Genomic DNA, 144,179 nt, shown 5'->3' on the forward strand with positions numbered 1-144,179 from the left:
ACGGGCACGCGGCAGAACACCCTCGTAGTACATCTCAGGGTGGCGGTGCTCCTTGCCCTCCAGCGGCCCCTCCTTGATCAGCTTCACGGCGTCTAGCTTGACCCACTGCAATTTCACACGGGCGAAAGCCCGGCGTGCACCTTCAATGCAGACATATCGCTTGACGACCTCCAGCCGCGGGCAGGCATCCACAAGCCGCCTCACCAGGCCGAAGAAGCTGTTCGAAAGGGCGTCGCCAGGCCACAGCCGGACTATAAAGCCCTTCATGGCCTGATCGGCCGCCTTATGTAGCTCGACCATCTACTTCAGCTGGTCGCTCATTGGCACCGGGTGTTCGGCCTCAGTATAGTGAGACCAGAACAGCTTCTCCATTGAGCTTCCATCCTCGGCCTGGTAAAATTGTGTGGCATCGGACACGCTGCGGGGCAAATCTGCGAATGCTCCTGGAGAGCTCCAGATTCGAGTAAGTAATCGGCAATTTACTTTTACATGCTTGCTTTGCATATAGAAAGCCTTACCCGCCACTATCTTCTTCATTGCGTCGATCTCCTGGAGGGCCTTTTGGGCTTCGCCCTTGGCACTTTTTGCGCTCTCGAGGGCCGCGGCAAGCTCAGACTCCCGCGTCTTTGAGTCAAGCTCCAACGCCTCATGCTTCGCCACGAGAGCCTGGAGCTCTTGCTGCACCTCGCCCACCCAAGCCTCGTGCTTCTCTCGCTCAGTGCGCTCCTTGGCCGCTTTATCTTCGGCCTCGGACATAGCTTGCTTTAGGTTTGCCACCTCGGTCGCGGCCCCTGGCAAATTCATGATAATCCTGTCATTTTGCAATCATATTATTTTTATACACATCCATAGATAGGGTATTAATTACCCTTGTTCTCCTCAAGCTGCCTCTTGGCAAGGCCGAGCTCTTTCTTGGACCCCTCGAGGTCCTGCTTTAGTATGGCGACCTCCACAGTCAGTGCGGCGGACGCCAGTAGCGAGGCCTGCATACGCATATTGACATACTTATATTAGACTCCTGCGATATTATTTGATCCTCTGTTCGGCTTTTCTTTGTGAACACCGAACAAAGCATCACGGGCTACTGTCTATGCGGTAATATTTTTCCTATATTTTAAAAACACTTACCTCAAAGCCTGTTAGAAGGCTAGCACAGGCTTCAGTCAATCCGCTCTTGGCGGACTGAACCTTCTGGACCACCGCACTCATAATAGTACGGTGCTCCTCGTCGATGGAAGCGCTGCAAAGCGCTTCCAGCAGATTGTCCGGCGCCTCTGGATGGACAGAGGTCACCGGCACAGGCGTCTTGCCCCTCTTGGAAGGAGGTCGCCTGCCTGAGCCCGGAACCACTGGAGGTTCCGGCGCGGTGTTCGGCTGAGGGCCGAACTCAGAGCTCTCAGGGGCTCCGTTCCCTCGGCTCCCGGAGTCCGGAAGGTCACCTTGAGGCGCCTCCGGGACTGTCTCCCCTCGACCCGGTGCCTCTTGAGACAGCACCTCGGCGTCATCAGCAGGATGAGGGGAGGTGACGGTCGGGACTAGATCTCTATCCATGTCTGACGAGCCCAGGGAGCCGTCCGATGATACATCGATACCGGCTCGTGGCGGCCTGCATAATTATGTTCGGCGTTAGGGAAAGCAGTGCGACAAAGGAATGTTATGAGTTACTCTATTATCCGAATACTTACGATCTCCCCAGGGGCTTGGCCCTGGGCAACCACTCGTCTTCGCCTTCATCGGCGGCGGTGGAACTGTCCAGAAGGAGAGTCCTTCCCTTCTTGGACCCTTCGGCCCCCCCAGTTGGGGCGGCCTTCCTTTTCTTATCTCCCCCAGCTGGAGGGGGAGCATCTTCTTCTTCTTCCTCGTCTTTGGGGGAGGAGTGCACCGCAGAGTCATCGGACGGAGAGTCCGACGACACCTGGCGTCGGGAACTCTTTCGGGTTCCCTTGGCCTTCTTGGTCTTCTCCGGCACCGTATAAGGAGCCGGAGTCAGCATCTTCGCCAGAAGAGCGTCCGCTAGGCCTTCGGGCAAAGGAGTCGGACAGTCGATCTGTCCGGCCGTCTCCTGCCAGTCCTGTCAAAAGTACGGGAGTTTAGATCCCGCATGGAGTCAATCTATAAAAGATAAGTATCCTGTGAAAGGTAAAGCAGCTTACCGCACTGGCTTGGCACTTCACGCTGAATCCGCGATCCTCAGTAATGGGAGGAGGGACCTCGGCGCTTTTGAACAGCACCCTCCAGGCATCTTCGTGAGTTGTGTCGAAGAGCCTGTTCAGAGTTCGGTGCTGTGCGGGGTCGAACTCCCACAAGTTGAAGTCCCGTTGTTGGCACGGGAGGGTCCGGCGGTGGAGCATGACCTGGACTATGTCGACAAGTTTGAGCTTCTTGTTCACCATGTTTTGAATACATGTTTGGAGTCCGGGCAGCTCTCCCGAACTACCCCAGGACAGGCCCTTCTCTTTCCAGGAGGTGAGCCACATGGGGATGCCAGATCGGAACTCGGGGGCCGCTGCCCATCCAGGTTCATGCGGCTTGGTGATGTAGAACCACCCCGATTGCCACCCCTTTATGGTTTCCACAAAGGAGCCCTCGAGCCATGTAACGTTGGGCATCTTGCCCACCATGGCGCCTCCGCACTCCGCCTGGCAACCGCCCACAACCTTCGGCTTGACATTGAAGGTCTTCAGCCATAAATCGAAGTGGGGCTTGATGCGGAGGAAGGCCTCGCACACAACGATAAATGCCAAGATGTTGAGGATGAAGTTCGGGGCCAGATCATGGAAATCCAGGCCGTAATAGAACATGAGCGCCCGGACGAATGGGTGGAGAGGGAATCCCAGTCCACGGAGGAAATGGGTGAGGAACACTACCCTCTCATGGGGCCTGGGGGTGGGGATGAGCTGCCCCTCATCTAGGAGCCGGTGCGCGATGTCCTCAGGCAGGTATCCGGCTCTCCTCAGCTTCTTGATGTCTCCATCCGTGATGGAGGAGACCATCCACCTGCCCTCCGCTCCGGACATGGTTGGAGAAGGTTGAGGTGGGAAGTGCGGACTTGGGCGCTAGAGCTCGAGTGTGCGAAAACAGATGAGCAAAGGAGGAAGAAGGAGTGGATGAAAAGGTGAATCCTTATCCCTTTATATGGGCGGATGAAACTAAGCGTCCCCACTAGCATGGTAAAACTCGCTCGTCCCCCAAGCGCCGTAATCGATGGCGCGGTTGGGTTACCCACACCCGTATTGATGAGAATCCCATGATAAGGGGACACGATCTCTATTTTGACAAGACGTGTCAAAAAACTGGCTCGCGTTATGTGCGGGGCCAGTTAAAGGAAACGGTTCGAATAATCACCGGGCCGTAACGTAATGTCCTATTGCCAAAACAGGTTAGCAAATTGGATTTGTGGAAATATTATTCTATCTACGGTGGTATGAGGAACTTATTTTGCAGAGCCAGACACTATCCTTGTGTTCAAAATCATCTATGAAGTATTTGGAGGAGGAACCCGCCTTGCAATGCCGAAGACAATCTGCGCGCCGGACTCGTCGTCATTGAAGCCTGGTTCAGGGGCTACTGAGGGAGTCCTGGATTAGGGGGTGTCCGGATAGCCGGACTATAACCTTTAGCCGGACTCTTGGACTATGAAGATACAAGATTGAAGACTTCGTCCCGTGTCCGGATGGGACTTTCCTTGGCGTGGAAGGCAAGCTTGGCAATACGGATATGTAGATCTCCTCCCATTGTAACCGACTCTGTGTAACCCTAGCCCTCTCCGGTGTCTATATAAACCGGAGGGTTTTAGTCCATAGGACGAAGATACAATCATACCATAGGCTAGCTTCTAGGGTTTAGCCTCTCCGATTTCGTGGTAGATCTACTCTTATACTACCCACATCATCAATATTAATCAAGCAGGACGTAGGGTTTTACCTCCATCAAGAGGGCCCGAACCTGGGTAAAACATTGTGTCCCCTACCTCCTATTACCATCCGTCCTAGACGCACAGTTTGGGACCCCCTACCTGAGATCCGCCGATTTTGACACCGACATAGACACACTCTCCCCATTGTTGCTATGTATCTCCACGGATAGATCATTGTGTGTGCGTAGAATTTGTTTTGTTTTCCATGCAACGATTCCCAACAGTGGTATCAGAGCCAGGTCTATGCTAAGATGATATGCACGAGTAGAACACAAAGAGTTGTGGGCGGTGATAGTCATACTGCTTACCACCAACGTCTTATTTTGATTCGGTGGTATTGTGGGATGAAGCGACCCGGACCAACCTTACATGTCCACGCACATGAGACCAGTTCCACTGACTGACATGCAACTAGTTTTGCATAAAGGTGGGTGGCGGGTGTATGTTTCTCCTACTTTAGTTGAATCGGATTTGACTACGACCAGTCCTTGAGGAAGGTTAAAACAGCAAACTTGATGAATCACTATTGTGGTTTTTGTCGTAGGTAAGCACGGTTCTTGCTAGAAACCCATAGCAGCCACGTAAAACTTGCAACAACAAAGTAGAGGATGTCTAACTTGTTTTTGTAGGGTATGTTGTGATGTGATATGGTCAAGACATGATGTGATATACGTTATTGTATGAGATGATCATGTTTTGTAAGATATCAGGCAACCAACATGAGCCTTATGGTTGTCTCTTTATTGTATGAAATGTAAACGCCATGTAATTGCTTTACTTTATCGCTATGAGTTAACAATAGTTTTAAAAGCAATAGTTGGCGAGACGACCACGACGCAACGATCGAGATCAAGGTGTCGATCCGGTGATGATGGAGATCATGACGATGCTTTGGAGATAGAGATCAAAAGCACAAGATGATGGCCATATCATGTCATATATTTTGATTGCATGTGATGTTTATCTTATATGCATCTTATCTTGCTGAGAATGACGGTAGCATTATAAGATGATCCCTTCACTAAATTTCAAGGTAAAAGTGTTCTCCCTGAGTATGCACTGTTGCTACAGTTCATCGTTTCGAGACACCACGTGATGATCGGGTGTGATAGACTCTATGTTCACATACAACGGGTGTAAGACAATTTTACACATGCAAAATACTTGGGTTAAACTCGACGAGCCTAGCATGTACAGACATGGCCTCAGAACAGTGGAGACCGAAAGGTCGAATGTGAGTCATATAGTAGATATGGTGAACATAGAGATGTTCACCATTGATGACTACCCCATCTCATGTGATGATCGAAGATGAGTTAGTTGATGGATCATGTATCACTTAGATAACTTGAGGGATGTCTATTTAAGTGGGAGTTCATTAGTAATTTGATTATTTGAACTTAATTTATCATGAACTTAGTCTTAATAGTTTTTTGCATATCTATGTTGTAGATCAATAGCTCGCGATTTAGCTCCCTTATTTTTTTTATATTTCTAGAGAAAACTAAGTTGACAGATGATAGTAGTAATGATGTGTATTGGGTCCGTGATCTGAGGATTATCCTCATTGCTGCAAAGAAGAATTATGTCCTTGATGCACCGCTAGATGACAAACCTATTGCAGGAGCTGATGCAGACATTATGAATGTTTGGCAAGCTCAATATGATGTCTAGTTAATAGTTTAGTGCGCCATGCTTTACGACTTAGAACCGGGACTTCAAAACGTTTTGAATGCCACAGAGCATATGGGATGTTCCAAGAGCTGAAATTGGTATTTTAGAGTCATACCCGTGTTGACAGGTATGAGACATCTGACAAGTACTTTACCTACAAGATAGAGGAGAATAGCTCAGCCAGCGAGCATGTGCTCAGAATGTCTAGGTACTACAATTGCTTGAATCAAGTTGGAGGTAATCTTCTAGATAATATAGTGATTCACAAAGTTCTCTTGTCACTATCACCAAGCTGGTAGAACTTCGTGATGAACTATAATATGCAAGGGATGACAAAAACAATTCCCAAGCTCTTCACGATGCTGAAATCGGCGAAGGTAGAAATCAAGAAAGAGCATCAAGTGTTGATGGTTAACAAGACCACTAGTTTCAAGAAAAAGGGTGAGAGAAAGAAAGGGAACTTCAAGAAGAATGGCAAGCAAGTTGCTACTCCCGGGAAGAAGCCCAAAGCTAGAGCCAAGCCGGAAACTGAGTGATTCTACTACAAAGGGAATGGTCACTGGAAGCAGAACTGCCCCAGATACTTGGCGGATAAGAAGGATGGCAAAGTGAACTGTTGGGGAACGTAGCATGCAATTTCAAAAAAATTCCTATGATCACGCAAGATCTACCTAGGAGATGCATAGAAACGAGAGGGGGAGGGTGTGTCCACGTACCCTCATAGACCGAAAGCGGAAGCGTTAGGTTAACACGGTAGATGTAGTCGAACGTCTTCACGATCCAACCGATCTTAGTACCGACCGTACGACACCTCCGAGTTCAGCACACGTTCAGCTTGATGACGTCCCTTGAACTCTTGATCCAGTAGAGGGTCAAGGGAGAGTTCCATCAGCATGACGGCGTGGTGACGGTGATGGTGATGTGATCCACACAGGGCTTCTCCTAAGCACTACGACGCTATGACCAGAGGAGTAAACAGTGGAGGGGGCACCGCACACGGCTAACAGAACAATTGATGTGCCTTTGAGGTGCCCCCGCGCCCATATATAAAGGAGGAGAGGGGAGGCCGGCTGGCCCTAGGGGCGCGCCAAGTTGAGGGAGTCCCACTAGGACTCCTAGTCCTAGTCGGCTCCCCCTTCCTTCCAACGGAGAGGGGGAAGGGGAAAGAGGGGGTGAGGGAGAAGGAAAGGGGGGCCGCGCCCCCCACCCCTTGTCCAATTTGGACTTCTATGGCGGGGGGGGGGGGGGGAGGGGGTCATGCCACCTCCTGTGGCCTGCCTCCTCCTCTCCACTATGGCCCATGAGGCCCATTAACTTTCCTGGGGGGGGGGGGGTTCCGATAACCTCCCGGTACTCCGAAAAATCCCCGAACCTCTTCGGAACCATTCCGGTGTCTGAACATAACCTTCCAATATATGGATCTTTACCTCTCGACCATTCCGAGACTCCTCATCATGTCCGTGAACTCATCCGAGACTCCGAAAAAACTTTGGTCAACAAAACACATAACTCATAATACAAATCGTCATCAAACGTCAAGCGTGCGGACCCTATGGGTTCAAGAACTATGTAGACATGACCGAGACACATCTCTGGTCAATAACCAATAGCGGAACCTGGATGCTCATATTGGTTCGTACATATTCCATGAAGATCTTTATCACTCAAACCACAATAACAACATACGATATTCCTTTTGTCATCGGTATGTTACTTGCCCGAGATCCGATCGTCGGTATCATCATACCTGGTTCAATCTCGTTACCGGTAAGTCTCTTTACTCGTTCCGTAATGCATCATTCCGCAACTAACTCATTAGTCACATTGCTGCAAGGCTTATAGTAGTGTGCATTACTGAGAGGGCCCAGAGATACCTCTCCGATACTCGGAGTGACAAATCCTAATCTTGATCTATGCCAACCCAACAAACACCTCCGGAGACACCTGTAGAGCATATTTATAATCACCCAGTTACGCTGTGACGTTTGATAGCACACAAGGTGTTCCTCCGGTATTCGGGAGTTGCATAATCTCATAGTAAGAGGAATATGTATAAGTCATGAAGAAATCAATAGCAATAAAACTTAACGATCATTATGCTAAGCTAACGGATGGGTCTTGTCCATCACATAATTCTCTAATGATGTGATCCCGTTCATCAAATGACAACACATGTCTATGGTCAGGAAACTTAACCATCTTTGATTAACGAGCTACTCAGGTAGAGGCATACTAGGGACACTCTGTTTTGTCTATGTATTCACACATGTACTAAGTTTCCGGTTAATACAATTCTAGCATGAATAATAAACATTTACACTACAAAAAAAGACACATCCGTGAAATTTTGGGCCGAACGAAAAAAGATTCTGTCATACTTATGACACTTCTATGACGATAATTGTGACAAAACCCGGTATCATCATTGATGTGGTGGGCTCCTACTTCTATGACAAAAAATCATGACAGAAAATGGGCTTTTCATCCTGGGCGGGCCGGAGACGCAGCTGCATGACATTCTTTGGGCTGTCCATGATGGAAAAAACCGTGGTAGAAGCGAGGGCGAGGAAAATTTCAGGGAGTTCCCGATTATGGTGGGTGGTCAGGGGCCGAGTGATGCGCGTTTCTCTCGTACACGTACGCGCGTGTGTGCGAGGCGTTGGGCTCTAACTAAACCCGAGCGAGGCGTTGGGCTCTAACTGAACCCGAGCGATTGCACTAGCTACGTTACTGAACCCGAGTGATTCCTTTGCTACTACTGCTAACTGAAGCCGACCGATGTTGCCTCTGGATGAACAGTGAGCATTGCTAGGGGGGTTTGGATGAATAGTTCCTGGTGGGGGTGGATGAACAGGACCCCGTGGTGTTGCCTCTGGATGAACAGGACCCCGATCGATCGAGCCAGTTGGGGCTGGATGAACAGGACCCCGATCGATCGAACCGGTTGGGGCTGGATGAACAGGACCCCGTGGAGGGCTGGATGAACAGTAGACAAAGGAGGGCTGGATGAACAGTAGCCCGTGGAGGGGTGGTTGAACAGGAGCCCGTGGAGAGGGCTGGTTGAACAGTAGCCGGTGGAGTAGCGCGCGGTGGAGGCTGGATGAACAGGAGCCCGTGGATGAACAGTCGCAGGTGGAGGCTGGAGGAGGTCGACGATGGATGAACAGTAGCTCGTGGAGGCTGGAGGGGGTCGACGGTGGAGATGAACAGTATCCCGTGGAGTCTCGTTTTGCGGTACGCCACACCCCTCCCGATGAACAGGACTCCCGTTTCGACCGTAGCGCTCCAACACAAGTCCGTTTTGTCCGTTTTGCGGTACGCCACACCCCTCCCGATCAATAGGACTCCGTTTCGACCGTAGGAGGTCGAACACAAGGCCGTTTCCTCCGTTCTGTGGTACGTCAGGCCTCGTTTCCATCGGCTGTTCCGTCCAAGCCGGTTGGCTCCCACGCGTTCTGTTGCCTCCTGATGAACACGAGACATTCCGTTGCCTCCCCATGAACACGACGACGACGCAATTTCTTTGTTTCGACCCAGCCATGTACACGAGCCCTGACTGTACGTATGCGCGAGTAGGCGTTCGAGACCCCGCCCGTATGTACGTACGTGGTCGTATTTTCTTTCTTGCACACTGGCCGCTGTACATACGTGTACATGCTACATGCGTGCCTCTACTACGACACGTGCACACTCTACATCGACCAGTATGTACGTACACGTTCGCGAACAGAATGATAACGCTACGTATGCTTTGACCAGGTGGGTCTCGATTGTCACACACTTCCTTGCGTGCGAAGATATAGCTGGTGGGTTCCAGCAGTCAGGGGGGCGAATCATTTTTTTTGCCCGGACGCACTTCCTTGCGTGCGAAGATGTAGCTGGTGGGTCCCAGCAGCCAGGGGTTAAACATTTTTTTCGCAAAATATGGTGAACCGTCTGGTGGGTCCCCGCTGTCAGGTGGAGGAATAATTATTTTGCACGTAATAAGGAGGCACTTCCTTGCGGCTGCCGTGGACCCAGCTATCAGCCTCTCCACGTACTGTACTCTTCCGATGGAAGTCGATCGTTGACCACATTGACCACACCGCGTCGAGAGCACCAAGGCGGTGGACGACGGCGAGGCCTAGGAAGGGGACGACGCGGCAGTGGATGCCCACGCGGAGAGGAGTACAAGGGTTCACTGGTTCGGCTGCAGTGTGAGGCTGCCGTCGCTGCAGAATAACAAGGGGTGTGGGTGACTAGAGGGATGGCCTGGCCAGCGGTGGGAGTAGTAGGGGGCTGTGAGGCCTCCGCGGCATCGTAGCCGACCACGGGAGGCAGGAGCACGAGGCACGACTGATGACCCACAAGTGTAGGGGATCTATCATAGCTTTTCGATAAGTAAGAGTGTCGAACCCAACGAGGAGCAGAAGGAAATGATAAGCAGTTTTCAGTAAGGTATTCTCTGTAAGCACTCAAATTATCGATAACAGATAGTTTTGTGATAAGGTAATTTGTAACGAGTAGCAAGTAATAAAAGTAAATAAGGTGCAGCAAGATGGCCCAATCCTTTTTGTAGCAAAGGAAAAGCCTGGACAAACTCTTATATGAAGTAAAGCACTCCTGAGGACACATGGGAATTATCGTCAAGCAAGTTTTCATCATGCTCATATGATTCGCGTTCGGTACTTTGATAATTTGATATGTGGGTGGACCGGTGCTTGGGTGCTGTCCTTACTTGGACAAGCATCCCACTTATGATTAACCCCCATTGCAAGCATCCGCAACTACAACAGAAGTATTAAGGTAAACCTAACCATAGATTGAAACATATGGATCCAAATCAGCCCCTTACGAAGCAACGCATAAACTAGGGTTTAAGCTTCTGTCACTCTAGCAACCCATCATCTACTTATTACTTACCAATGCCTCCCTCTAGGCCCAAACAATGGTGAAGTGTCATGTAGTCGACGTTCACATGACACCACTAGAGGAATGACAACATACATCTCATGAAAATATCGAACGAATACCAAATTCACATGACTACTAATAGCAAGACTTCTCCCATGTCCTCAGGAACAAACGTAACTACTCACAAAGCATATTCATGTTCATAATTAGAGGGGTATTAATATGAATAATGGATCTGAACATATGATCTTCCACCAAGTAAACCAACTAGCATCAACTACAAGGAGTAATCAACACTACTAGCAACCCACAGGTACCAATCTGAGGTTTGGATACAAAGATTGGATACAAGAGAAGAACTAGGGTTTGAGATGATATGGTGCTAGTGAAGATGTTGATGGAGATTACCCCCTCCCGATGAGAGGATCGTTGGTGATGACGCTGGTGATGATTTCCCCCTCCCGGAGGGAAGTTTCCCCGGCAGAACAGCTCTGCCGGAGCCCTAGATTGGTTCCTCCTCGTGACGGCGGAGTTTCATCCCGTAAGCTTGCTTATGATTTTTTCCTCAACGAAAGACCTCATATAGCAGAAGATGGGCATCGGAGGGCCACCAGGGGGCCCACGAGGCAGGGGGCGCGCCCAGGGGGTAGGGCGTGCCCCCACCCTCGTGGCCATGGTGTGGCCCCCCTCTGGAACTTTCCCCGCTCAGTATTTTTTGTTAATTCAAAAAAGGGCTTCCGTGAAGTTTCAAGACTTTTGGAGTTGCACAGAATAGGTCTCTAATATTTGCTCCTTTTCCAGCCCAGAATCCCAGCTGCCGGCATTCTCCCTCTTCATGTAAACCTTGTAAAATAAGAGAGAATAGGCATAAGTATTGTGACTTATGTGTAATAACAGCCCATAATACAATAAATATCGATATAAAAGCATGATGCAAAATGGACGTATCAAGCTTAGACCTCGCTTGTCCTCAAGCGAAAGCCGAAGTCGAAAAATATGTCCACATGTTTAGAGATAGAGGTGTCGATAAAAATAAAATACGGACATGAGGGCATCATGATTATTCTTAGAACAGCAACATATATATATATATTGTCATATGATCTCTTATTCCAAAGTAACAATTCGATCACAATTTCAAGTACGAATCATAAACTTTATTGAGAACCAACAAACTCTAATCTCAGTCATTGAGCCAATTGCAATTTATCATAACATAGGAAAGAGTCAATATAAGAGCTTTTCAGCAAGTCCACATACTTAATCATCTTTTAGTCTTTCACAATTGCTAACACTCACGCGATATTTATGGGTATGAAGTCTTAATCGGACACAGAGAAAGATAGGGGCTTATAGTTTTGCCTCCCAACGTTTTACCTCAAGGGTAATGTCAACAATAATAGTTCATGAAAACTCACATCCAATTAGCTATATATATATATATCTGGATCTTTCCAACACATTGTGCTTGCCAAAGGATAAAATGTAAAAAGGAAAGGTGAATGTCACCATGACTCGTTGCATGAAGTATAAGACAAGAATAAAAGATAGGCCCTTCGCAGAGGGAAGCAGAGGTTGTCATGCACTTTTATGGTTGGGTGCATGAAATCTTAATGCAAAAGAACGCCACTTTATATTGCCACTTGTGATATGGACCTTTATTATGCAGTCCGTCGCTTTTATTTCTTCCATATCACAAGATTGTATAAAGCTTATTTTCTCTGCACTAATAAGTCACACATATTTAGAGAGCAATTTTTATTGCTTGCACCGAGTGACAACTTACTTGAAGGATGTTACTCAATCCATAGGTAGATATGGTGGACTCTCATGACAAAACTGGGTTCAAGGATAGTTGGAAGCACAAGTAGTGTCTCTACTTTTTGCAAAAAATTGGATAGCATGAGAGGGAAAGGCTCAACATGTTGGATGATCCATGACAATATAATTTATCTCAGATGTAAGAAAACATAACCCATTACGTTGTCTTCCTTGTCCAATGTCAACTCTTTAGGATGTCATATTTTAATGAGTGCTCACAACCATAAAAGATGTCCAAGATAGTATATTTGTATGTGAACCTCTCTTTCTTTATTACTTCCTATTAATTGCAACGATGACCAAAACTATGTTTGTCAACTCTCAACAACTTTTATTCATCATACTCTTTATATGCGAGCTCATTACTCTCCATAAGATCCATATGATCTCTTTATTTGTTTTTATTCTTTCTCTTTTATTTTATTCCCTCAAGATCATAGCAAGATAATCAAGCCTTTGACTCAACACTAATCTTTATTATATATAGCTCACGGACTCGATTACATAGATGGATCATAAAGAAAAACTCACAACTAGATCATACTAAAAATTTATTCTACTAGATCAAGATATTATCAAAAGGATCAAACTAAGAAAAAAGGTAAAGATAAAAGTGATGGTGATACGATACCGGGGCACTCCCCCAAGCTTGGCAGTTGCCAAGGGGAGTGCCCATACCCATGCGTCCTTCCTCGGAGGTGGTGATGAAGGAGTTGTTGACGATGTAGGCTTGTCATCCATCTTCCAAGGCATAGGCTCACCATCATAGAAGGATGATCGAGTCTCCGGAATCCGCAAATCGGCAGCCAAACTCATCCTCTTGAATCCATATTCATACTCACAGTTTTGGTTTTGCAGGTCATAGATCTGGGCTTGGAGGCGCTCGATTTTCTCATGAAGCTTGAAGATGGCCTCCCCAATGTCCTTGGCGTCCAGCTTGTGGTTGTTGGTGAACTCCGTGATCATTATGTGATTGGAGTCAATTCCACGCTCCACCATCTCCTGACACTTCAAAACTTGTTGCTCCATCGCCTCGAGCCTTGTCTCCACGCTTCCGATCATCCTTGGTCCCTCCACATCGCGGATGTGCAACAACCCCTCACGCATCTCAATGGTTTGAGGGTGTTGCAGCACCTCCGTGAGGTAGGGGTTGATGACCTTCTCGAAGAACTTGTCCTTGGGGGCACTTGAAGACGCCATGGCGATCTAGATCTGTCAGAAAAACAGCTCGAAACAAAGACATGAGATATTTGCGTGATACGGTGGTCAAAACCTTCGGGAGATTATATAATGAATTTTTACCGACCAAAAGAAGTATCGTGCAAGAAAACAGAGTCTGGAGGGCACACAAGGTGCCCACGAGGCAGGGGGGCACGCCTAGGGGGGTAGGGCGCGCCTCCCACCCTCATGGAAGCCTCGTGTCCTTCCCGGACTGCTTCTTATTTTCCTGTTTTTCTAAATATTCTAAAACGGAGAAAATTGCCATTAGAACTGTTTTGGAGTCGGTTTACTTACCGTATCATGTACCTATTCCTTTTCCGAGTCTGAAACATTCTGGAAAGTGTCCCTTATGTATTCTTCCGGGGTTACGGTTTCAATAATATTAGTTTCAACATTTATAGGATTACCTGAGATACAATGTTTGATTCTTTGACCGTTCACCACCCTCGGATTTGTGCCTTCGAAGTTGTTGATTTTTATGGCATCGGAACGATATACCTCCTCAATGACGTAAGGGCCTTCCCATTTAGAGAGAAGTTTTCCTGCAAAAAATCTTAAACGAGAGTTGTATAGCAATACATAATCACCTACATTAAACTCACGCTTTTGTATCCTTTTGTCATGCCATCTTTTAACTTTTTCTTTAAACACCTTGGCATTCTCATAGGCTTGGGTTCTCCATTCATCAAGTGAGCTAATGTCAATTAACCTCTTCTCACAGGCAAGTTTGAAATTATAATTAAGCTCTTTAATGGCCCAATATGCCTTATGTTCTAGTTCGAGAGGTAAGTGACATGCTTTTCCATAAACCATTTTATACGGAGACATACCCATAGGGTTTTTATATGCAGTTCTATAGGCCCATAATGCATCATCAAGTTTCTTGGACCAATTCTTTCTAGATCTATTAACAGTCTTTCGCAAAATTAATTTGAGCTTTCTATTGCTAAGTTCTACTTGACCACTAGACTGTGGATGATATGGAGATGCAATTCTATGATTAACATCATACTTAGCTAGCATTTTACGAAAGGCACCATGAATAAAATGTGAACCACCATTAGTCATTGAATACCTAGGGACTCCAAACCTCGGAAAAATAACTTCTTTAAGCATCTTAATAGAGGTTCTTTGATCAGCACTACTGGTTGGAATAGCTTCTACCCACTTAGTAACGTAATCAATAGCAACTAAAATATGTGTATACCCATTAGAGGAAGGAAACGGTCCCATATAATCGAAGCCCCAAACATCAAATGGTTCAATAACAAGTGAATAATTCATAGGCATTTCTTGACGTCTACTAATATTACCAATTCTTTGACATTCATCACAAGATAAGACTAACTTACGGGCATCCTTGAAGAGAGTAGGCTAATAAAAACCAGATTGCAATACCTTGTGTGCAGTTCTATATCCAGCATGGTGTCTGAGGGAGTCCTGGACTAAGGAGTCCTTGGGCGTCCGGCCTATTATCCTTTGGGACGGACTGATGGGCTGTGAAGACATGAAGGCCGAAGACTGCATCATGTCCGGATTGGACTCTACTTAGCGTGGAAGGCAAGCTTAGCGATCGAAGATTCCTTCTTATGTAACTGACTCCATGTAAACCCTAGACCCCCCTCGGTGTCTATATAAACCGAAGGGGGTAGTCCGGAAAGGACATCACATATACTCATTACCATACCCACATAGGCTAGACTTCTAGGGTTTAGCCATTACGATCTCGTGGTAGATCCACTCTTGTAACGCTCATATTCATCAATATCAATCAAGCAGGACGTAGGGTTTTACCTCCATAGAGAGGGCCTGAACCTGGGTAAACATTGTGCCCCCGTCTCCTGTTACCATCGATCCAAGACGCACAGTTCGGGACCCCCTACCCGAGATCCGCCGATTTTCACACCGACATTGGTGCTTTCATTGAGAGTACCACTGTGCCGTCAGCAAAGGGCTCGATGGCCCCTTCGATCGTTAGTAATGGCATTGTCCAGGGAGAAACCGTCCTCCCCGGACAGATCTTCGTATTCAGCGCCTTCGTACTACGGGCCAACTCGCTTGGCCATCTGGAGCAGATCGACAGCTACACCCCTGGCCATCAGGCCAGATTCGGGAGCTTGAATTACGTTGCGGACATCCATGGAGACTTGATCTTTGACAGATTCGAGACCATGACAACCGCTCCCATCGCCCCGATGAACATGGCTTAAACCTGTCATCATGCCGCATCCAGGATATAGCTCATGTAGCAGCTCCGGCCTCAAATCCGGAGCAGTTCAAGTCGTCCGAAGATGGGAAGCTCAACCCCATCACGGGGAACACCGATTCCGCGGCGCTGGAGCCACATGCGGATTCCACTTCGTACGGTATCTGCATCAACGGAACCCCGGACTCGCCTCCGATGTCAAGCTCCGAACCCTGCGAGCCTGCGTACGCCGAACTCGATCGGTTATCAATCTTCAAGTTCAACACTGCAGATGTCTTCCAACACTCGCCCATGGGCGACATACTAAATTCGCTAAAAAACATATCCCTGGCAGGCGACCCATCTCCGAACTATGTTCGGTTCGAACTTGCGGCGGACAATGGAGAATTTTTCTTCCCACCCGCCACCCAATTCATAGCCACTGTTAAAGATGTAACCAACACACCCGATCCCCGCGCCGGAGACATCGACGGTATGGACGACGATGAGGGGAAAGGCTAGAACTTACTACCCGCTAGACACGGGGCAGGCACTTCCTGGTATGACGTGTGTATGATAGACACACCTTACAGCACTCTCGATGATGAGAAGGAGAATCCGGTCGAGGATAAACCTCCTGGTACACAGCCCGGACATCGGCGCCCTGGGCCTGATCACCCAAGAGAAGACACTGCCAGCACCAGAGAAGACGATACTTCGGACAACGAAGACCCTGTTGAAGTAGAATCCAAGCAGGAGGAACAGGAAGACGGGCAAGACAGCCTTGACGATCTGGCCACATATGGGGACTCGGAGGACAGCAACTATTTCCCCCTCTCTGAGGAGGAGGAGATCCTCGGCAACGAGGATTTTACCACGCGAAAGGAACCTCTCGAGCAGGAGCACTTCAAACGCCAGCTTATAGCCACAGTAAGGAGCTTAAGAAAGAAGCAGCTGCAGCTTCAAGCAAGCCAAGACTTGCTCAATGATAGATGGACCGAGGTCTTGGCCGCCGAAGAATACGGCCTTAGCAGCCCAAACAAAAGCCACCCCGAGAGTAGGTGTCTCCCTCAATACGATGGTAGGGCGATGGAGTGTTGGAAATATGCCCTAGAGGCAATAATAAATTGATTATTATTATATTTCCTTGTTCATGATAATCGTTTATTATCCATGCTAGAATTGTATTGATAGGAAACTCAGATACATGTGTGGATACATAGACAACACCATGTCCCTAGTAAGCCTCTGGTTGACTAGCTCGTTGATCAATAGATGGTTACGGTTTCCTGACCATGGACATTGGATGTCATTGATAACGGGATCACATCATTAGGAGAATGATGTGATGGACAAAGACCCAATCCTAAGCCTAGCACAAGATCATGTAGTTCGTATGCTAAAGCTTTTCTAATGTCAAGTATCATTTCCTTAGACCATGAGATTGTGCAACTCCCGGATACCGTAGGAGTGCTTTGGGTGTGCCAAACGTCACAACGTAACTGGGTGGCTATAAAGGTACACTACAGGTATCTCCGAAAGTGTCTGTTGGGTTGGCACGAATCGAGACTGGGATTTGTCACTCTGTGTAAACGGAGAGGTATCTCTGGGCCCACTCGGTAGGACATCATCATAATGTGCACAATGTGATCAAGGAGTTTATCACGGGATGATGTGTTACGGAACGAGTAAAGAGACTTGCCGGTAACGAGATTGAACAAGGTATTGGGATACCGACGATCGAATCTCGGGCAAGTGTTGTACCGATAGACAAAGGGAATTGTATACGGGATTGATTAAGTCCTTGACATCGTGGTTCATCCGATGAGATCATCGTGGAACATGTGGGAGCCAACATGGGTATCCAGATCCCGCTGTTGGTTATTGACCGGAGAGTCATCTCGGTCATGTCTGCATGTCTCCCGAACCCGTAGGGTCTACACACTTAAGGTTCGGTGACGCTAGGGTTATAGAGATATTAGTACGCGGTAACCCGAAAGTTGTTCGGAGTCCCGGACGAGATCCCGGACGTCACGAGGAGTTCCGGAGGTAAAGATTTATATATGGGAAGTCTTGTTTTGGTCGCCGGAAAGGTTTCGCGCATTATCGGTATTGTACCGGGAGTGCCGAAAGTGGTCCGGGGGTCCACAAAGGGGGTCCACCTGCCCCGAGGGGCCACATGGGCTGTAGGGGTGTGCGCCTTGGCCTATATGGGCCAAGGGCACCAGCCCCAAGAGGCCCATGCGCCAAGAGATAAGGGAAAGGAAGAGTCCTAAAAGGGGAAGGCACCTCCTAGGTGCCTTGGGGAGGAGGGACTCCTCCCTGGCCGCACCCTTCCTTGGAGGAAGGGCCAAGGCTGCCCCCCCTCTCCCTTGGCCCTATATATAGTGGGGGAAAGGGAGGGCAGCCGCACCTAAGCCCTGGCGCCTCCCTCTCCCTCCCATGACACATCTCCCTCCTCCCGCGGCGCTTGGCGAAGCCCTGTTGGAATCCCGCTACTTCCACCACCACGCCGTCGTGCTGCTGGATCTCCATCAACCTCTCCTCCCCCCTTGCTGGATCAAGAAGGAGGAGACGTCGCTGCTCCGTATGTGTGTTGAACGTGGAGGTGCCGTCCGTTCGGCGCTAGGATCATCGGTGATTTGGATCACGACGAGTACGACTCCATCAACCCCGTTCTCTTGAACGCTTCCGCGCGCGATCTACAAGGGTATGTAGATCCACTCCTCCCTCGTTGCTAGATGACTCCATAGATAGATCTTGGTGACACGTAGGAAAATTTTGAATTTATGCTACGTTCCCCAACAGTGGCATCACAAGCTAGGTCTATGCGTAGTTTCTATGCACGAGTAGAACACAAAGTAGTTGTGGGCGTTGATTTTGTTCAATATGCTTACCGTTACTAGTCCAATCTTGATTCGGTGGCATTGTGGGATGAAGCGGCCCGGACCGACCTTACACGTACTCTTACGTGAGACTGGTTCCACCGACTGACATGCACTAGTTGCATAAGGTGGCTAGCGGGTGTCTGTCTCTCCCACTTTAGTCGGATCGGATTCGATGAAAAGGGTCCTTATGAAGGGTAAATAGCAATTGGCATATCACGTTGTGGTTTTTGCGTAGGTAAGAAACGTTCTTGCTAGAAACCCATAGCAGCCGCGTAAAACATGCAAACAACAATTAGAGGACGTCTAACTTGTTTTTGCAGGGTATGCTATGTGATGTGATATGGCCAAGAAGAATGTGATGAATGATATGTGATGTATGAGATTGATCATGTTCTTGTAATAGGAATCACGACTTGCATGTCGATGAGTATGACAACCGGCAGGAGCCATAGGAGTTGTCTTTATTTATTATATGACCTGCGTGTCATGGAACAACGCCATGTAATTACTTTACTTTATTGCTAACCATTAGATGTAGTAGTAGAAGTAATAGTTGGCGAGACAACTTCATGGAGATCGTGATGATGGAGATCATGGTGTCATGCCGGTGACGATGATGATCATGGAGCCCCAAAGATGGAGATCAAAAGGAGCAAAGTGATGATGGCCATATCATGTCACTATTTGATTGCATGTGATGTTTATCATGTTTATACATCTTATTTGCTTAGAACGACGGTAGTAAATAATATGATCCCTCACTAAAATTTCAAGAAGGTGTTCCCCCTAACTGTGCACCATTGCGAAAGTTCGTCGTTTTGAAGCACCACGTGATGATCGGGTGTGATAGATTCTTACGTTCGAATACAACGGGTGTTGACGAGCCTAGCATGTACAGACATGGCCTCGGAACACATGCGAAACACTTAGGTTAACTTGACGAGCCTAGCATGTACAGACATGGCCTCGGAACACAAGTGACCGAAAGGTCGAGCATGAGTCGTATAGAAGATACGATCAACATGAAGATGTTCACCGATGTTGACTAGTCTGTCTCACGTGATGATCGGACACGGCCTAGTTGACTCGGATCATGTAATCACTTAGATGACTAGAGGGATGTCTATCTGAGTGGGAGTTCATAAGATGAACTTAATTATCCTGAACATAGTCAAAAGGTCTTCGCAAATTATGTCGTAGCTCGCGCTTCAGTTCTACTGTTTAGTTATGTTCCTAGAGAAAATTTAGTTGAAAGTTGATAGTACCAATTATGCGGACTAGGTCCGTAAACTGAGGATTGTCCTCATTGCTTCATAGAAGGCTTATGTCCTTAATGCACCGCTCAGTGTGCTGAACCTCGAACGTTGTCTGTGGATGTTGCGAACATCTGACATACACATTTTGATAACTACGTGATAGTTCAGTTAAACGGCTTAGAGTTGAGGCACCGAAGACGTTTTGAAACATCGCGAAACATATGAGATGTTTTGAGGGCTGAAATTGGGATTTCAGGCTCGTGCCCACGTCAAGAGGTATAAGACCTCCGACGATTTTCTCAGCCTGCAAACTAAGGGAGAAAAGCTCAATTGTTGAGCTCGTGCTCAGATTGTCTGAGTACAACAATCATTTGAATCGAGTGGGAGTTGATCTTCCAGATGAGAAAGTGATGTTTCTCCGAAGTCATTACCACCAAGCTGCTAGAGCTTCGTGATGAACTATAATATATCAGGGACATATATGATGATCTTTGAGATATTCGCGATGTTTGACACCACAAAAGTAGAAATCAAGAAGGAGCATCAATTGTTGATGGTTGGTGAAACCACTAGTTTCATGAAGGGCAAGGGCACGAAGGGATACTTCATGAAACGGCAATTCAGCTGCTGCTCTAGTGAAGAAACCCAAGGTTGAACCCAAACCCGAGACTAAGTGCTTCTGTAATAAGGGGAACAGCCACTGGAGCAGAATTACCCTAGATACTTGGTAGATGAGAAGGCTGGCAAGGTCGATAGAAGTATATTGGATATACATTGTGTTGATGTGTACTTTACTAGTACTCCTAGTAGCACCAGGGTATTAGATACCGGTTCGGTTGCTAAGTGTTAGTAACTCGAAATAAAAGCTACGGAATAAACGGAGACTAGCTAAAGGTGAGCTAACGATATGTGTTGGAAGTGTTTCCAATGTTGATATGATCAAGCATCGCACGCTCCTCTACCATCGAGATTGGTGTTTGTGTTGAGCATAGACATGATTGTATTATGTCTATCGCAATACGGTTATTCATTTAAGGAGAATAACGGTTACTCTATTTATTTGAATAATACCTTCAATGGTCTTGCACCTAAAGTGAATGGTTCATTGAATCTCGATCATAGTGATACACATGTTCATGCCAAAAGATATAAGATAGTAATGATAGTACCACCTACTTGTGGCACTGCCACTTCAGTCATATCGGTATAAAACGCATGAAGAAGCTCCATATTGATGGATCTTTGGACTCACTCATTTTTGAAAGGATTGAGACATGCGAACCATGTTTGTTGGTAGATATGCATGAAGAAACTCTATACAGATGGATCGTTTGGACTCACTTGATTTTGAATCACTTGAGACATGCAAATCATACCACATGGGCAAGATGACTGAAAGCCTCGTTTTCAGTAAAATGGAACTAGAAAGCAACTTGTTGGAAGTAATACATTTTGATGTGTGCAGTCCAATGAGTGCTGAGGCGTGTAGTGGATATCGTTATGTTCTTACTTCACAGATGATTTGAGTAGATGTTGAGTATATTTACTTGATGAATCACGAGTCTGAATTATTGAAAGGTTTAAGTAATTTCGGGGTGAAGTTGAAAGATCGTCGTGACAAGAGGATAAAAGATCTATGATATGATCATAGAGATGAATATCTGAATTACAAGTTTGGCACAGAATTAAGACATTGTGGAAATTGTTTCACAACTAATACAGCCTGGAACACCATAGTGTGATGGTGTGTCCAAACATCATAACTGCACCCTATTGGATATGATGCATACCATGATGTCTCTTGTCGAATTACCACAATAGTTTATGGGTTAGGCATTAGAGACAACCACATTCACTTTAAAAGGGGCACCACGTAATTCCGATGAGATGACACCGTATGAACTATGGTTTAGGGAAACCTAAGCTGTCATTTCTTAAAAGTTTGGGGCTGCGACGCTTATGTGGAAAAGTTTCAGGCTGATAAGCTCGAACCCAAAGCGGATAAATGCATCTTCATAGGACACCCAAAACAGTTGGGTATACCTCCTGTCTCAGATTCGAAAGCAATAAGGGATTGTTTCTAGAATCGGGTCCTTTCTCGAGGAAAAGTTTCTCTTGAAAGAATTGAGTGGGAGGATGGTGGAGACTTGATGAGGTTATTGAACCGTCTCTTCAACTAATGTGTGGCAGGGCACATGGAGTTGTTCCTGTGGCACCTACACCAATTGAAGTGGAAGCTTATGATAGTGATCATGAAACTTCAGATCAAGTCACTCCCAAACCTCGTAGGACAACAAGGATGCGTACTACTTCAGAGTGGTACGTAATCCTGTCTTGGAAGTCATGTTGGTAGACAACAATGAACCTATGAGCTATGGAGAAGCGATGGTGGGCCTGGATTCCAAAATGGCTCGAGGCCATATAATCCGAGAGAGGATCCATATATGAAAACAAAGTGTAGACTTTGGGAGAACTAATTGATGGTCGTAAGGCTGTTAGGTACATATGGATTTTAAAAGGAAGACAGACAATGATGGTAGGTATCACCATTAAGAAAGCTCGACTTGTCGTTAAGATGTTTTCCGACAAGTTCAAGGAGTTGACTGCGATGAGACTTTCTCACTCATAGCGATGCTAAGAGTTTGTTGGAATTATATTAGCAATTACTGCATTATTTGTGAAATCTTGCGGATAGGATGCCAAAAACCATTGTTTCCTCGACGATTTTTGAGGAAAGGTTGTATGTGATACAACCGGAAGGTTTTGTTAATCCTGAAAGATGCTAATAAGTATGCAAAGCTCCAGCAATCCTTCTAAGGACTGGAGTAAGCATCTCGGAGTTGGAATGTATGCTTTGATAAGATGATCAAAGTTTGGGGTGTATACAAAGTTTATGAGAAACTAGTATTTCCAAAGAAGTGAGTGGGAGCACTATAGAATTTCTGATAAATATATGTTGACATATTGTTGATCAGAAATGACATAGAATTTCTGGAAAGCATATAGGGTTATTTGGAAAGTATTTTTCAATGGAAATCTTGGATTAAGCTACTTGAACATTGAGCATCAAGATCTATAAGGATAGATCAAAATTCTTAATGGTACTTCCAAATGAGCACATACCTTGACATGATCTTGAAGGTGTTCAAGATGGACCAGTCAAAGAAGGAGTTCTTGCCTGAGTTGTAAGGTATGAAGTTAAGACTTAAAGCTCGACCACGGCAGCAGAAAGAGGAAGGACGAAGGTCGTCCCCTATGCTTTTGTCATAGGCTCTATACGGTATGCCATGCTGAGTACCGCACCTGATGTGTGCCTTGCCACATATCTGGCAAGAGGGTACAAAGGTAATCTAGGAGTAGATCACCAGATAGCGGTCTAAATTATCCTTAGAGGAATAAGGATATGTTTCTCGGTTATGGAGGTGATAAAGAGTTCGACGTAAAGAGTTACGTCGATGCAAGCTTAACACCTATCCGGATAGCTCTGAGTAGAGATACCGGATACGTATAATGGAGCAACAATTTAGAATAGCTGCAAGTAGAACAATTATTTGAAATGGCTCCAAATATAGCGTAGTAGCTGCATCTACAAGATGACATAGAGATTTGCGAAGTACATACGGATCTGAAAGATTCAGACCCGTTGACTATAACATCTCTCACAAGCATAACATGATCAAACCCAGAACTCATCGAGTGTTAATCACATGGTAATGTGAACTAGATTATTGACTCTAGTAAACTCTTTGGGTGTTAGTCACATGGGGATGTGACCTTGAGTGTTAGTCACATAGTGATGTGAACTGGATTATTGACTCTAGTGCAAGTGGGAGACTGTTGGAAATATGCCCTAGAGGCAATAATAAATTGATTATTATTATATTTCCTTGTTCATGATAATCGTTTATTATCCATGCTAGAATTGTATTGATAGGAAACTCAGATACATGTGTGGATACATAGACAACACCATGTCCCTAGTAAGCCTCTAGTTGACTAGCTCGTTGATCAATAGATGGTTACGGTTTCCTGACCATGGACATTGGATGTCATTGATAATGGGATCACATCATTAGGAGAATGATGTGATGGACAAAGACCCAATCCTAAGCCTAGCACAAGATCATGTAGTTCGTATGCTAAAGCTTTTCTAATGTCAAGTATCATTTCCTTAGACCATGAGATTGTGCAACTCCCGGATACTGTAGGAGTGCTTTGGGTGTGCCAAACGTCACAACGTAACTGGGTGGCTATAAAGGTACACTACAGGTATCTCCGAAAGTGTATGTTGGGTTGGCACGAATCGAGACTGGGATTTGTCACTCCATGTAAACGGAGAGGTATCTCTGGGCCCACTCGGTAGGACATCATCATAATGTGCACAATGTGATCAAGGAGTTTATCACGGGATGATGTGTTACGGAACGAGTAAAGAGACTTGCCAGTAACGAGATTGAACAAGGTATCGGAATACCGACGATCGAATCTCGGGCAAGTGTCGTACCGATAGACAAAGGGAATTGTATACGGGATTGATTAAGTCCTTGACATCGTGGTTCATCCGATGAGATCATTGTGGAACATGTGGGAGCCAACATGGGTATCCAGATCCCACTGTTGGTTATTGATCGGAGAGTCATCTCGGTCATGTCTGCATGTCTCCCGAACCCGTAGGGTCTACACACTTAAGGTTCGGTGACGCTAGGGTTATAGAGATATTAGTGTTCGGTAACCCGAAAGTTGTTCGGAGTCCCGGATGAGATCCCGGACGTCACGAGGAGTTCCGGAGGTAAAGATTTATATATGGGAAGTCTTGTTTTGGTCGCCGGAAAGGTTTCGCGCATTATCGGTATTGTACCGGGAGTGCCGAAAGGGGTCCGGGGGTCCACCTGCCCCGGGGGGCCACATGGGCTCTAGGGGTGTGCACCTTGGCCTATATGGGCCAAGGGCACCAGCCCCAAGAGGCCCATGCGCCAAGAGATAAGGGAAAGGAAGAGTCCTAAAAGGGGAAGGCACCTCCTAGGTGCCTTGGGGAGCAGGGACTCCTCCCTGGCCGCACCCTTCCTTGGAGGAAGGGCCAAGGCTGCGCCCCCCCTCTCCCTTGGCCCTATATATAGTGGGGGAAAGGGAGGGCAGCCGCACCTAAGCCCTGGCGCCTCCCTCTCCCTCCCATGACACATCTCCCTCCTCCCGCAGCGCTTGGCGAAGCCCTGTTGGAATCCCGCTACTTCCACCACCACGCCGTCGTGCTGCTGGATCTCCATCAACCTCTCCTCCCCCCTTGCTGGATCAAGAAGGAGGAGACGTCGCTGCTCCGTACGTGTGTTGAACGCGGAGGTGCCGTCCGTTTGGCGCTAGGATCATCGGTGATTTGGATCACGGTGAGTACGACTCCATCAACCCCGTTCTCTTGAACGCTTTCGCGCGTGATCTACAAGGGTATGTAGATCCACTCCCCCCTCATTGCTAGATGACTCCATAGATAGATCTAGGTGACACATAGGAAAATTTTGAATTTATGCTACGTTCCCCAACATGGAGCTCATACCACCATCGAATAATGTGGCAGGGCTATCACAGTTTGGTCCAGACAAAGCAGTAGCCCATGCACAGCACCATACCAACCCATCCGGCACGGAGGGTAGAGCAGGACGCACAAGATCGATGTACAGATCACGAAGATATACCCCGACCGACGATGATGGTCGCCTATCCGGACACTACAGAGCTGACCACGCCCGGTCCGAGCACCGTAAACAGAGCCCGCCGGAGGTACTTCATAGTGTGGCCCAACATAGAGGAGCCGCACACCCCCTCTGCTTCACGGACGAAGCAATGGAACACGAATTTCCAGACGGGTTTAAACCCATTAACATTGAATCATACGATGGGACAATAGAACCCCCGGTATGGATCGAGGATTATCTCCTCCATATCCACATGGCCCGCGGAGACAACCTCCACGCCATTAAATACCTACCTCTCAAGCTTAAAGGGCCAGCTCGGTACTTGCTAAACAGTTTGCCAGAAAATTCTATTGGCAACTGGGAAGATTTGGAAGACGCCTTTCGAGACAACTTCCAGGGAACATATGTCCGGCCATTATGCGCCGATGACTTAAGTCACATTGTCCAGGATCCCGGCAAGTCAGCTAGGGATCTCTGGACCAGGTTCTTAGTCAAAAAGAACCAAATTGTCGACTGTCCAGACGCAGAAGCCCTCGCGGTCTTCAAACATAGCGTCCGGGATGAATGGCTCGCGCGTCACCTCGGCCAGGAAGGACCCAAATCCATGACAGCCCTCACCGCTCTAATGAACCGCTTCTGCGCGGGAGAAGACAACTGGCTTGCTCATAAAAGCAACGACGCCAGCGGCCCGGGCACTTCTAAAATCCGAGATGGAAATGGCAAGCCACGACGAACCGAACATAACAATATACTGTTGACACCAGATTTTGGCATGGTCAAAAGCATAGTTAAGAAGACCTCAAATTGAAAAGTGCTCATAGTGAGAAAGTTTCGTATCACCAAAAGGAGAAACTTTGATATTTGGGCAATAGCTATCTGGTCTCATCTCTAAGGCCGAAGTTATGTTCGAAGTTCTGGGATTTTGTATCCAGAATACTATTCGGCTGATTATGCCCTCAAGACTGCCTCGTATGGAAAAGTGATCTACACAGATTGTCTTCGTCTCGTCGAAACGATCGATTTTGATATAAAAATGATCCAAATCCGAGTTCGTATGCAAAAGTTAGAGTAATCGGAGTGCAGCCCTGTAATGAGGCGAGATGTGGCGCGCCCTACCAGACGCATGTCTGATGGGTAGCGCGAGGGAACAGATGTTTTGCGTGACTGTTTTGGCCCACAAGATGGCGTCGAATCAAAAAACGTTCAACATGAAAGTTTTTCGTATCATCGAAACGGTTAAGATTTCTTTTGGACTCGTTTCCATCCGAGGTCGTTTACCTACACAAAAAAGACCCGCAAGGTGCAGCCAGTTTAAACCGAACAATTTTGGAAAGTTCGGATAAAACCAATCTGAATTTGACTAGGGTTTTGGACGTGAATCCAAGCCTTTTTATTGCACGGGAAGTACAGCCGCCTCTTATATACCTAAGGGGTGACGGCCGATTGAACAACACACAATCGATCAAATCATCTACCACCTTTTATCTTTTATCTTTTCTCCTTAACCCTAGTTCTTCTTCTTCCTCGTTCTTCGTCTGTTCTTCTTGTTGCAGGGCGGCGAACCTCGAGGCCCTAGGGGCGGTCAGGTCGACCTAGGGCAGCCCATAGCCGCCGCGCGCCCTGACGGGGTCCCTCCCGGGCGTATGGGGTTTCGGGTCTACAAAAGCGCCCGCCGGATTGGTTGCGTACCGTGCTTCTGGACGGGTCTTCTTCGACGCGAGCTGCGGTGCATCACCCTCGGCGTTGGAGGTACACGGTGACGTGTTCGTGTGCGAACATACTTTTTGGCGACTCCGCTGGGGACGAAGCTTTGAACGGTCTTCGTCCTGTTCTTTTTACGAAGAGATCGTCATCTAGGGTTTGCAATCTACAAAGATAATATGAATATCCAATTCCCTACTGTAGATGCAAATAATTCATATGATGTTACTAGATCGTTCAATGATTATACTCTATCGGCCAGCCCTAGTTTTTTCAATAATGCATCTAATTACGTGCATAGGCCGATTCAAAGTAATTTACATGTTTCAACTTCTTATGATACTAGTAACATACAACCTATGTATCCTAACTCTAATGCATCGGCAACCCCACAAATCCATATGCCGATGAACAACATGATGGGTTCGGTTAATCAATTTGAAACACCTCATGTTAAAATTTACAATAGCATAGAAGAAAGTGTTTCACCTTTTTATTCATCCGCAACTAATTTGCAGTATGTGAATCCAACCTTGCCGTTGGATGGGAGAATTGGCCATGCTACTACTAGCTATTCGGCCAGTTACTCTCAACCATCATATGCTACACCTCATGTTAGTAATTTTTCAGCACCGTATGCAACTGTAGATGTTCATAATTCGGCCCCGCGTCTTCATGGTCATAGCCGAATAAGTGAAAATTTTACAGGAGCACATGTGCCGTCATCAAATACTGTAGCATATAATGCATACTCTACGCAAATCGAGAATTTCGGCAACACTCACGAATCATTGCCAAAAGAATCTGAAAGTATTGTGGAGCAATCCCTTCCAGGAGCGGTTGTGGCTGCGTTAAAAAAGAGCTTGTCACAAAACAAGAGAATTAGTGCTCTTTGCCTTGAACAATATGAAAAGGGTTGTTTCCTGATTATGCTGCAATAAAGGCTAGAGTTTTGCAAGAATATGAAACTACATGCATTGATAGAATTGGCGAAAGAGCACATGGTTATACAGCAGTGCATACACCTCCACCTAGTACAGCAGCATATTATACACCCCCTACACAATTGCAAAATTTCGGCAACACTAACACTTCATTGTCGAAAGGTTCTAAAAGCATTGGGGGGCAAACTAATCTAGAGCGGGCTGTGATTGAGAGGGGAGTTAAAGCTTTGCGCGATAGGGTGCAAGTACTTCGCCAAGAGAGAGTTGATAGGGAATTAGCTCAAAGAAAAGAAGTGTTGCCAATTGATATAACTGGTGAAAAGAATGATGATTTGGAAACTAAAAGTGCTTCGGTTGAAAAAACCGAATCAAGTAATAAAGATTCCGAATCCATCAAATCCAAAGAGGCAAACATTGTTGAGAAAGGGCTTGGGAAGAATAGCAAAACGACCGTGCTTGATTTTTCTAAAGTTAAGGGAACCTACTTCCTGCCCTATGAGTTCCGTGCCGTAGAAATTGACAAGCCTCAAGCACAAGAGCAAGTAGCCGAACAAAGTTTGGTTGATAAGGATCTTCAAGGTAATGATGCACGATATAAAGAAAAAGATGATGAAAAGGCGTTGGAGAGTCATCCAAAGACAAAGCTAGATATTGTTCAAGTCACACCACCATCATGCTCTCCCAACGTATTTGAAGAGGTATGCATAGCGAGTAATTTACCTATTTTCAGATTTGGTAGCAACTTCATTATTGATGCACCTATAAGAAATATTCTCATAAGTAATTTTCAAAGACCAATGAAGAAGGGCAATTTACTTGTTAGCAATGAAATTGTTACTAAGCATATCGGTCAATATACTGTACCATTCAAAGAGACCGATAGTGACTTATTACTGCAGCCAAAGCTTTTCCCATTGCTTTATTTAAAGTTCATATCTAATTGGGTAGCTTTACTTGCTTCATACTTGGCTTACGAATGGTCTCAATTAAGAAATGTATGTTCTAACTACTTTGATTTCAGAAATTTAAAGCCAAGGTTAAAATCTTTTGAGAAAACCGATGCTAGTATAGTTTCTTATTTAAAGACATCGGAAAAAGAATGTGAAAGAGAATTCATAGCCGAATGGGAAGGTGCCAAATCTGAACCATTCATTTTCTTAACTCCAAAGCCGTTCTCACAACAAGATCGGCTAGAAAACAAAAGGTATACCTTTGATTCAAACATGTGTGACCAAATCTTTGATTTGTTATTGAAAAATAATTACATTCGAATTCTTGATCACCATGTCAAGCCATCTATCCAAGGACGAATGTATTGTAAGTTTCATGATTCGTTCAAGCATAGTTTTGACGATTGGAACATGTTTCATCAAATAGTTAAATCGACCATTGATAAAGGCGATTAAAATGTGTTGAGACACCAACAGATGACGAGTCTATTCCAATTGGTCCTGATGGCAAAAGGTTTTTGCATTGGCTGCTTCAAGACGATCCATTTAAAGAGAAGGTAAAAACTACAGGTGATGGGATCGAGATTTCAAGTAATCAAGTTGTTGAAGAGCACAATGAACATAATCTTGAGGGCGAGAATTCCATTGAAGCTACAATGAAGATGCCAAGGACTGGGAGCAGCAAGAAAATCCAATGATCGATGGAAGCAAACCAAAAGAAACCAAAGGCCAAAATAAGAGTAAGTGTAAGAGAACAAAAATCACCTTCGCTGAACTCTTGGATAAATATCAAAAGAAGAGTGAAGATAAGAATGCTTATCGGCCAAATCATGCAAAGAAACCAAGATCACCCCCAAGGTGCAAATATGAGGATCGGTATTGGCAAAGTGATAATTTTAATGCAACATATTCATATCCTTATTTTGGGCCGCCAATGCCAATGCGGTGGATGCCTCCCTATGCTCATGTAGATTCATATCCTTCATGGGACAGGTATGATACAAGGGCACATTCTCCATCTTATTTTAAACCATATCACCAATATTATGCAGCTCCGAGAAGATCAACATTTGAACAATCATATGTTAAAGACCGTTTCAATCATAAGGAATCGGTCTAGAGCTCAAGGAAGAAGAAAGAGGTGGTAAAGAAAGTTTACCGCGTGAAAAGAGATGGTCGTAAGTGTGCTACTTCAGATTTGATCTCAAATAATAAAGAGCCAATTAAAGTGTTGGCGTTGGCTACTAAAGTCAATGAGACGAAGCAACAAATTATTGAGAGTCAAAGTGCCAAATCTGAAGAAAAGAAGTTGAAAGTGCACAAGGCCAAAAAGAAATTTCCATTGGTCAAAACAGAATCACAGCCGAGATGCCCACTCGGTTTATCGTATTGGCAAAAGAGAGAACTACAAAATCTTAGTGCAGAAGAGCTGACACAGAAGAACATGGCATGGGTTCCCAAGAGGATCAATCATAACAAAAAGGGTGTGCATGCTTCTATTGCAATAAGTACAATAAAAGTGAAGAAAGAGAAGAATGGAAGCAACAAACAATTAAGCCAAAAGTGTGCATCACAACATCAAAATCTTCGGTTAGCACATCATCCATTTTCTTCAACAATGCCATTGATGACTTTGCTATGGAATTCATCCATAGGTATGATCAACTACCCTCCATGGATTTATTTTGATCCATGGATGCGACATAATTTTCTATATCATAACAGGGTATTACCAAAATTCTATACATTTGGTTAGTTACAATTTGTTGCGAATACAAAGGGGCCGGAATATTTTATTTCTATTTCATTTGTTTATTTCGGCTATACATACTTTGGTTGGTGAATTCTACATGGACCTCATGGTAATGGCCGAAACTTATCTATCGCCCTAAGAATATATCTAAGAATGGCCGGTGTGGTATTCGAACATTGTCCTTAGTTTGAGTAGAGATTGAGATAAGTGCTTGCATAGAAATTTGTCAAATTGATGCCATTGAAGATATTATGCATAGACCAATTCACCAAAACTGCAAAGTGAACTTATATTTTGATTGGGTGTGCTTTGGCTTATTAGTTTTCAGAATTTACGTGAGGCCAAATCATGGTTGATTTTATTATTGAGCATCATATTGACATCATGCATAATATTGATTTTAGCTTGATCTCTCTAGTACCATGGAGATTATATATTGATGGTTAAATTTGTAGCAATGGCTAAGGTGTTGGTGTTGTTTATATATCTCCTTATGGTGCTATTTTGTGAAGCCTCGTGCCGCTTTAAATATTTATGCACAAATGATCAAAGCCGGATATGCATTGTTATTCGGATTATAGATTTTCCTTGCTATAGGTGCTATACATATTGAGGCTTTCGGTGATTCGTTATTGGTAGTGCAACAAATATCCAATGGTTATCAATGTTTTGACGACTCACTTTTCGTTTATCTTGAGGTATGTCTAGACATAAAATTTACCTTGTGTTGCTTTAAAATTGTTCATATATCTAGACATGAAAATTCGAAAGAGTTGGAAGAGCAAGCATTTGACTACTATGTTAATCATGATGTATTGCATTTCTATCAATAGCCGATGCTTATTCTTGCCAATATAGGTAAGGCCGAATTGGAGCTCACCACCTCGGCCACTAATGAAACTTTTATGCAGACGAAGTAAGGATTGGAGGAAGTTCATTCTTGATTATCTGCAAAATCCTCGCGAAAGGGAGAACAATATGGTTCTGAGAATGGTTTTGATCTATGGAACCTTATCACCGGATTTTTATAGAAGCTGAGAAGTTTTCACCCAAGTTTGCATCCAGAGATTCAAACAAGCAATGGCCGATATATACTTATCGTCATAAGAACATGCAAAATGGTCGATGGAGTGTTGACATCCTCCTCAAGCTATGCGCAAGTTATTTTTCGGCACACAAGCTTTGCCGAAAAACAGGGGGGCATGTGTTGACACCAGGTTTTGGCATGGTCAAAAGCATAGTTAAGAAGACCTCAAATTGAAAAGTGCTCATAGTGAGAAAGTTTCGTATGACCAAAAGGACAAACTTTGATATTTGGGCAATAGCCATCCGGTCTCATCTCTAAGGCCGAAGTTATGTTCGAAGTTCTGGGATTTTGTATCCAGAATACTATTCGGATGATTACGCCCTCAAGACTGCCTCGTATGGAAAAGTGATCTACACAGATTGTCTTCGTCTCGTCGAAACGATCGATTTCGATATAAAAATGATCCAAATCCGAGTTTGTATGCAAAAGTTAGAGTAATCGGAGTGCACCCTGTAATGAGGCGAGATGTGGCGCGCCTTACCAGACGCATGTCTGATGGGTAGCGCGAGGGAACAGATGTTTTGCGTGACTGTTTTGGCCCACAAGATGGCGTCGAATCAAAAAACGTTCAACATGAAAGTTGTTCGTATTGTCCAAACGGTTAAGATTTCTTTTGGACTCGTTTCCATCCGAGGTCGTTTACCTACACAAAAAAGACCCGCAAGGTGCAGCCAGTTTAAACCGAACAATTTTGGAAAGTTCGGATAAAACCAATCTGAATTTGACTAGGGTTTTGGACGTGAATCCAAGCCTTTTTCTTGCACGTGAAGTCCAGCCGCCTCTTATATACCTAAGGGGCGACGGCCGATTGAACAACACATAATCGATCAAATCTATCTACCACTTTTACCTTTACTTTTATCTCTCGCCATTGTTCTTCTTCTTCCTCGTTCTTCGTTCGTTCTTCTTTTATAGGGCGGCGAACCTCGAGGCCCTAGGGGCGGTCAGGCCGACCTAGGGCAGCCCGTAGCCAACGCGTGCCCTGACGGGGTCCCTCCCGGGCGTGTGGGGTTTTGGGTGTACAAAAGCACCCGTCGGATTGGTTGCGTACCGCGCTTCCGGACGGGTCTCCTTCGATGTGAGCTGTGGTGCATCACCCTCGGCGTTGGAGGTACAGGGTGACGTGTTCGTGTGAGAACACATACGCGACACAACGGTGAATGCCGGATTTCACAATCCGAAGCCCAGTCAACGGAAGAAGCCACTAAAGGCAAACCAGGATGGACCATCCACCCTTGACAGGATATTGGACCGACCTTGTCAGATTCACAGTCTCCCTGATAGGCCAGCTAATCATACCAACCGTAACTGTTGGGTCTTCAAGCAGGCAGGCAAGCTTAACGCCGATCACAAGGGGAGGAGGCCACCGGGTGGCAAAGACGACGGATCGGCTCACCAGCAGAACACCAGGGGCCAGAAAAAGTTCCCCTCCGATGTTCGACCACTCCCGGAACGCAAATAGCAGTCCGGCTCCCACCACCCACCTACTGTACTGGCGAAATTTGCACCACGCTCACATCACTACGCACTCAAGATACCATGGGCATTGGCGGAAGCACAACACAGACAACCCTACAAGCATTCCTGTAACGTTTTTATATGTTTTTCTGATTTTTTTCTGTATCCTGTTTAAAGAACAGGTGACCAACTGGAAATCATCTATAGCAGACTCTATCAGAGTTCGGATCCATACACTCACATAAGGGGTTACTTCCATTAAGGATCCCACCCCCGAGGATGGGCTACGCAGACGTGCGACATGAGGTCCAAATTTATCCTTTGTAGACCGCACTCTTTTGTAGCAACCAGACCTCAAACAGTCTGATCTCTGTGCTCCGGTGTCATCCCTGGATCAGTAATGCTGACACCACACAATACTCGGAGGATTTATAGCAGAGTAGCAATCACACACTTATTACAGCGAGTGTCTCAAAGGAGAACTTATTACAATAAATATGGCTTAAGGCCATCTAATAACGATAACAGCGGAAGGCTTGGAAGATAAGTGAGTCCATCAACTCCAACGGCATCACTGAGTATAGAACCACGACCTAAAACTCCTCAATCGTCGTCTGAAAAGTCTGCATCATTAACGTTGCAGCCCGAAACGGGTCAGCACATGGAATATGCTGGCAAGATAACACATAGAGAGTAATGGAATGCAACAGCTATACTATATGCATATTTGGCTGGTGGAAAGCTCTATGGTTACAGTTTTTGCGTAAAGCCAATTTTTCCCTACTTCAAAGGAATAAAATTAATTACTATCAAGGTGGTTGTTAAACATTGAGAATGGTTGACAGCATTCTCAATCCCAATTAAGTAACATCATTAAAACCCATCAAAATTAATTTAGACTAACATGTTGAGATTCACATGAAAATCCAGGTACTAGATACTCAAGATGTCCATAACCGGGGACACGGCTAACCATGATTAGTTTATTACACTCTGCAGAGATTTGCACACTTTTCCCCATAAGATTCGATCGCCTCCGTTGGATTTCTCGCACTACATGGTGTTTGAGAAACGGATGACCGAGACATAGTCTTTCAGAAGCGCTAGCACCTTACGATCGGGTAGACCGTACCACCTACATCCCCTACATCTGCTAGTCTACCACTGTAAGAGTTCGCACAACTTAGTCAACTATGCCAGAGCCCATAATGGCTTGTGGCTGCACACGGAAGTTTCTAGTATGAATAATCTCATGATCCCTTTGAGCCTGGGTGGCGGTCCAAAAGAAAACAGGCAAGTCCTGGAAACTCCAGGTGCCTCAATCCACCCAGATGTGTGTTACGTTGCCACCTTAGATAAACCATTAATTAACAATCTCACATCTGTCATGGATTTCACTCACCCAATCCACGTCTACTAGCATAGCATGGCATAATAAGCAAACGTAGAAGTAACTCCCAAAGGTTTGATAATAAACAGGTAATAGGTACTACCTCATCTACTACCCATCCCACAATTTAATTAGATCCTAATCATACAGTGTGTGAAGATTGATCTAATGCAATAAAACTGGGTTGTAGAAAAGGTATGATCAAAGTGTTACTTGCCTTGCTGATGATCCGCGTAACCTAGAGATTCGAAGTAACAGGCGGCGCACTCCGGGTATTCTATCGCAGACAAACAACAAGCATACAATAAGTACTCATCTAATGCACAGGTAAAACTCAAGTAGAAGATCTAACCAGAAAGTTCAACTTAAGAACCCTGGTTTGCAAAAGAATCAAATCGAACGAAGCAAAAGAAATCAAACGGCGAAAGAAAACAACTTCGTTCTAGTAATCTGGAACTAGGGAAAATTTTACAATAGCAAAAACTTGTTTAAGTTGATTATTCAGAAAGAGGGTTTCGAGACGAAACTCCAGGCGCTTGAATCGCCTGATTCCGATAAACGAGCGAAAAGTTATACTAAAACGAAAATTGGATCAGAAATCGCGATCAGAAAATAACCGCGGAAAAATCTGACAAAAAAGAAAAATGACGAACAGAATTTTTTTTTAAACGGCACGGAAAACGAGGCGGCGGCGAACCTCGGGCGGCGCGCACACCGGCGAGTCGGCGGCGGCGGGCGGCGGCTGGCGGCGGCGGCGGCTAGAGGCGGCGGCGGTTAGGGTTAGGTCAGGGGCGGCTGGCGGCTGGGCTTTCGGGCCCCGGGGCGGCGGCTTATATAGCCTCGGCCGGCGGAGTCCAGGCCGAGTACGGCCCAAAGTCGGTTCTGCGCGTTTTTTTTAAATAATTCCGCTCGGAAGAAAAATAAAAAGAAATACTAAACGGACTCCAAAAATCACGAAATAAATTTTGCCGGGTTCCTAAAATCAAGCCCGATAAAGTGAACATTTATCTGGCCCAAACTACAACTTTGAAAAACGCGCATTTTTCCTAAATTCAAATAAAAATACCGAAAAACTCCGAAATAAAACTTATTTGATTTTTTATTAAATCCTCAATATTTCTATATTTTGGGAAAGTCATTTTATTCCCTCTCTCATATTTTTGTAATAGAAATAATTGATGATAAAATAAATAAAATCAAATGATCCTGTTTACATAATTTGAGAAAACTCAAATATGTAAATAACGAAATCCCCAACTCTCTCCGTGGGTCCTTGAATTGCTTAGGATTTTCTAGGATCAAAACCAAAAGCACAATAAAATATGATATGCATGATGACCTAATGTATAACATTCCAAATTGAAAATTTGGGATGTTATAAACCTACCCCCCTTAAGATGAATCTCGCCCTCGAGATTCGGGTTGGCTAGAAAATAGGTGAGGGTGGTCTTTGAGCAAATCTTCCTCTCGCTCCCAGGTGGCTTCATCCTCCGTGTGGTGGCTCCACTGAACTTTGCAAAACTTGATAACCTTGCTACGAGTAACTCGGCTGGCAAACTCGAGAATCTTGACTGGTTTCTCCTCATAGGTCAAATTGTTATCCAAATGAATTGCTTCCAATGGCACTGTCTCTCTCAAAGGTATGTCAGCCATCTCCGCGTGACACTTCTTCAACTGAGAAACGTGAAACACATCATGAACTCTTGTTAATCCTTCTGGCAATTCCAACTTGTAAGCCACTTCTCCCATACGCTCCAAAACTCGATATGGTCCTACAAATCGTGGCGCTAACTTCCCCTTAACTCCAAAACGCTTAATCCCTCGAAGTGGGGATACTCGAAGATAAACTCTATCTCCGACTTCGTAAACTGTCTCCTTGCGTTTAGAATCTGCGTAGCTCTTCTGCCTGGACTGGGCTACCTTGAGCCTATCGCGAATCAACTTCACCTTCTGTTCAAACTCCTTAATCAGATCTGGTCCAAACAACTGGCGGTCTCCAACTTCGTCCCATGACAACGGTGTCCTGCACCTCCTTCCGTACAAAGCTTTGAAAGGGGCCATCTTCAAACTGGTCTGATAGCTATTATTGTAAGAGAACTCTGCATATGGCAAATTTTCGTCCCAACTAGATCCATAATCTAGCGCACAAGCTCTCAGCATATCTTCCAAAATCTAATTGACTCTCTCGGTCTGTCCATCTGTCTGCGGGTGAAAAGCTGTACTAAATTCTAACCTAGTACCTAAAGTCTCATGCAACTGCTTCCAGAACTTTGAGGTAAACTGGGTTCCTCTATCTGATACGATACTCCTCGGAACTCCATGCAAACATACGATCCTGGTCATGTATATCTTTGCCAACTTAGCACTAGTGTAAGTGGTCTTTACTGGGATGAAATGTGCTACCTTCGTCAATCGATCAACTACAACCCAAATCGAGTCATAGCCTGAACGAGTCCTTGGTAATCCCGTGATAAAATCCATGCCTAGCTTATCCCACTTCCATTTGGGTATCGGCAATGGTTGCAACAATCCTGTTGGCTTCTGATGCTCTGCCTTTACTCTCTGACATACATCACAAACTGCTACATACTCCACAATATCCTTTTTCATTCCGGTCCACCAGAAAATATCCTTCAAATCCAAATACATCTTGGTATTTCCTGGGTGAATCGAATACGGTGAATCATGTGCCTCTTGCAAAATCAACTTCCTAATTTCTGGGTTGTTGGGCACGTAAACGAGGTCTTCAAACCATAGGGTGTCGTGCTCATCCTCACGAAATCCTTTAGCTTTTCCTTTGCTCAGTTTCTCCTTTATAGCGGCAATCTCTTTTTCAGTTTTCTGAGCTTCTCTGATTCTATCCATCAAAGTTGACTGAATTCCCAATGCTGCTACATAGCCTCTTGGAACTATTTCTAAACATAGTTCACGAAGATTTCCTGCTAACTCCTTGGGTATTTCTCCCGTCATTAGTGTATTGACATGACTCTTACGGCTCAATGCATCCGCTACTACATTAGCTTTTCCGAGATGGTAATGCAATTTCATATCATAATCGTTGATGAGCTCCAACCATCTCCTTTGTCTGAGATTCAATTCCTTCTACGTGAAAATGTACTTCAAACTCTTATGATCCGTGTACACCTCATAATGGTTTCCAATGAGGAAATGTCTCCATGTCTTCAATGCATGCACTACGGCTGCTAACTCCAAATCATGCGTGGCATAATTCAATTCATGGGGCTTCAGTTGTCGTGAAGCATACAAAACAACTCTTCCTTCCTGCATAAGCACTGCTCCAAGTCCTCGACGTGATGCGTCGCAATACACCTCATAATCCTTGGTCTGATCTGGCAAAATCAACACTGGTGAGGTAACCAAACGTTTCTTCAACTCCTGGAAACTTGCCTCATACTCCTCAGTCCATTTGAACTTAGTATCCTTCTTTAACAACTCCGTCATAGGCTTTGCAATCTTTGAGAAATTCTCAATAAATCTCCGGTAGTATCCTCCGAGTCCAAGAAAACTTCGGATCTCTCCAACTGTTGTTGGTGCTTCCCACTTGGTCACGGTTTCAACTTTAGCGGATCTACTGCTATACCTTCTCCAGATATAATGTGTCCGAGGAATCCTACTTCCTTCAACCAAAACTCACATTTGCTGAACTTGGCGTATAACTGATGTTCTCTGAGCTTTCCAAGTACCAAACGCAAATGCTCCTTATGCTCCTCTTCATTCTTCGAATATACCAGGATATCATCAATGAACACTACGACGAACTTATCCAAAAACTCCATAAACACTTTGTTCATCATGTTCATAAAATAGGCAGGCGCGTTAGTCAGACCAAATGACATAACGGTATACTCATATAGTCCATATCTTGTGGTGAATGCTGTCTTCGGAATATCCTGTTCTCGGATCTTCAACTGGTGGTATCCTGATCGCAGATCGATCTTGGAAAATACCTTACCTCCTTGCAATCGATCAAACAGATCGTTGATCATTGGTAGTGGGTACTTGTTCTTGATCGTTACTTCATTCAATCCTCGATAATCCACAACCATCCTTAACGATCCATCCTTCTTCTCCACTAAAAGTACTGGCGATCCCCAAGGCGAAGAACTTGGGCGAATATATCCCTTATCCAGTAACTCCTTAATCTGTTTCTTAATTTCCACAAAATCTTTTGCTGGCATCCTATATGGTCTCTTCGATGTGGGTCTAGTGCCTGGCAAAAGCTCAATCAAAAACTCGATGTCTCTATCCGGTGGCATGCCTGACAACTCTTCGGGAAATACATCAGGAAAATCCTTTACCACTGGTACTTCCTCCTGCACAACTCCTGATAAGGAATTTACTTGTGTCCTCTTTGGCACATGCCGGGATACATACTTGATCCTTCTCCCTTCTGGTGTGGTAAGCAAAATTGACTTACTAGCACACTCAATATTCCCTTTATACTTTGATAACCAATCCATGCCTAATATCACATCCAATCCTTGTGATTCCAATACTATTAGGTTTGAGGGAAAAACATAGTTACCAATCCTTAATGGTAACCGATCACACCATAGACTTGCCACATACTCTGCTCCTGGCGAGGTTACTAACATGGGTGACCTAAGGGCTTGGGTTGGTAGGTTATACTTATCCACAAATCCCCTTAAGATGTATGAATGCGATGCACCAGTATCAAAAAGAACGAGTGCAGTAAATGTCTTAACCAAAAACTTACCTATTACTGCATCGGGCTGAGCTTCAACCTCCTCCACATTAACGTGGTTCACCTGTCCCTTGTTGAAAGGGTTTGGCTTCTTTCTAGAATTTCCATTGCCGTTTTGGCCTTCAGGAAATTCATTTGCAAAATGTCCTGGCTTCGAACACTTATAGAAAGTGACGTGGCTCAAATCCTTCTTGGCTGGGGTTGATGGGGTGCTGCGGTTCTGTCCATTGCTTCCTCCATTCCCATTACCATTCTTGGTGCCATTGTGATTGTGCGAGCTACCTACTCCATGGGTATGCTGAAAATGTCCTCCCGGTCTAGGGGTAAAACGAGGCTTCTGCTGAGCTCCTGAATTATACTTTCCTTGTCCATACTTCCTCTTGCGGTTCTCAATTTGCTGCTGCTTCCCTTCAATCATAAGAGCACGATCTACCAACTCCTGGTAGTTGTTGAAGGTGGCTACCATCAACTGCATACTCAACTCATCATTCAGTCCTTCCAGGAATTTCTCCTGCTTAGCTGCATCCGTAGCAACGTCATCTGGGGCATAACGTGCTAGCTTACTAAACTCCTCCACATACTGGCCAACTGTCCGTCCTCCTTGGCGCAAGTTACGAAACTCACGCTTCTTCATGGCCATTGCTCCTGCTGAAACCTGGGCAGTACGAAAAGCCTGCTGAAACTGGTCCCATGTGACAGTGTCGACTGGGAAGGTGGCTGTGAAATTCTCCCACCAAGATGCTGCGGGTCCTTCTAACTGATGTGTGGCAAATTTCACCTTCTCCGCATCTGCGCATCCTGCTGTGGTCAACTCTCTAGCTATCTTGCGGAGCCAATCATCTGCTACTATCGGCTCGGTGCTACTGGAAATCACCGGCGGATTTAGCCTAAGAAAACGGGCTAAGTGGTCAACAGGTGGTGGTGGTGGTTGTTGTTGTTGTTCCCCTGATTCTGATTCTGAACTAGCAACTGCATCAAGGTGTTCTGCTGCTGGATCAACTGGGTGAGCTCCGGCGGAAAGGCAAATCCGGGGTCACGTCTCGGAGGCATCTGAGGTTTTAGAAAAGATGAGATTTAAGAATAGAGGGGGTCTAAAGGGAAAACACTACCCATATGCACATGAGGCAAAAACAAACAATTCACTTCAATCAATCAAACAAAGACATACAATCGATCTAACTATCGCAAAAGTGCTCGGACTACTATATTTACATGGTGGACTACTACTACTGATGAGGTGGTCTACTAGAAATATTCTACGGTTGTAGACTCCATGATATCTGCTCCTGCTTCATCAACATAGTCATCATTGCTACTATCTTGTTCCAAGTCGGTGCCGCCAATGATGATGTAGTCTTCCGGGCTAATCCCCTTGGGTTCCTCGTCTTCATCTACTGGTGTCGAGCCTCCCATAAATATTCCAATCTTCTTAATCAGATCGTCATTCTTCTCTACCAATACTTCAATTTCTTCTTCAAAATCTTCACGTGTAGCCTCGAGTTCTTCCTCCAGTTCCTTGATTCTAGTCTTAGCCTTCTTCAGATCTATCATGTCGGCGCACATCTGATTCTCCTGTCGTCGAATGTGCTGGTTTAACTCCTGAATAAAAGCTGCAATTGATCTATCTTTCCTGGTGCTGATCATCTCCCAGTGTTCATCTCGGCGCCCACAAATCTGGTAGATAGTATCCTTGAGATCCTTGCGGTAGACTTCTCCAATGCGCCCCATGGCGATGTGAGCTGCCATACTCTTTCCTAGACTCCGAATTGGTACATCAAAAGAAAACTCTATGGGCTCAGTGACTGGCATGAACGTCCTTCCTGGAACTTGAACTTGAATCATCCAGCGTTCTTCTTCAGGTAGAGTGGCGTTGTAGGTTCCTGTGAAGCTTGGTATTCCTATGTTCAGGTATCTAGTGACTTCCTTCAAGTGGCGTCCAAAGGGTGTATCTTCATCTGGTTGAGTGAACTTGTTCCTTGCATCCGCCATCCTAAAGAGTAGAAAAGATGAGAAGTCAGAAGAGAAGAGAGTGAGTAGTGATCTAGGTCTTTAGCTTAGTGGTCGTGTCCTACAGTCAGCGTGTGCTCTAATACCATCTTTGTAGCGACCAGACCTCAAACAGTCTGATCTCTGTGCTCCGGTGTCATCCCTGGATCAGTAATGCTGACACCACACAGTACTCGGAGGATTTATAGCAGAGTAGAAATCACACACTTATTACATCGAGTGTCTCAAAGGAGAACTTATTACAATAAATATGGCTTAAGGCCATCTAATAACGATAACAGCGGAAGGCTTGGAAGATAAGTGAGACCATCAACTCCAACGGCATCACTGAGTATAGAACCACGACCTGAAACTCCTCAATCGTCGTCTGAAAAGTCTGCAACATTAACGTTGCAGCCCGAAACGGGTCAGCACATGGAATATGCTGGCAAGATAACACATAGAGAGTAATGGAATGCAACAGCTATACTATATGCATATTTGGCTGGTGGAAAGCTCTATGGTTACAGTTTTTGCGTAAAGCCAATTTTTCCCTACTTCAAAGGAATAAAATTAATTACTATCAAGGTGGTTGTTAAACATTGAGAATGATTGACAGCATTCTCAATCCCAATTAAGTAACATCATTAAAACCCATCAAAATTAATTTAGACTAACATGTTGAGATTCACATGAAAATCCAGGTACTAGATACTCAAGATGTCCATAACCGGGGACACAGCTAACCATGTACACTCTGCAGAGGTTTGCGCACTTTTCCCCACAAGACTCGATCGCCTCCGTTGGATTTCTCGCACTACATGGTGTTTGAGAAACGGATGACCGAGACATAGTCTTTCAGAAGCGCTAGCACCTTACGATCGGGTAGACCGTACCACCTACATGCCCTACATCAGCTAGTCTACCACTGTAAGAGTTCGCACAACTTAGTCAACTATGCCAGAGCCCATAATGGCTTGTAGCTGCACACGGAAGTTTCTAGTATGAATAATCTCATGATCCCTTTGAGCCTGGGTGGCGGTCCAAAAGAAAACAGGCAAGTCCTGGAAACTCCAGGTGCCTCAATCCACCCAGATGTGTGTTACGTTGCCACCTTAGATAAACCATTAATTAACAATCTCACATCTGTCATGGATTTCACTCACCCAATCCACGTCTACTAGCATAGCATGGCATAATAAGCAAACGTAGAAGTAACTCCCAAAGGTTTGATAATAAACAGGTAATAGGTACTACCTCATCTACTACCCATCCCACAATTTAATTAGATCCTAATCATACAGTGTGTGAAGATTGATCTAATGCAATAAAACTGGGTTGTAGAAAAGGTATGATCAAAGTGTTACTTGCCTTGCTGATGATCCACGTAACCTAGAGATTCGAAGTAACAGGCGGCGCACTCCGGGTATTCTATCGCAGACAAACAACAAGCATACAATAAGTACTCATCTAATGCACAGGTAAAACTCAAGTAGAAGATCTAACCAGAAAGTTCAACTTAAGAACCCTGGTTTGCAAAAGAATCAAATCGAACGAAGCAAAAGAAATCAAACGGCGAAAGAAAACAACTTCGTTCTAGTAATCTGGAACTAGGGCAAATTTTACAGTAGCAAAAACTTGTTTAAGTTGATTATTCGGAAAGAGGGTTTCGAGACGAAACTCCAGGCGCTTGAATCGCCTGATTCCGATAAACGAGCGAAAAGTTATACTAAAACGAAAATCGCGATCAGAAAATAACCGCGGAAAAATCCGACGAAAAAGAAAAACGATGAACATATTTTTTTTTAAACGGCATGGAAAACGAGGCGGCGGCGAACCTCGGGCGGCGCGCACTCCGGCGAGTCGGCGGCGGCGGCTGGTGGCGGCGGCTAGAGGCGGCGGCGGCTAGGGTTAGGTCAGGGGCGGCTGGCGGCTGGGCTTTCGGGCCCCGGGGCGGCGGCTTATATAGCCTCGACCGGCGGAGTCCAGGCCGAGTACGGCCCAAAGTCGGTTCCGCGCGTTTTTTTTAAATAATTCCGCTCGGAAGAAAAATAAAAAGAAATACTAAACGGACTCCAAAAATCACGAAATAAATTTTGCCGGGTTCCTAAAATCAAGCCCGATAAAGTGAACATTTATCTGGCCCAAACTACAACTTTGAAAAACGCGCATTTTTTCCTAAATTCTAATAAAAATACCGAAAAACTCCGAAATAAAACTTATTTGATTTTTTTATTAAATCCTCAATATTTCTATATTTTGGGAAAGTCATTTTATTCCCTCTCTCATATTTTTGTAGTAGAAATAATTGATGATAAAATAAATAAAATCAAATGATCCTGTTTACATAATTTGAGAAAACTCAAATATGTAAATAACGAAATCCCCAACTCTCTCCGTGGGTCCTTGAGTTGCTTAGGATTTTCTAGGATCAAAACCAAAAGCACAATAAAATATGATATGCATGATGACCTAATGTATAACATTCCAAATTGAAAATTTGGGATGTTACATCTTTACTCCGAGCCTGTACTATGCCCCTTTTCCTCCGATCCCGACCACGAGCATGTCAAATAGCCGGGTTCGTGGTTTCTCTTTTTTAACATATACATAAATTTATCATTGGCACATCGCTCCGTTCTTAGTAAACCTCACCCGAGCCAAACTCTCATACCCCTTTAACAATAAAGTACGGCCTCAACGGCTGCTTTGCAGACACGCCTCGGCACACCCTGCCAGGGGCTTGGCATGGGAACGAATGAGTTGCCAGTAAAAGTCTGAACAACTCTATAGCGTACTTCGGCGTTGCAAGTTTGGCCTTATATGCATCACCTCTGAATCATTGTCTTGGGTTAATAGTTGGGTTGCCCGGCTCCTGTGTTTGCTACCCTACGTTCCGCTCTATCGGCTAGGGTAGTAAAGCGAGAACTACTGCGACTGTGCCCTGGCCTAGACCAGATGAGCACCTCAGTAGAGAAAGCCGAAAACTAACTGTCATGATGCGGCGAGAGCTGGTCAACCACTTGACGACTTATTGGAATCTTTAGCGATTCTCCGTGTAATACGAGGGATCTTTTTTAGATCAGATATGTAAGGCACCACACGCCGCATACACACCAGGGACTATGTCGTAGCCCCACCATAAAACTCCTATGGTTAAGTGAAAGTGTAAACGCCTTATAGTCCTATTGCCTGGTTCGCCGCATTATCACCTCCTTCATGGACCAAGACGTTGGATAAAGAGTGATTAAATGCTTTTCCAAACACCCCTGTACTTCCTACGAGGGGGCTGAAGCCGACGACTGGAAAACTTTCAGATTATATTAAAACGACCGCATAGGAGGAATTCAAGCTTTTTGAACAAAACATAAATAGATTAACTATAAAGTTGTCTTTTACAATCATCATACACCTCACTCGAACATTATGTTCTTCGGGCATTGGCCCTCAATCAAGCGGGCAGCCTCCAGGACGTCTTCAAAATAATGCTCTGGTTGCGGACGGTCCTCACCTTTGGGCGGACCCTTCGTCGCGACATCGGTGGCCTTCATCTTCCCCCAGAATGTCTTGACTCGGGCAAGGGCCATCCGTGCACCCTCAATGCACGCCGATCGCTTCACAACATCGATGCGCGGCCCTGCTTCGACAAGCTTCTGCACCAGACCAAAATAGCTATTTGGCATAGGCTCGGTCGGCCATAGCCGGACTATGACATCCTTCATGGCAGCGCCAGATACCCTATGAAGTTCGGCCCATTGGGACATCTGTTCATTGAACAGCAGTGGGCGCTTTGACACACCAAACTGTGACCAAAAAAGCTTCTCCGTTGCATATCGGCTTGCGCTTGGTAATATCACGCTGCATCGGAAGAACTCTTCGGCAAGTCCAAGTACTCGTCCGAAGAAATCCACACTTGGTTCAGCTGAGCATAGTCTGGGTCACCGAACTTAGTCTGCAGCAGAAAAGGCTTTCTAGCCAATATCTCTTTCGACTGACGAACCTCCTCACGGAGTGCTCTGGACTCTGATCGCGCTTCTCTCGCCTCCTGTCGGGCCTTGTCCAGTTCAGCCGTCAAGGCTTTATTCTCCTTCTCAAGAAATTCGCAGCGGTCAGTAGCATTCTCCAAAGCGAGTGTCATCATGGATATCTTCTCCTCACCCTGGCATCACGCAACTTGTTCGTCCTTCAGTTCAACCGATGCTCCTTCAGCAGCAGCATCACTAAACTGGGCCCGCTCCTTGGCCCGGATTAGCTCCGCCCGAAGAGCCTCCATGGCGGCAGCACCATCTGCATTTCATGCACATTTCATATAAAGCTCTTTCCCGCGTCAAGCACATTGGTGTAAAGAATACTCGAAATACATACCTTGCGAGTCGTCAAGACACCTGTTGATCAACGCAACGTCATCCTCCGCAATATCCAGCTTTCGCTACAGTTCGGCCACTTCCGTATTCCGGCCAGCCACAGGAGGGGAAGCAGCCTGTATTTCAAATTAAACCAAGGTTAATACCTGAGCATATCTCTTTGATCCTCTGATCGCTCCCTTCGGAAGACAATCCGAGTCTCAGGGGCTACTGCATATACAACAGGTGCATTCTGTCAATTAAATTCAGTTGATAAAGCTACATCACAAACCTAAAAACCTCTTAGAAGGCTCGTGAAGGCCTCGTTCAATCCACTCTTTGCGGATAGAACCCTTTCAACCACCGTAACCATCAAGGAACGGTGCTCTTATGAAATGGACGCTCGTGGTAGCATGTCCGTCAGCATCTCCGGCGCTCCTGGGTCTTCGGAAACCACCGCCAGAGTACGGCATTTCCAATGAAGGAACCCGCTTGCTTGCCTCCAGAACCGTCTCCGGCTGTAAACCAGACGGTTTGGGAACACCAGTCTCGATCCCGGAACCCCGAGTGACGGAGGCACCGCCTTCGGGCGCCCTACGGGACGATACCTCGGTATCATCTCCTCTTTTGGGCGGTGAGGCCGGAGGAGGCGTGTTACTCTCCATCATCTCCAGAAGAAGATCTCCCAAGGAGGAGGACGATTGAGAAGCACCAGGCGTTAACCTGCGTGGATGAACATACGATCACTTCACTAGTGGGAAAAGAACGAGGTACGTTCAAAGTGCCCCAGCTTCACTTACGGTTTGCCTTGAGGTTCGTCCTCATCATCAAGCTCCACGACAACCTCACTCGCCCGGCCCAAGCCGCTCGACGATGGCTTTTTTCCTCTCTTGGAAGGCTTCCTCTCCTGATCTTCGGAAGCAGCCCTTTTCTTGCCTTGGAGGACTCCCTCTGCACCCTTGCCCTTGGGCAAAGGGATTTTGATTTCCCCAAACACAGCCACTTGGTACGGTGCCGGAATCATCATTCTCATCAGCAGGACAGTCGCAGGGTCTTCGGGAAGAGGCGCCGGACACCAGATTAACACTGCTTTCTTTATCCAGTCCTGAGCAGGGACGGGTTGGTCAATATCTCGTTAAAAGATGCTCGAATGAAAGGTACTCGAGTACTTACCGAAGTAGCTGGACGATTGCAGTCAAGGCCAACATCTTCGGTAGTGTCCGACCATTGCCCTCGCTCCCCAAAATACAATTTCCACATTCCTTCGTGTGTACTGCCGAAGAAGTGATGTAGGGTCTGCCGCCCTTCTGGGTTAAATTCCCACATACGAAGAGGCCGCCACTGACATGGCAGGATCCGGTGGACCAGCATTACTTGGACAACGTTCACACGATTGATGCCCTTCTCGGTAAGGCTTCAGATGTGACTTTGCAGAGTCTGCACTTCATCGACGGATCCTAGTCAAATCCCTTATTGACCCATGAAGCGAGCTGAGTCGGAGCGCCGGGTCGGAACACAGGTGTGGCCGCCCACTTGGGGCCCCGTGGCTCGTTGATATAAAACCACCCCTTCTGCCATAAGTCGGAAGATTCGGCGAAAGATCCTTCGGGCCAAACCGCGTCGGCCAGCTTGCCTATTGTGACGCTGCCGCACTCTGCCTACTCCTTCTCTGCCACCCGCGGCCTCACATCAAAGGTCTTGAGCCACAAACCAAAGTGTGGAGGAGTCCGGAGTAAGGCCTCGCACGTGACTATAAATGTCGAGATGAGGAGAACAGAGTCCGGGGCCAGATCGTGAAAATCTAGCCCATAGTAGAACATGAACCCTTGGACAAAGGGGTTAAGCGCGAACCCTAGCCCGTGAAGGAAGTGGGATACAAATACTACCATATCGCCAGATCTGGGGGTCGGTATGACTTGCCCTTATGCCGGAAGCCGATGAAAGATTTCCGGGGTCAGATACCTCGCTTTGCGGAGCTTCGCAATATCCTCCTCCATGACAGAAGAAGCCCCCCACCGGCCCTAATGGCTGGATCCGAACATGACTAAGGCTGGTGGCGATTGGGACCCGAGGGTTGGAACTTGGGATGGTCGGGGTTGAGGAAGGAGCGAGCGCAAGGGAAGAAGACGAGACTAGGATCTCTATATAAAGGCCCCGAATACCGGGCGTTTCCCCTGGGTCTCTAAACTTACCTATCACCAAGGAGTTGTACCCAGGGGACGGTTGGGTTCCCTACGCCTGCATTATTGAAAATACCATAAATAAAGGGACACGATCTCTGCCTTGACGAGACGTGCCAGTAAAACTGCACCCCGAGACGTGGGGCGGCTCGCTAGCCGACGGTTGGAAATAGCAACCGGGCAGACGTGATATGATGTCATGAACAGTTATCAACAAGTTGGGCTCGTGGGGTATTATGTCCTCTTCCATTATATACACAGGTCCGGATATACTTACTTCGTCCAAAGACTATTCTGGAGTTTGGAAGGAGGGAACCCACCTTGCAATGCCAAAGACAAATCTGCGCGCCGGACTCCTCGTCATTGAAGCCAGGTTCAGGGGCTACTGAGGGATTCCTGGACTAAGGGGTCCTCGGGCGTCCGACCTATTGTCCTTTGGGCCGGACTGATGGGCTGTGAAGACATGAAGGCCGAAGACTGCATCGTGTCCGGATTGGACTCTACTTAGCGTGGAAGGCAAGCTTAGCGATCGAAGATTCCTTCTTAAGTAACCGACTCCATGTAAACCCTAGATCCCCCCGGTGTCTATATAAACGAAGGGGGTAGTACGGAAAGGACATCACATATACTCATTACCATACCCCACATAGGCTAGACTTCTAGGGTTTAGCCATTACGATCTCGTGGTAGATCCACTCTTTTAACAGTCATATTCATCAATATCAATCAAGCAGGACGTAGAGTTTTACCTCCATAAAGAGGGCCCGAACCTGGGTAAACATTGTGTCCCCCGTTTTCTGTTACCATCGATCCAAGACGCACAGTTCGGGACCCCCTACCCGAGATCCGCTGGTTTTGACACCGATAGTGTCCTCCATAGGCTTCGGAGTGGCACTTGCGTAGGATCTGTTCCTGTTCATGCTCAGGTACACAACGTCTAATAACACCATCTACTCCTTCTTTATAAAGATGTGGGTCATCCCAAAAGTAATGTCTTAAATCATACAAGAACTTTTTCATTTTCTGGTATGTGAAACCAAGTGGTATAAATTTAGCAACATTATAATTAACATAATCAGCATACCATGGAGCAGTATGAGAAGAATTTATGACATTTAATTGTTCATCAGGAAAGCTATCATCAATAGGTAGTGGGTCATCAAGAACATTCTCTAACCTAGACAAGTTGTCTGCAACGGGGTTCTCAGCTCCCTTTCTATCAATAATATGCAAGTCAAATTCTTGTAGCAAGAGAACCCACCTAATAAGTCTAGGTTTAGCATCTTTCTTTTCCATAAGATATATAATAGCAGCATGATCAGTGTGAATAGTTACTTTAGAATCAACAATATAAGGTCTGAACTTATCACAAGGAAATACAACTGCTAAAAATTCTTTTTCAGTAGTAGCATAATTTCTTTGGGCACTGTCTAGGGTTTTACTAGCATATTGAATAACATTTATTTTCTTATCAACTCTTTGCCCTAGAACAACACCTACAACATAATCACTAGCATCGCACATAATTTCAAATGGTAAATTCCAATCAGGTGGCTGAACAATAGGTGCAGAAACCAAAGCTTTCTTAAGTATTTCAAATGCTTCTACACAGTCATCATCAAAGACAAAAGGAATATCTTTTTCTAATAGGTTAGTCAGAGGCCGAGAAATTTTTGAGAAGTCCTTAATGAACCTCCTATAAAAACCGGCATGACCAAGGAAACTTCTTATACCTGTGATGTCCTTGGGACACGGCATCTTTTCAATAGCGTCAACCTTAGCTTTATCAACTTCAATACCTTTTTCAGAAATTTTATGCCTGAAGACAATACCTTCATTAACCATAAAGTGGCACTTCTGCCAATTCAAGACAAGATTAGTTTCTTCACATCTCTGCAAAACTCGATCAAGGTTGCTCAAGAAATCATCAAAAGAGGATCCATAAATGGAGAAATCGTCCATGAATACCTCACAAATATTTTCACAAAAGTCAGAGAATATAGCCATGATGCATCTTTGAATGGTAGCAGGTGCATTACATAAACCAAAAGGCATACGTCTATAAGAAAAAGTACTGAAAGGGCAAGAAAAAGTGGTCTTTGCTTGATCCTCAGCTGACACAGGTATTTGAGAGAAGCCAGAGTAACCATCTAGAAAGCAAAAATGTGTATGTTTGGATAATCTTTCTAGCATTTGATCAATGAAAGGCAAAGGGTAATGATACTTTTTAGTAGCTTTATTTAATTTGCGGAAATCAATTACCATTCTATATCCTGTAATAATTCTTTGCGGGATCAATTCATCTTTATCATTAGGAACTACAGTAATACCTCCCTTCATAGGGACACAATGGACAGGACTTACCCACTGACTATCAGCAACGGGATAAACTATACCTGCCTCAAGGAGCTTTAATATTTCCTTTCTTACCACTTCTTTCATCTTAGGATTCAGCCGTCGTTGGTGATCAATAACTGGTGTGGCATCTTTCTCCAAATTTATTTTGTGTTGACATAGAGTGGGACTAATGCCCTTAAGATCATCAAGAGTATATCCAATAGCAGCGCGGTGCTTCTTCAAAGTTCTCAATAATTTTTCTTCCTCATGCTCTGGAAGGTTAGCACTAATAATAACAAGATATATCTTCTTTTCATCAAGATAAGCATATTTAAGAGTATCAGGCAATGGTTTAAGCTCAAACATGGGATCACCCTTGGGTGGAGGAGGATCCCCTAGAATTTCAACAGGCAAATTGTGTTTCAGAATAGGTCCCTATTTAAAGAATACTTAATCTATTTCCCTTCTTTCATTCATAAACATATCATTCTCATGGTCTAGCAAATATTGTTCTAAAGGATCAGTAGGAGGCACAACAATAGAAGCAAGACCAATAATTTCATCTTTACTAGGCAATTCTTTATCATGAGGTTGTCTACGAAATTTAGCAAAATTGAACTCATCAGACATATCCCCTAAACCAACAGAAACAATATCCTTATTGCAGTCTATCTTAGCATTAACAGTATTCAAGAAGGGTCTACCGAATATAATGGGACAAAAGCTATCTTGTGGGGAACCAAGAACAAGAAAATCAGCAGGATATTTAACTTTCCCACACAAGACTTCAACATCTCTAACAATCCCAATCGGTGAAACAGTATCTCTATTGGCAAGCTTAATGGTAACATCGATATCTTCTATCTCAGCAGGTGCAATATCATGCATAATTTCTTTGTATAAGGAATGAGGTATTGCACTTGCATTAGCACCCATATCACATAAGCCATGGTAGCAATGATCTCCTATTTTAACAGAAACAACAGGCATGCCTACAACAGGTCTATGTTTATTTTTAATATCAGGTCTAGCAATTCTAGCAGTCTCATCACAAAAGTAAATAACATGCCCATCAATATTATCAGCCAAGAGATCCTTAACCATAGCAATCTTAGGTTCAACTTTAATTTGCTCAGGGGGTTTAGGTGTCTTAATATTACTTTTGTTAACCACAGTTGAAACTTTAGCATGATCCTTTATTCTAATAGGGAAAGGTGGTTTCTCAACATAAGTAGTAGGGACAACAGGATCATCATAAGTGATAGTCTTTTCTTCAACTTTAACAGGTTTAACTACTTTTACTTCAATGGGAGGATTATATTTAAACCACTTCTCCTTAGGGAGATCAACATGAGTAGCAAAGGATTCACAAAAGGAAGCTACTATCTCAGAGTCAAGTCCATATTTAGTGCTAAATTCACGAAATGCATCGGTATCCATAAAAGATTTAACACAATCAAACTTAGGTGTTATACCTGACTCCTTACCTTCGTCTAGGTCCCAATCTTTAGAGTTTCATTTAATTCTTTCAAATAAATCCCATTTGAATTCAATAGTCTTCATCATAAAAGATCCAGTACAAGAAGTATCGAGCATGGAGTGATTACTGAGAGAAAGCCGAGCATAATTTTTTTGAATAATCAGTTCTCTTGAGAGCTCATGATTGGGGCATGAATATAACATTGCCTTAAGCCTCCCCCAAGCTTGAGCGATGCTTTCTCCTTCGCGAGGCCAAAAATTATGATCACGATGAAAAAGATGCATAGGATAAAACTTCTGGTGAAATTCCAATTTCAATCGCTTATAGTCCCATGATCCCATATCATCACATAGCCTATACCATGTCAAAGATAAAGGGAAGACCTTCTTCTTGATAACATCATCGGGCATACCTGCAAGCTTAAATAATCCACAAACTTCATCCACATAGATTAAGTGCAAATCGAGATGCAATGTTCCGTCTCTTGCAAAAGGATTAGCTAGCAGTTTCTCTATCATACCCGAAGGAATTTCAAAGTAAACATTTTCAGTAGGTTCAGTAGGTTGAGGAGCAACTCTTTTCTCTACTGGTCAGGGTGAAGATACCCCGAACAAGCCCCTCAAAGGATTATGTTCCATAGTAACAAGTGACAGTAAATTTCAGCACACTATATAAATTTTTCCTTACCAAATTCCACCTACCAAAGGCGCCCTACTCCCCGGCAATGGCGCCAGAAAAGATTCTTGATGACCCACAAGTGTAGGGGATCTATCGTAGCTTTTTGATAAGTAAGAGTGTCGAACCCAACGAGGAGCAGAAGGAAATGATAAGCAGTTTTCAGTAAGGTATTCTCTGTAAGCACTCAAATTATCGATAACAGATAGTTTTGTGATAAGGTAATTTGTAACGAGTAGAAAGTAATAAAAGTAAATAAGGTGCAGCAAGATGGCCCAATCCTTTTTGTAGCAAAGGAAAAGCCTGGACAAACTCTTATATGAAGTAAAGCACTCCTGAGGACACATGGGAATTATCGTCAAGCAAGTTTTCATCATGCTCATATGATTCGCATTCGGTACTTTGATAATTTGATATGTGGGTGGACCGGTGCTTGGGTGCTGTCCTTACTTGGACAAGCATCCCACTTATGATTAACCCCCATTGCAAGCATCCGCAACCACAACAGAAGTATTAAGGTAAACCTAACCATAGCATGAAACACATGGATCCAAATCAGCCCCTTACGAAGCAATGCACAAACTAGGGTTTAAGCTTCTTCACTCTAGCAACCCAGCATCTACTTATTACTTCCCAATGCCTCCCTCCAGGCCCAAACAATGGTGAAGTTTCATGTAGTCGACGTTCACATGACACCACTAGAGGGATGACAACATACATCTCATCAAAATATGGAACGAATACCAAATTCACATGACTACTAATAACAAGAGTTGTCCCATGTCCTGAGGAACAAACGCAACTACTCACAAAGCATATTCATGTTCATAATAAGAGGGGTATTAATATGCATAATGGATCTGAACATATGATCTTCCACCAAGTAAACCAACTAGCATCAACTACATGGAGTAATCAACACTACTAGCAACCCACGTGTACCAATGTGAGGTTTGGATACAAAGATGGGATACAAGAGATGAACTAGGGTTTGAGATGAGATGGTGCTGGTGAAGATTTTGATGCAGATTGACCCCCTCCCGATGAGAGGATCGTTGGTGATGACGCTGGTGATGATTTCCCCCTCCCGGAGGGAAGTTTCCCCGGCAGAACAGCTCTGCTGGAGCCCTAGATTGGTTCCTCCTCATGGCGGCGGAGTTTCATCCCGTAAGCTTGCTTATGATTTTTTCCTCGACGAAGGACCTCATATAGCAGAAGATGGGCATCAGAGGACCACCAGGGGGCCCACGAGGCAGGGGGCGCGCCTAGGGGGTAGGGCGCGCCCCCACCCTCGTGGCCAGGGTGTGGCCCCCTCTGGAACTTTATCCGCTCAGTGTTTTTTATTAATTCCAAAAAGGACTTCCGTGAAGTTTCAGGACTTTTGGACCTGTGCAAAATAGGTCTCTAATATTTGCCCCTTTTCCAGCCCAGAATCCCAGCTGCCGGCATTCTCCCTCTTCATGTAAACCTTGTAAAATAAGAGAGAATAGGCATAAGTATTGTGACACAATGTGTAATAACAACCCATAATGCAATAAATATCGATATAAAAGCATGATGCAAAATGGACGTATCAACGACCGGCGCTGGTTTGGGCGGCTGGAGCAAGAAGACGAGAGGTTGAAGAAGCACTACGGCCGTTGGATGGACATCGTACGGTCACTGGAGCTAGAATCGTGCATATTGACTAAGTTGACAAAGCCCTCCATCCCCGTCAACTTAGTAGGCCCACAAGTCAGCCTACTAAGTGTTAGGGGGAGTATTCATTTTTTTGTGCATAATAAGGAGGCACTTCCTTGCATGCGAAGATATAACTGGTGGGTCCGAGCTGTCTGTGGCGGTAACGTTTTTTCACGAAATACAGAGGCCCTTTCGGTGGGTCCCAAATGTCAGGTGGAGGAATCATTATTTTGCGCGTAATAAGGAGGCATTTCCTTGCGTGCGGCCGTGGACCCAGCTCTCAGCCTCTCCACATACATTCCAGTTCAGATGTATGTTGGTCGTTGACCATGTTGACCAGGACGCGCCGAGAGAACCAGGGTGGTGGACGACGGCGAGGCCTAGGAACGGAATGACACAGAGCCAGGGAAGACTCGGCAGTTGTTTCCCACACGGAGGGGAGGACGACTATCCGAGGGTTTACTGGTTCGTCTGCCATCGCCAGAGAATAACAACAGGTGTGGGTGAGTAGAGGGATGGCTAGGCCAACGATGGGAGTATGGTGGGGCAGTGAGGCCTGCGCGGCAGCATAGCCGGCCGCGGGAAGGAGGGAGCAGGCAGTCCCGCCGACGCTTGTTTGAGCGGCTGGAGCAGGAAGAGCAGAGATTGAAGAAGCACGACGACCGTTGGATGGACATCCAACAGTCACTGTTTGTGTGTCAACCTTTTTTTAAAAAAAGCCTCAAATCTGTGGAAAACAGCATACAACCCATCTGCCATTATTTCTAATAATTTACAGCCCATTTGCTAATTCTTAAGGTTTTTTTGGAGCCCATATTCTTTTTGTTAGCATTATAGCCCATATTGTGGCCATGGTTAAAAAATTATATGAACTTTTGCATATTTCGGTGCAGTCCTAACTGTTTTTAATCCCGAAATTTCGAGTCACATTCAAACTGATTTTAAAAATAAATGTATATCAATATAAAATCCAACAAATTGTCCACGCATAAAAATCAATGCAATTTAAAATCTCGAAATGAAAAAAAGAAATTTGAAACTAATTGTCGGTTTGATGTTTTTTAAAAATGTACAGCCCATTTCTCATTACTGATAGGCCATTTTCTTGGCCAGCCGAATGAAGCTCTCCTTGTCTTGAAAGATTTGCAGCCCAATAGGCCTGCCAAAGTGACTTACTTGGCAAATCACAAAAAAACTAGGCTATGGCCGTGGACCCAGCTGCGGCCGTGGACCCAGCAGTCAGCCTCTCCACGTACAGTACTCTTCTGATGGAAGTCGGTCGTTGACCACATTGACCACACTGCGCCGAGAGCACAAAGGCGGTGGATGACGGCGAGGCCTAGGAAGGGGACGACGCGAAGCCGGGGACGACGCGGTAGTGGATGCCCTCACGGAGAGGAATACGAGGGTTCGCTGGTTCGGCTATGGTGTGAGGTTGCCGCGCCGCAGAATAACAGGGGGGTGTGGATGAGTAGAGGGATGGCCTGGCCAGCGGTGAAAGTAGTAGGGGGCGGTGAGGCCTCCGTGGGATCGTAGCCGGCCACGGGAGGCAGGAGCACGAGGCATGACCGATGCTGGTTTGGGCGGCTGGAGCAAGAAACCAGAGGTTGAAGAAGCACTACGGCCGTTGGATGGACATCGTACGATCACTGGAGCTAGAATCGTTCATATTGACTAAGTTGACAAAGCCCACCGTCCCCGTCAACTTAGTTGGCCCACAAGTCAGCCTCCCACTATTGTGGGTCCCAGCTAGTAGGGGGTATTCATTTTTTTGTGCATAATAAGGCGACACTTCCTTGCGTGAGAAGATATAGCTGGTGGGCCCGACCTATCAGCGGTGGGAACATTTTTTTCATGAAAAACAGAGGCCCTTCCGGTGGGTCCCAGCTGTCAGGTGGAGGGATCATTATTTTGCGCGTAATAAGGAGGGAGTTCCTTGCGTGCGGCCGTGGACCCAGCTGTCAGCCTCTCCACGCACAGTCTACTTCCGATGGTTTCGTTTGTTGACCATGTTGACGACTCCGCACCGAGCGCATCCAAGGTGGTGGACGACGGCGAGGCCTAGGAAGGGGACGACGTGGCAGTGGATGCCCACGTGGAGAGGAGTACGAGGGTTCACTGGTTCGACTGCAGTGTGAGGCTGCCGTCGCCGCAGGGCCTGGCTAGCGGTGGGAGTAGTAGGGGGCGGTGAGGCCTAAAGGGCAGCACAGCCGGCCACTTGAGGCAGGAGCAGGCGGTCTCGCCAGCGCTGGTTTGGGCAGCTGGTGCAAGAAGAGCAGCGATTGAAGAAGCAGCAGGACGTTCGATTCAAATCCAATGGTTACTGCTGCTAGAATCGTCTGTTGACTAAGTTGACAAGCCCTGCGTACGCGTCAACTTAGTAGGCCCACAGGCCAGCCTCCCAACCGGTGCGCCCCAGATGTCAGTGGGAGGAATCATTTTTTTTCGCGTAATAAGGAGGTAGTTGATTGCGTGCGGCCAGGCCAGTGGAGGGAATAGTGTGGGCCGGGGAAGCCTGTGCGGCATCACAGCGTTCCACAAGAGGAGGGAGCAGGCAGTCCCGCCGGCGCTAGTTTGGGCGAATGGAGCAGGAAGATCATAGATTGAAGAAGCACGTCGGCCGTTGGATGGACATCCAACAGTCACTGCTGCTAGAATCGTGTGTTGACTGACAAAGCCTTGCGTAAACAAGTCAGCCTCGAAATCTGTGACGTGTACAGCCCATTTGCTATTATTTTTATAATCTTTACTCATTTTCTAATTCATATGGAATTTATTGCAGCCCGTTTTCCATTTTTAGAATTGCTGCCCATTTTCTGGTCAATAACAGGGTTTAAAAAAATTAACTAAATATGTGGGAAATTTTGAAAATTCGCAATTTTTTGCTGGGGAACAAAATATTCTTAATCCAAAAATTAGTAGCCATACTAAAACAAATTTAAAAATAAATTAGTACTATGTCATGTTAAATCCAATGAAATACTTCCTCCGTCCCAAAATTCTTGTCTTAGATTTGTCTAAATACGGATGTATCAAGTCATGTTTTGGTATTAGATACATTCGTATCTAGACTAATCTAAGACAAGAATTTTGGGACGGAGGGAGTATAAGATATCAGTGAAGAACAAAAACAAAAAAGAAACTAATATCCCATTTGCTATTATTTTTTTTGGAATTTTCAACCCCTTTTGATATTACTTTTAACAGACACTGACCATACTCTTTGGCCAGGCCAGAATGCATCTTGCAGCCCAGTAAGTCGGAGAAAACAAATAGGCCTAGCTTGGGTGTTCTTCAAAAAGAAATACTAGGCTACCTATTTTCCCAAAGAAAAAACTGCTGGGCTGGTCATGTTGTTAAACGGGCCACAGAGACCGCACAACCCTGTTTATAGCCCGCTTCTCCGAATTACTACTCAAAAAAAAGTTGTGCAATTATGTCGTTAATTGACTATACATTGAAAATGATGTGGGTCCCAGATATCAGCAGGGTGGATTAGAGTAAAAAATGAGGGGTTCATCTGAGTAGTAAAAGAGGCGCTTGCTTGTGTTCGGGAGTGGACCTGGTGGGTCTGTACTGTCATACTCACAACTATAGTCCTCTCCCGATTCACTATGTTGACAGGGACCGTTTCGAAAAAAACTATGTTGATAGGGCCGGACGGCGGCGCCACGGCGAGCGCACCAAGGCAGAGGATAAAGTGTTGTCGCCAATGTGCTGGGCTGGATTGGACATTCTTGTTGAAAAATAAAAATGGACCGGAACTATTTACGACGTTGACTACGATTTGCATGGGTCCGCTGGTTGCAGGAAGAAAATGCTGGGAGAAAGAAGATTGGTCGCTATCTTTGCCTAAGAATAATATCGACTGAATGTAACGACACTATCATAGGAAATAATATCCTCCTATTAAATCGTGAATTTAAAGAACTGGCGCATGAGCATTTAGCTTTATTTATTTACTTACTTATTTATGTTTAGGGGACCATGAGCATGTACCTGGGCCGGATTCATGTGAGAGCCTCCCTTCCAGTTAATTATGGGCTTCTTTATTGGCCTTCATCAGTGGGCTGCATGTTATCAACAAGTGGAAAATGTGTTCCATACGAAAAATAGTATGCGCTACGTATGGTACGGGGCACTAAAGGATCGAATCGTGCAACGACTTCCAAAACATTGTGTTTGTCGTTCCAACAACACATTTATTCAACCAACAAACGAAATATACTACTGATTGTACATTGAAAACAGTAGCAGCAGCAACCAGGGCTGGGGGTGCAACAGAAGCAGTAAGCAGACCAAAAGAGTGAAGACACACCTCTCTCTTCGAAACCAAACATTAGCCATCATTACAAAAGGGCTACCAAAAAGAACAAGTGTATGCATCAAACTAAATAAAGATCCTACTACACCAAGTGTACGCATCTAACTAACTGGCTCAGTTAGACGTTACTATTTATTAAGCTGTGGAGATTGGCTGACGGCTTGAACTAGATGGGTGCCTGACGGGGGAAACTCTAGCCAGAAGGTCGAAGTCTGATACTTCCGACCCTCTCTCCTACTTTGTGCTGCAGAGCATGGTGGCACATATCAGGGTATGGTGCATGCAGAGACGCATGGTACGCTGTGTATACACAATTTTGCCTGATGAAAGAAACTGCGCTCCCATCATGATCCTTGTCGTCGGTTATCTCCTGGTTAATTGGATAATTCAGTCCGACAAACAGAGAGCGTGTACCAAGGCTACTTACCAACCTCCAGTCAAAAATTCCTGGAGGGCCAGAGAAGTTGGGATCCTGCTCAAAGACCTTGCAGTGACTGTGATTGTATTCCGCGAAACAACACGGCCGGTACGTGTGAACGATCATTAATTGTTTGTCGTTGTCTGATCGAGCCAGGAACCACCTGCAACTGCCATGCCGCTTTTCTTTGAAAGGTTCTGGGATTAGGAAGGGCAGGGACACCAGGCGGCCTACAACATCATATCAAGTTGGAGTCAAATAACCCTCAAAAAAAGTTGGAGTCAAATAACCCTCAAAAAAAGTTTGAGTCAAATAAAAAAGGGCTCTTGATGTAGTCAATCTTAAGAACAGCATGTTATGAGCATGAATATTTTTTTCAGTAAATGTTGATAGTAATATAAGCAAGTCATCATGATATCATAGGAAAGTAACATATTGCTATAACAGCCATTTGTAGCGATGACTGGAGTAGGCCAGCAATACATCCAGTCATAGAAGGAGTCGACAACATAAATGAAGCCCTTGTGTTCAATGGCATCAGAGAACCATGGAAGATGTATGATCCTGCGATGGACATGCAGATTTATCCACTTACCGCAGTGACCTGTCAGATAGGTGAGACCATGGTTAAAGAACGCAATTAGCCTGAAGTCTTTATAATTCGCAGATCTTGTGGGCACTTGGCAAATTACAACCTTGAGCAAATCAAACTTGGTATCATGTTGGCTACTGTAAGATTCCGAGTATTCTGGGCCGCGGTGCCAAAGCAGTGCAGTGTTAATCGAAGGAAGGGGGGTCAATCGCCGGGTGTAGACCTCCACGAGCATCCAGCTGCCGCGACCGTCGACGAGCACCATCCAAGACGTGTTCATGCCGACCCAGTACATACCGTTAATGTAGTTGAGGGTGATGGGGATCATATCGCAGTCAAGGGGGTTGATGCTCACCACCCTACGATCGTTATGTTGTGTGACATGTCGTTTCTAAAGATCAGGCAGCATCAGCAAGGAAGGAGATGGCTTAAAAAGCTCCGGCCTGAGGGCTTTGAGTAAACGGTACAGCCCCGACAAGCACGCGGCGAGTGGCATGGTACTAAGATTGTCCACACACGAAACAATGAGCTTGATTACCTCTGTGGGGAGCGAATTCTAGCCACTCTTTTGGCGGACGCTGCTCGGTTCTGCCATTGTTAGTGCTTGGGTTTCGGACGAGGGGGGGGGAGGCGCCTTAGCGGGGATGGAAGATTGGACGAGGGGGGAAGGCGCCTTAGCGGGGATGAAAGAGCGGACAAAGATGGAGAAGCGAATATGTGATGTGGGAAGTGGATATGTGATGATGACTACAACACGCCACTTGACTTACGAGACACATACCAGCAGCGTAGGGTCATATCAAAGTCAGAAAACCTGCTTGAGTGATCACAGTACTGGTACTCCCTACAATACCTACTACTATGCCCTAACTTGCTTGAGTAGAGTAGTAGTGGAGTAGGACTCTGCTCTACTACTAGCACGGGAGGAGTAGTATATTCTAATCTAAAATGGTTACAAACTTCAATACCCGAGCATGGAACGACTACGAACCTCCATCGGTGCTAACTCCAATCCCCAGCAAACATTCGCTGGGAGACATGGCAGCTAAAAACGCCTGCGACGTAGTTACAGTACGTGTGTAAGGGTGGAGGTTTTGTCAAATACTATGGCTTAAAAAAAGGCCACCGTTGGATGGAAATCTGACGGTTACGTGGGATTCGCCAGGATTGAGCTCGTGCCGAACATTCGTCAGATATCATTACTAAAAACAAGGTTAAAACACCTGGGGCTATAACTTGCACCTGCTGACCACTAACAATGATACTAACATAGTTGTAAAATGATCAAAGAGCGTGTCTATGTGGTGTTTGGAATTATATGCAAAAAATAGCAAGATGCCCATGCATTGCACGACACACCATCATCACCAACTCGTTTTTTCTCTACTCCTACTATAAAAGACTCAGTTGGTGATGATGGAGGCGAGGAGGCGTGTTCAGCCGGGCATGCAGCGGACGACGCAGTACTATTCGATTTGTTATAAAAACAAAGAAGAGTAGTAGAGATAGAGATAAGAGTAGAGATAGAGACTTAGGCCTTCCACTATGAAGGCCAAAAGCAGTGCTAAATTTTCTTTTTGGGTATTTGGCACCGATGCCCTACATTGCCCAAGCGATGCCAAACAAAAAATTCTGGACACCGGAGCACCATCTACTGCTTCGTGTGCTACTCCTGTGCTCCATTCAGCGGCCACAACGTCCCCTACAGACACTCCCTCCTGCGCTCCATTCAGCAAACGCTGTTGAAATTTGGGGAGCACACTCTCACGACTGCTGGCAGCCACGACCTCACCGACGACAACTTCTTCCCCGACCTCAGCAACCTCTTCCTCAACGACATGGGCGACAACCTCAGCGCCAACGGTGCTGCTCCCGTTGCACCATATGTGTTTCTGTCCTTCCTGTTCAAAATCGTGGTAGAATTCATGTTTCTACTCTTTATCCTACTAGATTCTATCTGTTCATCTACTATGCTAGTCCACATGATTAGTTTAATCTCTGTTATAGCCGTCATGATTTATTTAGTGCTTATTCGGATTAAATCTCGTAGTAACTTGCTCATATATTCAACTGGCGCAATGTCCCCTATAGCCACTCTCGTTTCATGGACGGCCTAGTCGATGCCTCCAAGGAGCCCTTCGTCTACTGCTATGAGTGCCCGATGCCGTTTTGGGGCTCGCCGGCGGACATTGTGCATCACCTCACGGATGGATGCAGCTGTCACTACTGGCCCTTGGCGGAGAACATCAAGTACGAGACATGCTACCCGTTCACCATGTCAGAGTCACTGGAGGATCACCGCCGCCTCCTAGTCTCGGAGGAGGACGGGAGCATCTTCTTCTCTTGATCGTGGGCACCAGCGAGGCCCGCACAGGCCGCCGCCCCTTCTCTGTAGTGTGCGTCAGGGGCGACGCCGCTGACGCTGACACTGACACGAGGCCGATGTATGGGTGCGTGCTCACTGTTACTACCCCTCCGAGGTACGTGGGAGGCGACACCGGCTCCATCATGCTGACTAGGGCTGTGCAGAGCTGGGACCTTCCCGCCGATGTGGACATGGAAGACGCATGGTATGATTTACCCCCCAACGCGGTGCACAGGGACTCCAAGGAGGTTCACCTGGACATACACATTATCAAGTTAAATGTTGATCATTAGTCTTCGCTCAGTGTAATCCGTCGTCTAAGCATGTGGAGACTTCCATGCATGATCTTGCTCTATTGTAGTATCGCGCATGAATAAAAGTGTATCCATTTATAGTTTACTCTAGAATCTTCCTTGTATGAATTTTTACTACAGTACTGGTGAAAGACTTACTATGAACCATTTCTTACATCTCCTCTGCCCCTTCAAAGTCATCCTGATTTAATCCCTCCGTCTAGGTGTATAAAGGCATGGTTAAAACTGAATAGTATAGCCAACTGTTGACTATAAGAAAGTGCCATGTCATCTGTAGCCAACATGTATAACAATTGATACTCAAAAACTAATTCTTAAAGATCATTTCTTGCAAAGCACAATAAGTGTTATTTCTTCACAAGTTTTGGATGCAGGTTGAACAGTTGAACGCTTTTATTTGCAAAAGATACCCTTTTTTATCTATTTCACCCGGATGTTTGTGAGCTCTAGAGATGACCCCCACATCCTTTGTCAAAATAAACAACTCCTCGATCAATGCATTTCACTCTTCTGTGCAACGCACGGGCACCTTACTACTATAGATTAGTATGACCAAAACTTGAACTAACATTATATATAGTACGATAAATGTTGATGCATGTCACCTAAAATTATATCATTGAAAACTATGTTCAAATACGAATCCAACGATATAGTTTTTGTTGACATGCACTAACATTTTGACAGTTAAATCTTCAGTAAAATTCAATGGGGGACTAATAAACCACGACCGATGTAGTACAAGTGTAGAGGGCGGCGCTGCACGGGAGTCTCACTCTCACCCCGCTCGTGGCGCGACAGTAAAGCCGTCATATCACAAAACCCAACCACTGCTAGTAATAAGTGGCCTGGTAAAATAAACGGACAAGCAACCATCACATACCTCCGTCTTTTTTGCATTTCATCTCTCTGCATTTACTTTGTCCGGTCCATCTCGCACACTCGATCCCTAGCTACTACTCCTAGTATCCCTAGCTACCACTCCTAGGGCCAGTTCTTTTGGTGGCTTAAAAAATAAGTCATCTCTTCCCCAGCTTTTCCCATAAGACTAGTCACGGTGGAGAGTAACATTAAGGCGCCTCACTCATTTATTTGGGCTTCTAAACTACTACTAGTACCTCCGTTCTAGTTTATTCGTCACCATTGTAATTTGTGGTAAATTTTGACCAAAGATTTAACTGATAAAATGTTAGTGCATGTGACATGCACAAATATTTCATTAGTTAAATTTATGATCAAAATTTGACACAGATTACAATGGGGACCAATAAACCAGGACGGAGCTAGTAGTAATGGGATTACTACTAATCTAGAAGCCTAAACAAACTGGCCCCTCGTACTCCTACTAGTAGTACTAGTACTCAAGTTGGAATTCCAATTGCATGGCACAACTTGTCAGGCAAAAAATTCGATACAGGGTGTAGAAAGCAGTTTGGGAATTTGCATGCCTTTCCGACCAATGAGATACGCCGTACAAAGTACGATAGAGAAATAACCACAGAGAAGGAAGTTAAAGGTAAACAATCAAACGAGCATTTTTGCATTGAATCGTTTCACAAGCTTGACTAGTACTGTTTTTCTACTTTTACAAAAACCGCATCATAATGTTAAAACGTGCATTTGCACGTACATAAGTAATAGTAGTACTCCCTCCATCTAGGTTTATAAAGTCTTCCCTCCTTCTTGGTCACGGTGCACAACCAAAGATGACTTATTCACCTGGACGGAGGGAGTAGCACAGTCTGCAAGCATATATAGAGAGAGACGTGTAGTGCGATAGTATATAGTAAAGTTTGTGCTATATGCACCTACTTACAAAATGCGTACGGATACACAAGGTTTCCAAACTTTCCCTCTTACATACTTAATTAAGGACGCTAATAATTCCTGAATGTTCGGGATTTATCATTTGCATCCCAAGACTAATGAGATCACCTTACGAAACTAAATTATACTCCTACTAAAAGCCACGACGCTCACAGGAGCGCTTGCGGCGTGCCACGCGTGCCCTGGTGCACGGCCGTTTCCCAGCGCCGACACAACACCTCTTCCTTAGCCTCGCAACTCGCGAGGTGCTGATTGGCGGCTTGCCGGCGGGCGAGCGCGATCTCACCGGTGTGGTGATCCGGCGCCAACAGGTACTCGTCCTCGCTGGAAGCGTGCACCCGGTCCACGTACCGCCTAGCGTAGATGAGGCACTTGGGCCCGACTGCACTCAGGGCTTTGGCACGGTCGTCCTCCACCACCCTCACGGCCCTTGCACGAGCCTTCTGCCAAAGAGCCAATTGCCTGACTCTCTCGGACGCGACATAGACCTGCCAGGCAGCTTGCCCCGCGGCGCGCTTCTCTTCCTCGGCCTTGTTCTCTGCCTCTATTTTGGCTTTCTCTGCTGGCGGCAAAGCCTCCCACATGTTGACATCCATTTCTTTCCAAAGCTCCTCAAGACTGGGGGAGCTCGACGGGTGGCGCGGCATTCTCCTCGTAGCGGGGAGCCGACGTGAACTCCGAAGCGCGTGCTGGCGAGATTGGGAGCGCCGACGTGTCCACCTCGACGCGTTGCGGCGAGGAGTGGAACACCGACGCGTCCTCCTCGACTAGTGGCGGCGAGGAACGGAACTGCGACGCGTGACCGTCCAGGCGGTGCAGTGAGGGGCACCTAAGGCTTGGGAGGGGCGATTCCATGGTGGTTGACGTGAGAGGGAGGTGGAGGAGATAGCGATGAACGTGAGCATTCTTCCGAATGCCGTGGGAGGCGCAGTATTTATAGCGAGCAATGGCACACCTACGTAAGATATGGATTGAGCTGCACTGACTTAACTGCGGGTCCAGTTGCGTCACTGACATGTGGGCCAGACCCCTGTTGGGCCCATATATCAGTGACCCAATGCACTTGCAGTTAAGTAACTGAAGCAGCATCCCAGAAGATATGTTGCGTGATTAACGTAACAGCTACTCCCATCACATGCTCAGATTTCAAGGTGCATTAATTCATTGCATGCGAGGATTATGAGAAACTTGACCAATGCATGTACTTCATGCATGCATGCATTGCAATTAATGCCTTGGTAAACACAATTCTTTGAGAAAAACGAGCGCATTAATTGAGTGCTTTTACAAACCATGAAAATTATTCCACCACTCATCATCTACCTTGGTTGGTGAGATTTTTGAATTGAGCCCTATAAACCGGAAAGGTGGTAGTACGTGGGCATGTTTGTTGGAGTAAATTACCCGGGAGGGAAGGGGTGGAAATATTGCTGGTCACAATGGATTGGATGAGCGCGGGGGGAGGAGAGTCATGCATGCAGATTTTTTCCACACGGGGTGGAGTAGTGGGACCGCCAGAGGGAGAAGGAGAGTCTGTCAGGCATATTGTTTCCACACATGGAGAGGAAAAGATTTGGAGACGAACAGGCTTCCTTCAGGTATAGGGAACGGTGCATAATAAGTCTCATCTTGCATGCCGGGCTAGGTATAGTCTCAAGTCATTAGAAACATACACGCCCCACACATGTTCATATTTCAAGGTGCACTAAATTATTGCATGCGATGATTAAGGCTGGCCATAATGGTGGTATCTTAGCTGGTATCATGCACATGGGAATAGCAAACATGCTGATGTGGCAAAGAATTAAAGAAGAGAGGGGGTTAGAGTAACTAGTGTTCATGCATGCATTGATAAACACATTTTTTTTGTGAAGAACGACATCATTAGTTGAGTACTTTTGTAGACTACAAAAACTATTCCACCGCCTCTATCTTGCTAAGAGTAGGTGAAAATTTTGAATCGAGCCCTTTAAACTAGAAGGGAGGTAGTAGTACTCTAATAGCTCTTGTTGTGATGACAAGATAGGACATGGCACGCACCTAGACGGAGGAACTAGTCTGCACTATGCATTTAAGTTTTGTCTGAAGTCAATGTACCTCTACTTTGACCAAACTTATAGAAAAATGTATCAACATTCGCAATGTCAAATCAATATTTTTACACTCATTATAAAATGTAGTTCTTATACTCATTATAATAAGTATTGTAGATATTGATATTTTTAGTATAAATTTGGTCAAACACTTTGCAAACGGTTGACGGGAGTAAAAAGGACCAGAGGGAGTATCATGCATGCGGAGTAGGCAAAAAAATGCTCATTTATAGCCGGTCGAAGCCTCAAAGGGCGCGATCGCGTGAGGGAGGCGAAGGTCATGGGAGGCGCGACAGTTGACGGAATTTAGTGAAGTTACCCACGCGCCGACATGGCGTGCGAACGGGGCAGAAGCTATACCGTCAGGCCTACGATATGGGTCTAGTAGACATGACATCTAGTGGGTCCCGCATAGTTCTCGTGAACTCTTTGGGGGCTTGCAGCCGTTTATCCATCGTGCAAGCCAGCAACCCCACGCCGTTCGCATGCCCTACTCATCCCCGTCTTGTACTAGTACAGTACCTTACAACAGTTCGCTCCCAGTCACCCCGTCCTTTCACATTACACCAGTTCAACTTCTCCTAACCCACCTCCAAAATCCATGGCCTCCCAATTCTCCATGGTCACCGCTGAGTACCAGGTTAGAGCCATCACCGGCGATGAGTTCATTGTCATCTACACACGTGGATCCGCGACGGTGAAAGCATGCCTTGCTCGCTTCCTACGCATGTTCAATAGTTCAACGGATGAGTGGGTCGTTGGGCTACATGTTGAGTGCACCACGGTCTTGCAAAGAGAGAAGATTCTAAAGGAGGCAGAGAAGAAGAAGCCCGCCGTAATCCAGGTTTGCGTACATAACATGTGCTTGGTCTACCACATATGCCATGCCAACGTTGAGTGCCAGGATTTTGAGAACTTCCTCAAGGACGAAATAGTGAAATTCGTTATTGTAGACTTTAGGAACGACAGGGATGTCCTGGGTCGGATAGGCCTCGTTGTAGGCCAGCCCTTCGATCTCCACAAGGCAAGTCTGGTGTCCTCCTCTCAACCTTCAATGCTGACCCTGGTAGCAGCCATGATTGATCCTTCGTACGCTAAACTGAAGAAACCTCACCACGAGTTTCATCATGCATGGGAGTCGAAGACATTAGATGAAGATCACATCCTGTACGCAGTAATGGATGCCTACCTTTGTTTAAATATCTACAAGGGTTGGGTGAAGAAGTAGAGCCCAGTGTCCGGTTCAAGCAAAGAAGCCTTGGCGAAGAGGAAGAGGAAGAGGGACGAGGATGAAGTCGAGGACGTGGACTCGGACTCCGAGTATGTGGCAGTGCCGTCGCTCATGCTGGTTCTACTGCAGTGTCAAGCGGACTAGTTGCTTAGTTTATTTTCAAGGGTGTGTTGTGCTGAGGCCCCAGCAGAACTATGTTTATGTTCTTTCTCATTATTTGAACTCTTTAGTATGTACAATAGTACTAGTACTATGTCTTATTAGTGTTCTTCTTGCAGTTGGTACTACTGCTCGTATCTTCGTGTTCCTACTGTACTTAATACGTCCGTACTAGTAGTATAATTTGGGTCAGTCGATTTGTGAAAGAAGTTCGATGGAGCGAAGGAAAAAGACGGCAGAGAAGCTACCCAAGTATCTATATTAGGGTGGCAGGGTGCCCATGATCTATCCTATGAGTGTTGGGTGTGGAATGCAGTTCGCCGAAAAAAATGGATCGTGCCCGGGGTTAAACGGATGGCGGGGTGGGGGCAGCAGGGCGGTGGCAGGCAGTTCAGGGGAGGGCGCGGCGGCGGCGGCAGGCGGTTAGGCGTGTGGCGGGCTAAGAAGATGAACCGTGCATCAATTTCGGAGGTTGAAGAAGACCTTCTAGCCATCCATGTTGCATCAAACGGCTCACAAGAGTCGACTGACCCAAATTTCTCCTTCAGATTGCAGGATCCATGTGGCATTCAAGGTCTCGAAGGTAGATTCCGCGTTCGCACCCGGTTTGCGGGCTCGTCGCGCGCGCGACCGGCTTCCGCCGCGACAACCACCATGCGCGCCTCCTCCGCGCGGGTGGAGACGACAATGACACGCTAGTTCCTCCTCGCCGGCGTGCTGGAGCACGCGCTCATCCTCCTCTTCGTACGCTGCGTGCTAAGACGCGGCTCCACCAGCTGTTCGCGTGCTTGGCAGCACGGCGGCATCGCGAGGAGGGACTGCAGACGACGTGAGCGGGCGAGCCTTTGGCTTTATGGCACAGGGATGGCGGCGATACAACAGTGATAGGCGAGAAATTGTTGGCCGGAGCAGGCGGGCGCCGGCATGCGCAACGGCGGCGGCATATTGACGAGTGCGTGTATGGGAGCTTAGTTTAGTTTTATATAGGGTTGGTCAAACTTAAAACAAAACCGTACTAGTACACGTAAACATTAGACTTAGGCAGGGCTTTTATTAGTGACCACAACCACAATACGAAATCCTTGTGCAAGCGCGTGAACCATGGTCGCGCGGTCGATCGAACGGTGCGTCACCGTGTCGCGCTCGAGGGACATCCACCGAACCTTTTTGTGTGTGTGAAAACATTCCCCGAATATTACTCAACTTTTTTTCCTAGAAAAGTTCTTGACGCTACAATATTTCCATACATTTGAATTTAGCTCCATTTCATGTTTATTTGGATTTGGACGTTTTAGGTGCGCCCTAGTTTTTTTAATACTGATTTTGTGTGTGTGACTGAGAGAGAACGTGTGTATGTGTCCATATGTGTGTTGTGGTGGAAGGGCAATGTGGAGACGGTGTGCGTGTGATAGAGACATAGAGAGGTGTGAATGTGCAAATGATCATGCATGAGTGAGACATAGACAGATGCCGATACGTTGTGTATACATGAGAGAATGGTCTTCTATTTTACCTGTGTGTGTGTGTCTGTGAGAGAGAGAGAGAGAGGAGCATCCGTAACAAAACAACCATCTCTCTCGATTCATCCATCCCTCGCATGATCGCATGTAACACATGCATCAACGCGCACATTTTGACACCCTCACCTGGCCCCTGCCCACCTCAAGGCCCGCACATCGCTCCCTATCTCGCACGCACAATCTCTTCGTGAATACCCTGTTTAGCATGTAGCTTTCCGTCACATACACACACATTTCTCTCCTTAGGTTTGTTTTCTCACAATATCTGACACACACACACACAACACACAGCACACACACACCCCCTCCCCCGAGCAAACAATTCATCCCCATCCAAGGTTATATGGCGACCACTCTCGCTTGTGCTTCTCTGCACCCCAGCATGCACAACACCTCAATCTTCAAAGAGGGTAGCAAGGAGATCGAAGACGGCGACCACACTGCGCTAGAGAATGCGGGGCCATTTGGAAGCATGATGATGTGATGACGGCTGACTGACTCCTCCCCCACCCTCTCTCTCTCGCACAAAATTACCAATCCCTCTCTCCCCGCACAAATTTATCAATCCCTCAACCCACGAGATACTTCCCCTCTCGTCCATGTTTTTCCAGCTCTCTCATCAAACATGTTGTCTCTTCTCCTTCCACGTGTACAAAATCCGGATGCACACGCATCCCACGTATATTACATGTCTCCATCTTTCTCACAGACCTAACTTCTTCCTCTCTCTCTTTCTCTCTCTATCTCTCTGTTTCGTTTGGTTTGTCTCCTACTCTCGTCCACATACATACAATCTTTCCCGCCCTATCTGCTCCATCTTCGCAAGCTCTCTCTGCATGTTTCATTCACACATTAGGATATGATCAAAATGTTGCTTTCATAATGGCTGATGTAGAGTTATTGTTGGTTTTGTTGCATCCTACAAAGTAATAACTATGAAATGCATTTTGATTGCCATTTGACTGGGATTATGTGAGTTTGAGCATGTTGTGAAGTACTATAGACCTCGTATACATCTTGGAATTCGACAATGATTGTAACTATTGAATTGTATAGACCATTACATTCAAAGTCCGTAGCCTAATATATTTATTTCACAATTTCAACAAATGATTAATTCACTACATACTAAGAAAACAAATGCGTACACCCTCCGTTTTTATTTAAGTCCGTGTATTAGCATTGATCAGAGTCAAGTTTTGTAAACTCTTAGAAAGTTTATAACAAAAAATATTAACATATACAATAACAAATAAATACCATTAGATTCATTATTGAATGTACTTTCACATCATACATATCTGTTATGGTAAATGTTTATATTTTTCTATAAACTTGGTCAAACTTTAGGAAGTTTGACTTTGGTCAAACCTATTATGCAGAGTTTACTAGTACTACTCACTAGTTGCTTAGCCGGATCACCCAACACGCCACACGGGGAATTCAGTGTCACAAAATTTTGAGGTCGGCGGGAAAATCTCCCATGACCCTGATTCGAGCAGTGGGAAGTTACCATCATAGCCTTTAGAACAGGCCTACGGATGACTGTTGGTAGGGGGCTGTTTTCGTAACTTCAAGTTCACCCTACCCAGCCAACCCCACCCCGGCACCCAGAGTAGTACACCTGAATACTCCCCATTTTTTGTCCCCACCGCAAAATAGACTTCTCCACGGCACCGCAGCCTTCGTGCTCATCCCCTTCTACATCGACGCACTCGTCCACCGCAGCGCATCTGCCTCATCGACGACCTCGTACGTCGAACTGGAGCCGGTCCACCGTTGTTGTCATACACGGAGCCTCTTCCCCGGCACCGTATTCCACGGTCTCGGATCTGCTTCCCAAAAGCCGACGCCAAGCACAGAAGCACCACCATTGTGGACAATGAACTGACTCCCGTTGTCAATCATGACTCACAGAGGCCGCTGCGACCATCATTCTCCTCCACGATTGGTAATGTGTGTATTGAATCACTTAGCAGTACATGTGCAGTTCCAATTTTGTTCATACCTACCCTTCAAATTTCCTGGGTGCTATTGTTCCCGTAAAAGTAATTGGTTATAGCCTCAACTATCCAACAGAATATCAGCTTGTAATTGTGCGTCGCTCCTGTATCGCACTGTGCTTGGGTAGGTTTTTCATCTGCAACCAGTAGTGTGGAAAATGAGGGAAAGTTTTTTAGAACTAGCAAGATGCCCATGCATTGCACGCATCAAGTTGCATTTGTATGAGTAGTTTATCTTGTGGGAGAAAAGGATGAATGACGGAAGGCCTTATTTGCAAATCTGGAGAGGGGTGTGGGTATGTTTTTGGAAAATTGCCATTGTTTCCTTCCTATCTGTCAGATATAGATCGGACGTCCTGTATTGAAGGATGGCAGGCACACCATCATCACCAACTCTGTTTTTTTATAAGAAAAAAAGTAGAGAAAAAAGTAGAGAGTAGAGAAGTAGAGATAAATATTAAATATAAAATAAATATAACAGTAGAGAAGAGAGTAGAGATAGCAGAGATGTCGGGAAAGGATTGCGCGCGCGGGAAAAAGCGGCCGGACGTGCGCTAGTTTTGGCGCGTGGTGTCCATCGCGCTTTATAAAATCCAACACCCTCCCACCGCTCTGTGCCTTGCCACCGCTCTCTCCCCGCTCTATGCCTCGCCACCGCTCTCTCCCCACTCTTTCTTGCCTTGCCGCCGCCATGCCACCATGCCGCCGTGTCGCCGGGAAACTTGGGGATACCACGGCATCCGCAAACGCCCCTCTGGCGGCTTCTCCGCCGAGATCCGGCTCCGCGGGATGCGCCTCGGCCTCGGCAATTTCAACACCACCAATGAGGCCGCCCGCGCGTACGACGCGGCGGTGTGGCGCCTCCGGTCGCCTCATAGAACATCGAACTTCCCCAACGTGCCGACGCAGGAGCGGGCACAGGAGCTCGCGCCTCTGCCGCGGATTATCACCGACGAGGATCATCGCGACAACCGGAGGCGGAAGCACTATCTCGGCATCACCGAGATGGACGAGGAAGCCATGTAGCTGTGGCGCCAACGCTTCCCGCAGGACATCATCAACGAGCGCGAGTTCTACGCACAAAGGAGGGCAGAGAGGGATAAGAGGAGGGCGGAGCGAGTCACCTATCGCGAGGACAAGCGTAGGCGAAAAGCGGACACTCAATTCAACATGAGGCTTGGAGCAGCGTCGCCCTGGGAATCCGACGAGGATTGGTATCTTCACGCATACAGTTAGACATCGAAGGAGGACATCACCGAGGTGGAGTCGGACGACGAGGAGTAGTTGAATAATCTATTTTTTATCTATCTATGTTGAGAACTATCCTCTACTCTCTAGTCTCTACTCTCTATCTCTACTTCTCGATCTCAGCACTGTAAACACTTTTTTAAATCGCCGCGCGTTGCGATTCTGTTGGAGATGCTCTAACATGGCAGACAAGTGCTTTAATGTTGCCCATAAGATGAGCGAGTATTACTAGTAGTATATTTTTCTTGCCATGTTGAGATTTTAAAACCACGAGTGCGAACATGCAGAGGAGCAATGAAGACCAAACACAGGTGAGGGAGTCCTGGACTAAGGGGTCCTCGGGCCTCCGGCCTATTATCCATGGCGCGGACTGATGGGCTACGAAGACGTGAAGACCGAAGACTATACCTGTGTCCGGATTGGACTCTCTTTGGCGTGGAAGGCAAGCTTGGAGACCGACTATGAAGATTCCTTCTTATGTAACCGACTCTATGTAAACCCTAGATCCCCTCGGTTTCTATATAAACCGGAGGGGATTGTCTGGAAAGGACACATTCATTACCATAGTCATACATGCTAGGCTTCTAGGGTTTAGCCATCATGATCTCGTGGTAGATCAACTCTTGTAACACCCATATTCATCAATATCAATCAAGCAGGACATAGGCATTACCTCCATAGAGAGGGCCTAAACCTGGGTAAACATTGTGTCCCCTGTCTCCTGTTACCATCGATCCTAGACGCACAGTTCGGGACCCCCTACCCAAGATCCGCCGGTTTTGACACCGGCATTGGTGCTTTCACTAAGAGTTCCACTGTGTCGTCGACAAAAGGCTCGATGGCTCGCCTTGTCCTTAAAGACAACATCACCTCTGGAGGAGCTCTGGCCCCGGGCCAAACCCTCCGGTTGGGTGGATTTACTATGATCGCCCGTTCGGCCGACGAGTCGACGATGACCTCTCGGGCCATCGAAAACCCCCTTCGCATCAATTCCGAGCACTCCAAGCAGATGGATCCGACATAGCTTTCGTCTTTGAACGAACTCCTAGATTGCATTGCCGCTTTAGGAATAGCCACAGATTACGATCGGGTCGGGCTTAAAACCGATCAAGGAGAAATCGAGACCCTACCGGTCACCCACCAGATTGCGGTAGTCGTGGAGCAGGACGGCGAATCTGCTTCTATACTGAAGACGGACTATGTCCAGATCACCGATCAGGAAAAGCCGGATACCCACACGCGAAAGGATGCGACCAACCCTCCGAACATAGCATCGGACGATGGTCCTAAACAATCAAAAGATATTCAAGAACCCGGACTGTTAAGCCTGGAAGATCATCAGACCCCGGATAATCGGTCAGGTCGGGGTTCGGATTTAATTCCATCCACCCACCCGGATTTAGACACTCTCGTAAGCATAAAACAGCAGTCTCAGTAAACAGTCCACCACTTCTGGGCCAGATTCCTCCTTGTCAAGGACAAGGTAAAAGATTGCCATGACGAGGATGCAATATCAGCGTTCTGCAACAATTGTGCGGACAAAGGAATCCTCAATGCCATCAATCGCCGCCGCATACAGAAATTCGCTGACTTAGCAACCATTGTACAAAAATATAGCGCGATGGAGAGCACCTGGAAAACTCAGACAGCTCACTGGGAACTGTCAGTCCCAACTCAACTTCCCCTACAGGTGAAAAGGGCGCACCCTCGCGGCACGCCCTGTCCAACAGTCTAGAAACACAAAACCGCTATGCGGCATGGCACCGTTCTCACCGGGTGGCTCGATGGCCCATGCAAAATACATACAACACCAGATATCGTGGCAACCCACAGCCTTAGAGCATGTTGGATACTATGACAGGTAGCCAAGAGTGGTGAGGATATCCTTATGAAGGACGACTCACAACGGCATCCCCCAGGGGACGATAACTCAAGAGTATTGACGGTCTTTGAGATATTTGCTTCAAATAACAAGCGCAAAAGGGCGCTCCGCGAGCTCGCCGAAGTCTGCCAAATTGCTGCGATAAACCCCTGGAACGACACGGCTATAACATTCAACATCAGTGACGAACCAAAGTACAGAACAGTATGAGCGCCAGCTGCGTTAGTCCTCAGTCCCATCGTGGACGGGTTTCGACTTACCAAGGTCCTCATGGACGACAGCAGCGGACTAAACCTCATTTATGAGGACACAATCCATAAAATGGAAATAGACAGGAGCCGCATCATGCAAAGTAACACAACCTTCTGAGGAATTATTCCCAGTCGGGAGGCATGGTGCGCGGGCAAAATCACACTTGACGTAGTATTCGGCATGCCGGAGAACTATCGGTTTGAAGAAATAACTTTCCTAGTGGCCCCTTTCAGGAGCGGATATCACGCCCTGTTGGGGCGGGATGCTTTTACACGCTTTCAGGCCATCCCCCATTACGGGTATATGAAGCTCAAGATGCCCGGACCAAACGGGTATAATCACTCTCGCTAGTGATCCGGACATAGCACTCCGTGCCAAAAACAAAACCGCATCCCTGGCCCTGGAGGAGCTATCCGAAGCCCTCGCAGCCCATGAATTAACTGCACTACGCTCCATGGTGGACAGGGACGACGTAATCCTCGACAAATGCCCTAAATCCACATCCTTTAAACCAGCAGAAGAAATAGTCAAATTCCAGGTCCACCCAACGGACCCCAAGAAGACAGCATCCATCGGAGCTCAACTGAACCCAACAGTTGACACCGCACTATGAGAATTCCTATGCGAAAACTGGGACATATTCGCCTGGCAACCTTCAGATATGCCAGGGATCCCATGCGAGATGGCCGAACATAGCCTCAATATATTAAAGGGGTTCAAACCGGTCAAGCAATCACTGCGGTGCTTTTCCGAACCTAAGCGACAAGCAATGGGGGAAGAGCTGGCCAAACTCATCGAGGCTGGATTCATTAGAGAAATCAAACACCCGGACTGGCTGGCAAACTTGGTGATGGTACCAAAGAAGGACAAATCCTGGCGCCTATGCATCGATTTCAAAGACCTCAATAAGGCTTGCCCTAAGGATCCCTTCCCCCTCCCCCGCATTGATCAAATCATCGACGCCACTGCAGGACACGACTCACTGTGTTTCCTCGATGCATATTCCGGATATCATCAAATCAACATGAAAGAGTCCGATCAAGCCGCAACAGCATTCATCACCCCATATGGGCCATTCTGCTTCAACACCATGTCCTTTAGGCTCAAGAACGCCGGCGCCATGTACCAACGCATGATTCAAACATGCCTGGAGAAATAGATTGGCAAAACAGTAGAAGCTTACGTCGATGACGTCGTCGTCAAAACCAGGCACGTCGAAACACTAATAGACGACTTACGTCTTACATTCAACAACCTACGGGCATATGACATTAAGCTCAACCCAGAAAAGTGTGTCTTCGACGTCCCCGCTGGAAAACTACTAGGCTTCATTGTCTCCAATAGAGGAATCGAAGCAAACCCAATCAAAATCTGAGCTCTGTCACAACTGGCTAAGCCAGCAGATCTTAAACAAGTTCAAAAGCTTGCGGGCTGCGTAGCAGGTCTAAGCCACTTTATCAACAGATTGGGAGAAAAGGCACTGCCACTCTATCGCCTTCTACGGCGAACCGACCACTTCGAGTGGACGGACACGGCAACAGCCGGATTGGAGGAAATAAAAATCCTCCTCGTGAGCAATCCAATACTGGCCGCACCAAACGCCGGCGAACCAATGTTATTATACATATATTGGCAACACACCAGGTGGTGAGAGTCGTAGTCGTCGTCGAACGAGAACAGGACAGACATAAATTCCCGCTTCAGAAGCCAGTATACTACGTATCTACTGTCCTTACACCATGCAAATCCCGGTATCCTCATTATCAAAAGATAGCATATGCGGTCTTCATGGCATCCCGAAAGCTCCGTCACTACTTCCAGGAGTGTTCGATCACAGTGTCCCCCGAAGTACCACTCAATGACATCGTAAACAACCGCGATGCTACAGGCCGGATTGCCAAATGGGCCATTGAACTCCTCCCATTTGACATTACATATAAACTGCGCCGAGCTATCAAGTCCCAAGTACTGGCCGACTTCGTTGCCGAATGGACAGAGGCCGAACTCCCTAAAGAGTACGGCGCATACTCCAATTGGGTAATGTACTTCGACGGCTCCAAAATGCTGGCAGGGTTAGGAGCGGGGGTCGTTTTAATGTCCCCTACGGGAGACAACATCCAATACGTTCTCCAAATACTATACACAGACTCCAATAATGCAGTCGAATACGAGGCCTTATTACATGGTCTCCGAATGGCCGTCTCCATGGGCATACAACGCCTAGAAGTACGCGCGGACTCGAACCTTGCAATATCTCAAATAAATGGAGATTTCGACGCTAAAGATCCGAAGATGGCAGCGTATCGTAATGCAGTCATCAAAATGTCAGACCGGTTTGAAGGACTCGAGTTCCATCATGTGGCTCGAGAAAGTAATCAAGCGGCGGACGTTCTTGCTCGTATCGGCGCTAAGCGTGAACCCGTCCCATCTAATATTTTCCTGGAAAGGCTCTTTAAGCCATCCGTGATGTGGCAGGGGGAAAACAGCAATACAAGTATGGTATCAAACATAATCCAAGATCTCAGAAACACCGACGTCGTCGGGGGCGCAGCCATCGAAATAACACCATCGGCGCATCTCAGCATGGCAGTCATTGCCCCATGGACCGAACCCTTCCTGGCCTACCTCAAGAGGAACGAGCTTCCCGAGGACCAGAATGAGGCCCACTGCATTGTCCGATATTGAAAAGCCTACAAGGTTCACGATGGAGAGCTCTACAAGAAAAGCGCCACCGGAGTCCTACAACGATGTATATCTGAGGAAGAGGGGCGGTAGCTCTTGGCTGAAATCCATGCCGGACTCGGCGGTCACCATGCCGCAGCTCGGGCCCTTGTTAGCAAGCCCTTCCATATAGGATTTTATTGGCCGACAGCCCGAGCAGAAGCACAGGACCTTGTCCAACGTTGCAACGGATGCCAACTCTTTGCCAATCAAAGCCATATGCCCCCCACCGCCTTACAAACAATCCCCATCACTTGGCCTTTTGCGGTCTGGGGACTCGATATGGTTGGACCCCTTAAAGGGGGAAGCCATAAGAAAAAATATCTACTGGTTATGGTGGACAAATTCACTAAGTGGATAGAGGCTAAGACGGTCAAAATGGCTGAATCCGGCCCGGTGATAGACTTCATATCCGGTGTTGTGCACCGTTATGGTGTCCCACATAGCATCATCACTGACAATGGCTCCAATTTCACAGTCGATGAGGTAAAAACTTGGTGTACTAATCTGGGTGTTAAATTCGATTACGCCTCCGTCTACCACCCACAAACCAACGGTCAAATCGAACGGGCCAACGGTCTCATTATGAGCGGCATCAAGCCCAGACTAGTGTGGTCCTTGAAAGAATCAGACAAGCACTGGGTTGAGGAGCTCGACTCTGTACTCTGGGGTCTGCACACCACGCCCAACCGCACTACTGAATACACACCTTTCTTCATGGTGTATGGCGTAGAGGCCGTATTGCCCCGCGATATTATTCACGACTCACCTCGAGTGCGTATGTATGAAGAGAGAGAAGCCAAGCTTGATCGGAAGGATGGCCTAGATGCCCTGGATGAGGAACGCGATGCCGCAAAAGCCCGTTCAGCATTTTACCAACAGCAGGCTCGAAGATATCAAAGCAGAGAAGTATGAGCCAAGACTTACAACGTTGACGAACACATTCTACGCCTGCCGGAGAAGAAAAAGGACAAACTCCATCCCAAATGGGAGGGCCCCTTCATAATTGACCAAGTCCTCACTGGAGGGGCGTACCGTCTTCGCGATGCATCAGACAATCGCCTCGAGCCGAACCCCTGGAACGCGGCCAGACTCCAAAGATTCTATGCCTAGAACCAAACCCCGTGTTCGTCTCCTCCTCCCCTGTAGCTTCCATTATTTTTTCTCTCTTTTTCGATTATTTTCTTCTTTCTCGCTTTAATGCTTCGGTACAGCTAGACCGCACAACATCGACACATACATATTTAAACATGTATGTTACTTGTACATGGGGGCTTCTCGGACATAAGTTCTTGTCATTTCTTGAGCATTAAGCTCCTCACATATGAGTTTTTCCATATGTACCTTTTCTTCGCCACTATATGCATCGATATGACTTAAGTTTTGGCCAAGCTGGGTTGCCTAGCTCTTGTGCTTATGCCCTACGTTCCCGTTAGTTCGGCTAGGGCATAAAGGGAGCACCTCTACGATTGTTACTGCCGGGTCATCCGGATGTGTACCTCAGACTGGGTGAAGCTGAAAGCTAGCGTTCTTAAGGGAATATTTGGTCGGTGAATTAAAGATGTTTTCTAAACCCACTCCATTGTGCACCCCCGGAAGTTATACAAACTTTGGTGCTCGCATCACAATTCAGACATGTACATTAAATGCATGCACACCCAGGGAAAGGAACCCTTAACAGAACTATTCTCTCTGGAAGATGTTTCTTACGATATCAATGTAATATAACATAGCTAGTCGGATACAACTTGTCTGTTCAAGCAACTATGACCCCTATGCCTAGTTTTCCAAGCATACCCCGGCCTATTCCGCCGCGACGGTATTCGGAAACACTCCGCACCTTAGAGTCCGGAGGTTGAAGCGAAAAGGTCTGCCATGAAAAATGATATACAATTCAGCTAGATGAGGCAAGTACACAGTCATTTGGACTCGAACACCTCTTCCTCTACACCTTCCAATAGGCTGTCTAACTTACAATCTTGTTGGGAATATTTGGCGGCCACCTCTACTTGGTCATATACTATACTAACGGGAATTTCTTCCCCATTCGGCCCTACTGGCCCGACACGAGCCATGTAAATAGGATTCAGCTTGGTATAGCGCATCTTCACCATGGCCCAGGCCTCTCGCGCACCCTCTCGGCAGGCAGATATCTTCCACAGCCGGATACGCCACTGCGCTCCCTTGAACAGCTCTACCGGCTTCTCCATGCTTCCTGGCGGGGAGTCGGATGGCCATAAAGCCTTGGCTACACTCCGCATAGCCTGCCGAGCTTGCTCGTGCAACTGCGACAACTCCTGCAGAAGATCATTTGATGATCCGGACACTTCCTCTTCGGGGCGGTTCGTCAACACACCTACAATTACAGCTATATCAGCTACCGCTACCTCCAAACTGTTATAAGATAAAAGCGGCCACATACTGAATATGCCGCCTCGAAGCTTCTTGTTCTCCTTCACAGAGTCGACCAGCTGCGCTCACACATCTTTCAATTCTTCGCCTAGGTTGATGTTCGAATCCTGGAGTTTCTTTTTCTCTTCAATGACCTTTGTCAATACATGCTCGCCCGCTGCTAGTAGCTTTTTGGCTCTGTGTTCTTCGCGTCGAGCGGCGTCCAGCTGCTCTCATACTTGGTCTAAACGACCCAACACAAAGATTAAAACCCAGATTCACACTATCGGTGCAACCTTATGAATTTTTGATGGAGGAAAATATTACCTGGAGAAGCCTTGTATTTCTCCAGTTCAGCGTTAGCAGCAAGCAGCTGTAGCTGACACTTTTCTAGTTCCTGAGCCAGCTGGGTATTCTTCTCCGTAAGCACCTAGTTGCACATTGATCCTTAAATCAGTTGTTTCAACTCCTTTATGTCTCGGGGGCTACTGGCATATGGTAATCATAGTCAGACAAAGCGAATTTACTTGCACATCTTTCAAATGTTGCTTTGCGGCCCTGTGATACATCTCCAATGTATCTATAATTTTTGATTGCTCCATGCTATATTATCTACTATTTTGGACAATATTGGGCTTTATTATCCACTTTTATATTATTTTTGGGACTAACCTATTAACCGGAGGCCCAGCCCAGAATTGCTGTTTTTGCCTGTTTTAGGGTTTCGAAGAAAAGGAATATCAAACGGAGTCCAAATGGAATGAAACCTTCGGGAATGTGATTTTCTCACCGAATACAACTCAGGAGACTTGGACCCTACGTCAAGCCAATCAACAAGAGGCCACGAGGTAGGGGGGCACGCCTGCCCCCCCCCCCAGGCGTGCCCTCCACCCTCGTGGGCCCCCTGTTGCTCCACCAACGTATTTCTTCCTCCTATATATACCCACGTACCCCCAAACGATCAGAGACGGAGCCAAAACCCTAATTCCACTTTCGTAACTTTATGTATCCACGAGATCCCATCTTGGGGCCTGTTCCGGAGCTCCGCCAGAGGGGGCATCGATCACAGAGGGCTTCTACATCAACACCATAGCCTCTCCGATGAAGTGTGGGTAGTTTACTTCAGAACTACGGGTCCATAGTTAGTAGCTAGATGGCTTCTTCTCTCTTTTTGGATCTCAATACAATGTTCTCCCCCTCTCTTGTGGAGATCTATTCGATGTAATCTTCTTTTTGCGGTGAGTTTGTTGAGACCGATGAATTGTGGGTTTATGATCAAGTCTATCTATGAATAATATTTGAATCTTCTTTGAATTCTTTTATGTATGATTGGTTATCTTTGCAAGTCTCTTCGAATTATCAGTTTGGTTTGGCCTACTAGATTGATCTTTCTTGCAATGGGAGAAGTGCTTAGCTTTGGGTTCAATCTTGTGATGTCCTTTCCCGATGACAGTAAGGGCAGCAAGGCACGTATTGTATTGTTGCCATCGAGGATAACAAGATGGGGTTTTCTTCATATTGCATGAGTCTATCCCTCTAGATCATGTCATTTGGCTTAAGGCGTTACTCTGTTTTAACTTAATACTCTAGATGCATGCTGGATAGCGGTCGATGAGTGGAGTAATAGTAGTAGATGCAGGCAGGAGTCGGTCTACTTGTCTCGAACATGATGCCTATATACATGGTCATACCTAGATATTCTCATAACTATGTTCAATTCTGTCAATTGCTGAACAGTAATTTGTTCACCCACCGTAGAATACTTATGCTTTCGAGAGAAGCCACTAGTGAAACCTATGGCCCCCGGGTCTATCTTTATCATATCAATCTCCTACTACTTAGTTATTTACTTTGCTATTTACTTTGCTTTGCATCTTTATCATAAAAATACCAAAAATATTATCTTATCATATCTATCAGATCCCACTCTCGTAAGTGGCCCTATAGGGATTGACAACCCCTATTTGCGTTGGTTGCGAGGATTTAGTTGTTTTGTGCAGGTACGAGGGACTCGCGCGTAGCCTCCTACTGGATTGATACCTTGGTTCTCAAAAACTAAGGGAAATACTTACGCTACTTTGCTGCATCATCCCTTCCTCTTCGGGGAAAACCAACGCAGTGCTAAAAGAGGTAGCACCCTGCTAATCCCATCTCGAGCAGCCCGGATGTATGCATCGGCTGCGTTGAAGGTGTTAAATGACTCTTCCGAAAAGCCAGGATCTTGCAAAATGGCCTGGCGGTGCTGATGATTCATAGCACTCTCCACTTCCGAGTTGGTGACGGATACATCGTACGAGTCCTCGGCTGGAGGACAGTCCGGCATCGCCCCTGCATCAGCCCCCGTCTTCACGGCAGGATTTGAATCCTGGCCGTGGGAAGTACGGCCGCTTGGACCCCGGATATAGTCCGGCGTGCCTTCCTCCTGGAAAATGGAAAACGAGAAGGTTACGGTTGTACGTGACTACTTAGGGGCAGGTTGGCGAATTCATACCTCTTCTTTGAAGGCACGACCTTGTCTTCACTTGCTTTCCTCTTAATGATTGTCCGGTGCGTGAGCCGATCTCTTCGAAATCGCCGAACGTATCCCCTGTGAAGCATGATACAGTGCGATGGGTGAGACGGAACAAGAGCACTCTTTCAGAGAAGGTGTTTCTTAATTATTTACATGAGAAGCAGGAAGAAGGCCAGGATAGTCTATGGTGATGGCCACTTCTGTGTCTTCATAGCTTGTTTGGTAGAACACTCCCCCCGCGAGCACCATGAATATATCCGAATCCTCTTCAAACCCAGGATCTAGTTCCCGGTTGTGGGTCTCCGGTTGTGGGGCGGGACTATGAAGTCCTTCGGTGACCTTCCGCCAGTGCTGCCATAACAAACAGACTTGAAATTTATCAAAAGTAGTGCAGAAGGGGAATGAGTAGAATCGAAGGGTCGAAGCTTACCCAACTGGGAGGATTATACATAGAATGTCCATCTCTGTGCTTAATGCGAAGAAACTCCTCTTCTTCCCCTTTAAAAAGCTTGGCCAATATTTTGGCCAAAGCGGCGGGGGTATCCGTACCCTTTCGGCCATAACGGGAGGCTTCATCCTCTCGATTATAATGCCACATGGGCAGACCTATGTATTGTAGCGACTGAGCCCCACGCACTATGGAGATCGCCATTACCTCGATCATTGTAAGTCCGGATGGAGCGAGCGTCTTTATCTTGCTCATGAGCTGGCGAACTTCTGCGCTGTCCTCCTCTTCAAGACTCTGAGGACGCCAACTATGGTGTTTCTTCAGTGGAACACTTGCAAATTCAGGAAGACCCTTTTGAACTGGGTCGGGAAGCGCAACGTCCTCAATATAGAACCATTCGGAAGGCCATTCTTCGGATGCCTTCCTTGGTGTACCGAACAGATATCTGGTATCAGCGATGCGCCATACTTTGGCTCTGCCCACTTCAAATATGGACCCCTCGTGATTACGCGGGACAAGGCAGAACAACTTCCTCAATAGCTCGAAGTGAGCCTCAATACTCAGGAATAATTCACACAAAGCGACGTCACTCTCGATGTGCAGAACGGAGGCAGGGGTGAAGTTGTGCAACTGGAGGCCATAGTATTCTAGAAGCCCTCGGAGGAACGGATGAATGGGAAATCCAACGCCCCTTAGCAGGTAGGGGACGAAACATACTCGCTCTCCCCCGGATGGATTGGGGAAGTCCTCTGCTTGAATCTCAGCATCGAAGGAATCTAGCCCCGCTCGAACAGGAACTAGATCTGCCGGGGGGGGGGGGGGGGAATCCCTGCGTCTGCAGCTCCGTCAATTGACTGTGGGACACTGAACACCTCTCCTACTGGACTTTCTCTGGGCCAGAACAAGTGGAGGAGCTGGGGATGCTAGCCATGCTGAAATGGTTTCTCCCAAGCAGTTTCCAGGGATTTCCTCTGTATGGTGCTGAATGGATTTAGGATCCGATCTCTTTAATAGGCGCTCCCTCTTTCATAGGTGGGGTGTTATTTGCAAAATTACCCTGACCTTGCGCCTTCGCTTGACGCGTGGGAGGCAAAGTTATTTAACGCGCAGAAGCCGAGGGGAGTGACCTGGAACCAATGGCCGAATACATCACTTGGAGATCATTAAAGGAGGAACCCGTCTTGCAATGTCGAAGACAATTTGTGTGCCGAACACCATGCTATTGAAGACTGGTTTGGGGGCTACTAAGGGAGTCCTGGACTAAGGGGTCCTCGGGTGTCCGGCCTGTTATCCATGGGCCGGACTGATGGGCTATGAAGACGTGAAGACCGAAGACTATACCTGTGTCTGGATTGGACTCTCCTTGGCGTGGAAGGAAAGCTTGGTGACCGACTATGAAGATTCCTTCTTATGTAACCAACTCTATGTAAACCCTCGATCCCCTCAGTGTCTATATAAACCGGAGGGGATAGTACGGAAAGGACACATTCATTACCATAGTCATACATGCTAGGCTTCTAGGGTTTAGCCATCACGATCTTGTGGTAGATCAACCCTTGTAACACCAATATTCATCAATATCAATCAAGCAGGACGTAGGGTACCTCCATAGAGAGGGCCCGAACCTGGGTAAACATTGTGTCCCCTGTCTCCTGTTACCATCGATCCTAGACGCACAGTTCGGGACCCCCTACCCGAGATCCGCCGGTTTTGACACCGAGAACGGGATATTGGGGACATCTTCAAGGAGCGTGGCAAGTTAAAGAGGAGCTACACCGAACCTGTAAAACGAGCTTTGGTAAGTAACACCCTTTCAATTACTTTCATTTAGCCTCGTGTTCTTCGATGTGTATATGTTGTAGTTTCTATTTCTCTTAAGCCTCATGTTCTTCGATGTGTAATAAGAAGAGTCTTAATCGTCGTAATGCTTTCGTTTTTAGCTTGATGTAGGAAGTGGGCATTCTCACCTTGTAGTCTGTTTTAATTTTTTTTCCTTTTGAATTCACTTCTCCCAGTTCTGTTTATCTGGCTTCTACTAAATGGATCTGGGTTGTTAGTATTGATCTAAAAAAGAAGTAACTTCATGTCAGGATGCAGTTCCTGTGAGGAGGGAAGTATGGTCAACCTCGAGATCATGTTTCCAAAATGAGGCTGGATTACACACAAGGTGCCAGTTCCCTAATGATGCTAGATTAGACACAAGGTGCAAATTCCCAGATGATGCTGGATTACACACAAGCCAGGTGGAGTCGTCAGCTGTTCGTGTCCTCGTGGCTCTAGTAAAGGCTGAAAGAAAGCATGCAACAGCCCTTGAGAATGTAGTTGAGTTCCTGAAGAAGCGAAAAGAGCAATCAGATGCTCTCTTCACCCATGCCAAAGAAGAGATGGAAGAAGCCAGAAATAAGCTAGCAGAGGCAGAGTAGGCTAGGCGTCTCCTGGTATCTAAAACTGTTGACAATACAAAATTTCCTTCATAGTAGCTAGGTTCAAATGTTTATCCAGTCAGCATGCCTATTGTCATGTCCGTGCATCTACTAATGTGGCACAAATTTTTTTCGGGTCATGTAATAACAGCAATTACTTTCCAAACAATAATAGGCGAAGCATTGGACATGGTATAGTTCACGCGCAAGCCCGACATTCCAAGTTCAACTTCCACATCAAACTCATGTTCACAGGTATCTGCACATTCATACACAATGTCCACAACCATGATTCACTTCAAAGCCAAAAAAATTGAGGAGAGTTATGAATAAAGAAAAACCTCTAGTTCCTGCTACCAGTGCGAGCACAACAAGTCAAGACCATGCATAATTAATTATATTTTGGTCATTTTTTGTGTTCTAATATGCCGGCCGGCTCACGGAAGGACGTGCTGCCGGCACATGCGTGGATTTAATGAAGGCAGGTGGGGCAGTCTGAAGCCGGTTGCATGCGGTGAGGAGGTGTGTTCAGCCGGTCCTGCAGCGAGTGGGGCCCTCTTGGCCGATGCGCCGGTTCAATGCCTGCGCTATTAGAGGTCGCGTCCGTGTCAGAGCAATCACTCCCTCTAGTCCTTTTTTGTTTGGGTATAACAAAATCTCGTTTTCCATTCACATTTCACAAGTAAAATTCATGGACAAACTTTGACCCAACATACGATGGGGACTAGTAAACCAGAACGGAGGTAGTAGTTCTTTTAATCAAAGAAGGGTTTCCCCCTTCCGATTTTCATTACTGAAAACCAACATCTAAATCTAAACCATAGTATTTGCCCTAGAACTAACAGGTTCAAAATCTCGCAACATAAACCCATACAACCATACGCCAAGGAGGTACGTACTATGAATTCCATTTTCGCTCCATACCAATCGTTCTAAAAACTACTTAGTACTTATAACGCGCCATTGAAAATAGGAACTCTTAACCCTGCTAAAAATGATATTTTAAATGTGGCTACTTGATCTGTGGCAACTGGCGAGCCACTGCCTCCAAGTCATTCACATGTGGTCCCGACCATCAACTCCTACGGATCAAATTATCACGCGAGCTGACTATTCCTACAAAGGTGCGCTCCACCACGTACCCGGTACCCGCGAATGCAGCAATCGTGCACCTAGGGTTTTAGGGTTTATTTTTTAACATTGCCTTTACGTAACACTCATGTGTGTGAGACAGCGAGAGACCGACTGCATGTGTGTGCCTCTTCTCTTCGTATATGTACTCCACCGTTAGTCTGGTGTCCAAAAAATTATAATAACTACTAGCAATGTGCAAATGCATTGCCACACGATCAGAGTAGATTAATACATATTCACCGATTTGATAGAAAAAAAAGTCTAGTTTTGAAATACGTATATCACTAAAAATATGTTATGTTTCACTCAAAATATATTCCTTTGGCGGTTTTGATGAGATAAGGGAGGAATGTTGTTGGTTTCAAGATTTGAGAAGTGGTATATGTCTAATTTCTACTCTTACTAGCAAGATGCCCGTGCGTTGCACGGAACATCAAGATCTTATGGGAGAAAAGGATGAACGAGAGAAGGCCTTATCTGCAAATGTGGAGATGAGTGCGGGTAAATTGCCATAGTTTCCTTCCTATCCGTCAGATATAAATCGGACGACCTATATTGTAGGATGGCAGGCCCACCATCATCACCAACTCTGTTTTTTATCCCTACTCTTATAAAAAGCATAGTCGGTGATGATCGCATGCCTGCGATCCTGCAAATATAGGCCGTCCGATCTATATCTGACGGATAGGAAGGAAACTATGGCAATTTTGCAAGAAGATACCCACACCCCTCTCCACACTTGCAAATAAGGCCTTCCCTTGTTCATCCTTTTCTCCCACAAGATAAACTACTCATACAAATGCATCTTGATGTTCCATGCAACACATGGGCATCTTGCTAGTTGTTGCAAAAAGCCCATGTGTGTGTGAGAGAGAGAGAGAGGGAGAGAGGAGGAGGACGGAGTGCATGTGTGACAAAGACACAAAGAGTGTGTGCGAGAGGTATCAACCTAAAATGAGGCAATCGTGTGTGTGTGCACGATCGAGAGGGCGTGTCTCAAGAAGGGAAGAAAAATCTACATAGATACAAGGAGCGGGAGAGAGACATGTATGCGATAGTGGAAGCACGAGTGTGCGGGTGTATAAACCTATCTAGAGGCTAGTCGATAAATGTTTGTGAGAGAAATACGAGTCGGGGTGCTAAAGCGAGAGTTTTGTGTGTGTGAGAGAGAGAGACGGTAGTCGGGAAGGGGAGTGGAAGCAGGAGTTTCTGTGAGTGTGTGAGAGAGGGGGGGAGTTTGTCTGATCGGTAAACAAATGAATAATGTCAGTCTGGTATGGAGACGAAAAGGAGACCGCAACAAATGTTGTGTCTACAGGGGAGAGAGAGAGTAATTTTAGTGGTATGATTCATATCTAGAGACATATAGGGTGTGTGAGAGAATCCCATAGAGAGAAAGACAAAGTGAAAGACGAGTGGAGACTGTGTATGTGGAGGTGAAAAAGAAAGCTTAGGTACCTAGTGATACGAGAGAACGGTAGAAACATGAGATATAATGAAAACCGTGTAATGTATAATGATAGGGAGAGTGTGACACTTCTCAAGGGAGACGTCGAGAGACCATGTTTGCGAGGATAGGAGAAACATGAAGTGAGCGTGCGTGTGAGCTGGAGAAAAGAGAGTGATAGCTACATGAAGGAGCATGCATGCGAGAGAGATGGGCGTGAAAGGAGTGAACATAAAAGGGATTCAAATATTTGAATTCGAGATGATGATACATGTAATCCATACTCGAACCAAAATTGATCTATCGAACATGCATACTCATATGAATTCACGCGCATCTATGTTATTTAATATGTAGATATTACTGATGCATACATTTTTGTAGAACATAATTTGGTTTAATTTTTTGAATTCAACCTTATGATGTTGAGATCATTGTATTTGTAAATCATATTATACATATAAAGGAGCATAATTCTTTGTTGTGCTTTTGAAAGTATATATAAAAAATGATGTATATAGAATTTTATTCCAATCGAAAATGGATCTTGCACGAAAAAATAGAATACAAATGAGATTCGAATTGAGTTGGCATGGTAAACATGCACTCTGCAAAATTTGAACGAAGCGGGGAAATTCGCAGTAACCGCACGAAACCAAAATCTGCGAGATGGAAATTACTACTGCCTATCCCTGCCACACAAAGCCTATCTGCTCGATTTCTATAGGTTTCGATAGGGGTAGGTTTGTAATTTCACTCAAACGTGACATAACCGCCTCTCACCCGGATTCATACACGATGGGTGCCCAAACACAGTGTGTCCTCGGCCGAAAAAGACTCCCTCCCCGATTCATACACGGTGGGCGCCAAAAACAAACTCTTGTCGGCAAATATTCGGTGTATGCGAGATTACCATCCTATCCCCAACCGACTAATATTGCTGTGATGTAGGAAATTTGAAATGGGGGCTAAGTGTGTAAATTTCCTCGCATTTGAGACAAGCGCGCCATGAAGACATGGTTCCCCCTTCCTCTCCACCTACATTTCCCCATTCGTACTCCCTGGGCGCCAAAACACCCTCTCCACCCCAGCCTCCTCCATCTGCCACCCCATCCACCGCCGTCCTCCTCCACGATGCCGGAGCTGATACCCCGACGCCGCTGTCCATTACATGAGATCGACCTCTCTCATCCATGGCTTCGGACCGGGATCCTTGCATCCCATCCTCTCGCTTCATCCCCGCCATCGTCCACCTTGCCGACGCTGCTCCTATGACCGTCTCGTCCACTGCGCCCCGCCGCCACCGTCTACCCTCCTAGATCTGCTTCCATGCTGCCGACAGCCATCGTTACCGCAACACCGTCAAATTCTCAGCAGATGCATACACGGTGTTGCACCAAAGGCGGTACTCTTTCGTATCTGCTCAACTTATTTATCACAGCAAGAAAATAGATCACCACTGCTTTACTTTGATGTCTTGTCCATAACTTACTTGCTAGTTGAAAGCAAACATTGGTTGCGAAGTTGCCTTTGTCTGGTTTGCACCTTCAGATCCGCCATGGCGCGCTCAACACTATACTCCCAATGCTTATGGTTTTCCCCTTTTATATTCCACACTAGTTAAATCACAGTAGACTAAATTTCAAAATTGGTTTAGTCGATTTTTCAGAGCTCGCCGGAGTTCGCCGATGCGAACGAAGGGGCTCGGGTGGGGACGGTGGTTGTGGGGGGCGGTGGTGGGGCCCGCCGAACGAAGAAAACTCGACGTGGGTGGGGGCAGGGTGGGGGTGGGGTGGCAGAGGAACATAGGCGATGGGGGCCGGTGGTCCGGCCGGCGGCCCGTGCGGTGTTCTGTATGGGAAGAATCAGAGACGAGGAAGAAGAAGGGTTAGGAGATGTAGGATCTTCATCCAACCGCCTGAAATGGTCGACTGACCCAAATGACAAAAGTCACGCGACTTGCATGCAGACACGCCTTTATATTCAGTACCATCATCGTACCTTCTTAGCACTACTCTTGAATCCATCAAGCTAAACAATGTGCCACTCATAATTCCAAACTTGTTGCTTAAGTACGAATCTGATATGATGCTGATATTACTAAAACAGATAGCATTTAATTGGTCAGCTAATGTTCCTACTTTACTTTCAAAAAAGCACGTGCACCACATATAGAGAGACGGCAGTGAGTTGCTTTCTTAATGCGCTCTGGTTCTTCATGTGTGGTCACTGCGCAACGAACATTTTATTATCCAAAATATGCTTGCTCTTATTTAGCATGTTCCTCTTCCATTCTTCTTTAATAAATACTCTCTCCGTTCCTAAATACAAGTCTTTGTATAGATTCCACCATGGACTACATATGGAGCACAATGAGTGAATCTACACACTACAATGTATCTAGATACATCTGTATGTGGTCCATAGTGGAAATCTCTACCAAGACTTATATTTTGGAATGAAGGGAGTATGATAGTAGTACAGTATGTTCCTTGTAGTGAAGATGAGCAGGGACATTTGTAGTGTAGAGGTCTATACGGTCGGTTGTGATGGACACTTTGAACTCTTCGGGCCTCTTTGATTCGTAGGATTTTGTAAACATGGGAATAGGATTTGTAGTGGCCTGCCCACTTGAATCCTATAAGAATAGCAAGGAAATGTGGGGAGCTGTGTCGCCTTTGAGAGTTACACTGATATTAACAGTACCGCACCTTCAGTTGAAGAGAGCTGGTATCCGAAGCCTTTCTAGCCGTACCGGCAATACTAGCACATATAATCCAGCAAGTTCCACTTTGCTAATTTTACTCTGATGCTTATGGTTTTCCCGTTATATCTACACTATGATCTGTGTAGCTGCTTTGTGTCACACTAGCAGCAGTCCACTCTTGAAGCTAAACACTGCAATGACTTACAAAATTGGCACCAAGGCATTGAGTGCCATTCTGCATGCAATGAAACTCATACGCTCCCCACCTATTGATTCTTGTTCAGAATATGATCCTAATGACTATTCTAACCTTGGGGAGTCAAAGGCAGATGGCCTATCGTGTTCACCCATCAAGGTGCCTGTTCTAATTTGGCAAGGTTTTATTGATTGCGCGTATCTTGCATATGTTTTCTTGCATTTCTTCTACTTTGTTGCACCGCCATCTGCTTAGTTTACTCATCATATATGTCGAGATGCCATGCCCATCCATTATCAATACTTATTCCATCTGTCATCATAACATGTTTTTCCACTCAAATGTTGTTCTTGTGCATCAGACATCAAAAAGGAAGAGGGTGATTGCTGAACCTGAAGGAGCACCAGCAAAGTCCTTGAAAAACGTGGTTGTGCCGGAGAAATCAGACAACACCACACTTATATTGGCTTTACAACTAGTGACACAAAATGTAGGACCGACTCCAGCAGACTGTACCAATACTTCACTGGCCACACCACTAGCCCCACCACACAGGACCTGCACTCCAGCAAAAGGTATGCCGATTTCAGTTGCCATAGCACTAGCCGTACCACAAAAAAATCCCACTCCAGCAAAAAGTATAGCAAGTCCATCGGCCGAAGACCTATCCCAACTACAAAGATGGCCAAATCCTGCAGATTGAAACCCCATTCCAGTTATTCCCAGTTTAAAAGACAATGCTTTCAATGTTGTTAGGGACTACGTGCATATATTCCCATCATGGGAAGATTATAGTGAAGACAAACACCATTTTCACATCTTCCTGTCCCATTTACTCATAAGTGCTATTATTCATGGTGATTATTTTCCTGTTTTCTGCTGATTGAACACATCCATGATTTACATTACATTGTTGTAAGTAGGCGAGGGTCAATCTGGATAGTCATGACGAGCAAAGCTTTCTCGCGCTTTTCAAGGAAGCATTGCAGCAGTATCGGTGTTACCTGAGGAAATCACACTTTGATGGCATGTCTATAAATGAATTTCTGGTGAAGTCTCGTGTGCTAAATTTAGAAGACATTGAATGGAAAAACCTTGTTATGCACTGGTCTCGTTCCGAGGATGAGGTACTGTTTATGATATCGCATGACAATTTGAACTTCTACTTTTCCGCATGTGCCTTATGGATCCTTTTTGCAGGAAATCTGCTCGAAAAGGAATTCCGGTTTGAAAAGAACGACAGGATATCACAAATATGCTTCTCGCTGCTTTGCTCTTGTTAGTACCTGTTGCCCTGTATCACTGTATTTGCATACATACCTGGTTCATTATGTGACAGCAGTATGCATGATAGCTTGCTTATCAATTGTTCGCTCCAAATTATCTGATCTATACGAATGGTTACATTAGTGTAGAATATATCCAATGCCAATGAAATTTTTTAGCTCTGCATTGTTCTTGTAAGTACATGTTGTCCTTTATCAGTGTACTTATATTGACAGGTAGTTGTTCATGTACCATTACTCTGCAGCTTATTTTCCTTTACTCTCCATTTTCTACACATAAGATCTATATTTACTCTTACCATAAGGTTGGATAACACCGGTGGTACTGAAGAAGTTTAGCTCTGCATTGCTCTTGGCTGTACCTTTTGCCTGTATCGCTATACTTACATTTATAGCTACTTGGTTATGTAGCATCACTCTTCATCTTATCTTAAATATTCTCCATTTTTATTATATTGTCACATCTATATTTGCTCTTAACAAAATTTAGAATAAAGGCAATGGTTATGAAGAAGATTCTGTGGTAAACTTCTTGAATTGCCCCCCCCCCCCCATCAGCATGGACAGGGGCTTTATAGAGCCTGCCTTCAACAATAATGTAAGTTTGTCCTTCTCAAGCCTTCAAACTTTGTTATGTATATTTGGTTAGGCATGAATGCAACAGCTATTTATTTTTGGTGTTTGCATCAAATTGCATGTTTAAAGTTTATTATGTACTTCATAAACAAAAGTTTGTCCTTCTCAATTTAAGTTTTCAGTTGTACAACCAAGTTCTGTTGGTGTTCTGGGAACGGGGGTCCCCAGACTTGCGTGCCTGCGGCCTGCAGCGTGGCTCAAAGGGGGGGCCCAGCACGGCCCATCTTCACCAACACAAACTCAAGACCCTCGCGAGGGGCCAAGCCTCGCAGGGCGGACGACACGGAGCTTCCTCAGGCACGGCCTCGTCAGGCTGGCTCACGAGGAGGCGGAGAGATCAAGGCGGGGTACCTCACGAGGTGCCCGTGACGCAAGCCATGACGACTCAGGGCGCCAGGCGGGTGCCAGCCCGCGCAGCGTCCTCCTTTCCTCTTTGGTGCAAAGGGGGCAAGCGCAGCCGCGGAGTACCAAGGCATCAGGCAAAGGTTGCCATTTCGGTGCAACGAGACCAAGACCAGGAGGACTACGAGATGGAGGTCACCATGGAGCCCAAGACGGCATCATCACCAGAGCTTTGCGCAGGTGAAGACTACTTTTGTCAGGATAGTTGATACTTGCTGTCCCCCTTCAAATTAGCCCGCCATTGTTGGCTCCCTTCCCGCTCAATATTTGGGGAGAGGACCAGGGCCACTATAAATAGGACTGGCCACCCGCGTAGCAAGGGGTTCGGCTCACTCTCCTCCAAGGGCTCGACAAGTAGAGAGGTGGTAAGCAGAGAGAGAGAGAGATAGAGAAAGGTGGCTGAACTCCCCCCAGCAGTTCATCGCCCCAGCAAGAACAGACCCTCGCGAGGCTGTTCTTCCTTGTACTGTCCATCATCATCAGCCCAAGAGGCAATCCACCACACCACACACTGGAGTAGGGTATTACACCACAACGGTGGCCCAAACCAGTATAAACCCTGTGTCCCTTGTGTTGTTCTTTTCATAGCTTTGATCCTAGTGTGGCGGAGGGGTGCAGGAAGGTAGGAGGCGAAATCTCCGCGCGCACCCCAGTGTTCGAACCTCAAGGTTCTGCTGGAACCCGAAATCCGACAAGTTCCTTCTTCATACCATGTAAATTAAACTATACAGAGCAAGTGATCTTATTTTGCCAATCTGAAATGGGATAAATTGTCAGCACATTAACCATTGATACTTATGAGTTCTTGATCTGTAATCCAGTGGTGTCGTGAAGCTGCCAACTCCTTCACAATGTCATTTCCTTCCATGTCTTGACCTGAACAATACCATATTATGTTAATGCTATTTTAAACTGTGTCACATTATTCGTCAGTAAGAAATGTGATGAATTGTCAGCACTGATACTTATATGTGCAAAACCTGTCATCTTTCTGCTTATTTATCTTTCAGAGTGAGGAGGATATAAGTGTCAAACAAGTGCAGTCTCATCAGCTTGCTCAGCTGCTTGCGCTGCACCTCCCGAGCAGGGCTAACCTTTCTTGATCTCTATTGAAGTGCTGTCGGTTTTGTATATTATTTTGTCGGCGTGTTTAATTGCATTGGTGGTGATCTTTGATGCCCAGTGTATGTAATCTCCTGTCTGCTTGTGCTTTATTATCATAGTGGCAAACTTTGATGCCCAGTGGATGTAATATGCCGTAATTTCTTTATTGTATAATCTAGGTTTTTTTCTTATTCATGATGCTGCAGTTATTTTACTGTATATATATCCTGTCTTCGCAGTAAACCGGCCAAACCGTAAAATTACGGTACATAATCAGGCCGTCATGAAAATCACTATGTATGATCCGCATCATGGGCCCCGTCATCTTGGTTCGTTAACAGGCCTAAATGTAAACTGGCCCACTAGTAGATTCGGGCCTTTAATAGGCCGAGTAAACCGCCGGCCCTATTTTCCCAAGAAAACTCAATGGGCTTTTAGGAGGCTGAAAAGTAGGTTGGGCCTGGAAAGAACCGAACAGCTCACGGGCCGGCAGCAGGCCGAAATAGACCCCGGCCCATGATTGTGCCAATCAAATCATGGGCTTATAATAGGCTAAAATTGTCTCGGTCCTTGTTTGGCCCAATTAGATTATCGTCTGTGAGCAGGCCGGATGCAAATGGGGCCGTAGTTAGGCCCAACTATATGACGGGCTTTTAACAGGCCGAAATATATATAGGGCCGAAATGTTAAATGGGCCTTTAACAGGCCGAAACTAATATCAGGCCGAATTATTAAATGGGCCTTTATCAAGTGGGCCCAAAAGCATAGCATCCAGTTGACGGGACGAATCTGATATGGGCCATAATTTAGCCCAAAGCCTCTCAAAGGGATGGACCTGATCTGGGCCGTAATTTGGCCCAGAATGTGCTAGGCTTTTAATGGGCTGTATCTCATATGGGCCTTTATTAGGCCCGGAACATGGTAGACTGTTAATGGACCAGATCAAATATGGGCCGGCATTTGGCCCAAAACATGGCAGCCTGTTAATGGGCCGGCCTACTAGTGTCATCAAAATCTTTTGGGCCTTCAGCTGGGCCAGCCCATTATGGTCGGCGGAATCTCATGGGCCTTTAGATGGGCCGACCTATTATGGTCCGCAAAATCTTGTGGGCCTTTAGCTAGGCCAGCCCATTATGGTCCGCAAAATCTCGCGGGCCTTTAGCTGGGCCGGCCCATTATGGTCCGCAAAATCTCGCGGGGCTTTAGCTGGGCCGGCCCATTATGGCCCGCAAAATCTTGTGGGCCTTTAGCTGAGCCGTCCCATTATGGTCCGCAAAATCTCGTGGGCCTTTTGTTGGGCCCGCCCATTATGGACCGCAAAATCTTGTGGCCCTTTAGTTGGTCCGGCCCATTCAAACTTTGTGGGCCACTTTTCGGGCGGTCCACGTGTCAACATTTCATAAGCGCATCTCGCCCATTGGATGAGTGACACTTGTACCAATGGGGAGCTGACACGTGTTTCCTCCAGCCAATGATGATTTTGCATGTGGAAAATCGCCATTGGTCCGGGCTGTTAACGGGTTATCAGATCCAAAATCGGACCTGATAGCTTAACGGCGTTCCGTTACGGTGGATGCCACGTGTTGGTCACCCTTGACGAAAGAACTTCTGTGATGCGCAATTTTTCATCATGGAAGTGGACACTTCCGTGATGATAATTTTGGTAATGTCATGGAACACTTCTACGACAGCACAGGTATGACTATCTTGATTCTGTCATAAAATCGTCATGGATGTAAATGCATGACAGAAAACGTGACCTACTGTGACAAACATGTATCATCACGGAAGTGTATTTTTTGTAGTGTTATCATGATATAAGGAAATATAAATAACAACTTTATTATTGCCTCTAGGGCATATTTCCTTCAGTTTCCCACTTGCACTAGAGTCAATAACCTAGATTACATAGTAATGATTCTAACACCCGTGGAGTCTTGGTGCTGATCGTGTTTTGCTCGTGGAAGAGGCTTAGTCAATGGGTCTGCAACATTCAGATCTGTATGTATCTTGCAAATCTTTATGTCTCCCTCCTTGACTTGATCGTGGATGGAATTGAAGCGTCTCTTGATGTGTGTAGTTCTCTTGTGAAATATGGATTCCTTCGCTAAGGCAATTGCTCCAGTATTGTCACAAAAGATCTTCATTAGACCCGATGCACTACGTATTACACCTAGATCAGATATGAACTCCTTTATCCAGACTCCTTCATTTGCTGCTTCTGAAGTAGCTATGTACTCGGCTTCACACGTAGACCCCACCACGACGCTTTGCTTGGAACTGCACCAACTTACAGCTCCACCATTCAATATAAATACGTATCCGGTTTGTGACCTAGAGTCATCTGGATCAGTGTCAAAACTTGCATCGACGTAACCATTTACGACGAGCTCTTTGTCACCTCCATAAATGAGAAACATACCCTTAGTCCTTTTCAGGTATTTCAGGATGTTCTTGACCACTGTCCAGTGATCCACTCCTGGATTACTTTGATACCTCCCTCCTAAACTTATAGCAAGTCACATATCAGGTCTGGTACACAGCATTGCATACATGATAGAACCTATGGCTGAGGCATAGGGAATGACTTTCATTTTCTCTCTATCTTATGTAGTGGTCGGGCGTTGAGTCTAACTCAACTTAACACCTTGTAACACAGGCAAGAACCCTTTATTTGACTGATCCATATTTAACTTCTTCAAAACTTTATCAAGGTATGTGCTTTGTGAAAGTCCAACTAAATGTCTTGATCCATCTCTATAGATCTTGATGCCCAATATATAAGCAGCTTCACCGAGGTCTTTCATTGAAAAATTCTTATTCAAGTATCCTTTTATGCTATCCAGAAATTATGTACTATTTCCAATCAACAATATGTCATCGACATATAATATTAGAAATGCTACAGAGCTCCCACTCACTTTCTTGTAAATACAGGCTTCTCCGAACGTCTGTATAAAAACATATGCTTTGATCACACTATCAAAGCGTATATTCCAACTCCGAGTGGCTTGCACCAGTCCACAAATGGATCGCTGGAGCTTGCACACTTTGTTAGCACCTTTAGGATCGACAAAACCTTCTGGTTGCATCATATACAACTCTTCTTTAAGAAATCCATTAAGGAATGCAGTTTTGACATCCATTTGCCAAATTTCATAATCATAAAATGTGGCAATTGCTAACATGATTTAGACAAGCTTAAGCATCGCTACGGGTGAGAAGGTCTCATCGTAGTCAACTCCTTGAACTTGTCAAAAACCTTTCGCAACAAGTCGAGCTTTGTAGACAGTAACACTACTGTCAGCGTCAGTCTTATTCTTGAAGATCCATTTATTCTCTATGGCTTGCCGATCATCGGGCAAGTCAACCAAAGTCAACACTTCATTCTCATACATGGATCCCATCTCAGATTTCATGGCCTCGAGCCATTTCGCGGAATCTGGGCCCATCATCGCTTCCTCATAGTTCGTAGGTTCGTCATGGTCTAGTAACATGACTTCCAGAACAGGATTACCGTACCACTCTGGTGCGGATCGTACTCTGGTTGACCTACAAGGTTCGGTAGTAACTTGATCTGAAGTTTCATGATCATCATCATTAGCTTCCTCACTAATTGGTGTAGGAATCACTGGAACTGATTTCTGTGATTAACTACTTTCCAATTCGGGAGAAGGTACAATTATCTCATCAAATTCTACTTTCCTCCCAGTCACTTTAGAAAGGATCCATTCTTAGCAACGAATATCTTGCATTCGGATCTGTGCTAGAATGTGTACCCAATAGTTTCCTTTGGGTATCTTAGATGCATTTCTCTGATTTGGGTTCGAGCTTATCAGGTTGAAGCTTTTTCACATAAGCATCGCAGCCCCAAACTTTAAGAAACGACAGCTTAGGTTTCTTGCCAAACCACAGTTCATACGGTGTCGCCTCAACGGATTTAGATGGTGCCCTATTTAACGTGAATGCAGCCGTCTCTAAATCATAACCTCAAAATGATAGTGGTAAATCGGTAAGAGACATCATAGATCGCACCATATCTAATAAAGTACGGTTACGACGTTTGGACACACCATTACATTGTGGTGTTCCAGGTGGCGTGAGTTGCGAAACTATTCCACATTGTTTCAAGTGAAGACCTAACTCATAACTCAAATATTCACCTCCACGATCAGATCGTAGAAACTTTATTTTCTTGTTACAATGATTTTCCACTTCACTCTGAATTTTTTTGAACTTTTCAAATGTTTCAGACTTATGTTTCATTAAGTAGATATACCCATATCTGCTCAAATCATCTATGAAGGTCAGAAAATAACGATACCCGCCGCGAGCCTCAACACTCATCGGACCGCATACATCAGTATGTATTATTTCCAATAAGTCAGTGGCTCGCTCCATTGTTTCGGAGAATGGAGTCTTAGTCATCTTGCCCATGAGGCATGGTTTGCAAGTATCAAGTGATTCCAAAACCCATCAGCATGGAGTTTCTTCATGCGCTTTACACCAATATGACCTAAATGGCAGTGCCATAAATAAGTTGCACTATCATTATTAACTTTGCATCTTTGGGCTTCAATATTATGAATATGTGTATCGCTACGATCAAGATTCAACAAAAATAGACCACTCATCAAGGGTGCATGACCATAAAATATATTACTCGTATAAATAGAACAACCATTATTCTCTGATTTAAATGAATAACCGTCTCGCATCAAACAAGATCCAGATATAATGTTCATGCTCAACGCTGGCACCAAATAACAATTATTTAGGTCTAAAACTAATCCCGAGGGTAGATGTAGAGGTAGCGTGCCGACGACGACCACGTCGACCTTGGAACCATTTCCGACGTGCATCGTCACCTCATCCTTAGCCAATCTTCGCTTAACCTGTAGCCCCTGTTTCAAGTTGCAAATATGAGCAACAGAACCAGTATCAAATACCCAGGCGCTACTACGAGCATTAGTAAATTACACATCAATAACATGTATATCAAATATACCTTTCACTTTGCCATCCTTATTATCCGCCAAATACTTGGGGCAGTTCCGCTTCCAGTGACTAATCCCTTTGCAGTAGAAGCACTCAGTTTCAGGTTTAGGTCCATACTTGGGCTTCTTCCCGGGATCAGCAACTTGCTTGCTATTCTTCTTGAAGTTCCCTTTCTTCCCTTTGCCCCTTTTCTTGAAACTAGTGGTCTTGTTAACCATCAACACTTGATGCTCCTTCTTGATTTCAACCTCCGCAGCCTTTAGCATCACGAAGAGCTCGGGAATTTTCTTTTCCATCCCTTGCATATTATAGTTCATCACGAAGCCTTTATAGCTTGGTGGCAGTGATTGAAGAACTCTGTCAATGACACTATCATCAGGAAGATAAACTCCCAGCTGAGTCAAGTGGTTATGGTACCCAGACATTCTGAGTATGTGTTCACTGACAGAACTGTTCTCCTCTATCTTGCAGCTATAGAACTTGTTGGAGACTTCATATCTCTCAACTCAGGCATTTGCTTAAAATATTAACTTCAATTCCAGGAACAACTCATATGCTCCATGATGTTCAAAACGTCTTTGAAGTCCCGATTCTAAGCCATAAAACATGACACACTGAACTATCGAGTAGTCATCAGCTTTAGTCTGTGAGACATTCATAATGTTCGGAGTTGCTCCTGCAGCGGGTCTTCCAACTTAGCTTTCTCTAGACCCAGTTAGGATGTAATTCTTCTGTGCAGCAATGAGGATAATCAGCATTAGGATGTAATTCTTCTGTGCAGCAATGAGGATAATCCTCAAGTTACAGACCCAGTCCGTGTAGTTGCTACCATCATCTTCCAACTTAGCTTTCTCTAGGAACGCATTAAAATTCAAGGGAATGGTAGCACGGGCCATTGATCTACAACAACATAGATATGCAAAAACTCTCAAGACTAAGTTCATGATAAATTAAAGTTCAATTAATCATATTACTTAAGAACTCCCACTTAGATAGACATCCCTCTAGTCATCTAAATGACCACGTGATCCATATCAACTAAACCATGTCCGATCATCACGTGAGATGGAGTAGTTTTCAATGGTGAACATCTCTATGTTGATCATATCTACTATATGATTCACGTTCGACCTTTCGGTCTCAGTGTTCCGAGGCCATATCTGCATATGCTAGGCTCGTCAAGTTTAACCCGAGTATTCTACACGTGCAAAACCGGCTTGAACCCGTTGTATGCGAACATAGAGCTTATCACACCCGATCATCACATGGTGTCTCAGCACGACGAACTATAGCAACGGTGCATACTCAGGGAGGACACTTATACCTTAAAATTTAGTGAGGGATCATCTTATAATGCTACCGCTGTACTAAGCAAAATAAGATGCATAAAATATAAACATCACATGCAATCAAAATATGTGACATGGTATGGCCATCATCATCTTGTGCCTTCGATCTCCATCTCCAAAGCACCGTCATGATCTCCATCGTCACCGGCTTGACACCATGATCTCCATCGTAGTGTCGTTGTCGTCTCGCCAACTATTGCTTCTACAACTATCGCTACCGCTTAGTGATAAAGTAAAGCAATTACATGGCGATTGCATTTCATACAATAAAGCGACAACCATAAGGCTCCTGCTAGTAGCCGATAACTTTTACAAAACATGATCATCTCATACAACAATTTATAACTCATCACATCTTGACCATATCACATCACAATATGCCATGCAAAAACAAGTTAGACGTCCTCTACTTTGTTGTTGCAAGTTTTACGTGGCTGCTACGGTCTTCTAGCAAGAACCATTCTTACCTACGCATCAAAACCACAACGATTTTTTGTCAAGTGTGCTATTTTAACCTTCAACAAGGACGGGCCATAGTCAAATTCGATTCAACTAAAGTTGGAGAAACAGACACCCGTCAGCCACCTGTGTGGAAAAACACGTCGGTAGAACAGGTCTCATGAACATGGTCATGTAATGTTGGTCCGGGCCGCTTCATCCAACAATACCGCCGAATCAAAATAAGATGTTGGTGGTAAGCAGTATGACTATTATCGCCCACAACTCTTTGTGTTCTACTTGTGCATATCATCTACGCATAAACCTGTTGGAAAATGTAGCATGCAATTTCAAAAAAATTCCTACGCTCACGCAAGATCTATCTAGGAGATGCATAGCAACAAGAGGGGGAGAGTGTGTCCACGTACCCTCGTAGACCGAAAGCTGAAGCATTTGACAACATGGTTGATGTAGTCGAACTTCTTCTCATTCCGACCGATCAAGCACCGAACGTATGGCACCTCCGAGTTCTGCACACTTTTAGCTCAATGGCGTCCCTCAAACTCTTGATCTAGCAATGTGTCAAGGGAGAGTTTTGTTAGCACGACAGCATGGTGATGGTGATGGTGAAGTGATCCACGCAGGGCTTCACATAAGTACTACGTGAATATGACCGGTGGCATAAACACTGGAGGGGGGCGCCACACACGGCTAACAATCTTTGTTCTGTGTTCTAGCGGTGCCCCCCACATATATATAGGTGGGAGAGGGAGAGGGGCAGAAAGGGGTGCCCCAAGTAGGAGTAATCCTACTTGGGTGCCTCCCACACGTCGACCTCCCCCATTCCATAGGTGTCGGAGGGGGAAGTAAAGAGAGGGGGAGAGAAGGAAAGGGGGACACTACAAAAAAAAGACACTTCTGTGATGATACATTTTGTCACAGTAGGTCAAGTTTTCTATCATGCATGTACATCCATGAAAAATTTATGACAGAATCAAGATAGTCATACCTGTGCAGTCGTAGAAGTGTTCCATGACATTACCAAAATTATCATCACGGAAGTGTCCAGTTCCATGATGATAAATCACGTGTCATAGAAGTGCTTTCGTCAAGGGTGACCGACACATGGCATCCACCGCAACGGGACGCCATTAAGCTATCGGGTCCGGTTTTGGATCCTATAATCCGTTAACAGCCCGGACCAATGGGAATTTTCCACATGTAAAATTCTCATTGGCCGGAGGAAACACGTGTCGGCTCAACATTTAGACAGATGTCATCCACTCATTGGACAGGAGGTGCCTATGATACGTCGACACGTGGCACGACCCAATAGAGGCCCATTCTGGTGAAAAGGCTGGCCCATTTGACTAGGTCAAAAGGTAACGGGCCGGCCCACGGAAAGCCTGTTAATGACATGTTCGTATATAGCCCATTTATGGCCCGCTTACTACCGGCCCGTTACGGCCTATCGGAATTAAGCCCAGTAGCTTCATCTGGGCCGTCCAATATGATTCTAGCCCATGTATGGCCCATGATGTCTTTCGGCACATATGAGGCCCTTCGTAACTCTCGGCCCATTAAAGGCCCGAGATGAAACTCGCCCATAATGAATAGTGTATCGCTTTATACCCATTAATGACCCATTATTCCGTTGGCCGTTTCCAGCCCGTGTTAACTTTCGGCCTTCTAAGGGCCCATTTATTCTAGGGCTCCTTTCTAGAATTTGGTTAGATACGGTCTGTTACTGGCTTGTTTCGTTTGTGGGCCAAATACAGCCCGTGGTTACTTTCAGCCCATTTGTGGCCCATTAACCCATTGGGTTGTTTTCATAGTGTTATCAAATATGGCCTATTAACAGCCCGTTATGGTCCACGAATAGTACGGCCCATGTTTGGTGAAATGATTATACGCCCTGTAGAAGGCCCATGGATCCTATGACCCGTAGAAGACCAATGGATCCTACGGCCAGTAGAAGGCCCATGGATCATACGGCACGTAGAAAGTCCATGGATCCTACGGCCCGTAAAAGGCCCATGAATCCTACGGCCTGTAGAACGCCCATGGATCCTACGGCCCATAGGAGGCCCATGGTTACAACAGTCCGTGTGTTGCCATGATTATTGTGGCCTAGTTACCAAAACTAGGTTATTGTGGCCACCAAAAAAACGCAGAAAAAGAACTGCAGTGACTACAAGCAAACAACTAAACAAGACAATAAGGAAATAAATAAACAAGCAACTAACGCTAGCCTATTATAGCTATTACACATATTACATCCACTGGGCATCAAAGTTCGCCACCAATGCAAATATAGGGAACAAAGCAGCATATTACATACACTGTCCGTCAAAGTTGGCCACCAGTGCAAATAAACGCAGCAGCAAAACAAGTCCATAACTGAAACAACTTCAGAAGAGCTCAAGAAACGTTATCCTGGGTATCCACCATGCTGGCAATAAGCTTAGCAAGCTTATTAGCTTTGTCCTGTTTGGCGCTAAAATCCTCCAATGCCTACTGTTGCACCAGAAAGTATGCATCTGAATGCTCCAGGGACTTCTGCAGTTCTTCCGCTTCTTGTCACAGCACAGATGATCAATGTCGTTCAGCTTGTAGTTGAGACTCAATAAACCGAACTGATTCAGACAGTGAGTTTGAATAGCTTGTGCAAGCGGTAGTGGCTAGTAACTCGAACAGTAAACCAAGACATGACTTTGGGGTTGCCTCACTGTCTTCAAGATAGTTTTCCTTAGCTGTTTTATCAGCTTTGTTGGAGACCAACAAGGATGTCTCACGATCCTGAACCTTATATGCATTACTTCCTTTATCATTGCTTAATAAGGCACTCTTCCCCATTATTCTGTTAGCATTCTAAAATAAGAAATAAGCAGACACATAATAGGTTTAGCATGTACTAGTATATGAAACTCATTTCGGTGAACTAGTTCATTAGTTAGGTGGACAAGATTAAACTACCAAGTCTTCTATTGCCAAGTAGTACATTATAAAAGAATCAAACAAACATATATCTATGTCCTATGGTCATTGCATTGTCTTGCCAAATCAAAATAGAGACATGGTTCAAATCATACCAGTTCAAGAGAAAGCAGCACTGAAAGAATATAAAGCGTGGGAAACTAAATGCACAACAAGATTTCATATGGGTACCACGGGTCTACATGTACAATGACACTATTGGCCCTGTTATGATGCTAGTAATGTGCATGATATGAGAAGTCAACTGTATACACAATTGAAATTATAATCAATAGAGCTATTTATAAGAGCAAACCTGTTAAAGAAACATGCGTAAACATACCTGTTGTGCCATTGGAGTTTCCATTGGATAGTTCAATTTAAAAATAAATTTGTATGAGTAAATACAGTGATACAAGAGCAAAGCAGTATGCACGATAGCAATGGAATCTTAAATGAGAACAATTGTTCTTCAGGTTTAAGCACTTGTTCTACATGAACGGAGTAGAGTAAGATGCAAGCATATAGTACTTAAAATAAAATGAGCTCATAGACCTTACCACATTCTTGGTTCGAGACCAGTAAAGAACAAGGCGTTCCCAGTCATCGTCCAGCAAATGTGTCTCAGGAGAACATAAGGGAATTTGATGAGTTTCTTTGCCAGTGAAGTACGTTTTCTTCAGGTAATTTCGATACTTCCATCAAGCATTCTTGAAGATAGCAGAGGTATTAGCACAGGTTACCTCATCCTGAGTTTCCAAATCGGTACTTCTCTATAGAGAAAAATGGGAAAATTTGTTGTATTATCACCATCATGGAGGTAGAATGTATGGGACAAAGCAAAGTAATTGCCATGAATAACATTACTTACACATAACTCCTAGACAAACACCTGCAACTGACATTTTCCTTCATCTTTAGTATAATATTTCCATGATGGGAAGATACGCACATAGGATTTAACAACATCAAATGCGATAGATGCTAAACTATGAATGGTTGGTTGTGCTTCCTCCACAGGAATAGGTGTACTAACTGGTGGAGTTGGGGATCACCGTGGTAGTACTGGCACTTTGGGCACTGGAGCTGCCTTACAAACTGCTCTTGTTTGGGAGCTCTGTGGTGGAGATGGTGCTGTGTCAACAGGAACTGGGTTACTATCTGCTGGGGTTGGGGTTAGATTGGGTGAAGCTGGTTCTCTGTCCATCGCAGTAGGGGTAAAATCTACGAGAGTCTGGGTTATGTGTGGTAGGGCTGGTTCTCGTGCATGTACAACTGGGGTGCTATCTCCACCAAGAGGTAGCACTGTTTTATTTGAAGACCATGTTTTTACTCTGCTAGATACCGCCATCACCCGCTCCAATTCAAATGGCTGATAAACAGGAAACATAATTGAATGTACAGACATTGTATGAGAGACAGATGCAATAGATAGTGTGGGAAAAAGAGGGCATTAAATAATTGACATGTATATTGTTTAACTAAAATGGATAGCATGACATAATTTCACATATATGATGTCTATCTTAACTGGATAACATAGCATAACATAATTCAAAGATATGATGACTAACTAAACAGGATCGCATGACATAATTCACATACATGTTATCTAAGTAACCAGGATCACATGATTTAATTCACATATGTGATTTATATGCTAAGCAGAGGGCATTCACATATATGATGTCTGAACTAAGAACATGGTGTTGAATATTGTGTATATGATGTCTAAACTATGCAATGCAAGACACCATATGCATGATATGAGCAGTAGAACCGTGCCAAGTTATAGCATGCACCTCAGTGGGGGAATAGGACTGGTCATCTGTCTCTGAATCCATCTCTGAGGAGCTATCAGGACCCAGCAAGAGATATGCTTCAACAGGTAGCACTATCTGCTCTGAAGGCCTTGTTTTCACTCCAGATTTTTCCATCACCCACTCAAATGGATGATTCACAAGAAGAGTAGTTTAATGTACAAACATTGTCGACAAATGGAAATTTAATGAAGAAAAGGATGGGCTAGATATCATTCAAATATATGATGCCTGGTTAAACAGGATGGCATTGCACATTTCACATATATTATGACTGGCTAAAAGACATGAGACTGCATAATTCCCATATATGATATTGAAACTAAACAGGTGGCATTACAGAACATGTCTAAACTAAGCAGATGACATATATGATGTTGAAAGTAGGCACTGCAAGGCAACATATGCATGTTATGACTAACATCATCATGCCAAGTTAGAGCAAACACCTTGGGGGGTAAATAGGAGTAGTTGCTACCTCTTGAGCACTGCGTTGGTTTTCCCCGAAGAGGAAGGGATGATGCAGCAAAGTAGTGTAAGTATTTCCCTCAGTTTTTGAGAACCAAGGTATCAATCCAGTAGGAGGCTACGCGCGAGTCCTTCGCACCTGCACAAAACAAATAAATCCTCGCAACCAACGCGATAAGGGGTTGTCAATCCCTACACGGCCACTTACGAGAGTGAGATCTGATAGATATGATGAGATAATAATATTTTTGGTATTTTTGTGACAAAGATGCAAAGTAAAATAAAAAGCAAAGTAAAAGCAAAGGAAATAACTAAGTATTAAGAGATTAATATGATGAAGATAGACCCGGGGGCCATAGGTTTCACTAGTGGATTCTCTCAAGAGCATAAGTATTCTACGGTGGGTGAACAAATTACTGTTGAGCAATTGGCAGAATTGAGCATAGTTATGAGAATATCTAGGCATGATCATGTATATAGGCATCATGTCCGAGACAAGTAGACCGACTCCTGCCTTCATGTACTACTATTACTCCACTCATCGATCGCTATCCAGCATGCATCTAGAGTATTAAGTTAATGAAAACAGAGTAACGCCATAAGCAAGATGACATGATGTAGAGGGATAAACTCATGCAATATGATGAAAACCCCATCTTGTTATCCTCGATGGCAACAATACAATACGTGCCTTGCTTCCCCTACTGTCACTGGGAAAGGACACCGCAAGATTGAACCCAAAGCTAAGCACTTCTCCCATTGCAAGAAAGATCAATCTAGTAGGCCAAACCAAACTGATAATTCGAAGAGACTTGCAAAGATAACCAATCATACATAAAAGAATTCAGAGAAGATTCAAATATTGTTCACAGATAGACTTGATCATAAACCCACAATTCATCAGTCTCAACAAACACACCGCAAAAAGAAGATTACATCAAATAGTTCTCCACAAGAGAGGGGGAGAACATTGTATTGAGATCCAAAAAGAGAGAAGAAGCCATCTAGCTACTAACTATGGACCCGTAGGTCTGAGGTGAACTACTCACACTTCATCGGAGGGGCTATGTGTTGATGTAAAAGCCCTCCGTGATCGATGCCCCCTCCAACGGAGCTCCCAAATAGGCCCCAAGATGGGATCTCGTGGATACAGAGAGTTGCGGCGGTGGAATTAGGGTTTTGGCTCCATATCTAATCGTTTGGGGGTACGTAGGTATATATAGGAGGAAGGAGTACGTCGGTGGAGCAACAGGGGGCCCACGAGGGTGGAGGGCGCGCCTAGGGGAGTAGGCGCGCCCCCTACCTCGTGGCCTCCTCTTTCGTGTCTTGACGTAGGGTCCAAGTCTCCTGGGTCTTGTTCATTGAGAAAATCACATTCCCGAAGGTTTCATTCCGTTTGGACCCCGTTTGATATTCCTTTTCTTTGAAACCCTAAAACAGGCAAAAAACAACAATTCTGGGCTGGGCCTCCGGTTAATAGGTTAGTCCCAAAAATAATATAAAAGTGGATAATAAAGCCCAGTAATGTCCAAAACAGTAGATAATATAGCATGGAGCAATAAAAAATTATAGATACGTTGGAGACGTATGAGTGGTCAACTACATCTGAATCCGCCTCAGAACAAATATCTTCCTCTGGATTACAATCTGGAGAGGGGGAGGGTTTTCCATTGAACCCACCATGGAGCGATGTCTTCATGACATTGTATTGCCGCACAAAACTCTTCTCTTTTTCTCTACATGTTTAGCATGACTGTGTACAATATCTGACATGCATACAAAAAGATATAGTGAGATTATGTAAGGAGAGCATGTAGAAATCTAGAGTAATGGTAACAACAAGTGGATGGATCCAAAAATAAAGATAGCAGGCTGATGATTGCTTCAATTTAATAAAAAAAACAGATGATGATTGCTTTACTATTTGTTTCCCACCCAAGATGAACTACATAGGCATACCCTAGGTGAACCAGATATTAGACAGAGATACTATTCATTGCTGCCTCGATATGTGCCCCATAACTAATTTAGAACTCAAGTTTGAACATCAATTTGGACCTGACTTGGAGTCTAAGAGGTGAACATGACAATAAAGTAGTAGGTAATATTAAGCAATGCATAACATAAGAAGAAACAAAAGAGTGCGACCTCTCTTGTGGACTCGTGTACTCCTCATGTTCATCTGCTGATTCAATGATGGTGATGCCTTTGCGGTGGGTGCCGGTGGCAAGGAAGAGATCTGAGGTGGCGAAAGACGCTCAGGAGTCGTGATGTCTGGTTTGGTGGATGCTTCTGTTGATGGAGCAGCTCAGGTGAGGTGGACGACGTCGCGGCAGGAGCAGGACAAACCACACAAAGTTCTCTTCGACACCTACCTGTAACTGAAGTAATTCTGTAAGGGATCATTTGCCTTGCATGATTCTAAAAACGCAGGGATAGGAGGAAAACTCCGGAATATGATAGGAATGCACATGGGAAACAATGCATTTGTGAACACATGATTTCTGTCAACTTGGGTGTTTGGTTCACAGGAAAAGGAGGAGCAGAGGAATGCAAAGAAACATGGATAAAATAAAGTGAAACCATATGAAAGCGTGTACAGTTAGAATGTTATTCTTCCACTAATGCACTTAGTCTTGTTTTCATGCATAGGATTTTGAAAAGTAGGTCCAGGTGGATGTTTTGCTCCATTCCTTTCAACAAAATGCATGAATAATTGAATAGTAGAGTGCCATAGGAAAATTTCCTATTGCTATGTTTTTTCGTTGAACCATAATAGCCCTAATGGATTGACATGAATGTAGAGTAATAAGTGATGCGACAAGTGTACAACCTCTTTGCCATAGCCGCGTCGACCTCAGCATCATTGTGCTAGTCATTGATGAAGTTGAGGCAGAGGTGGCTGTCAGAGGTGTGGAGGAAGACCTAAGGAATCTTTAGACGGCGTCTAGGGCACTCCTCTGTTGTGATGGATCGTTCCGTCCTTGGATCAGCTCCGGTGAGCCATAAGACATCAAGGCTGAAGCAGCACAAGACAAACATCGTTAATCTCAAGTGGGATTCTAATAGCATCTCCAATAGATGATGTAAAATGCATTACCAAAAAGTGATAGATGTAAAATTTACATCACCAAAAACTACCTGACTGCAACAGATGAGGTAAAAACTGTTGAATCTAAACTTAACTGTCGAAACTGAAATTTACTATGGAATCTGAATGTTAATGTCGTAACTGAATGCAATGGTAGCAGAGAGGCACTTCACATGGGATAGTTTAGGGAGGGCCTGCAGTTCATCCTCAACCTGCACCCCCCTGAGCTGCCAGCCACCACCGGCCAAACCCCGCACCGCCTCGCCGCCCCGAAACAACTCCCCACCACCGGTCCGCCGCCGCCTTGCCGCCCCAAAACAACTCCCCACCGTCGGTCCGCCGCCGCCCCGGCCAGCCCTCTAGCCCCCCCGCGAAGCTTTTTCTCAGGCGATCCCCACGCCACCGCCCCACAACCGTGCCCCCACCGCTAGCGAGCGGCACCCCACCTAGAACCCTAAGATAGATAGTGGGGTACCTCGTCGGCGAGCCCCCCTCCCCGCTGCGGGTGGTTCTTCCTTAATTCCGGTGAGACCCACCATCCCCTGAAGACCGACTGAATCAAAAGTCGATTAAGTCGACCGAAGTGTAGCTAAATCAGCGCAGAGCAGCAGCACGAGCAAGGGGGAGTGCAGCAGCGCGAGCGAGAGCCGGAGAAGCAGCAGCTGGGCGAGCGAGCGAGCGAGAGCCAGAGCAGCAACATCAGAGTAAGCGACTGAGCGAGAGCCAGAGCACCAGCAGCGTGAGCGATCGAGCGACAGCCGGAGGAGCAGCAGCAGATCCGACTGGTATGGACGCCGCCGCTGAAGGGGCCTCGCACTAGGGAGAGCCAGCTTGGAGATGTCGCCCGCGGCGCCGGCTTCGAGGTAGCCGCTCCATGGGGGTGCGGGATGGAGCACCGTCGGCGCCGGGAGGTCAAGTTAAGGAGAAGGTGCGATGTGATGAGTGTCAAACCTCTTTGGTGGTGTCGAGTAGGCCTCGGCTTCGTCCGAAGAGTCGGTGATGATGTTGCGGTTCTGGTGGAGTAGGTTAAGGCGACACTGTGGGGCTGGAGCAGCCGCGATAGACGAGGCGATCATCGGAGCAGCTCCTTGGAGGTGGAGGACAGGGCGGCTGAACCGGAGGGACGACGAGATGGATGAAAGATCCTCATCCGGGGAGGTGGATGAGGGACGGCGACCTGTTGCGGTGGACGACGTCGTCAGGGAAGAGGCTCCAGCTGGGCAGAGGTGAGGTGGTGGACGGAGGAGGGTGGGGTTTCACGGGTGGAGCAGAGAGGTTATGGCAGCCTAGGATTTTGAATGGCGAAAAGGAGGCGATGGGAGGGGCAAACCATGACTTAGGGACACGCTTGTCCAAAATGTAGGGTGTGTTACAAAAGTACCCCCACCGATTTGAACTAGCGGCCCTTTCGGCTCACGGTTATAAGGGGGATTTCACGTGTCGGGATTTGGCAGCTGAAGGGAGTTTTCGCGCACGTTGTAATTTTGGGATCGCAAGGCGCGGGTTGTGAAGGCGCCAGTTTTGGGAGCACGATATCAGAATTTTCGGGATATAACAAGGTGCGGGTTGAATTTTAGGGACAAGCCTAATGTGTAATATTGTACTTGTATGTACCAAATCAATTCACACTTCCTTCAACGGAAAAAAACAAAAAAATAAAACTATCCACACCACACAAAGAGAGAGTCTTGTCCCGTTTTACTATACAAATGCTATTCAAAGCTACACAAAGAGAGAGTATGAATCCATGTTATGTCCAATTAATTTTTTTTCTGGCTATATAATGCATGTAACCTACTCATACCAACATTTTAGTGCATTCCAAATGTTTATACTACCGCTGCAATTTGAACTGAATTTGAATTCATTTCTCTATTTCAATAAGAATGTACAATCATGATTGTTGCCAACTTCAACCCTCATTCGTGTATTACCTTAACAACACACCACATGATTACTATAGAGATAGATATGAACTATATGTACTATATGAACTCGAATTCAATCTTTTGAATACACTTGATGTTGATTCCAAATAATAGTACATTTGATGTACTAACTATATATTCATAATCTAAACCATGTTCCATACATACACCGTGTTTATCACACAAAGTATAGTGCCCCGCTCCCTACGTTATGACAAGTATTTAGCCCTGAGCTGCAAAAACCACACATTAGCCCAAATTATAATCAATGTTCTATATATTATATGTAGTACTAGCAAGATGCCCATGCGTTCCACGGAACATCAACATGATCAAGGGGAGGCCTTATTTGCAAATATGGAGAGGGGTGTGGGTATCTTTTTTTCAAAATTGCCATAGTTTCCTTCCTATCCATCAGATATAAATCAGACGGCCTATATTGCAGGATGGCAAGCACACCATCATCGACAACTCTATTTTTTATAAGAGTAGAGATAAAATATATTATATGTAGTATAACATGTTCATAACCACACCATGTGTATCACCGTTATATATATTCACACATGCGTCGGTTTAAAACACTATGATAAATTCTTCAAATATCCAAATTCACTTTTTATAATGAATTATGATCTCTTTTCGTCTTTTACACCCACACAATCCTCTTATCTTTGTAGCTAGCGCTAACTTTCTCTCGTGCATGCACACGGCCGCATCCCTCTCACCCTCCCTCAGCATTCTCTAGCTCCATCGCGCAAATTCGTCTTTTCACTTTAGGTCGTTCACCCACGGTGTGTGTAGGCCCCCCAGCTCCTTCTTTACGACACACATTGATCGATACGGCTCTCTAGCCAGGTGTGCCTACCACAAACACAAGCTTCCCCTCTTCTCTTCTCACCGTCCATGCCTCACTCCCGCCACTCTTTTCATCGATCTCGTACTCGCACACTCCTTCGCCCTCGATATAGTATGCCTCTCGCACCACCTCTTAGATGCATCCCTCTCTCTCTATCCTTCTCCCTGGCCTTATTTGCTTCTAACATATACATGCATGTATACCGATCGATCTCCCTACATATACCTAGGTCGACTTTAAATATCCCCCCACCCATAGATCCACATACCTCACAAGTTATGTCTCTCCTTTCTCTGAGAGAGGATGATTGATCTTCCTATGTAGTTATGTCTGCTTACCACAACCACACCCACACAATCCTCTTATTTGCTTACCACAGCCTGACCCGTCACTCACACGCATTCGCACAGACAAGCATCCACCCCCTCTCTTATTGATATTGCAGTGTGCCCTCCGTTTGTCTAGCAAGCCTCTCCCACCATTTGTTAGAAGCAACTCCACTACCACCCCTTCCAATACTCTAGCTCTGTTTCTTTGCCAAACTTATTCCTATCCTACACATATGCATGGATGCCGATCGATCTCCATTAATACATAAGGTAGGCCTCTCTCCTCCTCCACACATATACCAGCCATTGTACCTCTATAGTTAATAAGGCCTCCCCCCACCACACATCGATAGTCGAGCGTTGTAGGTAAGTATCCATGCCATAGTGACAAACTACACCTGTCCCCTCTCGCGTTCCAGTAGGCCAGCTATCCTATAGCTTTGACGTGGGCACACACAAATTCGATGGCACTCTTTATCGATCACGCGTGCACACACACACATCATCCCTCTCTTCAATTCTAGGGATACCTCAAGCCGATGATACCTCCACTCTCTTCTCATGATCACCCCCTCTATATATATATGATATATCCAAAATTCTATTTTCACACACATTGCATATGTTACATTTTTTGATTGACACCCCCAAAAAAACATTCACGAACCCACACACTATATCTCTCTACGTTTGTATTCTCTCACACAAATCCACGTAGGTGGTGTACGTACACGAAGAGAATAGGTGCATGTACTCACGCTTCGTGCCCAGCCACACCCGTGCGGGTACACGGTGGAGCTCATTTCTGTACGAAATGGCAGCCCACGTTCTAATTTGAACGCGTGTAGCGGTTGTTTACCTACGGAGGTCGTGTACCACGCGTGCACGGAACAAAGTTCGACTTGATGCATTGGCGCGTTATTTCTAAATAAAGTTATATTTCTCAATGGCATGTACACAGAATATAAACCAATTTTTATGGAGAAAAAGGTAGTACGCTCCACTATATACAATGCAGCCTGCCTGCCTGGGTTTGTCTCTCTTCAGAGTATCTCACATAAGAGGGCGGTGGACTCTCTCTCTCTCACCGTTGGTCACTGATCCGGCCGCATCTCGTCTGACGGCGGAAAGGGAGGATGTGCATCGTTTCTCTGTTCAACGACGCTGAGGCAGCACATCCCGATCTGCGGTACCCGCCGTTCTCTCTGACCAGGCTCCGGTGCGGTAGGGCCTACGCCACCTGCTCACTGCCGCAGTATGGGCAGATCCCACCCATCGCTGCTCACCTATTTACATCCTGACGACCCCCAGGTATCCCATCCGGCCTTGCTCCACTGCATGTCTTCCCATGTTGCTTCATGTGGAAAATCTTGCATGTGGATCTAACATAGTTCTTCGCCCAAAACGTAGCTCGTCCGGCGTACTTTCCATATTGCAATCTCGTCCTCACACCGTTTTAGACAAACACAACCGGGTTGTTATCTTCCCTTAGGACATGGAATATGCTTCTTTTTTGTCATCACATGTGTCATCAACTGTTATTGGCCAGTAATTGTTTCCTTTCTACTTCTTTTTTTGCAAACAGGGCTATCCATTTCACCTCGTTGCTATTGCGACCTTTTGGTGAACTACACAAATCACTTTTTTCTAAAATGTCACACGGGCAACGTCTACATTTCAGTGCGACTGCACAGAGGGAGATTGGTTTTGATCTATCCTCCTCATCCAACTCCGAGCCTAATCTTCTCTAACTATTTGCTTAATCTTCTCCAACTAGTTAGTCTTAAGAGAGACTGCAAAGGTGACTGCCTTCTATTTGTGTGTTTATTGTTTCATCAGCAGTCCTCTATTATCGTAATCACACTTAATATCTTTGGAACAGGGATGCTCAACTCTATTTTAGTGGAACTACACAAAATGATCGGAATGTTGCATGCTCCAGATAGCTACTTTTTTCCCAACATGCATTGTTGATTTAGACAGAGCTGGGGGACGTTGCTGCCAATGAAAGCATGGATCAATTTTAATTTAACGCCTTCTCACAACTTTGTCTTTAGTTGTGATGTACTATTAGGTCTGATCTACTAATCATTGAGATGCATTAGCAAGGAAGTTAGTTTTTTATTGTTTCCGAAAGAGCATCGATGGCAAGACACACGAAACAAAAGCTGAAAGCTTAAAGCATTGTACAATTTCATGTCACTCGAAAATTATTTTTATAGTACGTCAATTATGTAAACAAATGCTGGAATCTTGATAGCACTGCCAGAAGCCTCTTCAGCATCCGGGTCCATGTGCCATGAACAAAATTATACTTCTTCCGTTCCTAAATATTTTTATTTTCACAAATTTCAAATGGACATATTTTAGAGTGTAGATTCACTCGGTTTCCTTCGTATGTACTCACTCATTGAAATCTCAAGAAAGACAAATACTCCGTAGTATATTTAAGAACAGATGGAGTAGTGCACAACCGCATGGGAGACTTGCCCGGTTGTTGCGTTGCACTAATGGTGAGCAGTACTGAGCACTCAAATCATAAGTCCCACCTTTCCCACTATAAGTTGCTCAGAAGAAGCAACCATCAATACGCTCTAAAGTCTCTCTGGTGGTGGGAATGCATGGAGAGAAATGCATCAGAATGAAGCTGTAGGATCGAAAGTATGTCTAGAGGGGGGTGATTAGACTACTTAACCAAGTAAATCTAGCCTTTTCCCAATTTTAAGTCTTGGCAGATTTTAGCAACTTAGCACAATTCAAGTAATCAAGCTACACATGCAATTCTAAGAGTATATTAGTGGAATGTAAAACAATTGCATATGAAGGTAAATGGAGGAGTTTGAAGAGGCAAACGCAATGTAGACACGGTGATATTTTTATCCGTGGTTCCGATAGGTGGTGCTACCGTACATCCACGTTGATGGAGACTTCAACCCACGAAGGGTAATGGTTGCGTGAGTCCATGGAGGGCTCCACCCATGAAGGGTCAATGAAGAAGCAACCTTCTCTATCCCACCATGGCCATCGCCCACGAAGGACTTTCCTCACTAGGGTAGATCTTCACGAAGTAGGCGATCTCCTTGCCCGTACAAACTCCTTGGTTCAACTCCACAATCTTGACGGAGGCTCCCAAGTGACACCTAGCCACTCTAGGAGACACCACTCTCCAGGTAATAGATAGTGTGTTGATGATGAACTCCTTGCTCTTGTGCTTCAAATGATAGTCTCCCCAACACTCAACTCTTTCTCATAGGATTGGATTTGGTAGAAAGATGATTTGAGTGGAAAGCAACCTGGGGAAGGCTAGAGATCAAGATTTATGTGGTTGGAATGGAATATCTTGACCTCAACACAAGTGTAGGTGGTTCTCTCTCAGAAAATGTATGTTGGAAGTGTAGGCATGTTCTGATGGCTCTCTCCACGAATGAAGAGTGGGTGGAGGGGTATATCTATCCTCCACAAAAAATCTAACCGTTACACACAAATCACAAACTCGGTGGGACCGAATTATAAAACTCGGTCAGACCGATTTAGTTCAAAATGGAACGTTAGGATTTTCGGTGGGACCGACATGTCAACTCGGTGGGATCGATTCTATCAGGGTTAGGTCATAAATGTAATCTCCGTTAGACTGATTACACAAACTTGGTGGGACCGATTTGGGTAATAGACAACCAGAGAGTTGGTCAGGCAAACTCGGTTACCATTGATACTGGGCCTGATTACACAAAGTTTTTGGTTAAGTCATTTACTGCACTCGTTCTTTTTGATACTGGTGCATCGCATTCATACATATCAAGGGGATTTGTGGATAAGTATAAACTGCCAACCCAAGCCCTTAGGTCACCCATGTTAGTAACCTCGCCTGGAGCAGAATATATGGCTAGTCTATGGTGTGATCGGTTACCATTAAGGATTGGTAACTACGTATTTCCATCAGACCTAATAGTGTTGGAATCTCAAGGATTGGATGTGATATTAGGCATGGTGCCGGGGTACTGATCCACGAGCACCTATGGGACCGGTGGACCGGGTCCCTTTCGGTTCGGCGGGGGCGGAGGTCGTGCAAAGAGTGGATCGAGGCGATGCACGCGAGCGATTTACCCAGGTTCGGGCCGCACGGATGCGTAAAACCCTACTCCTGCTTTGTGGTTTGTATTGATTTCTTGCTCGGGAGCGTGGAGTGCTACAGTACACTTCAGCAGCTAGCAAGACCGAGCGTGAGTGTTCGAACTGGCTAAAACCCCCCCTCTACGTTGCACACGGGCCTCCTTTTATATGCTCAAGGGGTTCCCGACAGGTGACAACGGAGGTGAAGGGCCAAGATGGAAAGGTGCTGTGGTAGGCACAACTACCTGCTACAGTGTATCATACCTAACCCTGACGGCAGGGGACAGGGGCCTTAAATGCCCGTCTGTGTCGCCTAAACAGTGCGAAAAGGGACCGCCAGGGATGCCACCGCTCGCCACGATGGCGATCTTGTCAGCGCCGCTTGCCACCGCACGCTGCTGGCTGCACAGCCTCTCGCCACGTACGCCTGGAAGGGCCCCAGAGCGACACGTTGGTGGATGTGCTGGAGCGTGGGCCCAGGGAGGTGGCTTGCCGTGGCAAGCGCCTTGCCGCTGTCGTTGTCTTGTCGCGTCCGGGAGCTTGTCGCTCACCGGGCCTTGCCGGGGCGCGCGGTGCGCCGCGGCAAGTTCCTTGCAATGCCTTGGGTGGCCTTCCCGCCAAGCTCCTCTTGCCGGGGTCTTGGGATGCTTTTGTTATCCTTCCCGGCAAGCTCCTCTTGCCGGGGTCTTGTCTTCTTGGCTTGGACACTTTGTTCTTGAATGGCTCCAAAGGAACCACAGAGGATCTTGGCGGTCACCCGGCAAGCCTTGCCGCGGGATGCTACGACTGCCCGTGCACAAGTTCGGGATACTAGGGTACCCCCACTCTAGTACACCGATAGGAGCCCCTGGGCCTGGGCCATACACGGTGCCGAGCGCTGTTGGGCCAGGCCCAAAACAGGGCACGGGCACGCGCGGCCTAGGTTACGCCGTATATTACTCTGTATCCACCGCGCCCTCCCCGAACGGCACGCGTTGAATGCGGCGTCGTGGGCGAGATCGTGGGTGGTTATTTTATTCGGAAATGCGGAACGTCCGCCCCCTCCCCCTTTATAAGCAGAGGAAACGGGGGCAGTTCGCACATTCGCCCGTTGCTGTTTCCAATCTCAGAAACCTCCGCCGCTCCCTCGCCTTCCCAGAGCAGAGAGAGAGAGAGCAGTGCCCCACCCCCCATCGCCGCCAGCATCACCAACGCCGTCGACCTCCTCCACTGCTTCCGCCATGGCTCCAAAAGCCGACAAGGGGAAGGTCGTGAAGTCGACCGAGGCGCAGCGGCTCACGGCACTGCGGAAGGAGCGGGCAGTTTTCCCCCCCCAAGCTTGCCGCGAAGGAGCTGAGGGAGAAGTACTACCTCTTCTGGTCGGCGGAGACGCGCGCGCATCCGCGCACAAAGGTACTCCCCGCCGTCGCTTGGAAGAAGGCTCCGAATGGATACCCCTTTTTTGCTCTGTTCTTCTACTGCGGGCTCTGCCCGCCTTTCTCAGATTTCTTCTGCGACATCTTGAATACGTACGGATTCCATCTCCTTGACTTCACCCCCAATGCCGTCCTGACCATGGCAGTTTTCGCACACCTCTGCGAAAAATTTGTCGGAGTCCTTCCAAACGTAGCCCTCTTCCGCCACTTCTTCATACCCCGAGTAGAGAGAGGAGAGCCTCTATCCGGCGGGATTGCCTAGATCTCAAGGGCCGGCAAGAAGGAGACCTATCTGGAGGGAGAGTTCCGCGGCAAGTGGGAGGAGTGGAGAGCAGATTGGTGCTGGATTGACGAAGAGGATCCGCAGCCATTCACCACTCGGCGCAAAACCCCAGTAGCACGCAGAAGCGATTGCAGCGACGTGGCCCCGGAAGACGACAGGCTGAGAATTGCCGTCACCAGGATCCTGCACCTCAGGCTTGCTGGGCTTACTGTTGGCGATGTTGGCGCAGACTTCCTTCGCCGCCGCATCGCCCCCCTGCAGGAACGGGGGAGGCCCACTTGGGAGTTCAAGAACGCGGCAGACATTATGAGGCTGCGGCCGGGCCTCAACTATAACTTCACAGTCCTGGAGCTCAACGCAATGCTGCAGGAGTTGTTCAAATATGACCCCCAACATCCCGAGGTGTTCAGGTTGCCGGGGGGCGTCGTCCCGTTGTGCAACAATTCCGCGCTCGACCGCATCCGTGCAATGATGTCGGAGTGCGACTCGCACGGGATTGTGCCAACTTGGCAGGAGCCTGCCGACGAGGTTGTGCAGCAGTTCTTCGACGACTTGGTGGAAGTGCCAGTCCGCCCCGACGAGAAGGACGGCCTCACCCGCGACACCACGGATGCGGAGTTGGCGCTCATCGCCACTAGGATGGAGGAGGCAGCGGCAGCCGCAGCCACGGGCGAGTTCGGATTTACTGTGGAGGGGGCTGATGCAGCGGAAGCGGCAAGCCGTGCCGAGCGAGGGGAGGCCGCCGGCAAGAAGGAGCTTGCCGGGCGTGACGCCGAGCCGAGCGAGCCCGCCAAGGACACGAGCGGCTCGTTGGAAATCAACTCTTCTTCCTCCTCGTCTTCAGGCAGCTCGCCGCAAGCAGGGCCTCCATCCCCGCCAAGAAGGCGTCTCCGCAAGGCCTGTGACGTGACGGAGCGGCAAGCGGGTCAACAGTCGCCGTGCCGTGTGACACGCTCTACCGCGGCAAACACCGTTGCCGCGGGAGCGCCTCATGCTGCGACGGCAACTGGAGCGGAGTCTAGCCGGACCACCGCTTCAGTCCCTGCCGCTACTCACGCCGCGCCGACAGCCGGAGCAGGGTCGTCTTAGCCTACCGCCACCGGTACCGCCAAGCGGCCAAGGGAAGCTACCCCTCCACCTCCTCACGCCGGGCGCGCGCCGGACTTCGACTTCTCCGCGTTCAGCTCCGACGAGGAAGAAGAAGAAGAGTAAGCTTCTCTTGCTGTATTTATAGTTCTTCAATTCTTGCTGTTTGTCTTGTATCTCATTTGCTTCGCTTTGAATTTGTTCCTTCTCAGGACTCTGGCTCAGAGAGCAGCAAAGAGAGCCAAGGCCCCGGTGATCGTCATCGAGGATGAGCCCACTGCGACAGCAGGTGGCGCGCCCGAGACAAGCTTCCCGGGCAGGCGACTTTTCTCCAGGGCAGCCCCCAGCGTAAGTGTCTGATTTACTTTCTGCTGCGAGGCGCGTTTGGGTACTTGTCTTTGCTGATATCTTCTTGTTGACTTGTGTAGGAGCCGAGCAGCCTCACCAAGAGCCAAGGGAGAATCCCCCGACAAGGGAGAATTCTCCGGCAAGGGAGGGCTTCCCGGTAAGGGAGAAGTCTCCGGCAAGAGAGGGTTCTCCGGCGAGGGAGAAGTCTCCGGCAAGGGAGGGTTCTCTGGCAAGGGAGAAGTCTCCGGCAAGGGAGGGTTCTCCGGCAAGGGACAGCGCGAGCGGCCCCCCGACGACGGAGACCACAACTGCAGAACCTGGTGCAGGTACTCCTCTTGCTTCAAAACTTCCCTTGGGTTCTTCTCTTGATCTTCTTGAGTTTTTTCTGGATTTTGCTTGACTCTTCCCCCTTTTCTGGCCGTCAGATCCATCCGCTGCGGAGCAGATGGAGACCGAGGTCGCCGCCGACGAGGCAACTGGTGCTGGAGATGCCGCCGGCGCAGAGGCCGCCAAGGCTGACGCCGCAGCAACTGGCGAGGGGTCCGGCGATCGCACTAACGACCCTGAGGCCGCAGGAGCGCCAGGCGCTACACCGACCGCCGACCTGTCCGCCGCTGCCGCAGCACCAGGCTCCGGAGAGCCCCAGCCAGGCGTCTACCTGAAGGCCGGCGACGACGTCTTCATCAATCTTCCCTGGGCATCAAGCTCCAGAGCGCCGGTCGAGGGGGAGATCTTCGATGGGGAAGTGCTTGCCTCCGCGGGGTTGACGCTGGTCGACGCGCCAAGCAGTAGCAGCAACGAGCCCGAAGAAGAGCGACTGCTGCGGAGGTTGATGTCGCTCTACCACACGCGACAAGCCAAGCTGGAGTCCCGCGAGGCACTTGTCGCGAAGGCGGGAGCAGACATTGAAAAGCGCGCAGAAGAGCTCGGGGGTTTCCACCGGGAAGCCCTCCGATCCCTGGCGGAGGAGCGGGAGCAGCTTGCTGAGGCGCGGAAGGCCTTTCTCCTCGAGAAGGCCAAAGCCGAGGAGCGCCAGCGACTTGCCGCTGTGAAGCTTGCCGCGGAGGAGGGCGAGCTCGCGCAGCGGAAGGTCAATCTTGACGCCCACGAGGAGGAGCTCACCTCGCGCGAGGAGAAACTTGGCGGAGCCCTCAAACAAGCGGAGGCCGCTGCCGCCGCCGCCGAGGCCGCTGCCGCCGCCGCCGAGGCCGCCAAGAAGGAGTTGAAGACGAAGGTGGCGCGGCTGGAGGCCGATCTCTCCGAGAAGGGCAAGGAGCTCAGCGCCGCCAAGGTCTCCAACGTGGATCTTGAGTTGAAGCTAACCACTTTGACCAAGACTTTGGACAGCGCCAAGAAGCGGGAGGCGGCCTTGAAGGAGGAAATCAAGGCCGACAAGGCGCTGTTGGAGAGCGCTGCCACCGCCCGGAATACCTTCAGGGAAACCGTGACGCACTGGACGGAGAGCCTTGTGAACGCCGCCGCGGACATCGACAAGGAGCTGGCGCAGCTGGGATGGAGGATCTCGGGTATCCCACCGACGACAACCTCCAACCCAGCGCCAAGCTCGTTCTGTTCTTCAAGGGTGTGTCGACGGCCCTTCAGCGACTCCGAGAGAGGATCCCCAAGCAACTGGCTGACGAGTCGCGCAGGGTCTGTGCAGGGGCCCTCGAGAAAGTGTTGATGAAGGTGGCCTTCCGCAATCCGGGCCTTCGCCTCACCAACATCCTCAGGACCTTGCCGCCAGAAGCCGATCTGGAGGAGCTCAAGGCCCTTGTCGCACCCATTGTGGACAAGGTGAGCGGGATCAAGAGGGTTGAAGGCGATCGCGTGGATTAGGCCGCCCATTTCTTCTTCCCTTGCCGCTGTTTATCTTGTCATGAAAACAATCTATTAGAGCTGCGACAAGCTGTCTTTGTAATATAACTTTGTTCTGGGTATTATTTGCAATGTCATTCCCTTTACTTGACTCTTTGCTTTGTATGCTTTTACCCTACGCTTTTAGGAAACTTGCTGGTGCGGGCACCATAGCCGCGAGCGCTGAGTGCGGAACGTCAGTAGCCTGCTGGCGGTGTCGCTACCGGCAAGAAACCTTGTCGCGACTAGTTGCAGCTCACTTAATGTTGTCGAGTGGACTCGAAACAAAGTAAGGGTGCTAGCAGCTCACTTAATTTGTTGAGCGGACTCGAAACAAAGTAAGGGCGCTTAGCAGCTCACTTGATTTGTTGAGCGGACTCGAAACAAAGTAAGGGCGCAACTAGCTACGAGTAGGTTCCTCCGCGCACAGGTTTTCCATACAAAGTGGCGGTCGTTCAAGGGAAATAACTTAAAAATTAAAAAATTTGATTGCTCAAACTTTGGCAACTTAGCTTTTATGTTATTTGCTCCCCGGCAAGGCGAAACTCCCTTGAACGACGCCTGGTCCATATCATCATCTTCTCCTCTCCTCTCCCCCCGGCAAACTTGTGGGCGAGGGGAACCTTCCTTTCAAAAGAAAGAAGAGACAATACAGATATGGAGCTTTACGGCTCGTTAGTGCTTACCATGGAGTAGGTGCTGCACAAAGTGTCAGATCATATATGCCAAAAAATAGAAAGCATAAAATCGACAAAATGCGCAGGGCACATGAGCTTTATTTATGCACGGGATCTGCGCCCGGCTTTGTACAAAGGATTACATGCAACAGCGGCAAGACTTGTACAAAAGGTGGTTGCCGGAATAGGTTCCGGCAACCGCGCCTTACGGGTAAAACTTACGAAGATGCTCAATGTTCCAGGAGTTGCTCACCGGAATTTCATCTTCGGTCTCAAGGCAGACAGCACCAGGCCTAGTGACTCGTTTCACCCGGTAAGGGCCTTCCCACTTCGGCGTCAACTTGTTGGAATTCTTGGCGGACTGAACGCGCCAAAGAACAAGGTCGCCTTCCTCGAGACTTCTGGCATTAACTTTGCGGCTATGGTAGCAGCGCAAAGCTTGCTGGTAGCGAGCAGCTCGCACAGCATCTTGAAGACGGTCTTCCTCAAGGAGCAGCGCGTCATCTTGTCGCAGCTGCTCTTGCTCAAGCTCATCATAAGCGAGCACTCGAGGTGACGCGTATACGAGTTCCGTGGGGATATCTGCCTCTGCTCCATAGACTAGAGCGAAAGGTGTCTGGCCAGTGGCTCGATTTGGCGTCGTCCTGATCGACCAAAGAACCACCGGCAGCTCCTCGATCCAGTTTCTTCCACACTTGTGCGGCCTGTCGAAAGTTCTGGTCTTGAGTCCGCGCAGCACTTCAGCGTTTGCCCTCTCCGCTTGACCGTTGCTTCTCGGGTGAGCAATAGAAGCGAAGCAGACCTTGGCGCCAAGATCTTGGACGTACTGCATGAAGGTGCGGCTCGTGAATTGTGTGCCGTTGTCGGTGATTATCCTGTTAGGGATCCCGAAGCGGCAAACAATAGACCTGAAGAACTTGACGGCTGACTGTGCGGTCACCTTCCTCACTGGTTCCACTTCCGGCCACTTTGTGTACTTGTCGATTGCAATGTACAAGTACTCAAAGCCCCCGACGGCTCGGGGAAAGGGGCCGAGGATGTCGAGCCCCCAGACCGAAAATGGCCAGGATAAAGGGATCGTCTGGAGAGCTTGAGCTGGTTGGTGTATCTGCTTGGAATGGAACTGGCATGCTTCACACTTGGTTACTTGTGCAGTTGCATCCTGGAGGGCTGTTGGCCAGAAGAAACCTTGCCGGAATGTTTTGCCGACAAGTGCTCTTGCGCCGATGTGGTGACCACATATGCCTCCATGTATCTCTGCCAACAGCTTTTGTCCGTCTTCCCAGTGAATACACTTCAATTTCACACCGTTGAGTCTTCTTCTGTATAGTGTCTTGTCGACAAACTGGTACATATTTGACTGCCGGGCTACTCTTTCCGCTTCTTCTTGCTCTTCGGGAAGTTCTCCTGTCTGAAGGAAACGGACAATCTGCTGCACCCATGTTGGAGCTTGTGGCTCGACAATAAGGACTAAAGGCAACTCTGCTGCTGCGGGAACATCCGCTTCTACGGCAAGAACCTATGGCTCTGCCGGAGCTTGACGTTCCCCGACAAGCTTGCCGGAGCAAAACTTGCCGGGAGCTTCTGCTTCAACGGAACAAACCCTAGGGCTTGCCGGAGCATCTTGCCCCTCAGCGCTCTTGGTGTTGGTCTCAGCTGCTGCGGGAACAGCCGCTTCTATGGCGAGAAGCTGCGTCTCTGCCGGAGCTTGACGTTCCCCGACAAGCTTGCCGGAGCAAAACTTATCGGGAGCTTCTGCTTCAACGGAACAAACCCTAGGGCTTGCCGGAGCAGACTGCTCCTCACCGCCTTCGGCGTTGATCTTAGGGGGCTTCTTGGCAGCGGCTTCGGGAAGCTCTGCCGGCAAATAGTCACCAAAAATCAACTTCCTCTTCTTGCTCTGTCCAGTTGATGGCGTTACGGACGGCTGAGTCAGCTTGAGTACAAAGATCCCTGGTTCCACAGGTAGCTTATGTGCGGCGCACTTTGACAGGCCATCAGCAATGGCGTTCTGAGCTCTTGGAACATGCTCCATTTGTAGGCCGTCAAAGCGCTCTTCTAGATTTCTCACTTGGTCGACGTAAGCTTCCATCAACGGACTCTGATAACTCTTGTTTACTTGGCGGACGACAAGCTGTGAGTCACCCCTGACAATGAGCTTCTTGATCCCAAGGTCTGCTGCGATCCTGAGACCGGCAAGCAATCCTTCATACTCTGCAGTATTGTTTGTTGCCTGCTCCTTGGGAAAGTGCATCTGGACTACGTACTTGAGGTGCTCTCTGGTGGGTGCGACAAGCAGCACGCCAGCGCCGGCGCCTTGCAGCGAAAAGGCACCATCAAAGTACATCAGCCACTCTTTGCTTACTTCCTTGTCGGGGATGCTCATTTCTGGAATTTCTTCATCTGGCGTTGGCGTCCATTCTGCTATAAATTCTGCCAATGCTCTGCTCTGGATAGTTGAAGTACTCTCAAATTTGAGGCCAAAGCTTGACAATTCCAGTGCCCACTCAACAATCCTGCCTGTCGCTTCTGGATTCTGTAATATCCTCTTCAGCGGAAAGCGAGTGACAACTGTGATCTCATGTGCTTGGAAGTAATGGCGCAGCTTTCTCGAGGCCATGAGAAGGCCGAAAAGCAATTTCTGCACACCAGAATACCTTGATCTAGCCCCCTGCAGAAGGGAACTAACAAAGTAAACTGGGCGCTGCACCATTTTCTTCTGTATGTCTTCTCGCATCTGCGCAGATTCATCTTTGTCGGGACCAGAGCTTGCCGGGGGAGCCCCCTGTTTGTCGCTGGATGTGCTTGCCGCGGTTGCGGGCTCGTCCTCTGCCTCCCTTTCTGCTACTAACGCAACACTAACCACTTGATTGGTTGCCGCTATGTACAGCAGCAACTTCTCTTGTGGCTTAGGTGCGACAAGTATTGGAGGGGAGGACAAGTATCTCTTCAAGTCTTGCAGCGCAGCCTCCGCTTCCGGAGTCCATCTCATTGGACCTACCTTTTTCAATAATTTGAAAAATGGCAGGGCGCGCTCAGCAGACCGAGAGATAAACCTGCTGAGAGCAGCCACACAACCGGCAAGTCTTTGTACATCCTTGACGCGCTTGGGTGCTTCAATCTGCTCAATGGCCTTGATCTTGTCGGGATTGGCTTCAATTCCCCGCTGAGACACGAAGAACCCGAGAAGCTTGCCGGAAGGAACTCCAAACACACACTTCTCTGGGTTGAGCTTGAGGCTGATCTTGCGCAGATTTGCAAAGGTTTCGTCCAAATCTTGAATCAGAGTTGCCCTGTCCTTGCTTTTGACCACTATATCGTCCATGTAGGCTTCCACATTTCTGTGCTTTTGCGGCTCAAGGGCGACATGGACTACTCTTGCAAATGTTGAACCAGCATTTTTTAATCCAAAAGGCATTCGTACGAAACAGTATGTGCCACATGGAGTAATAAATGCGGTCTTCTCCTCATCCTCTTCTGCCATGAAGATCTGATGATATCCTGAATATGCGTCAAGAAATGAAAGCAAATCACATCCGGCTGTGGAGTCAACAATCTGGTCAATGCGCGGCAAAGGAAATGGGTCTTTGGGACAAGCTTTGTTAACATCGGTAAAATCGATACAAAGTCTCCATTTCCCATTTGCCTTGCGCACGACTACAAGATTGGCCAACCACGTGGGATGGAGCACTCCTCTGACAAGGCCTGCTGCTTCCAATTTCTTGATCTCTTCTACTATGAACTCTTGGTGCTCCACTGCTTGTTTCCTAACTTTCTGCTTGACGGGCCGCGCATGAGGACAAACGGCAAGGTGGTGCTCAATCACTTTCCTGGGAACACCGGGGATGTCAGACGGTTGCCACGCAAACACGTCGACATTCGCCCGCAGCAAAGCAACGAGCGCGCTTTCCTATTTAGGGTCAAGAGTGGCACTGATGGTGAAGGTGCTACCAGTGCCGTCCTCCTTGGCGGACACCTTTTTTGTCTCTGGCGGAGCTGCCATCGTCTTCTTGCACTTGCCGGTGGAGCTCGATGGTGCGTCCTCGACGGCAGCGCAGCACTCCGAAGAGGTGCGCTTGCCGGAGTGGGCATCAGAACTCTTGCCAGACTTGGTCTTCTTCCGCCCGGGAGCTTCAGCGGCAAGTGACTCGCGTTCTGCTGCGGCTGCTGCTTCCCGGTAGATCTTGTCGGCACAGATAAGAGCATCTTTCTTGTCGCCAGGGACAGAGATGACGCTTATCGGGCCTGGCATCTTCAGCATGTTATATGCGTAGTGAGAGGCTGGACGGCCAAGTATCCCATTGTAAGGCAATGGAATATCGGCAACGTCAAATGTGACCCTCTCAGTCTTGAAATTCAGCTCGCTGCCAAATGTTACGGGCAGTGTGACTTTTCCCTTCGGCTTGCTCCTTCCTGGGTTGATTCCTTGGAATGTGCCGGTCTCTTCGAGCTCGCTGTCAGGGATTTGGAGTTTCTGGAGTACAGCGGAGGAGATCAGGTTTAAGCCGGCCCCGCCGTCAACTAACATCTTAGTGACCTTGAGGTTGCGGATAGTTGGTGAAACCAACATCGGCAAGCACCCGACCGCAGTTGTGCGATCAGGGTGGTCCTCAATGTCAAAGATGATAGGCGTGCTGGACCATTTCAGAAGTTTGCGCGATTCGACAGGTGGTTCCGCTGCGTTGACTTCGCGCACCCACTGCTTGAGCTGGCGGTGTGAAGTATGCAGAGAGGCACCACCGTCAACGCACAAGACTTCTGTGGCTTTCTGAAACTCCTGCTCACTGGTCTCAACATCACCCATGTCTTCGTTGTCGTCGTCGTCTTCATTGTTGTCGCGGCCGCGGGGAGGTCTGTCTCCTTGCCGCTGCTTGGCCTTGCCGCGGCGTCCTCCCCGGCCAGCGCGTTTCTTGCCGGATTCTCCAGCACCTCCTTGGGCCCTCTCCTTGTCTCGCCGCTCGTACTCAGCCTTTTGCTGCTGGACAAGCTGCTCGACCTTCTTGCAACTCTGGAGGTCATGGCCCTTGGTGCGGTGAATCTTGCAGTATTGCTTGTCGGAGCCGTCCTGCTTGTCGGCGACTGCCACAACCTGGCAGTTGGTGCACGCGGCAACCTCCTTGCCGGAGCTACCAACTTTGGCCTTCTTGGCGCCACCTTCGTTGCCGGACTGCTCAACGACTAGCACCTCTTTGACTTTCTTCTTCCTGTTCCGCCGCCGGTTTTTCTTTGCCGGGGCAGCATCCTCACTGTCAGATCCTTCTGCTTCGGTCTTCTCTCCGGGGAGTTTCCTCCCTTCCTTAGCACGTGCACACTTGTCGGCCAGGGCATACAGCTCACTGACGTCTCTGATCCTACACATCGCCATCTCCTCCCTCATCCTGCGGTTACGCACGTTTTGATGGAACGCGCTGATGACCACAGCGGGGTGGACGTCTGGGATGTTATACTGTACACGGCTGAACCTCTGAATGTACTTGCGCAGGGGTTCTCCTTCCTTCTGGGCGAGCAGATGAAGGTCACTCTCTTGGCCAGGAGGTTTGTGGCCGCCTGTAAAGGCGCCGACAAACTGATGGCATAGATCAGCCCAGGAGGATATGGAGTTATCCGGCAAGTGCATGAGCCAGGACCTGACGTTGGGCTTGAGCACCAGCGGGAAGTAGTTGGCAAGGATCTTGTCGTCCCGCCCCCCGGCAGCCTGCACCGCGATGGTGTAGATGCTGAGGAACTCCGATGGATGCGTCTTGCCGTCGTACTTCTCTGGTACATCTGGTTTGAAATTCTTCGTGCTGAGCCACTGGACTTGCCGCAGCTCACGAGTGAACGCAGGGCAACCTGCCACGTACGGCAAGTCGCCTGGTTCCCCTGGCGCATGCATGTCAACAGAGGGCCCAGCGCGCTGGTCTGATTGACGTCGCGCTTCCCTTCGGCGCTCGATGCGGGTACGAGCGTCCTCTTGTTGTCGTTCTTGAAGAACTTGGTGCTGATCGCGACGAGCTCGCGGATCTGATGACGCGGTGGAGTCGCAGTCGAGGTGGATCCGGAGAGTCGGCGATCTCGGCCTTCGGGGCGGAGAGTGCACAGTAGTTGCACCCCCACCAGTCTTCTCGTCTCCGGCTCGTGCCTGGCTGGCTTGCCGCGGCTGCGACGTGCTCGGTTGCTGCGGAGTGTCGCCGTTGGCGAAGCCGATGAGACTCTGGATGGTTGCCCTCCAATCGTCGATCTTGTCCGCCGTTGGAGGGTAGTCTAGGAGCAGCTGAGCTCGCGCCAAAGCTTCTGCTGCAGTGGCGGGCGGTGGTGGCGAACGGTGCGAGGAACGGGATATGCTCGGACTTCTAACCACGTTAGAAGGAGTAATATCCTGTCCAGGCGACCGTGCCTCGCTCGTGCCAGCATGTTGGCGTGCATGGTGGTCCTGAGTGCTCCGAGATCCACCAGCCCGATCTTGATCTAGCAAACGCATGGTACCGTGAGTACAATGACGCTGCCGGTCCCGCGCCTCCTGAGACAGGCACGGTGCATGTACGGACACCGAGGTCTTGGAGTGCGCCCGGTCGTCGTGGGAGCCGGCTATGCCGCCGATGGGCAACGCAGCCTCGCCCTTGGTCCTGGCAGCACCGTGAGCTCCCTCGTCTGCGCCCGTTCTTCCGCCGGTGCTCGTCCCACCAACCGTTTGTCCCGGCGGTGGTGGGCAAGGCGCGGACGGAGCAGCCGCCTCCGAAATCTTCTTCTTCGGCGGCATGTTGATGAAGATGATGAAGATCTAGCTCGCGAGAACGCCGGATCTGGTTCACACAACTTCGACGCCCCCTACCTGGCACGCCAAAGATGCCGGGGTACTGATCCACGGGCACCTATGGGACCGGCGGACCGGGTCCCTTTCGGTTCGGCGGGGGCGGAGGTCGTGCAAAGAGCGGATCGAGGCGATGCACCCGAGGGATTTACCCAGGTTCGGGCCGCACGGATGCGTAAAACCCTACTCCTGCTTTGTGGTTCGTATTGATTTCTTGCTCGGGAGCGTGGAGTGCTACAGTACACTTCAGCAGCTAGCAAGACCGAGCGTGAGTGTTCGAACTAGCTAAAACCCCCCCTCTACGTTGCACACGGGCCTCCTTTCATATGCTCAAGGGGTTCCCGACAAGTGGCAACGGAGGTGAAGGGAAAAAATGGAAAGGTGCTGTGGTAGGCACAGCTACCTGCTACAGTGTATCATACCTAACCCTGACGGCAGGGGACAGGGGCCTTAAATGCCCGTCTGTGTCGCCTAAACAGTGCAAAAAGGGACCGCCAGGGACGCCACCGCTCGCCACGATGGCGATCTTGTCAGCGCCGCTTGCCACCGCACGCCGCTGGCTGCACAGCCTCTCGCCACGTACGCCTGGAAGGGCCCCAGAGCGACACGTTGGTGGATGTGCTGGAGCACGGGCCCAGGGAGGTGGCTTGCCGCCGTTGTCTTGTCGTGTCCGGGAGCTTGTCGCTCACCGGGCCTTGCCGGGGCGCGCGGTGCGCCGCGGCAAGTTCCTTGCAATGCCTTGGGTGGCCTTCCCGGCAAGCTCCTCTTGCCGGGGTCTTGGGATGCTTTTGTTAGCCTTCCCAGCAAGCACCTCTTGCCGGGGTCTTGTCTTCTTGGCTTGGACACTTTGTTCTTGAATGGCTCCAAAGGAACCACGGAGGATCTTGGCGGTCACCCGGCAAGCCTTGCCGCGGGATGCTGCGACTGCCCGTGCACAAGTTCGGGATACTAGGGTACCCCCACTCTAGTACACCGACACATGGATTGGTTGTCAAAGTATGAAGGGAATATTGAATGTGCCAGTAAGTCAATTTTGCTTACCACCCCAGAAGGGAGAAGGATCAAGTATGTATCCTGACATGTGCCAAAGAGGACTCAAGCAAATTGTTTAACAGGAGTTGTGCAGGAGGAAGTACCAGTAGTGAAGGATTTCCCTGTTGTATTTCCAGAAGAATTGCTAGGCATGCCACCGGATAGAGATATTGAGTTTCTGATTGAGCTTTTGCCAGGCATAGGTCCAATATCAAAGAGACCATATAGGATGCCTGCAAAGGATTTGGTGGAAATTAAGAAGCAAATTAAGGAGTTACTGGATAAAGGATACATTCGCCCAAGTTCTTCACCCTGGGGATCGCCAGTACTTCTAGAAGAAAAGAAGGATGGGTCGTTAAGGATGGTTGTCGATTATCGAGGATTGAATGGAGTAACCATCAAGAACAAATACCCACTACCGATGATCAATGATCTGTTTGATCGATTGCAAGGAGCTAAGGTATTTTCCAAGATCGATCTGCGATCAGGACACCACCAGTTGAAGATTCGGGAACATGATATACCCAAGACGGCTTTTACCACCAGGTATGGGCTGTACGAGTATACCGTTATGTCATTTGGTCTGACTAACGCACCTGCATATTTTATGAACATGATGAACAAAGTATTTATGGAGTTCTTGGATAAGTTCATCGTAGTGTTCATTGATGATATCCTGGTTTACTCGAAGAATGAAGAGGAGCATAAGGAGCATTTGTGTTTGGTTCTTGGAAAGCTCAGAGAACATCAGTTATATGCCAAGTTTAGCAAATGTGAGTTTTAGTTGAAAGAAGGTGGATTTCTCGGACACGTTATATCCGGAGAAGGTATAGCAGTAGATCCCACTAAAGTTGATATCGTGACCAAGTGGGAAGCACCAACCACAGTTGGGGATATCCGGAGTTTTCTTGGACTCGCAGGATACTACCGGAGGTTTATTGAGAATTTCTCAAAGATTGCGAAGCCTATGACGGAGTTGTTGAAGAAGGATACCAAGTTCATATGGACTGAGGAATGTGAGGCTAGTTTTCAGGAGTTGAAGAAACGTTTGGTTACCTCACCAGTGTTGATTTTACCGGACCAGACCAAGGATTATGAGGTGTATTGTGACGCTACACGTCGAGGACTTCGAGCAGTGCTTATGCAGGAAGGAAGAGTTGTTTCATATGCCTCACGACAGCTTAATCCTCATGAGTTGAATTATGCTAAGCATGATTTGGAGTTAGCAGCCGTAGTGCATGCACTGAAGACTTGGAGACATTTTCTGATTGGAAACCATTGTGAGGTGTACACGGTTCACAAGAGCTTGAAGTATATTTTCACACAGAAGGATTTGAATCTCAGACAAAGGAGATGGTTGGAGCTCATCAAGGATTATGATATGAGATTGCATTATCACCCTGGAAAGGCTAACATAGTAGCTGACGCGTTGAGCCGTAAGAGCCACGTCAACACCTTAATAACGGGAGATTTACCAAGGGAGTTAGCCGAAAATCTTCGAGAGCTTTGTTTGGAAATAGTTTCGAGAGGCTATGTAGCAGCATTGGAGATTCAGTCTATGTTGATGGATAGGATCAGAGAAGCCCAAAAGACTGATAAGGAGATTGCCGAGATAAAGGAGAAAATGAGCAAAGGAAAAGCTAAGGGATTTCGTGAGGATGAGCACGATACCCTATGGTTTGAAGACCGTGTTTATGTGCCAAATGATCCGGAGATCGGGAAGTTAATTTTATAAGAGGACCATGATTCACCATATTCGATTCACCCAGGAAATACCAAGATGTATTTGGATTTAAAGGATATTTTCTGGTGGACCGGAATGAAGAAGGATATTGCGGAGTATGTAGCAGTTTGTGATGTATGTCAGAGAGTGAAGGCAGAGCATCAGAAGCCAGCAGGATTGCTACAACCATTGCCGATACCCGAATGGAAGTGGGATAAGCTAGGCATGGATTTTATTACCGGATTGCCCAGAACATGTTCAGGCTATGACTCGATATGGGTTGTAGTCGATCGTTTGACAAAGGTAGCTCATTTCATTCCTGTGAAGACTACCTATACCAGTGCAAAGTTGGCAAAGATATACATGACCAGGATCGTATGTCTGCATGGAGTTCCAAGGAGCATTGTATCAGATAGAGGAACCCATTTTACCTCAAAATTCTGGAATCGGTTGCATGAGACTTTGGGAACCAGACTGGAGTTTAGCACAGCTTTTCACCCGCAGACAGATGGCCCCTTCGAAGCCTTGTACGGAAGGAGGTGCAGGACCCCATTGTCCTGGGATGAAGTTGGAGACTGCCAGTTGTTTGGACCGGATCTGATAAAGGAATCTGAACAGAAAGTGAAATTAATTCGCGACAGGCTGAAGGTAGCTCAATCCAGGCAGAAGAGTTATGCAAATTCTAAACACAAGGAGACAGTTTACGAAGTCGGAGACCGAGTTTATCTTCGAGTATCACCACTTCGAGGAGTTAAGCGCTTTGGAGCTAAGGGAAAATTAGTGCCACGTTTTGTAGGCCCATACAAAGTTTTGGAGCGTATGGGAGAAGTAGCCTACAAGTTGGAATTGCCCGAAGGATTTTCGGGAGTTCACGACGTGTTCCATGTATCCCAGTTGAAGAAGTGCCACGCAGAGATGGCTGACATATTGCTGAGAGATATGGTACCACTGGAAGCAATTCAGTTGGACAGTGATTTGACCTATGAGGAGAAACCAGTTAAGATTCTAGAGTATGCCAGTCGAGTCACCCGCAGCAAGGTTATCAAGTTTTGCAAGGTTCAGTGGAGCCACCACACGGAGGATGAAGCCACCTGGGAACGAGAGGAAGAATTGCTGAAAGACCACCCTCACCTATTTTCTAGCCAACCCGAATCTCGAGGGCGAGATTCATCTTAAGGGGGGTAGGTTTGTAACATCCCAAATTTTCAATTTGGAATGTTATACACTAGATCATCATTGCATATCATATTTATTGCATTTTGGTTGATCCTAGAAATTTTTCGCAACTCAAGGACCCTCGGAGAGAGTTGGGGATTTCGTTATTTTCATATTTGAGTTGTCTCAAATTTTGAAAATAGGATCTTTTGATTTTATTTATTTTATCTTCAATTATTTCTATTACAAAAATATGAGAGAGCGAATAAAATGACTTTCCCAAAATAAAGAAATATTGAGGATTTAATAAAAAAATCAAATAAGATTTTATTTGGTTTTATTTGCTATTTTATTTGAATTTAGGGGAAAAAATGCGTTTCTCAAAATTGCATTTAGGCCCCAAATAAATGTTCATCCTGTGCGGCTTGATTTTAGAAGCCGGGGAAAATTTATTTCGGGATTTTTGGAGTCCGTTTAGTAGTCCTTTTGTTTTTTCCCAGCGTAAGTATTTAAAAAAATGTCCGAACCGACCTACGGGCCGTGTTAGGCCCGGACTCCTCCAGGCCTCAGCCTTTATAAGCCGCCGGCCCACCCCGGGCCGAAACCCTAGCCGCCGCCCGCCTCGAGCCCCGCGCTCGCGCCGCCGCCGCCTTTTGCCGCCGCCGCCGCGCCCGACGCTGCCGCCCCGCGCCCTCGCCGCCGGACCCCGCCGCCGCCCGTCTCGCCGCCGAGTCGCCGAGGTTGACCCGCCGGTTTTCGTTCGGTTTTCGCCGGTTTTCGTTTGTTTTTTTTCTAGTTTCGTTTTTTTTCTTTAGATCGGTTTTTTTCCGGTTTAGGCTAATTAGCGAGTGTTCGCTCGTTCGTTCGTTTTAACGAACGCGTTCTTCGTTTAGATTCAGTTAACGAATGTTCGTTCGTTAAACTGTTCATCATTTTTCTTTTTCTCGGATTAAATACGCGATTTTTCTGGTCGCGATTTCTGATCCGATTTTCGTTTTAGTCTAACTTTTCGCTCGTTTATCGGAATCAGGCGATTCAAGCGCCTAGAGTTTCATTTCGAAACCCTCTTTCTGTTTAACCAACTTAAACAAGTTTTTTCCACTGTAAAAATTGCCTTAGATCCAGAATAGTAAACGAAGCCTGTTTCTTTTTCCTTTTGTCTTTCATTGTTTCGTTCGAATTGACTCTTTTTGCCAACCAAAGTTCTTAAGTTGAACTTTCTAGTTAGATCTCTTATTTTAGTTTTACCTATGAGTTAGTTGAGTACTTATTGTATGCTTGTTTGTTTGCGATAGAGTACCCGGAGTGCGCCGCTTGCTACTTCGAATCGCTAGGTTTCCCGGATCATCAGCAAGACAAGTAACACTTTGATCATACCTCCTACTACCCAGTTTTATTGCATTAGATCAATCCTTACACATTGCATGATTAGGATCTAATTAATTGTGGGTTTGGGAAGTAGTTGAGGTAGTACCTATTACCTGTTTATTATCAAACCTTTGGGAGTTACTTCTACATTTGCTTTATGCCATGCTATGCTAGTAGACGTGGATTGGGTGAGTGTATCCATGACAGATGTGAGATTGTTAATTAATGGTTTATTTAAGGTGGCAACTTAAACACACATCTGGGTGGATTGAGGTACCTGGGTATTCCAGGATTGCCTGTTTTTCTTATGGACCGCCACCCAGGCTCAAAGGGATCATGAGATTATTCATGCTAGAAACTTCCATGTGCAGCCACAAGCTATTATGGGCTCTAGCATAGTTGACTAAGTCATGCGAAATCTTACAGTGGTAGACTAGCAGATGTAGGGGATGTAGGTGGTACGGTCTACCCATCGTAAGGTGCTAGCTCTTCTGAAAGACTATGTCTCGGTCATCCGTTTCTCAAACACCATGTAGTGTGAGAAATCCAACGGAGGAGATCGAGTCTTGTGGGGAAAAGTGCGCAAACCTCTGCAGAGTGTATAAACTAATTATGGTTAGCCGTGTCCCCGGTTATGGACATCTTGAGTATCTAGTACCTGGATTATCATGTGAATCTCAACATGTTACTATAAAATTAATTTTGATGGGTTTGTTTAATGATGATGCTTAATTGGGATTGAGAATGCTGTCAACCATTCTCAATGTTTAACAACCACCATGATAGTTAAATAAATTTATTCCTTTGCAGTAGGGAAAAATTGGCTTTACGCAAAACTGTAACCATAGAGCTTTCCACCAGCCAAATATGCATATAGAATAGCTGTTTCATTCCATTACTCTCTATGTGTTGCATTGCCAGCATATTCCATGTGCTGACCCGTTTCAGGCTGCAACGTTAATGTTGCAGACTTTTCAGACGATGATTAAGGAGTTTTAGGTCGTGGTTCTATACTCAGTGACGCCGTTGGAGTTGATGGACTCACTTATCTTCCAAGCCTTCCGCTGTTATCGTTATTAGATGGCCTTAAGCCATATTTATTGTAATAAGTTCTCTATTGAGACACTCGATGTAATAAGTGTGTGATTGCTACTCTGTTATAGATCCTTCAAGTACTGTGTGGTGTCAGCATTACTGATCCAGGGATGACACCGGAGCACAGAGATTGGACCGTTTGAGGTCTGGTCGCTACATCAAATCACACAGTAAGTTAGTCGGAAGAAGCAACCATCATTTCACTCTTCAATGACACATACACAATATAAAATGGTTGATATGGAGAGAAAAAGAAAACCACTATATATAGTTATATACACTAGCAGGAGCCTAAGCTACAAGCCTGCTTGCTTGGGTTGCTCTCTTTACAAGCATAGAACAACGGTGGCCACACCGCTGGTCACATACCGGCCTGATTCCGCCACGCGGGGAAGGGAACAATGTTCTGCGTAGACACGATCGACATCGGCGAGGGAGAAAACCCACAGTCGATACGTCCCAATCGGGGGTCCCCGCGGTATGGGCTGATGTCGCGTCCCAGCCGCCCTTCTAGCTACAGCCCGACGTCCCAGGTAGTACATCTTCCTTTTGGAGCCGGCTTGCTCCACTGCCGCAGCTCCCCACGTAGCTCCATCTCCATGTCGATCTTTCTCTACTTCTACTGGCTTCTATTTGTGATGAGTTTGTCTCATGAACTAGTGCCAGTACTATTATATTAATCACACTTCTTCAATATCTTTGCCATCAGGAATGCTCAGCTCGATTTTAGTGGAACTGCACAAAAGCATCGTATAATCCGAGGGTGCCAGTTGTCTTTCCTTCGACAGGTTCTACCTAGCCAGGAAATTAAATCATGTTTAGGGTTTACGGTTTAAGTCGTAGTGACCCGATCAGTAGTTTTTCTTTTGTACACGCTCTCACAACTTTTGTCTTTAGTTGTGAAGTAAATATTGGCTATGATCTATGAATCATTGAGATGCATCAGCATGCATGTTAGTTTTCCTTTGTATTTAATGGAATGTTGTAACGGGGCAACCTTGGAGTAGGAATGAAAATGGAGTGGAAAGTTTCCATTTTTTCGGAGAAAAATGGAAACGGAGAGAAACCAACATTTCATTTCGTTGGATCATGCCATCAAGCAAAACCAACGTTTAAATCACGTCTGTCGCGTTCGTGTCTCACCCTCCTCCATGGCTCGACCCCACACGGTCGCTCGGCATGCCACTCACCGCAAACTGAGTATACGATAACTTTCCCACCTGCTTGTCGATGGATCGCTCCATGGAGTACTAGCACTACTGGAAGAGATTGACGAGTTGGGGGAGGACAACTAGCTGTAGCACGGACTCCCAAGAACTTTTTACATGCATGTTGTGGCCGGCTATTGCGACCTTTGAATGCAGAGCAGCCGCGTGCAACAGGAAGCGGCGCGAGCGACGCTCTCTTGGCCGACGCGCCACTTCAATGCCGGCGCCAGTGAGAGGTCGCGTCCGCTCTAGCCGGGCATGAATGCGGCACTGACCGTTTCGGGCGGGAAGCACGCGCGGGTGATGAAGAGGGTTCAGGTTGGTCAGGAGCGGGCGTGGCAGCGGTCCGGACGCCCGCAAACAAGAGATGATGTACGTTAATATTGATGTGTATATAATTAACAATGTAAATAATGTGCCAGTTGCACAAATATGATTGGGGATGGAGATGGAATTTTACGTAAACAAGGATATGCATGTCTATGTCTTTTTTTTGTGGGAACAAACTTGTATTACCTACGTAGCTCGGCTACACTCGGAGTTACAAAGTTCGACAATGCCATCAGGGCCTGAACCTAGCCAAACAACGATACAGCCACTACTCCTACCTTAATGAGCTAAAGTATGACTGACAATGTTATTGTTTCGTCAAACATGAGCAATACAAGGATTTCGGAGTGCCATGAGCGATCTAATCTCACGCGCCAAAAAACCAAACCAAGATCTATCAACATCTTCATTCCTAATACTCACCATATTTGTAGCTTCAAGGCAGTCGGTCTCGATATTGATATTTGGAGCTTAAACTCCCCATGTACTTTATTATATTAATATAATTTACCGTAGAACGATTGTTCTATGGTGTGTGGGTCAAAAAAAGATTACTCCACTGCAATGCGAGCGACAAATCCTCTTTGATGGCCAACAATTCTCCTTCCAGTGCGTTCGCTCAATAACACAAACTTCTACATGAAGAGAAAATTATAGCACCACCTGTACCAGTAATTCCATTCTCTGGAAAGAAGGAACCATCCGTATTCAGTTTTACCCAGCCATCCTCAGATGCATGTCTATGTCTGTGTGTGTGCGTGACGACTCTCGCGACTTGGAAGCGGGGGCGTGTTTTTGATCGAGTTTTCTTTCTTGGTACGTTAAAAAATTGTCTGTCAGTTTTCGTTTCTTTTTTCCAGGAACGTGTGTATTCTGTTTAAAACCACTGCTATGGAGAGATTTTTGTACTCCACTATATATATAGCCTCTTGTTTGATAGGGTTTCTCGCGTCTCGCTCTCTCACCCTCTCCATATCAAAGCAAGATGATAGTGTCCACTCTATCTCTCTCCTCACCGGTGATTACAGATCCGGCCAAATCCCGTCCGCTGCGGGAGGTGAGGAGGTGCAGCGTTGACGTTGTCGCCGTCGGCGATGGAGGAAGCCGATGCGCACCGTCCTCTCGGAGCCGGCGCTGGCGTGGATGATGGTCCTCCGCGCCCTTGTTCGCTGCCGTCGTGTGGGAAGATCTTGCCCGCCCACCTAAGCGACATCTCGCCCACCTAAGGTATAACTTCTTGTACTGGTCCAGCTCCCCAGGTCGCTGCATGTGGGTTTTCTTCTATGTGACTACTCCCCAGCTCCCCATGTATAGTAGTTAGGGTTCGTCGGCTGGTCCAACATCACCTACTATTATAGAGGAATGCCACTCGAAAAGTTGTCCTGATTTATGCCTCGGTGGAGGTATATATGTTGTTTTGACAAAAAGTACATGGTGGTTGTGCGGTCATTGTCCATATGCTCCTATTGCTGCTGCTAATCTAATACTATCACTTGTTAAATGAAGAAATGCTTTTTTTTCTCAGGTATCCTGGTTTAGTTCCCATCAAGATAATCATGATGCTTTTGTTTGTTGGTGTAACTTTCATTAATTCTTATTGACAATTGAGATGTCGTTGTTAATCTTGTACCATTGCCAAATCAAAGTAACAACATTATATCCATTTTTTATATTTTTGCAAACAATGATGCGTATCTCCATACCCGGGCATGTCTTCCTCAATTTTAGTGGAACTGCACAAAATTGGATGGCCATTGTTGTTCCGCCTCATTGTCCTCTACCACGTGGTTCTTCCTTCCTCGAGCTTGATTAATGAGAAGAAACAGACCACAATGAGGGTTTGTCGAACTTCATAGGTTCCTCACCCAAACTTGATGCCAAATGGATGATGCATCTGAAGGAAATATGCCCTAGAGGCAATAATAAAGTTATATATCATGATAAATGTTTATTATTCATGCTAGAATTGTATTAACCGGAAACATAATACATGTGTGAATACATAGACAAACAGAGTGTCACTAGTATGCCTCTACTTGACTAGCTCGTTAATCGAAGATGGTTATGTTTCCTAACCATGAACAAAAGAGTTGTTATTTGATTAACGAGATCACATCATTAGGTGAATGATCTGATTGACATGACCCATTCCATTAGCTTAGCACCCGATCGTTTAGTATGTTGCTATTGCTTTCTTCATGACTTATACATGTTCCTATGACTATGAGATTATGCAACTCCCGTTTGCCGTAGGAACACTTTGTGTGCTACCAAACGTCACAACATAAATGGGTGATTATAAAGGTGCTCTACAGGTGTCTCCAAAGGTACATGTTGGGTTGGCGTATTTCGAGATTAGGATTTGTCACTTCGATTGTCGGAGAGGTATCTCTGGGCCCTCTCGGTAATGCACATCACTTAAGCCTTGCAAGCAATGCAACTAATGAGTTAGTTGCGAGATGATGTATTACGGAACGAGTAAAGAGACTTGCCGGTAACAAGATTGAACTAGGTATTGGATACCGACGATCGAATCTCAGGCAAGTAACATACCGATGACAAAGGGAACAACGTATGTTGTTATGCGGTCTGACCGATAAAGATCTTCGTAGAATATGTAGGAGCCAATATGGGCATCCAGGTCCTGCTATTGGTTATTGACCGGAGACTTGTCTTGGTCATGTCTACATTATTCTCGAACCCGTAGGGTCCGCACGCTTAAGGTTTCGATGACAGTTATATTATGAGTTTATACGTTTTGATGTACCGAAGGTTGTTCGGAGTCCCGGATGTGATCACGGACATGACGAGGAGTCTCGAAATGGTCGAGACATAAAGATTGATATATTGGAAGCCCATGTTTGGATATCGGAAGTGTTCCGGGTGAAATCGGGATTTTACCGGAGTACCGGGAGGTTACCGGAACCCTCCGGGAGCTATATGGGCCTTAGTGGGCCTTAGTGGAAGAAGAGGAGAGGCAGCCAGGGCTGGGCCACGCGCCCCTCCCCCCTAGTCCGAATAGGACAAGGAGAGAGGGGGGCAGCGCCCCCTCCTTCTCTCTCTCTTTTCCCCCTCCTTGAATCCTATTCCAATTAGGAAAGGGGGGGAGTCCTACTCCCAGAAGGAGTAGGACTCCTCCTGGTGCGCCTCTCCTTCGCCGGCCAGCCCCCCTCCCTTGAACCTTTATATACAGAGGCAGGGGCACCCCTAGAGATAAGTTGATCCACGTGATCATATTCTTAGCCGTGTGCGGTGCCCCCTTCCACCATAGTCCTCGATAATATTGTAGCGGTGCTTAGGCGAAGCCCTGCGACGGTAGTACATCAAGATCGTCACCACGCCGTCGTGCTGACGGAACTCTTCCCCGACACTTAGCTGGATCGGAGTCCGGGGATCGTCATCGAGCTGAACATGTGCTAGAACTCTGAGGTGTCGTAGTTTCGGTGCTTGATTGGTCGGGCCGTGGAGACGTACGACTACATCAACCAAACGCTTCCGTTGTCGATCTACAAGGGTACGTAGATCATACTCTCCCCTCTCGTTGCTATGCATCACCATGATCTTGCGGGAGCGTAGGAAATTTTTGAAATTACTACGAAACCCAACAGCATCACCACGATGACCTATCAATGCTCATGGTTGCGCCTCATGGTTGCATCGGCTGGTGAATCTGATCGATTTTCCACGAAAAACAAGCTGTCTTCCATCAGTGCTCTTTGTTTGTTACTCACCAAGACAATATCCTTCATCAGTTCACGTTGGTTGCGTTGGAGACGCGGTCGTCTTTCACGTTGGTGCAATTTTATCACACAATTTTTTTGACTGTACACAGTAGGGCAAAACCCACTGCAATTTTTAATTAATTAAAAACAGAAACAACAAAGGTTCCACTATACAAAAGGCTTGAGATAAGCCAAAGAGCAAAGCAACAGAAAGAAAAGAAAAAACTATGGTCTAGGATTACAGCACAAGATTGTCAAGCCAGGAACAATAAACTACAGCATAACTCTTCTTAATTCTAAATCGTAGAAGATTGAGCTCCTCCAGGAAAATAGCTTTCCACCTCTGAATGCTAGGTTGTACTGCTTGGAAGATCAAATTGTTCCTTGAGATCCAGATAGCCCAGGAAGCAAGGATGATTATTTCCATGAAATAAGGAACATGTAGCTTCTGTTTGAGATCAAGAAAAGCTTCCAGGATTGAAACATTTGCTTGTCTTGAAGGGCAAATCAAGTCCCAACATTGAGCTGCAAAAGGACAGGTCTAGAAAAGATGGTGAAGAGTTTCTTCCTATGGACAATTGTTGACAGCACAGTTGTAGTTGGCCAAATGGAAAGTTTTCCTTCTCAAAAGGTTTCTGGTATTGAGCCTGTCATGCAGCAATCTCCAAAAAAACACCTTGTGTTTGGGTTGACAAGAGGAATTCCAGATCCAGTTGAACTGTTATGGCACAATTTTGACTCCCATCATGACTTTGTAGGCCTTAGCCACTGAGAAGTGCTCATTTCCCCAAATGTAGCTCCAAGTGTCAGTGCAATCTAGTGTATCAGAAGCCCTTAGATCAATACAAATGTCTTCCATAGCCTCAAATTCCTGGAAAGCTTGCACAGTCAGGGGTAGGTGGAATAGATCCTCTAAGTATTCTACTTGGAGAATGCTGTGGACAGTAGCATTCTTGTTCTTCACAAAAGAGAATAAATGAGGGAACATGTCTTGAAGACAATTAGAGTGCCACAGATCAGTCCAAAAGAAGGCACTCTTGCCATCACCTATGTTGCATCTGGCCAAGGACTTATAGTTATCAATAAGCTTAAGATTTGCCTTCCACCAAAATGATCCAATCCAGTTATTACCAGGTAGTGTATCATTGTTGTAATATGATTCCCAGATCAAGTTTACCCAGGGGGTATTGTGTCTGTTATAGAACTTGTGCAGATTCTTAAGCAGCAGAGCCTTATTCTGAATAAAGATATCCATGACACCCAATCCTCCTTGATTTTTGGGTCTACACACAGTGCTCCATGCCACCATGGCAGGTCTGTGGTCCTCCAGATCAGGGCCTCTCCACAGGCAGTGTCTCAAGTACTTTATGGCCTGGGTTTTGATTGTGACTGGCACATCAAGGCATCCCATGAGATAGATCAACAAAGAATTGAGGACAGATTTCACCAACAACAATCTTCCAGCCATTGTCATAAATGAGGACAAACCCATAAGTTTCTTTTGCAATCTTGTGACAAGAGGAAAACATTGCTCAACAGTAGGCTTATGAAGGCCTAAAGGTGTTCCCAAATACTAGATTTTATCACACAATTGGCTATGAACCAAATGTTTCCTCGAAGAAGGATCGACGTTGGTACTAAGAGCATACATTTTGTATTGATTTCTAAGACTTCTCACAACTTTGTCTTCATCTCCCCTGTAATTTTATTTGTCCAGGTATTAACTAAATATGTGGTCAGACTTTGTTTAAAAAATGGTGTGGAATAAAAACTTGGATGGACGTAGTAGCCCTCCATTTTTATTAACTCTCCATATTAGATTTGACTGAACTCAAACTTTGTAAAGTTTGACTAAGTTTAGGCCGAACACAACAAACCATAATTATTGAGAGAGGGCAAACTGTACATACTATCAAACCTTTCTGATAATTGAAATTAAAATTATTTATTTGTACACACTCTCACACGTTTCCGATAATTTGGCACATGTGTGGTTGTTCACTTAAGAGAGGGTAGTGTACCACACGCCCCAGACATGAAGTGCGACCAGGACGCGTGGATCGTTAGTTCATTGGAAGTACTCCCTCCGTTCCAAAATAGATGACTCAACTTTGTACTAACTTTATACTAAGGTGAGTCATCTATTTTGGAATGGAGGGAGAAGTAGTTTTCTTCACTGGTACGTTAAATTAAGAGTTTCGTTTCATACTTACACAATTTAAAACTATTGTTATGGAGAGAATAAGAAAACCACTCCACTATATATTAGTAGTATACATGAGTACTATATGGACGCAGCTTCATTCACTTAGTGCACCTGCCTTTGGGTTTATGACAGGTGGGCCCAAAATGTGGCTAGCCCACCTATCATACACCCAAAAGCAGGTGCAATTAAGGCACCGGAGCTCAGTCCGTACTACAGTATATATGTAGTACTATATAAGCTGGAGCCTTACTGCTTGTTTGCTAGAGTTTGCAGCTCGAGCAGTATTTCTATTTTTGAGTTGTGAGCACTGTAGAGTTTTTCTTGAGGGATGTTTTCGTTGTTGTTCAGAGGAGAGCAGGGTATTAACTCGGCGGGATGTGGCCCGTCTAGCCCAGGCCAGATATCCAGCCCAGATATTAATTTTTTCAAGCTGAAAATGGCTAGCCCAGCTATACTTTTTTGGGGAATACCCATGCAAGGTCAACTTGTTATTCTCCGCCCCACTAGGCTGCAAATCTTTCCTAGGAGGGATGCATTAGGCTTAACAAGAAAATGGGCTTTAAGAAATAATAAATGGGATGTAATTATAAAAACTGGGCTGTAACTATAAAAAAAATGCACCAAACATGTAATTAGTTTATAAAATATTATTTTTGGATTTGAAAATTTTAATTTCATTAATTGTTGTGCGCGCAATGTTTCGTCGGATTTTTACGTAAGACAAATTTATATTGAAATTGTATTTAATCTGACTAGAAATTTCGGGACAAAAATATTTTGGATCCCATCAAAATGTGGGAAATGAATTCTATTTTGAATGTTTGGTTGAAATTATTAATTGTTGTCCTAGCTAGAAAATGGGTTGTACTTTTAACAAACTGTAAATGGGTGGTAGTAAATTCCATTAGAATTCAAAAATGGGTTGTACATTCTTACAAATCTCAAATAGGCTATAAGTTCTCTGCCACACACTTTTGGGCCTACTAAGTTGACACGTCCCCTCAAAAACAAAATAAGTTGACGCATATGCAAGGCTTTATCAACTTATAGTCAACACTTGGTTCTAGCAACAGTGGCCATTGGATGTCCATCCAACAAATGTCGTGCTTCTTCTTCAATCTCGGATATTCTAGCTTCACCTGCGCAAAAAATGATTCCTCCCCCTGACATCTGGGGCGCACCATTTTGGAGGCTGGCCTGTGGGCCTACTAAGTTGACGCATACCGAGGGCTTTGTCAACTTAGTCAATATAAAGGATTCTAGCTACAGTGACTGTACGATGTCCATCCAATGGCCGTCGTGCTTCTTCAACCTCTGGTCTTCTTGCTCCAGCCTCCCAAAGCAGCGCCGGTCGTGCCGCCTGCTCCTGCCTCCCGTGGCCGGCTGTGCTGCCGCAGAGGCCTCACACCCCTACTACTCCCACCGCTGGTCAGGCCCTGCGGCGATGGCATCCTCACACCACAGCCGAACCAGTGAACCCTCGTACTCCTCTCCGCATGGGCATCCATTGTCGCGTCTTCTCCAGCTCCGTGTTGTCCCCTTCCTAGGCCTCGCCGTCGTCCACTGCCTTGGTGCTCTCGGCGCGGCGTGGTCAATGTGGTCAACGACCGACTTCCATCGGAGGAGTACTGTACATGGAGATGCTGAGAGCTAGG

General features: G+C 46.5%; 1 protein-coding gene across 1 annotated transcript; it reads left to right on the forward strand.

Moving 5' to 3' along the window:
- Nucleotides 1-71,776: 71,776 nt before the first annotated feature.
- LOC147976314 (ethylene-responsive transcription factor ERF071-like) lies at nt 71,777-72,103 on the forward strand. The gene has a single exon (XM_087520821.1). The coding sequence runs from the start codon at nt 71,777-71,779 to the stop codon at nt 72,101-72,103; it is 327 nt and encodes a 108-aa protein (XP_087376947.1).
- The last annotated feature ends 72,076 nt before the right edge of the window (nt 72,104-144,179 follow it).

The sequence above is a fragment of the Triticum urartu genome, chromosome 4A, assembly GCF_056163025.1.
Source record: "Triticum urartu cultivar PI428250 chromosome 4A, HENAU_Tu73, whole genome shotgun sequence".
NCBI classification, from domain to species: Eukaryota; Viridiplantae; Streptophyta; class Magnoliopsida; order Poales; family Poaceae; genus Triticum; species Triticum urartu.

What these genes read in the sequence shown, in the direction of transcription:
- LOC147976314 (XM_087520821.1), top strand. Translation starts at nt 71,777, where the DNA reads ATGCCGCCGTGTCGCCGGGAAACTTGGGGATACCACGGCATCCGCAAA.